At 45.5% G+C, this 144179-nt stretch overlaps 1 long non-coding RNA gene and 1 other non-coding gene across 2 annotated transcripts; one reads left to right on the top strand and one right to left on the bottom strand.

The window, feature by feature from the left end:
• Window positions 1–36217: 36217 nt before the first annotated feature.
• On the bottom strand, window positions 36218–118095 carry LOC139231183 (uncharacterized). Its single transcript, XR_011587998.1, has 3 exons — window positions 117904–118095; window positions 116274–116480; window positions 36218–37211 (listed from the first exon to the last, which is right to left on the bottom strand). It is a non-coding gene; the product is annotated as an uncharacterized lncRNA (long non-coding RNA).
• Window positions 118096–128539: 10444 nt separating this feature from the next.
• Window positions 128540–128737, top strand: LOC139252358 (U2 spliceosomal RNA). The gene has a single exon (XR_011591448.1). It is a non-coding gene; the product is annotated as a U2 spliceosomal RNA (small nuclear RNA).
• Window positions 128738–144179: the final 15442 nt, after the last annotated feature.

The raw sequence follows: 144179 nt of genomic DNA, 5'->3' as shown, positions 1-144179 counted from the left end.
CTTTCCCTTTCTAAAGGCAAGTTAACTCCAGGAGCCATCCAATTTACATGCCCACAAACTTCTCAGTTCTCACCTCAACATTTTCCACACAGGCCATCTGCCTGATTTTTTTCCCACACAGGCTCCATTCCAAACATCCCAGACTTTGGTTAACTATTTCAAAATATTATGGTTTATAACTACGTAAACGACATTGTTAAACTGTTTTTTCAGATGAGAAGCTAATCTTTCACACGGTTACACTTAAAATAGCACAGCAATATTACACTAACAAGCCTCTTCAGAGAATCAATAAGGCTCGTTAATCTTATGCCTGATTAACCCTTTTCATCCTAGTCCCTGACATTCATCCAGATGAGGGGAGTTGCTCATAGAAAGCGATATCCAGGCAACAGGGTCGAGACACCAAGAGTCATTTTCTTGGGCGTCTCAGAGGAGCAGTGTGTCAGGAGGGTGCACCTCACCAGCCAGGCAGTTACAGAGCTGCCTACTGGGACAAGGGTCATGCTTGGCCAGTGGCTGTGGAAATCACCATCGTCCTGAACTTTTGCATCTCAGGTTCCCCCCAGGCAGGGAAAGGCCCTCTACAAGCACCACACACACCCACTGAGTTCAAACAGGCCCAGCTGCTGATCACCTAATATTGGTGCTGCTGCATCTCCTCTTTCTCCAACTGTTCATCCATTGAGAATAAAGGTGCAAAAAATGGCACCCGTTATAAGCTGAAAATGCTTAGTTAGGGTGAATAAAGCGAACTGTAAAGTCCTTACACAATACCACAAACCCACACGAGGCACATTCTATGGACAAGGTCACTCCATGACCTGAACCTTTATTCACAGGACCAAGAAGGGATGACCCTGCGTGGGACCTCCCTTTATATACCTGGGTGACCAGGTGAGGAGTGTCTCCCACAAGTTCACCCCCTGTGGTCAAGGTGTGCATTTCTTACGTATATACAGTATTGCAGTGTTTGTACATAAAGTTTACATACATGACATCACCTCCCCCTCAAAATCTTATTGGGATCATAGGTTAAGTCTCTCGGGTGGTCTGCGCTCTCTCGTGGAGTGCCGCAGTTGGGGCTCTGGTTGTTGAGCCTTGGTATGCGTGTCTGTCACCTGTGGTGATTCCGGCCTGTCCGGGCTGACCGCAGGGACTGTGCATGCTGCTGAATGTTCTTATTGCTCGTTCACTGGCGGTGGTGTGAATACCATCTCACAATCTTCCTCAGGTTCCTTAGTGTCCATGCTGAACCTTTTTTTTACTTGGTCCAGATGCTTGCGGCATATCTGCCCGTTGTTAAGTTTAACCACTATGATCCTATTCCCCTCTTTGTCTTTTACAGTACCCTCAAGCCATTTGGGCCCCAAAGCGTGATTGAGAACAAATACGGGGTCATCAATTTCTATACATCTCCTTGAATTTCGGTCATGGTACTTGTTTTGGGACTGGCACTTGCCCTCAACAATGTTGGACAGGACTGAATGAATGAGGGACAACCGAGTTTTGAGTGTTCGTTTCATGAGTAGCTCCGCGGGCGGGACCCCCGTGAACGAATGCAGTCGGGACCTATGGGCCAGCAGGAGGCGCAATAGACGGCATTGAAGGGAGGGTCCTTGAATCCGGAGCATGCCTTGTTTTATGATTTGGACCGCACGTTCTACCTGCCCATTGGAGGCCGGCTTGAACGGTGCAGTCCTGACATGGTTAATGCCATTACCCGACATGAACTCCTGGAATTCGTAGCTTGTGAAACATGGGCCATTATCACTAACCAGGATGTCCGGCAAGCCGTGGGTCACAAAGACCATACGCAGACTCTCCACGGTGGTGGATGTCATGCACGAATTCAAAATGATGCACTCGATCCATTTCGAGTACGCATCAACCACAATGAGAAACATTTTTCCCATGAACGGGCCCACGTAGTCTATGTGAATACGTGACCATGGCCTGGTGGGCTAGGGCCACGGGCTGAGCGGGGCCTCTCCATGGGGGCATTGCCCAGCTGGGCCCACGTTGTGCACCTGCGAACACAGTGTTCCAGGTCTGAATCAATTCCCTGTCACCAAACATGTGACCGGGCAATGGCCTTCATCAGTACAATGCCTGGGTGCTCGCTGTGGAGTTTCCTGATGAATGCTTCCCTGCCCCTCTGGGGCATGACTACCCGGCTGCCCCATAGTCGGCAGTCGGCTTGGAAGGAGAGCTCATCAATCCGTCTGTGAAACGGTCTGACCTCCTCAGGGCATGCTCTGTGTGTGGGCGCCCAATCCCCAGTCAGGACACATTTCTTAATCAGGGATAGGAGGGCATCTCTGTTTGTCCAGATTTTGATCTGGCAGGCTGTGATGGGGGAGCCTGCACTGTCAAAGGCATCGACAGCCATGACCATCTCAGCGCTTTGCTCCGCTGCCCCCTCAGTGGTGGCCAGTGGAAGCCTGCTGAGCGCATCAGCGCAGTTTTCGGTGCCGGGCCGGTGCCGGATGGTGTAGTCATACGCAGCGAGCATGAGAGCCCATCGCTGTATGTGAGCTGACACATGGCATTGACAGCCTTGCTGTCTGACAACAGGGATGTTAATGGCTTGTGGTCCATTTCTAATTCTAACCTCCAGCCAAAAAGGTACTGATGCATCTTTTTCTTCCCATAGACACATGCGAGTGCTTCCTTCTCAACCATCCCATTTCCCCGTTCAGCTTGAGAGAGCGACCTGGAGGCATAAGCCACAGGTTGTAGTTGTCCCTCAGCGTTACCCTGCTGCAACATGCACCCAACCCCATAGGACGATTGTAGAATTTACCAATATCTCGCAAAGATTCCAGGTACCTGCAGAGGAGAAGAATCCCTTTCTGGGCTTTTAAAATGAGTTTAAAGGGGCAGATAAAGCCTGCGGGGGATAAAAGGGGGTGCATTCATGGAAACCCCCCCCCCCAGTGTTTGGACTCATAGGAAAGGGAATTCAAAATGGACCTAAATTACAGAAGCTTGAGATCCCCTAAACATCTATGGGAAGGAGCATATCAATTTTAAGATTCTACAACATTTTGGCTGCGAAAAAGAGTTACCAAATACAGGAGGTGGAGCCAACGTCTGAAACAAATTCGTGTATTAAGGATCCCAGACTGTCTGGGGGAACTATTCACCCCCTAAGAGATAATAGAATTATCCAATCAAGCACAATGGAAATCATGGTCAGAAAAACTGGACAATCCTAAAACAATGCAAAACCAGTGATAGCACATTCTCACACCCTAATCGAGTTACTGCTGACAAAGGAGACATTTGAAAATCAATGGACAGAACAGTTTAAACAGAGCCCAAGAGATTTGATGGGAGATAACGGAGCCTTTTTTGGGGGGATATATCTATCCCCCAGTTTTTACAAGGAAAGGAGCAGCACGCAGACTAGCAGAACAAGGAAAGCTAGCAGAACACAGACTCGAAAGGAACACAGACAGACACAAGCAGCCTGCTTGCTCTACAGTGAAGAAATGGAATAGTGAAGGAAACTACCAGAACTCATCAGGAACTGACCGAGCATGAGGCCCATGAAACGGAAGGTTTTCAGCAACCAAATTGACAACCCGGGCCACCACAACCAGCGAAACGACCAACCGAAACCAACTCAGCAAAAAACAAAGAATCGACCTTTATTTCCACTCTACAATCTACTTCTGAATGACCCAACGGGCGAGAAATTACCAAAAGGGACTAGCTAAAACTATTCCTGACCAAAGAAAGTGGATACTTACCCCAAACATCCAAAACGCAACTTACCGCATCAACGGACGCACCCCAACCGAAGACCAAGCAGTCCGAAGTCCTCTCCTCTGTCTGGGGTGCCTAGAAGGCCAAGTGCAGCGAACCCCGAAACCGTGATTCACCGGCAACTGTCTAAAGGGATTGGTGAGCATAGCCCCTGAACCCTCAGAGCTATAACTTAATTAGTTAGGGGAATTGGGAGGGGGGAGGCTGGGATAATTTGTGTAAATGTATCTGCATTCTCCTTTTTACCCCATTTAGAGTTTAAGCTGTATTCTTTTCCCCACAGGCTGTAATTTGACATTTTATTCAATGTGTTGGACCCCTCAGTGTGTATTTGTCTGTGTGTTATTAAAGGTGTGCCGTTTACTTCTTTTTAAACACAATAAAGCCATACCTGCTTCCTACCTTGAAACCGATTGTCTGTCCAAGTCTGTCACAGTCCCTTCATAATTCCAGTGTCTAGAACCAAGGGTGTGGGAGCGATTCGGAACCACTCATATAAGGTCAGAAAGGAAAGCTGACCCCCTGAAAACCACCCCTTACACGATGCATCACATGTCAGAACCAATTTCTTACAGGGGTCGTACAGGGTCAACAACTTATTTGAACAAAGTAGGTTCCGCGCCCGATTGAAAGCCCGTTCCTGACAGTCCTCCCAAAACCAATCGCAACCCTTACGCAGTTGTACATGTAGCGGCTCCAACAATGTGCTTAAGTTCAGCAGAAAGTTCCCAAAATAGTTCAAGAGTCCCAGAAATGAACACAACTCCGATGCGCTCGTCGAATCGCCTCTGTTTTGGATTCGGTAGGCCGAATCCCATCTGCAGCAACCCTCCTGCCCAGAAACTTGACCTCAGGAGCCAAAAACACACACTTAGACTTCTTGAGTCACAGGCTTACCCTGTCCAGTCGGCGTAGCACCTCCTCCAGGTTGTGGAGGTGTTCCTCACTGTCACAACCGGTGATGAGGATGTCGTCCTGAAATACGATCGTTCCGGGAATGGATTTGAGCAGGCTTTCCATGTTTCTTTGAAAAATCGTGGCCGCTGATCGAATGCCAAACAGACACCTGTTGTAAACAAACAGTCCCTTGTGCATGGTGATGGTGGTCAGTAGTTTAGATTCGTCGGCCAGTTCTTGGGTCATGTAGGCTGAAGTGAGGTCCAACTTGGTGAACAGCTTGCCACCTGCCAGCACGGCAAAAAGGTCCTCCGCTCTCGGGAGCGGGTATTGGTCTTGTAGGGACACCCGGTTGATCGTGGCCTTGTAGTCGCCACAGATCCTGACTGAGCCATCTGCTTTTAGGACAGGAATGATGGGGCTCGCCCAGTCGCTGAATTCAACGGGCAAGATGATGCCCTCTCTCAGCAACTGGTCCAACTCGCTCTCAATTTTCTACCACATCACATACGGCACAGCTGGTGCACTGGTCTGGCGTCCGGGGTGATGTGTATCACTACTTTGGTACCTTTGAACGTCCCGACGCCAGGTTGAAATAGTTACTCAAATTGCTGTAGGACTGTGAGCATGAACTTCGCTCCACAGATGACATTGCATGAACATCCCCCATTTCCAGTTCATCTCAGCTAACCAGCTCCTCCCTAACAGTGCAGGACCATTGCCCGGGACAATCCAGAGCGGCAGCCAGTTCACCGATCCATTGTGTGTGACCGCCAGCATTGCACTGCCTCGCACTGGAATGACTTCTTTGGTGTACATCCGTAATTGCGTCTCAATGCGTTCTAGTTTGGGTCTGCTGGCTTTGAGTGGCCACAGCTTTTCGAATTGTTGAACACTCACGAGTGACTGACTGGCCCCCATGTTCAGCTCCATGCGTACAGGGATGCCGTTTAATAGGACTTTCATCATCATAGGTGGCGTTTTGGTATATGAGCTGTGAATGTTTACCACATGAACCCGCTGAACTTCAGTGTCCATTGATTTGCCCCAAGCATCATCCTGCTTCGCAGACCCCTCATCTGGTTTATCCACCTCGTATATTAGCCTGGTTACAGGCTTTCTGCACATTCTGGCTAAATGGCCACTGAGGTTACAATTTCTGCAGATGAACTGTTGAAACCTGCAAGTCCTGGCGGCATGTCTGCCCCCACACCTCCAGCATGAACTGAGATTCCCATTGTTGTGAACAAACGAGCTGTTACAAGGCATTCCTCGCTGATTGCCCCTTTGACTGCTCTTGAGCACCCTCTTAGTGGCGGTCAATGGCCCCATCCCGAGCCGCATTGTCCACTGGGGGGGTGTAAATGTCCGTTCAACCTGCCATTGTCTCTGTTGGAGACTTACTATTGAGTCTATTGCTGCCTGGGGTGTGTCGAACTGCCCTTGCCTGCCTGCGGGCTCTGTGTCGTGTTTATGATATTGACTCCCTGATCCCCCGCCATGTTGGAGGCAGAATTGCGTGCGTATATTATCTTGGTTTCCTCCGCCCCGCCATAAAAGTCTGAGCCATCAACGCTGCCACTTCCAAGGTCAAGTTCTTGGTCTCAATTAGCTTTCTGAAAATCCCAGCATGACTGATGCCCTCAATAAAGAAATTCCTTAGCATCTCCCCCCTGCAGGCTGTGAACTTACAGAGGCTGGCCAAGCGCCGGGGGTCCGCAACGAAATACGGTATGCTCTGTCCTTCCCGACACCAGTGGGTATAGAATCTGTGTCGGGCCATGTGTATGCTGCTCGCTGGTTTGAGGTGCTCACCGATTAGTTTGCTGAGCTCTTCAAAGGTTTTGTCCGCCGGCTTCTCGGGTGCAAGCAGGTCTTTCATCAGCGCGTAAGTCTTAGGTCCACAGCTGGTCAGCAGATGAGCCCTTCGCTTGTCGACCGCTGCGTCTCCCAGTCAGTCCTTCGTGACAAAACTCTGCTGGAGCCTCTCAATGAAATCGTCCCAGTCCTCATCAACACAGTACCATTCATCTGTGCTGCCAGTGGCCATTCTCGTGGGTCGTTGATTCCCGTTTCTCGTCGCCAATGTAAAGTCCTTACACAATACCACAAATCCACAGAAGGCACATTCTATGGACAAGGTCACTCCATGACCTGAACCTTTATTCACAGGACCAAGAAGGGATGACCCTGCGTGGGACCTCCCTTTATACACCTGGATGACCAGGTGAGGAGTGTCTCCCACAAGTTCACCCACTGTGGTCAAGGTATGCATTTCTTACATATATACAGTATTGCAGTGTTGTTACATAAAGGTTACATACATGACACAAACCATTTAATAACCACTACACTACTGAAAAGCTTTGGCAGTAGGATAACTGAGTTAGAAGTGTTTGATGATGAGACTGGGTGGCTGAAATGGAAAATGCCCTTTTCCCCAATATGAAGATCTCTCACCTTGATAAAATTTGAAAATAAAAATAAAAATAAAACGATCACTGCTATCACACTTAAGTAAAGAAAGAAAGGAAGGACTTTCATTTATATAGCGCCTTTCACAAACTCAACAGGCTGGAAATTTGGTTGTGTAGTTCCTCTGTTGGCACCCTGGAGGGGTGTTAATGTGCCTCGAATTGCTTACTGCCCAGCCGCGCAGCTTGCAGCGCCCCGCCAGGAAATTTGGTGCCAGTATTGCGGTGGCGCAAAATGCTACCACCTCGCTGTATACTTTCAGTCAGATCACGACGCCAGTCATCGTGCAACGACCTATTAGTACCCCGCTCACAAAATTAGGTGCAGCCATCTCATTTAGCTTTCGCCCCTAATCACACTGGAGAAACTAGGCGATACGACCTTCCATTGGCGCTATCTGCAGCCTATTTAAAGGGAGGCAGGTGGAGCATTAATTGGAGGTCACACTGAGTGCAACGTTTCCGCAGAGTACCTTGTGTGAACCTCTCACTTTAAAGCGGCAGATTTATCTGCCATTACAGGATCCTTACAACTTCAGTGGAATCATTTAATGGGGGCATTATTAGTTCGCCAGCATCACCTACTCCATGCTCTGGTTAGCCGGCGTGAAGATAAAATGGCTGTTGGCCATGTCGAGCCATGAATGAGGAGAGGCCATAGACATCTGGACAGGAGTCCTTATGACCCACAGGTTTACAGACAGCATCGCTCATCCCTCTCCCTTTCTGAGGAGCAGTGTGTGAGAATGCCGCATTCCGAACGGAAATGCTGACAGAGATATACCACCTCTTACAGGCAGACCTGCCCGTTGCAGTGAAGGTCACTATAAGAACATAAGAACATAAGAGCATAAGAAATACGGCCCCTTGAGCCTGTTCTGCCATTCAATAAGATCATGGTTGATCCGATCATGGATTCAGTTCCACTTCCTCGCCTGCTCCCCATAACCCCTTATCATATAAGAAACTGTATTTCTGTCTTAAAGTTATTCAATGTCCCAGCTTCCACAGCTCTCTGAGGTAGCAAACTCCACAGATTTACAACCCTCTGGGAGAAGAAATTTCTCCTCATCTGTTTTAAATGGGCGGCCCCTTATTCTAAGATTATGCCCTCTAATTTTAGTCCCCCCCCATCAGTGGAAACATCTTCTCTGCATCCACCGTGTCAAGCCCCCTCATAATCTTATACGTTTCGATAAGATCACCTCTCATTCTTCTGAATTCCAATGAGTAGAGGTCCAACCTACTCAACCTTTCCTCATAAGTCAACCCCCTCATCCCTGGAATCAATCTAGTGAACCTTCTCTGAACTGCGTCCAAAGCAAGTATATCCTTTCGTAAATATGGAAACCAAAACTGCACGCAGTATTCCAGATGTGGCCTCACCAATACCTTATATAGCTGTAGTAAAACTATGGTGCTGGCCTTCTATGCTACCGGCTCCTTCCAGGCTGCATCAGGGTACATATGCAGCATCTCTCAATACGCTGCACATCGCTGCATTCGCCATGTCATAAAGGCTCTCTATGCCCGCAGAATGGAGTTCATAACATTCCTAATGAGCAGGGAGAGCCAAAATGAGCGAGCATGTGAGTTTGGCAGGATTGCGGGTTTCTCGAGGGTTCAACGAGCCATTGACTGTACACATCTGGCCTTGCGAGCACCATTTGAGAACATCGAGGTATTCAGAAACCAAAAGGGATACCACTCCCTGAACGTGCAGCTGGTGTGCAACCACACGCAGCACATTCTCACAGTGAATGCCCACTATCCGGGGGACACACATGATGCGTTCATCCTGCGTGAGAGCACTGTGCCATGATTGTTTCAGCCACCATGGGAACAGCGTGGCTGTGTGCTTGGGGACAAAGGATACGGCCTAGCCACCTAGCTAATGACCCACCCCTGCAATCCCACCACACAAGCGGAGCATCGCTACAATGATAGCCATGCGGCCACCTGCAACATTATCGAGCAGACAATAGGGGTGCTCAAGCAATGTTTCCGATGCCTGGACCACTCTGGAGGCAGCCTTCAATACTCCCCTCAACAGGTCTCGCAATTCATTGGGTTGTGCTGCATGCTGCACAACTTGGCCATAATGAGGTGCGAGGCATTGCCAGTGGGGATTACAGCCCCACATCGGGAGGAGGAGACTGAGGAACAGGAACCTGGCGAGGCTCCGAATGGCCAGCCACACGAGGAGCAGGAGCCGCAGCCACGGCAGAGGCTGTGTGGCAATGCTGCCGGGGCAAGAGCCACACATCAGCGGCTCATAATGAATTGGTTCTCTTGAATGGAGGAAGCTGAGGGATGCAGCTGATACTGACCACACTATGTGCTACAATAATGGCACATCTCCATGCAAGTCCATTGTCATACACAAGACCCCAATGCAAAATGGTCAAACTAACATTTTATTAATGACACCAAAATAGTTGCATCAACAACAAAACTCACCAGCAAGTAAAAAAAAAAAAATCACAACATTCCGTTGAAACACCATCGCACACAATCAACTTAAATCATGTCTGGACAAAGGCCCCTTCTGTAAAGTCCTGTCCCCTCAGTACAGATTCACATGAGGCATGTAGTGAAGTCAAGGTCACTCTGGACCTGCACCTTTATTTCACAGCTCTGGAATGCTGCACTTGCCTGAGACCTCTCCTTGTATACCTCTCTCTTGCAAGTGCACCTCTGATGGTAAGGTATGCTGGTGGTTACAGGTCATATCTTATTACAGTCATGTATAGCATGTTAGGATACAGTTATATATAATAATGTAAGATACATGACATCACCCTCCCCCAAGGTCTTATTGTCTTTATAGGATCAGTCTCTCAGGTGGTCTACGCTCTCGCGTGGAGCGTCTGAGTTGTGGTTCAGTTGTTTGCCTTGGTGTCTGTTTTTCTTTGAGTGTGGTTGCTGGTATCTCGCCTGGACTGTCTGTTTCGATTGGTGCGATTGCTGTTGACTTGTCTGGGCTGTCTGTTGGGATTGCCCTTTCCTCAGGTTGTTCCCTCTGTCTGTCCACCAGGTGTGGTGCGAGTTCCACATTGTTGTCTGCCTCTGGTTCCGCAGTGTTGTTGGTATATCTGCTTTTGACTTGGTCTACATGCCTCCGGCAGGTTTTGCCATTGTCCATTTGTACTATCAGTAGCCTGTTTCCTTCCTTGCCAGTTACTGTCCCTGCAAGCCATTTGGGACCCCTGCCATAGTTTAGTACAAACACTTTGTCTCCTATCTCATTCCATCTCCCCCTTGAATTTCTGTCATGGTACTCAGTCAGCTTACGGCGCTTTGACTCAACAATTTTGTGCATGTCTGGGAGAATTAATGAGAGCCTTGTCTTTAAAGTCCTTTTCATCAACAGTTGCGCGGGGGGGATCCCAGTCAATGAGTGCGGACGAGATCTGTATGCCAGCAGCAGTCGCGACAGGCAACCCTGCAGTGTGGGACCTTGGATTTTAAGCATGCCTTGTTTAATGATTTGCACTGCTCTCTCCGCCTGGCCATTGGAGGCTGGCTTGAACGGTGTCGTCTTGACGTGATTTATGCCGTGGTCAATTATAAAATCTTGGAATTCTGCGCTGGTGAAGCACGGAGCATTGTCACTGACCAATATGTCTGGGATTCCGTGCATTGCAAACATGGTTGCGAGGCTCTCCACAGTGGTGGAGGTTGTGCTGGAGTTTAAAATGGTGCATTCGATCCACTTTGAAAATGCATCTACAATTACGAGGAACATTTTACACATGAATGGGCCCGCATAGTCCACGTGCACCCGCGACCACGGTTTGGTAGGCCAGGGCCAGGGGCTCAGTGGAGCCTCCCTGGGGGCATTGCTGAGTTGGGCACAAATATTGCACCTTCGGACGCAGAGCTCCAAGTCCGCGTCAATACTAGGCCACCAGACGTGGGATCTGGCTATGGCCTTCATGAGAACGATTCCCGGGTGCTCGCGGTGGAGCTCCCGGACAAAAGCCTCTCTACCTCGCAGAGGAATGACTACTCGGCTGCCCCACATCAGGCAGTCTGTTTGTAGTGATAGCTCATGTATGCGTCTGTGAAAGGGTTTTAATTCCTAGGGGCAGGTATCGCGAGCCTCTGCCCAGTCACCGGTTTGGACACATCTTTTTACTAAGGATAATGTGGGGTCGCTGGCCGTCCAGGCTCTGATTTGGCGAGCCGTCATGGGCGAACCTGTGGACTCAAAGGCATTGATTGCCATAACTATCTCACAGTCTTGTTCGTCAGACCCTTCTGTGGTCGCCAGGGGTAGCCTGCTGAGCGCGTCGGCACAGTTGTCTGTGCCTGGTCTGTGCCTTATGGTATAGTCGTAGGACGCCAGCATGAGTGCCCACCGTTAAATTCGCGCCGAGGTGTTGCCGTTTATTGCCTTGCTCTCGGATAGGAGGGACGTGAGGGGGTCGGTTTCTAACGCGAACTTGGTCCCGAAAAGGTATTGGTGCATCTTTTTGACACCATACACGCACGCGAGCGCCTCCTTCTCTACCATTCCGTACCCGCGCTCCGCCAGCGAAAGTGACCTGGAGGCATAAGCTATGGGTTGTAATTTGCCCGCACTATTGACATGTTGCAAAACGCACCCGACCCCATACGCTGACGCATCGCATGTGAGAACTAGCTTTTTACCTGGATCAAAGAAAGTCAAAACACTGTTGGAACACAGAAGGTTGCGTGCCTTATTGAAGGCGCGTTCCTGGGCGTCCCCCCAAAACCAATCGCACCCCTTCCTGAGTAGCACGTGGAGAGGCTCCAGCAGCGTGCTTAAGATCTGCATAAAGTTCCCAAAGTAATTGAGTAGCCCGAGAAAGATGCGCAGTTCTGAGACATTCCGGGGCCTGGGTGCCAGGCGAATTGCTTCTGTTTTGGACTCTGTTGGGCGGATTCCATCAGCGGCAATCCTTCTGCCCAAAAATTCAACCTCGGGTGCGAGAAACAGGCACTTGGATTTCTTGACTCGTAGGCCTACCCGATCCAACCGCTTTAGCACTTCCTCCAAATTACGGAGATAGGAGTCGGTGTCCTTGCCCGTGATAAGTATGTCGTCTTGAAATACAACCGTCCCCGGGATGGACTTGAGCATACTCTCCATGTTGCGCTGGAATATGGCAGCTGCCGAACTGATGCTGAATGGGCATCGATTGTACATGAAAAGGCCTCGATGTGTGTTGATGGTGGTGAGTAGCTTGGATTCCTCAGTCAATTCTTGCGTCATATACGCAGATGTGAGGTCTAGTTTTGAGAAAAGTTTACCTCCAGCCAATGTGGCAAATAAGTCCTCCGCTCTGGGCAGCAGGTACTGGTCCTGTAGGGAGACTCTGTTTATGGTAGATTTGTAGTCCCCACAAATTCGTACGAATCCATCAGACTTCATGACCGGGATGATGGGACTTGCCCAGTTGCTAAATTCCACAGGTGATATAATGCCTTCCCGCAGAAGCCTGTCTAGTTCGTGTTCAATCTTTTCTCTCATCACATAGGATACAGCTCTGGCCTTGTGATGGACCGGTCTAACATCCTGTGTGATGTAGATTTTGATTTTGGCCCCTTTGAAAGTGCCCACACTGGCTGAAAGAGATGTTCAAGTCGCTTTATAACTGTTGAGCAGGAGGTCCGTTCCTCTAATGACATAGCATGGACATCATCCCATTTCAAGTTTAGTTTTGCCAGCCAGCTTCTCCCCAGCAGTGCTGGGGAGTCTCCGGGGACAATCCACAGGGGAAGTCGGTTCACTGTCCCTTTGTTTGTGACAGAGAGCATGGCGCTGCCGAGGACTGGTACGATTTCTTTGGTATAGGTCCTTAGTTTGGTGTTGACCCTTGTGAGTTTTGGTCTGTCTCTTTTATGCGGCCACAGTTGTTCAAATTGTTGAGCGCCCATGAGAGATTGACTCGCGCCTGTATCCAGCTCCATGTTGACAGTTATCCCGTTGAGTAGGACCCTCATCATTATAGGAGGCGTCCTGTTGTAGGAGCAGCGGCCATTGATCGTGTTGACCCGCTGTACATCGGTGTCCCGGGTGCTGTCCCCACCAGGTTCTGATCCGCTTTCCGACCCATCCGATTCGTATACCAGCCAAGCTGCCGCTTTTTTGCACATGCGGGCCAAATGCCCTGTATATTCACAGTTCCTGCAAACAGCCTGCTGAAATCGACATCCCCTTGACGAGTGCCCACCTCCACACCTCCAACACAGACTGCTTGCAAAGAATGAGCTGCGTCTGGCTGATCTCTCTTGGGCTTCTCTCAGTTTGTAGTTGATTTCTCTCATTGTGGGTTGATGAGGTGTGAACGGCCGTTCCTGTGGCCCTTGATGGCTTCTGGCGCCACTGCCTGCTGTTGAGAGCCTGTTCTCCCGGTTTTGTCTGTGTGTGGGGGTAGCAGCTTGTTTAGTGCTGTGAACTTCTTGTTCCGATATTTCGTTAGTTGTTGTACCTGCATTGTAAATCAACCTCGTTTCTTCTTCCCCTACCAAGAATGTCTGTGCAACCAGTGCTGCTGCCTCTAAGGTCAGGTTCTTGGTCTCTATGAGCTTTCGGAATATGCCTGCATGGCCTATTCCTTCAATGAAAAAGTCTCTCAGCATTTCTCTCCTCAGTTCATCGGAGAACTCACATAAACTAGCCAACCTCCGAAGTTCTGCCACGAAGTCGGGTATGCTCTGGCCCACACAGCATCTGTAGTTGTAGAACCTGTGTCTGGCCATGTGTAGGCTGCTCGCTGGCTTCAGATGTTCTCTTACCAATGTGCTCAATTCTTCAAACGACTTGCTTGCTGGTTTCTCGCGTGCCAGCAGATCCTTCATTAAAGCATATGTTTTCGAGCCACAGCTGGTCAAGAGATGGGCTCTTCTCTTGTCTGCTTTGTCGTCTCCTAACCAGTCTTTGGTTACAAAGCTTTGCTGAAGCCTTTCTATAAAGTCCTCCCAATTGTCACCAGCATTGTACTTTTCATCTGATCCGTTGTTCGCCATTCTGCGGATTCTGTAATCCCGTAACTCGTCGCCAGTGTAAAGTCCTGTCCCCTCAGTACAGATTCACATGAGGCATGTAGTGAAGTCAAGGTCACTCTGGACCTGCACCTTTATTTCACAGCTCTGGAATGCTGCACTTGCCTGAGACCTGTCCTTATATACCTGTCTCTTGCAAGTGCACAATGGTGGTAAGGTCTGCTGGTGGTTACAGGTCATATCTTATTACAGTCATGTATAGCATGTTAGGATACAGTTATATATAATAATGTAAGATACATGACACCTTCCATTAGTCATCCCACTGCAACATCCATGTGGCATATTAGACACGCACACTTACAACAATAAGTCAAACAATGCAACAACATATTTACAACCATTATTTACATGATGAGAACCTGTCCATGGTGGCCAAAGTCTTCAGTCATACTGCCTCTGGCATTTGTCACCCCTTACCTTGATCCCCTCCCATGCTAGTGCTCCATTTAATGTTGCCTCAGTACCTGCAGCAAGGCTGCTTGAGGGCTGCTATGCTTGTGGGGGAAGAGTACAGATGGCCTAGCAAGATGCCCTGGACCAGCTCTGGGTCTGGACGGCCCAGCTGTGGACTCCACCACCAAAGTATTGGCGATAGCAGTCTCGGATGGCTCAGTTGTAGACCGCAGCAGGTGCAAAGGCGGAGTGGCTATGGTAGGAGCCAGAATGCTGTCATCTTGAGCAAGGACAGCACCTTTCATTTCCAGTGGCCCACTTCCACTCACCCGGAGCATTGCCTCAGCATCCGAAGCAATATGTGTGAGCACAGATTGTTGGCCTGCTTCGGAACCGTCACTTCCCCATTGGACTATGGGGAACATAGAGAGGATGGCAGCAGTCAGTGTGTGCTTGGCATCACTTTGCAACTGACTCAAACCACACTGAAATGCAGCAGTGTGAGAGTTCATGTCAGCAATCACTGTCAGCATCACATCACAAAGTCCTTGCATGGCTTCGGCCTGTGATTCAATAGTTGCTGCCACGTCAACCATGGCATATGCCATCCCCTCTTGGACTCCACTGTCGCTCGTTGAGTCCATCTCCCTCTGTATGCGGGCAAGGATGGGCTCAGTGAGTGGCTGAGAGGCACAGGCAATGCTTGAAGCGGCCTCCCCCAATCTCAGAGCAAGTGCATCCATGGGACCTTCTTCAATGCACCCATGAGATTGCGATGCATTTACATGGACTCCCTCAACATAGCCTCCAAGTCCAGGTCCACGTCTGACTGTCTTTCAGCATGACTTCAATCCTCGGACTCTTCGAACCCCAGGAATTCAGGGCCTTCGACTGATGTGGTGTCCATACTCAATGGGACTGATGGAGTATCCCACTCAGTCAACAAACTGTTGTCCTTTCCTTCATCCTCTCCCCCATTGGCCGATGTTGACAGAGCACGGCCAGGCTGCCGTGCTTCTGGCTCATCATCTTTAAGCACAAAGCAACAGAAGTGTAGTTAACAGCAGAGGAGGGGGCAGGAAGGTAAGAGGAAGGTGGCATTGGACATTTATATGTAAAGGAGTAGGCCATTTGCTATCAAGGGTCACGCATCTCACATGAATCTCAAACACCATTCACATACCATCACTATCTACAGGGGGCTCTGCTTCGCCACCTGCTACCACACCAACTGGTGTGCCCACGAGGGCAGACATTCGCTCCTTGACTTCAGTGAGGTTCTGTATATCAGGCTCTCCTCTCGGGTGCGCTGCTGCTTTCTGTGGTTATGAGCCACTTTCGCCTGCAATAAGAAAAAGAAGGTGTGAGTGAGCGTGCACATCTTGTGGCACATGTGCCTTCCATAATAGGGTATCTCCTACTGTCTGGAAGTATGCAGATGTCCTTTAGAATCTGTGTGGCTGCGCATAGTGCATGTGGGAATGGTGGGAGGAGGTGGGATCAATCTAGGATTATGGATCAGGCTGACGGTTTGCAAACGCCTATCAAGAGTGAAAGGGTAGGACGAGGAGGGGTGAGATTGAGTAGGGCATAAAAAGGTGCGTGATGCTTGCATGCACAGGGCATGGCTTGTGATCTAAGCCTCCACTTTTCAGGTGGCTTCACAAACCCACACCATGGCCTGCAACACATAGAGAAGGGACAACTACTGCAAAGACTTTACATTTGGTGAGACAGTGAGATTCACACCATGGCATTGGTGCATTAATAGAAAAGGTACTCACCTTGACAACCCTAGTGAGGTCATTGAACATCTTGTGACATTGTGTCGCAGTTCGCGACATCGTTTCTTTTGCACAAACATCCTAGGCCACCTCCTTCCAAATCCTGCAGAAAACTCATGGGACAGGCCTCCTTCCTCCAGGAAACTGCAGGACATGCCACCGCCTTTCAATTGCCTCTATTAAGGCCTCAGCAGCCGTGGCTGAGAAGCAGTTTGCATGCTGGCTGTTATATATGTCAACTTGTACAGTCACCAGAGGGCTCATCCCCTGGAGTCCCAAGGGATCCCATAATCCCTTGGACTTGTATTTACTCTGTACAGCCACCAGAGGGCTCATCCCCTGGAGTCCCTAGGGATCCCATAATCCCTTGGGAGCACAGGTATTTAAGGAGGCCTCACAGGTTGGAGAGGCACTCTGGATACCTACAATAAACAACTAAGGTCACACTTTACTTTGAGCTCATAGTGTTCAGTCTGACTCTTTCTCCATACACTACAACTGGCGACAAGATACAGATAGCGAACCCAAAGATGCAGAGAACAGTGGGCATCCTGGAGAAATTTTCGGAGGGAGATGATTGGGAAACTTTTGTGGAGCAACTCGACCAATACTTCGTGGCCAACGAGCTAGATGGGCAAGAGAGCGCTGCCAAACGAAGGACGATCCTCCTCACCGTCTGTGGGGCACCAGCGTATGGCCTCATGAAGAATCTGCTCACTCCAGCAAAACCCACGGAGAAATCATACGATGATTTGTGCACACTGGTCCGAGGGCATTTGAACCCGAAGGAAAGCGTTCTGATGGCGACGTACCGGTTCTATACTTACAAAAGGTCTGAAGGCCAGGAAGTGGTGAGTTATGCCACCGAGCTAAGCCGCCTTGCAGGACATTGCGAATTTGAAGGACATTAGGAGCACATGCTCAGAGACTTTTTCATTCTTGGCATTGGCCACGAAACCGTACACCAGCGACAATACGAAGCAAATCTCTCAGCACACAAGTGCTGCTACAAGTACTGTGAACAAAGTGATGTTGTTTTCGAATCACAACATACAGGGCAGGTCACATGTACCTGCAGCTGCACGTCCGCAAATGTCTCAGAGTCCACCATCAAGGGTGATGAATGCAAGGCCATTAACACCTTGTTGGCGCTGCAAGGGTGATCATCGTTTCCATTCATGCCGATTCAAAGAGTACGTTTGCAAGGGCTGTGGAACAATAGGACACCTTCAACGAGTGTGCAGGCAAGCTGCAAAGCCTGTTAAACCTGCAAACCACTATGTTGCAGAGGAGGACAGATCCATGGAGGATCACGCTGAACCACGGCCTCAGACCGAGGAGGCAGAGGTACATTGGGTGCACACATTCACCACGAATTGTCCCCCGATAATGCTGAATGTTGAATTAAAAGGACACCCGGTACTGCTCTCGCCTTGTGACCCATCCATCACAAGGCGAGAGCAGTACCGTACATGATGAGAGAAAGGGTAGAGATCAAGCTAGACCGGCTGCAACGAGAGGGCATCATTTCACCAATAGAGTTCAGCGAGTGAGCCAATCCTATTGTCCCAGTCCTCAAGGGAGACGGCACCGTCAGAATCTGTGACGATTACAAAGTAACTATCAATCGTTTCTCCCTGCAGCACCAATAACCATTACCAATAGCCGCCGACCTCTTTGCAATGCTGGCGGGAGGAAAGACATTCAGGAAGCTGGATCTGACTTCAACCTACCTGACGCAGGAACAGGAGGAATCATCAAAGGCCCTCACCTGTATCAACACGCATAAAGGTCTCTTTGTTTATAACAGATGCCCATTTGGAATCCGATCAGCGGCGGCGATATTCCAGAGAAACATGGAAAGTTTACTGAAGTCGGTCCCGCACACCGTGGTCTTCCAGGATGACATCTTGGTCACAGGTCAGAACACAGTCGAGCACCTGCAGAACCTGGAGGAGGTTCTTAGTCGACTCAACCGGGGCTCAGGTTAAAATGTTCGAAGTACGTTTTCCTGGCGACTGAAGTGGAGTTCTTGGGAAGGAGGATTGCGCCGGACAGCATCAGGCCCACCAATGCGAAGACAGAGGCAATCAAGAAGGCACTGAGGACACAGAACGTGACGGAGCTGCGGTCATTTCTGGGACTCTTGAACTACTTTGGTAACTTCATACTGGCTCTCAGCACACTGCGAGAACCACTAGATGTCTTACTACGAAAAGGAGGCGAATGGGTTTGGGGCAAAAGCAAGAAAATGCCTTTGTAAAAGTGAGAAAATTGTTCTGCTCAAACACATTGCTTGTGTTGTATGATCCATGTAAGCGTTTGGTACTAGCTTGTGATGCGTCGTAATATGGCGTCGGGAATGTATTGCAACAAGCTTATGATTTTGGGAAACTGCAACCGGTTGCTTATGCATCTAGGAGTCTGTTTAAGGCTGAGAGAGCCTACAACATGATTGAAAAAGAAGCGTTAGCATGTGTCTATGGGGTAACGAGAATGCATCAATACCTGTTTGGGCTAAAATTCGAATTGGAAACTGACCATAAGCCACTTATATCCCTGTTTTCCGAGAGTAAAGGGATAAATACCAACGCCTTGACCCGCATCCAGAGATGGGCCCCACGTTGTCCGCACACAACTATGCCATCCGGCACAGGCCAGGCACAGAAAACTGCGCCGATGCTCTCAGTAGGCTGCCATTACCCACCACGGGGGTGGAAATGGCGCAGCCTGCAGATCTAGCCTTGGTTATGGAAGCATTTGAGAGTGAGCAATCACCCGTCACTGCCCGGCAGATCAAAACCTGGACAAGCCAGCACCCCTGATTATCTCTAGTCAAAAGCTACATGCTTCCCGGGAGCTGGTCCAGTGTCCCAGTGGAAATGCAGGAAGAGATAAAGTCGTTCCAGCGCGCAAAGATGAAATGTCTATACAGGCAGACTGCCTTCTGTGGGGCAATCGAGTAGTGGTCACCAAGTATGGCAGAGACACCTTCATCAATGACCTTCGCAGTACCCACCCAGGCATCGTAATGATGAAAGCAATAGCCAGATCCCACGTGTGTTGGCCCAGTATCGATGCGGACTTAGAGTCCTGAGTTCACAGATATAATACATGCTCGCAGTTAAGTAATGTACCCAGGGAGGCGCCGTTAAGTCTATGGTCTTGGCCCTCCAAACCTTGGTGTAGGGTACACGTCGACTATGCAGGCCCGTTCTTGGGTAAAATGTTCCTTGTGGTTGTAGATGCGTACTCCAAGTGGCTTGAATGTGAGATAATGTCGGCTAGCACGTCCGCTGCCATTACTGAAAGCCTGCGGGCCATGTTTGCCAAACACGGCTTACCCGATGTCCTGGTGAGCGACAACGGCCCATGTTTTACCAGTACTGAGTTCAAAGAATTCATGACCTATAATGGGATCGAACATGTCATATATGCCCCGTTTAAACCAGCGTCCAATGGTCAGGCAGAGAAAGCAGTGCAAACCATCAAGCAAGGCTTGAAGAGGGTAACTGAAGGCTCATTGCAGACTCGCCTATCCCGAGTCTTGCTTAGCTACTCACTCACTGGGATCCCACCTGCTGAACTGCTCATGAAAAGAGCACTTAAGACAAGGTTCACCCTGATCTACATGAACAGGTAGAGAGCAGGCGGCTTCAACAAAGTACATACCATGATAGCACAAATGTGTCACGCGAGATTGAAATCAATGATGCTGTATTTGTATTAAATTATGGACAAGGTCCCAAGAGGCCTCCCGGCACTGTCATGGCCAAAGAGGTAAGTAGAGTGTTTCGGGTCAAACTTTCAAATGGACACCTTCACCGAAAACACTTGGACCAAATCAAACTCAGATTCACGGACTATCGTGAGCAACCCACCTTGGACCCTAACTTTTTTGATCCCCCAACATACACACCAGTGCCAACCGGCACCATGGTTGACCACGAAGCAGAACCCATCATCCACAGCAGCCCTGCAGGGCCCAAAACACCAGGCAGCCCAGCAAGGTCAGCTGCAGAGCAGCCCAGCGAGGGCCCAACAAATGATTCAACAACACCAGCTTTCACACCGAGACGATCAACCAGGGCAAGAAGGGCCCCAGATCGACTCACATTGTAAATAGTTACACTATTGACTTTGGGGGGTAGTATTGTTATATATGTGGACTTGTATTTATTCTGTACAGCCACCAGAGGGCTCATCCCCTGGAGTCCCAAGGGATCCCATAATCCCTTGGGAGCACAGGTATTTAAGGAGGCTTCACAGGTTGGAGAGGCACTTTGGAGACCTGCAATAAAAGACTACGGTCACACTTTACTTTGAGCTCACAGTGTCCAGTCTGACTCTTTCTCCATACACGACAAGATCCACCTAGGATTATGAATCAGGCTGACGGTTTGCAAACACATATCAAGAGTGAAAGGGTAGGACGAGGAGGGATGAGACTGAATGGGGAACAAAAAGGTGCGTGACGCTTGCATGCACAGGGCATGGCTTGTGATCTAAGCCTCCACTTTTCAGGTGGCTTCATCAACCCACACCATGGCCTGCAACACATAGAGAAGGGACAACTACTGCAAAGACTTTACATTTGGTGAGACAGTGAGGTTCACATCATGGCAATGATGCATTAATAGAAAAGGTACTCACCCTGACAACCCTAGTGAGGTCATTGAACATCTTGTGACATTGTGTCGCAGTTCGAGACACCGTTTCTTTTGCAGAAACATCCTAGGCCACCTCCTTCCAAATCCTACAGAAAACTCATGGGACGGACCTCCTTCCTCTAGGAAACTGCAGGACATGCCACAGCCTTTCAATTGCCTCTATCAAGGCCTCAGCAGCCGTGGCTGAGAAGCAGTTTGCATGCTGGCTGTTATATATGTCAACTTGTATATACCTTGTACAGTCACCAGAGGGCTCATCCCTTGGAGTCCCAAAGGATCCCACAATCCCTTGCGAGCATAGGTACTTAAGTAGGCCTCACAGACTGGAGAGGCACTCTGGAGACCTGCAATAAAAGACTACGGTCACACTTTACTTTGAGCTGACAGTATTCAGTCAGACTTTTTATTCATACATAATACTGGCGACCTTCCTGCTCCACCATTTTCCCGCTCTGTGCATAGTTGGAACTGCGAATGTGCATACTTATCGTACCACACCTTTAAGAATCGGCTGGGCCCGGGATCTTTCTTGGCCTTCGGAGCATGCGCATTTCGGCTTCCATTTTAACACTGAGATTTTCAGTTGGAGTGCCCATGGAGAGTTGTAGAACACCTAATTTAGCACCCCCTTTCCCTCTTGGTGCGATTCAACCACATTTCTTGGTAGGAGGTGCAAACTTTTAGAGGGCGCTATACTTACGACTTCAAAAGGGACGGTACAGAATTTCCAGCTCAGGTTGTCCGAAAGCACTTCACTGCCAATAAAGCACTTCTGAAGTATCGTCACCATTGTAAAGTATGAAACACAGCATATAATAGGTACACAGCAAGGTCCCACGAACAGCAATGTGATAAGGACCAGGTAATTTGTTTTAGTAATTAGCTGGTTGAGGAATAAATATTGGCCAGAAACCAGGGAGCACTCCTCTGCTGTATTTCAAAGAGTGCCCAGGGATCTTTTACATCTACTGAAGAGGTTAGACAGGGCCTCAATTTAACATCTCATTTGAAAGACATCAACTCTGACAGTGCTCCCTCAATACTACACTGAGATATCAGCTGAGGTTATGTGGTTAAGTCTCTGGAGTGGGGCTTGAACCCACAATCTTCTGACTCAGAGGCAAGTGTGCTTCCACTCACACCATTTCCATATACAACATGGATAATCAGATTAGTAAAGGAGAGTTCCAACTGATAAAAATGATGATACAATCTATGATGATAGATAAATTGGTTGAGATTGGCACAAACACTAGAACTGGAGACACATCATACTTACTAACTGTCAGCTTTTCACATTGTTAATGTGTCAGTGCCAGGCCTCACAAATCAGCAGCTTAAATCCTGAGGTGTTTTTTGCTTTGCCATCCCAAAATGTCATTGCATGCATGTAGAAATCGACAGAGCTTTGCATAGGCACGAACATCGACAACTTGTGTGCGTGTGTAAAGCCCCATACATGCACAATTTGTCAGCATTTGACATGCACGAACCAGAGAGTCTGTGTGACCAGGAGATATATCTGGGCCCCAGGCTAGCTTGGAGGTGAACACAGGTTGGGGGAATTTATGTTATAAGGGCTCCTTTCTGTAAAACAGCTAGTGTAGCATAGAAAAAAACAAGGAAAACGATCAATCTTGCATTGTTGCCACTCAAAAAACTCTCTGGGTAGTTAACAAATCAGCAGTAATGTTATTTGTTTGAGGTTGCCTGTTTTTTTCTGGAAAATGGGTCAACCTAGATTCAAAGTTACCAAAAGTTTAACAGAGCAGATTATCTTGACATATGGAATATTTAATTCTTCCTATTTTTACCTCTGCTTCTGTGTGCATTATTTTAAGCATTTTGGGACGTCCAATGATCGTGAAAGGCACTATATAAATGCAATCTCTCTTTGTTTGTTTCTTTCTTTTTTTTCCATTATTACTTAATTCAGTTGTGCATGTAGGCCGGCCTTATTATACTCACTGTAATACCTTCTAATGGTATGACATAATGAATCAATTGTGACACATACATTATTTTCTTTTATTTCTCAAAATATCTATACCCATTCCAGAATAAATTATGTTTAGCCTCGAAGGCTGAATGCCAGTATACATCAACATGCAGGAATGTGCATCTAAAAAATGTCAACAAACAATAATTCCTGGGCAGGGGGATATCTGGAGTCCCCCCAGGAAATAATCCTTTTACCTTTGGTGTTTACGTCACCTATTACAAATTTTTAGAGGCACTGCTGCAAAGGATATATTTTTATGTCCTTCAGTTTTTCTCTGCAATCCAAGTGATAGATATATTGGGGATATCTGCAGCTTAGGTTACACCGCACTCTCAGTATAACCATTTGTTTACACATTACAGGCAAAGCCTTAGGTTTGATTTTTCATAGAAAAGAGCTCTGAATTATACAATATGATCCTGAAATATTGGTGAAATTCCTGGAATATCATCTAATTAAGCTGAATTTCATTTATTCCAGAGCAGCAGTCCTATTCATAGGACAATATTCAGGACTAATCATTTGTTGCTTGAATTGTCAGCTTTTTGGGGACTATGTCAATTTTTTTTTAACAGATGTTCATTAGCGTTTATGAGTTTACGAGGTTTGCATGTACGGAAGAAGACAAGTGCCTTAAGGTTTAATTACTTTACGAAAAGGGTAGTGACCATGTAGAATAGACTGAACAGCGAGCCAGTTGGCGCCGATACCTTTAAGAGGCATTCGATAGATATTTCAGGGAGTGCACTACTGAGGGATATGAACTTTTAGGACTGATCATAAGAACATAAGAACATAAGAATTAGGAGCAGGAGTAGGCCATTCGGCCCCTCGAGGCTACTCCGCCATTCAGTAGGATCATGGCTGACCTTCTACCTCAACTCCACTTTCCTGCCTGCATCTACCCTGTCAAGCCCTGCACGACTGCAGGTGGCCTGATGGACTGCAGGCTCTTTCGTTTATATGTTCCTACAAATGTATTCTTTTGTATCAGAGTTGCTGTTGTGAAGACAGATAAATCGCAGACCACACTGCAAAACAGATTGAAAAGTAGTAGGGAATGAACTTTCAACTCTGTGATCTGATGGCAAAAACAAAGTTCAGGATGTGTGGGCCTCTTTGTTTCAACACCCCAGTATTCATTTTAACACTTCATTTAACCTTGTGCCAGGACACATTTGTGAGCTAAGATCCATAATAAATTCTCATTCATTATTGTCAAACCTTTTTATATACCATTTATTTTTGTAAGTAAGAATTCATGCACTGAACAAAATTAAACAAACTTCAGAACATTTACTTTGGGAACAACTTGAAGCCACATTTGGTACAAACCAGGAAGGATGGGGTTTGAAATGCAAAGGCTTTTCTGCTTGATCTGTTCACATTGAGCTCATCAGCACAAGGGTCACAACACTAACAGGAAACTAGTCTGGTCAGTGTAAGTGCAAAGATGTGCTTTTGAAGGGTACCGTATGTCTACAAATGACATTCCTTTCAAATTGGACTCGACTAAAAAAACAACTTTCATACATACTCTGTCGTCATTTGGAGGGAGTAACAGCAAACTGCAAAGTTTTATTCATTGAGCCTTTCTCCACTAACCGCGGTCATGTAGTTGTACTAGTCCATACCCACATCACTGTTTCTGTTGTCCCCTGTTGTTACTCTAAATTCTAAAATCAATATTTGAGGAATTGAGATACCGAGCCGTACATTTCATTTTTAACTCAAATGGGGAGAAATTCACTATCGCCCCATTTGGGGCTTAAATTTTAAAAGCTTTGTGTCAGATGTGGCTCAGTGGGTGGCACCCTTACCTCTGAGTCAGAAGGTTGTGGTTCAAAGTCCCACTCCAGGGACTTGAGCACAAAAAAAAATCTACACTGACACTCCAGTGCTGCACTGTCAGAGGTGCCATCGTTTAGATGAGATGTTAAATCGAGGCCCCGCAGATGTAAAGATCCTATGGCACTAATTCGGAGAAGAGTAGGGGAGTTATGCCCGGTGACCTGGCCAATATTTATCCCTCAATCAACATAACAATAACAGATTATCTGGTCATTATTACATTGCTGTTTGTGGGAGCCTGCTTGTGCGCAAATTGGCTGCCACGTTTCCCACATTACAACAGTGACTGCACTCCAAAAATACTTCATTGGCTGTAAAGCTCCGATGGTCATGAAAGGCACGATATAAATCCAAGTCCCTCTTTAACAATTTCAAACTTTAAAAAAAATTGCCATTTGCATTCCAAGAAGGAAGTGGAGCCCTAAATCAAGCGCTGCACTTCCTTCTTGGGGCACAATCGGCAGCAGGCGGTGCGGAGACATCAGCAGCGCTGCACACTGTGCTGCCGTGTTCAATGGCTCCTTCCCTCCTAGATTCTGCAATATAAAAAGTATCTACCTGAACCACCAAGGCAGCCGCAATCCCACGCAATCAGAATGCCAGGCTGTTCGATCGCAGGCAGGATCAAATTTTAGCCATGAGGAAAGATTGGATGGGCTGGGGTTGTTTTCTTTGAAACAGAGGAGACTGAGGGGAGACCTAATTGAGGTGTATAAAATTATGAGAGGCCTAGATCGAGTGGATAAGAAGGAACTATTTCCCTTAGCAGAGGGTTCAAATAACCAGGGGGCATGGAGTTAAAGTAAGTGGTAGGAGGTTTAGAGGGGATTTGAGGAGAATTTCTTTCACCCAGAGGGTGGTGGGGTTCTGGAACTCACTGCCTGAAAGGGTGGTAGAGGCAGAAACCCTCATAGCCTTTAAAAAGTACTTGGATGTGCACTTGAAGTGCCGTAACCTGCAAGGCTACAGACCAAGAGCTGGAAAGTGGGATTAGGCTGGATAGCCCTTTGTCAGCTGGCACGGACATGATCAGGACGCAACTCCATAGCGCTGCTTCAAAACCCCCGTCGGATATAGCGGGAGTCATTGTCAGTGCCGCGCTCACGGGAGGTGCAAAAATACCCAATTTCACCCCCTTAGATTCTTGTATTCACTTTCTTTATATATATGCTTCTTTCTTTTACTCCTAGATCAGTACATTTCTGAACCAACAAGGAAATTGCTTTTCTGGGAAATGAAATGGGGGAAATAACTGATGTGTGCATCAGAGAAACAATTGAGGAATGCCGACTGCAACATTATTACATCCAATGGAAGAATAGATATGAAGAGTCAAAGATAATGATTCTGGATTGGAAAAAGGGAGAGTTCAGTAAGATAAAAAGAGACCGTACCCAAATTAATTGAGCAAAAAAATTATCAACCACAATGACAGGACAGCAGTGGAAAATCTTTAAGTTTTTTCAATTGTTCTTGCGATGGGGGCGATAACATTTATTGACCATCCCTAGTTGTCTATCCCTAGGATAGTAACAGTCAACCACATAGTGTAGGACAGGAGTCATATGCAGGCCAGACCAGGATGGGATGTTAGGTCCCTTCCTTACAGAACATCAGCAAACCAGTTTGTTTTTTTACAACAATCCAGCAGCTTTCATGATAATTGTTTACTAGTGCTAGCTCAGCAGGGTTTGCTAAATGGCAATTACTAGTGGAAACAATGGCTGACTCCTTATGCCCTGACACTGAGTTATTGAGCCCAACTGAGATTAGCTCTACAACTCACTGGATAATCTTTCATGGCCATTGGGATGTCCTACTCAGCTTTTCTCTATGCTTGGAAATGAGGAATGAAGAGTGGGCAGGAATGTGGGATTAGATTTGATGACTTCTGTGAAGAAGAATTATTGGTACGGTTTTGATGGGCCAAATGATCTGTTTCTTTGCTGTAACATTCAACGATTCTATGATTCTAATATGTAAGCACTTTCTGCAGTGTAGGACTCCTGTCTTATATACTTCCAAACACACAAATTACTGACATTTTCAATTTGTTCAGTTGTAGGATGCTTGGCAGGTGGCCAAGATCTTTGCCTTTGTTCAATCACCCACTGATGACCGACTCAAGAGGCGTTCTGTTTTGCTCTGTTTCTAGTAGCAGTCATTCTTTCTACTTTCTATTTTTTCTCTTGCTTATTCTTTAAATTCTGTAGGATTTCTCTGTGTTTTTCTTTCCTTTAAGATATATAAGAACCCATTTCCCAATATGCACTTCCAATGGTTGAGGTTGCACTCCGGGACTGCATACTTGGAAAATCAACTGAAATGTCATCTCAATTCTGACCTAGTGTCTTCAGTCCACCTCTACTTTCATCTTCTTCTCTCAGAAAATGCTGCCACAATTTTTTTAAACATCAAGAGAAGTAGAGTCTCTCTGTACAGGGTGTCATTATACTGCTCTCTCATTATTGTATTAACAATTGGCTGGCTTCCTGGACATGTGGTATAATGACGGTCTGTTACATTTACTAAGTGTTCGTTGTGACCTTTTGAGTGTAAGCCTAGAAAATGTGTTTGTACGTGCACAGAAATATTTGGCATAAAGACATGTAAGCAAAACAAAAATCATAAAACATTTTGCCAATAATTGTTTCTGCTTTTAGAATTTTGAAATCATGTTAAATTTCTGTAATTTCCAAAACAATTCTATGTGGTGATGATAGTCGACACATTGAAAAATCTTTAATCCAGGTCAGCAACATTTGATATTTAGCTGCAACTTATGAATGCTGTGCAAATATTAGTAAATGCAGTGATGTCAGAATGATCTAGGCAGCAGACATTTGCGCAAGAGGTGGTTAATGTAAATTTCAGCATCTTGCAGACAGCCTTGTAAAAGGGGCACTTGTCCAGGAAATATATGCTCATAAAAGATAAAAATAGCTCAGATTAAAGCAAGCTTTGACGTTTCTTGTTTAAAAAAAAAATTCATTCGTACATGGGATGTGGGTGTCGCTGGCAAGGCCAGCATTTATTGCCCATCCCTAATTGTCCTTAGAAGATGGTGGTGAGCTGCTGTCTTGAACCACTGCAGTCTGTGTGGTGAAGGAACTCCCACAACGCTGTTAGGGAGAGAGTTCCAGGATTTTGACCCAGCGACAATGACGGAGCAAAGATGTACTTCCAATTCAGGATGGGGTGTAACATAGGGGGAAAAATTGGAGGTGGTGATATTACCATGCGTCTACTGCCCTTGTCATTCTAGGTGATAGAGGTCGTGGGTTTGGGAGGCGCTGCCAAAAAAGCTTTGGCAAGTTGCTGCAGTACATCTTGTAAATGTTACACATTGCAGCCACGGTGCGCCGGTGATGGAGGAGGTGAATGTTCAAGGTGGTGAATGGGGTGTCAATCCAGCGGGCTGCTTTGTGCTGGATGGTGTCAAGCTTCTTGAGTGTTGTTGGAGCTGCACTCATCCAGGCAATGTATTCCATCACACTCCTGACTTGAGGCTTGCAGATGGTGGAAAGGCTTTGGGGAGTCAAGGAGGTAAGACACTCGCCACAGAATACCCAGCCTCTGACCTGCTCTTGTTGCCACAGTATTTATGTGGCTGGTCCAGTTAAGTTTCTGGTCAATGGTGACCCCCAGGATGTTAATATTTGGAGGATTCGGTGATGGTAATGCCATTGAATGTCAAGGGACAGTGGTTAGACCCTCGCTTGTTGGAGATAGTCATTGCCTGGCACTTGTGTGGCTCGAATGTTACTTGTCACTTATCAGCCTAAGCCTAAATGTTGACCAGGTCTTGCTGCATGCGAGCATGCTTCATTATTTGAGGAGTTGCAAATAGCACTGAATGGCAGTCATCAGTGAACATCCCTATTTCTGACCTTATGATGGAGGGAAGGTCATTGATGAAGCAGCTGAAGCTGGTTGGGCCTAGGGCACTGCCCTGAGGAACTCCTGCAGCGATGTCCTGGGGCTGTGATGATTGACTTCCATCCACCACAACCATCTTCTTTTGTGCTAGGTATGACTCCAGCCAGTGGAGTCCAGCCAATTTATAACCAAAACTCTGCAGACCTATGGATGTTATAAATGTTTGGAATTATTCTTATTATTTCCCCAAAGTTACTGCTTTAAATTTCTTTTGAGACATTTAAAAGTATATTTTAATGGAAAAGTAAATGCAGAAAGCATTTTGTTTCTTCCATGCCTTAAACGAGAATGTTTTAAAAGCTGTAATTTAATAATTCTCAAGGAAAGCTAAACATTAGACACTAAACTGTTCGACTAATTTCCTCCCAAAGACTTTTGATGCTGTTACTTATGAGTAGAAAACAATTATTTTGGCCATGCCATTTTCAGCCAAAATACATGTGCAAATGTGCAAAGTTGTGATCAGAGCCAAATTTGTCAACTACTATGCCTGCTAACAGGCTAGTTTTAGTGCCTGCTCTTTGAAAATCATGCTGCATTTATCTGTTGTGGCATTTTGTATTTGCAAACAGCAGCAGCACTGTTGCTAATGATATCAAACTTCTCCGAAGACTTGATGAGTTCACTAAAACGTACAGACCAAAGATATCTGTTGGGACCCACTGCCTAGGCTGACACATGGGCCGGAATTTTGACCTTGGAGTTGGGTTGCATGGGTGGGGGCCACGTAGTGGGTTGGGAGTTCAAAGATGTGAACAGCGCGTTCTCCACTATGAATTTCAGTTATTGGCCCCTATTAAACTAGTCGTGTGCATTTGCCGGCCCCATTAAATTCTGCGGGTCTGATGACATCACGAAGATTCATTTCCAGTGGGGATATTTAAAGCAGTCTTGGATACATCGCATTTGAAGGTTCATGTAGGAGTGTGGAGGGAGTATTCTGGAGGAGTGGGTTCTTGCTGAGAGTTATAAAAATGAGCTCACGAAAACATTGCAGCCCATTTTTCAGATAACCCACTGCATATTCTTCTGGAAGGAGTCAGAGCACACAGAGAGGCCCTCTTCCCTGTTGATGGGTGGAAGAAACCTCCCCAAAAGACCAAAAGGGCATGGCTCGAAAGTGCTGAGGAGGTCAACAGCAGGGATATCATCAGGATGTCATGGATACAGGGATGGAAGAGATTTAGTGATCTGATGAGATCAGGAAAGGCGAGTGCAATGCCGCACTCACATTCATCTTGATGTGCCTGTTACCACATCCCCATCACTTTGCTTTCCCAAGCCTACTTCTGCAAATCATTCCTCACACAACATACCTTGCATGTCCACTCATCCCTCTCCCTCAATGTACATGCTCACATCCCCATCTGACTAACCACCCCTCACACTCACCCTCATGCTAATGTAATCATACCAAATAACACCACAGAAGGAGGCCATTTGGCATTGACACCACACTCCCTCATAGTCATCCTCTACAGATGTAACTCATACATTCCTTACACTTATTACATTACTCTCATTCAAACTTCTCTTCTCAACAGGGAAAGAAAAGTAACAAGAGGTGGCCCTCCAGCATTCAGTACTTTCAATCCAGCAGAGGGGGTCGCCATCGAGTTGTTGAGAGTTGCAGAACTGATGGCGGTCGGAGCCGGAGAGAGGGGGACCTCTCAGCAACCTGGTGACAGAATTACATCTGATACAGTCACATGGCATACCACAGTCGTTCACATGGTGACTGATGTCCAGCCTGTCCTCGCCGCACAGCACTACCCCCCAGTCATCAAGAACCATGGCGCGGCCCTGGATACCGTGGACCATTTCCCATATCTCGGGAGCCTCCTATCAACAAGAGCAGACATCGACGACGAGATCTAACACCGCCTCCAATGCGCCAGTGCAGCCTTCGGCCGCCTGAGGAAAAGAGTGTTTGAAGACCAGGCCTTCAAAACTGTCACCAAGCTCATGGTCTACAGAGCTGTAGTAATACCCGCCCTCCTGTATGGCTCAGAGACATGGCGCTGGAGAAATATCACCAACGATGTCTCCGCAAGATCCTACAAATTCCCTGGGAGAACAGGTGCACCAACATCAGCATCCTCGTTCAGGCTAACATCCCCAGCATTGAAGCACTGATCACACTCGATCAGCTTCGCTGGGCAGGCCATATAATTTGCATGCCAGACACGAGACTCCCAAAGCAAGTGCCCCACGCGGAGCTCCTTCACGGCAAACGAGCCAAAGGTGGGCAGCGGAAACGTTACAAGGCACCCTCAAAGCCTCCCTGATAAAGTGCGACATCCCCACTGAACCTGGGATACCCTGGCCAAAGACCGCCCTCAGTAGAGAAAATGCATCCAGGAGGGTGCTGAGCACCTCGAGTATGTTATGTATGCAATAAAGGTACAAACTGAGTACTGTTCAACTGAACAAGGTACGAACTTGGCTCTGCTTTATTACGGCCCAAAGTGCCTGACTCTCAAAATAGCTGGCCTTTTATATCAGGGCAGCACCATGTGCATGCAGCTCAGTGGCCTCCAACAATGACACCATCTGGTGGCTACAAACAGAATGTACATAAAATGCCGAGTCTCAACGCCAAGAGCGTGCAGAAATCAAGCGCAGGCAGCGGAAAGAGCATGCGGCAAACTAGTCCCATCCCTCCCCTTCCCTCAACGACTATCTGTCTCGCCTGTGACGGAGTCTGTGGCTCTCGTATTTGACTGTTCAGCCACCAAAGAACTCACTTCAGGAGTGGAAGCTAGTCTGCCTTGATTCCGAGGGACTGCCTATGATGATGATGATTATGTCAGCAACCAGTGAATGTTCATCATGTGCAGAATGGTATCTGTTAGTGTTAGTGTTTTATCAGAAGAATCACTCAATACTCAGAGTCGGTTCCAACGCCAATGCGGCCTTTATTAACGCCAGCGAGGAGGAAGCCTCAGGACTGGATCCAGGCACTTCGCTCCGCTGAACAAAGGGTTACATGGATTTTTATATGTTTTACAACATGTGTTTTACAACAGTTTACTACAGTTACATACTATCCAATCATATTGATTATAAATTCAATTAGACCAATAGGTAAAGTTAGTTTCTAAACATAAAGTGGCTCATGTGTTGCCAAGAGATGTGTTGCTAAGGGGTGTGTTGCTAGGAATGACTCATGTGTCTTGTAACATGGCCTGGGCCTCCCTTAACCTACTGTCCTTGGATGCTGTCTTTGGGTAGCCTCCTTATCTCCATCCTGCTACAGAGTCGTATTGTTACTAGAACATTTAGTCCTGAGGCCTAGCTGGTTAGAGACACCTGCAGAGCTTGCTTGTTGGTCCTGTGTGTGGGAAACAACAAGTATCAGTCTCCAGGAATGCGGTCTATTTCAGCTAACAGAAATCCCTTGAGGCTTCACTGATAGCCATTTTATGGTACAAGTTACATATTTAATTCTAACCTTATACTACAGGTGTATTTCTAACCTTATCCTACAGGTGCCGTTGCCCTAGGGTGCCTAATACCTACAACAATTCCCTCCTTTCGGTAAGGGGACTAGTCCTAGTTCCCCTTTAACCGACCGCCCTACTTATGTTAGATTTTGTGCACGGCCCGGTACTCCCTGCCTCAACGTGCTGGCCAGTCACGCGGTTCCAGGAGTCCCGGTTGCTTAGATCAAATTAACTAAGGTCAAATCCTCCTTCTCCTTTATTGGATCGGCTTGTTCATTATTTGGGGACCGGTCCTGGGTCCCTCTTCATTGTGCATGGTGCCTGCATGCCTGGCAGGCCATTATGGCCCATGTTATTGTTAAGATCAATTGTTTCCCGACCAGTATATGTGAAATTATACGAATCCAAGGATGGATGTTCACATTTATTCCCCAGTCCCAGATCTTTCTCCACCAACTCTGACTTTGTAAATCTATTTCGATATCTTCTTCCAGTACTTTGATTTTAGTTTGCAGTTGGTGGTAGAGCTTTACAAATTGACCCACCCTGAGCCTCAATTCTCGTAATACTTCGGTTAGATGTTTCTATTCAGTCATTGAAGGTTGGCATGCAGGTACAGCAGGCGGTTAAGAAAGCAAATGGCATGTTGGCCTTCATAGCGAGGGGATTTGAGTACAGGGGCAGGGAGGTGTTGCTACAGTTGTACAGGGCCTTGGTGAGGCCACACCTGGAGTATTGTGTACAGTTTTGGTCTCCTAACCTGAGGAAGGACATTCTTGCTATTGAGGGAGTGCAGCGAAGGTTCACCAGACTGATTCCCGGGATGGTGGGACTGACCTATCAAGAAAGACTGGATCAACTGGGCTTGTATTCACTGGAGTTCAGAAGAATGAGAGGGAACCTCATAGAAACTTTTAAAATTCTGACGGGGTTAGACAGGTTAGATGCAGGAAGAATGTTCCCAATGTTGGGGAAGTCCAGAACCAGAGGTCACAGTCTAAGGATAAGGGGTAAGCCATTTAGGACCGAGATGCGGAGGAACTTCTTCACCTTAATACATTGTACATTTTCCTTGACTGTTCTGTACAGTATTCCGGCATCTGGATGCCTGAAATATTGATCAGAACAGGCACAATTTCATGTTTAACATTATCATACAATAATTTCCCTTCGTTGTATATTACAATCCCATTTTCTGGTCCCTTCGTAGTCATGGGACAAGGCAGTTCCTCGGGCAATGTAGTGGTTCTTATGGGGTGCGGTGTCGGAGGGGGTGAGAAGCATACATACAATGATATTGCAGCCGCCCCCACCTCCTCGTAGTACCCACACAGCCCCACTCCCTTTTTGCGGATGACTGATTGCTGGGATTGTCCCGGAGGCGCGCAAATTATGCCGAAAGTACATTCATCAGGCCCTTTGACATCCCTCTGTTTAATGCAGCTGCTCCTTATACCCGTGGAGCACTGTACACATACCCGGTTCTTATTAGGGTTTACTTGTAACCATGCATTAAAATAAGTCCTGTCCTTGCTCCAATCTTTAGTTGCTGGGACACATACTCCGTCAGTTAAATTGAATAAAACTCCATAGTTCATGTAGTTGTTTATTTCCTGAGTGCGCTGCAATCCGTTGGTATCATCCAGTGTTTGCGTGGGTCTTGAGGTTCCCAGTATCATGAGTCCCCAGAGTCGGAGTCACCACTGCGGTCCCATCTTGGTGAGTGTTTTATCTGAAAATTTTAAACAGATAGCCTGGTCGTCACCAGGTGTTAGGTTCTGGTCTACTTGTGTCGCTGTCACTCTGTGGAATCGAAGGTAAGGATTAGATTAACCATATTCTTTATAGTCGTACCATCTCTATCACTTCATGTCCCTGTCTGGGCTGCCGTCGGTTTTGCGTTTGAGCCTGCTGTGCTCGAGCCTGCACGATGACCCATCTAAATATTATCCAAACTCCAATCAACACCAATGCCACCATTATTCCTCCAAACATCGCTGTCTGCTTTACCGTTAGGTTGGGTTTGTGGACTACACCTACCCACCGTGGGGTACATTGGCTCTATTGCCATAGGTGATGGTGCTATGGCTGCGCACTGCACTATCTGTCTAGTCCCGTTTTTTTTTTAAAACATCTCTTCCAGCCTGTTTATCTTAGCTTTTAACTCTTGACCAGCTAGTTCCGTTTTATTTTTATTATGAATATCCCACCATTTCCTCTGTCAGGTGAGTCTTCTTTATTTTATTAAGAAATCCAAATTAATAATGTCCAGTATAAAACAGCTGTCAATGGAAAGGGTTAACTCCTTTACAGGTTTGTAAGAAAGCCTGATGTCATTACGTGACTTCACGTAATCATCCGAAAAATTCTTTTTTTTTAAGTCTTTGTGCCTTCAAAACTTGCTTAGAAATTAGGAATCCGTTAAACAGCATAAATTAGTAAAGTGGTCAGAATAAAAATCTTCTCATCAGGGAAGACGGCATTTTAGAGTAAACTCCAATGTTTTCTTAACTTCTAATTCAAGTACTTGCCAAAGAATTTTTTTTAAAAATTGATTTAAAACGAGACCACACATTTTTAATAGCAATTTTGTTTACTGAAATTCAATTTTTTTTTTAATTTCTCTCTCTCAGCACAAAATCTAAACTTCTGTGCCAGTTCCATTTTGGAAATCTTTTCAAACTGCATTGAAACTTTCTCATAATTTAAAATTCGAATCCATGTAGAGTGTTTTATTACCTCTTCCAATTTTCTTTCTTCTAATTACCCAATATCTTTTTCACAGCAAACATCAACTAGTATTTAGTAAGTAATGTATTTTTCCATCACAAACACATTTGTTAATTTAAAATCATTTATTTACTTTCAAAGTGGCGTCTTTATCTTTTTCTTTTCTCGATAACTGGAATGGAGTCCAGCTTTGAGGGTTTGAGGGCTGCTTTTCGTTATCTCAAAATGCTCCAGTTTCAAAGTCGTTAAAATGTCTCTTCTAAACTGCTAAAGCTTGCTGTTTTTAACATTTTCCAAAAGTTCCTTTTACACCTTCGCAGATAGCTCGCCACTCACCCAGGAGTTTGACCTGATCAGATTTAATTTTATATTTCTTTTTGAATCCACCTCATTATTTTCTGTGCCTTCTCTGAATATCTCAAAATCCCAATTCAAACTTTGTAATTTCAATCTTTATTTAAAACTTTTTTTTGCGAGAAGCTTTTTTTTTAAAAAGCATTCTTTATCTCATTCCGAGACTAAATTTATATCTTTCAATCCAATGTAATCAATCATTGCATGTTTTCTTTCGACAAGTAAATTCTTTTTTTTTTTAAACCACCGGGACCATGTATTTTTTATCTTTTGCTCAACAAACCTATCCTTTGTACATTTCCTAGCTCCGTAACTTATCATCCGAATAAATCCACACCTGCGTTTCTAACTTAAAATGTCTTAAAACTTCCCACATACAGGACAACACTACAAAGGGTTAGCTAAAATAAACAGACACTTGCATTCCTCTTCCAACCAGGCTTTCAGAAACATGACAACATAAAAATTCATTCCGCAGTCACAAAACACACAGGGACTCTCACTCAACGACCAGACATTTACAACAGTCTCTCTTCTTTCCTATTCATTGTTTTGGCCGGCTCTATTTTTGGATCCATGACCTTTCAGGGAATTAGTAGTTTTATCTAAATAATTCCTCACATAACTTTTGTAGTGGACTACCGGTATTGGTTTTTCCGTTCCTTCACCCACCATTCCCGTTGGGCTGCTGGCAGGTCCTGAGGATTCTACCCTGCTCTAATAATTTTCTCGATTAGTTTCTTTTGCTTTTCCGCCAGATGGCGGGTAAGGGACCCTTTGATTCCCACTCGAGTTTATTTGCTTTATCTGGCCATTCCTGGGTAGGACTAGAATCGTTAGGAATCTACTCTCAGAGGTTTGCCTTTTACCTCGCACAACTTGTAGTAGACCATCTCTGGGCTGCTGTCAGGTCACAAGTCTGCTGTTACACAAACTTATACAATTCTTAAAACAAGTTTAAGCAATTTCCCGCAGTGCTCTACGTATCCTTAACGACTACCTACCACCGCTTTGTCCGTTGGTCCGACCCTGTTCACAGGTTTGGATTACGTTAGCCGCTGTACACCACTTGGTTCTCCCCCGGGGTATATTTCAAATCACACTACTGGGTCCGGAAGATGTCTCTCTGTATCACGATCCCACGGTCTAAGTGTGTTCCCTACGCCTACTTGATTCCTGGCCATCACGTGGGACAAAAGTCCTCTTAATTCAGGCTCAGGCTAGGCGTTTGAGATATTAGACCGTCTCCTCATGTCGATCAACCGGCTTCCACCTTCCGCACCCTTTATAATTAAAAATTGTTTTTTTTTTATACTCACCCGGGTTTTTCCAAGGGCGTCCAGCGACTCCGGGAAATCCTGCCGACTACGCCACTGTTATTGTTAGTGTTTTATCAGAAGAATCACTCAACACTCAGAGTCGGTTCCAACGCCAATGCGGCCTTTATTAACGCCAGCGGGGAGGAAGCCTCAGGACTGGATCCAGGCACTTCACTCCGCTGAACAAAGGGTTACATGGATTTTTATATGTTTTACAACATGTGTTTTACAACAGTTTACTACAGTTACATACTATCCAATCATATTGATTATAAATTCAATTAGACCAATAGGTAAAGTTAGTTTCTAAACATAAAGTGGCTCATGTGTTGCCAAGAGATGTGTTGCTAAGGGGTGTGTTGCTAGGAATGACTCATGTGTCTTGTAACATGGCCTGGGCCTCCCTTATCTTACTGTCCTTGGATGCTGTCTTTGGGTAGCCTCCTTATCTCCATCCTGCTACAGAGTTGTATTGTTACTAGAACATTTAGTCCTGAGGCCTAGCTGGTTAGAGACACCTGCAGAGCTTGCTTGCTGGTCCTGTATGTGGGAAACAACAAGTATCAGTCTCCAGGAATGCGGTCTATTTCAGCTAACAGAAATCCCTTGAGGCTTCACTGATAGCCATTTTATGGTACAAGTTACATATTTAATTCTAACCTTATACTACAGGTGTATTTCTAACCTTATCCTACAGGTGCTGTTGCCCTAGGGTGCCTAATACCTACAACAGTATCATTACCCATTCTTAAGATAATGGGGAAAAATTTGTGTTCGCCAACAAACTTGCCGGTGTTGCCGGCAACTGCAGTTGATGGCTGCTGGAAATGGGCACATCGCTAACCGAATGAAATTGGTCTGAGGGACATGGAGATAGGTGGCGCAGCGCTTACCTTCCATGCAACGCCGTCCTGGTGGCATTGCTGGAGGGATTTATGACAAAGTTTCTGACAAGATGGGTTGCAGCTTCCCACACCCTTGTGAGTGAAGCTGTGGAGCTTGTAAGGAACTGTAGGTAATGAAGAAGTCTGAGAATTAAAGCAATACAAAATAAAACAGTCAGTCAATTTTTCAGCCCTTTCTGCCTTTTAAGAAATATTCGGTATTTAAAAGAAGTTCCAAGTTCTGAATATTCAGATGTTAAAGCTGAATTCCCTTCCGAACCTCAACAAATGGGAAAACTGCCTCAGCACTAACACAAATGGCTCAGCAAGTCAGGAAAGGGCACCCAGGGTCTCGCACACAGCACTCCAGCTTTGTGCAGGGGGTTAACACTGCAAGAGAGGTCCTCGACCCACAGGGGTCAGGAGGCCCTCCAGAAAGAACGATGTGGGAATACATCACTAAGGTCCTCACTGCCAGTAGTGTCGCCCCAACCACCTGGCTCCAGTGTCCAAAGAAGCTTCATGACCTCAGACTACTGATCAAAGTCAGTGAATGCATCTTCAACAGCCATCTTCTACCAACTGCATCACTAGCCTCACACACTGCTCAACGCATAATGCCCAATCACTCACCTACGAACAATTTGCACCAATGATGAGGCACATTTTTCATTCCTAGCCTCACCTCACCCCCTTGGTGTTGGCCATTCTTGGCAGGGGCATGGTTGAGCCCTTGGCCAGTGGCGGGGTTGAAAGGATACAAGATGCGGGTATCCTCATACATTATTCTGGCATGCACTTCTTGTTTTCATGCCCTCCCATCAGCACAACTCCACCTTTGTGCCTTCCTCCCCTCACACACCCAAGAAATGCAGCCTGCACAGCCAATGGATCAATAAGAAGAAGCAGCCTGCCCAGCCAATGAGACTGCAGGCAGATGATTCCGTCCCGGATAGCCCAGCCACAAAGGGGCTGTCTGGGATGCATCCTTCCATCTGATTCCTCTTCTTCAGGCTTCCTCCTTTTCTGCGACTTCCTTGTCCCTCTTAAGTGGATGCTGTAAATGTGAAATGGCTGCATAAAATGCTGGAAATACTCAGTACGTCAGGCAGCATGTCGACCTGAGATATGAACTCTGTTCTTCTCTCCATCATCATCATAGGCAGCCCCTCGAAATCGAGGAAGACTTGCTTCCACTCTAAAAGTGAGCTCTCAGATGGCTGTACAATCCAATGCGGGAATTACAGTCTCTGTCACAGGTGGGACAGACAGGTGTTGAAGGAAAGGGTGGGTGGGAAGATTGGTTTGCCGCACGCTCCTTCAGATGTCTGTGCTTGATTTCTGCATGCTCTCGACGATGAGACTCGAGGTGCTCAGCGTCCTCTCAAATGCTCATCCTTCAATTTGAGCGGTCTTGGACCAGGGATTCCCAGGTGCCGGTGGGAATGTTACACTTTATCAAGAAGGCTTTGAGGGTGTCTTGAAATGTTTCCTCTGCCCACCTGGGGCTCGCTTGCCATGTAGGAGTTCCGAGTAGAGTGCTTGCTTTGGGAGTCTCGTGTCTGGCATGCAGACGATGTGACCCGCCCAACCGAGCTGGTCGAGTGTGGTCAGTGCTTCGATGCTGGAGATGTTGGCCTGAGCGAGAACACTGACGTTGGTGTGTCTATCCTCCCAATGGATTTGCAGGATCTTGCGGAGGCAGCCTTGGTGGTACTTCTCCAGCGCTTTGAGGGAGAGAGGGAGAGAGAAAACAGGGAATTATAGACCGGTCAGCCTGACATCGGTTGTGGGTAAAATGATGGAATCAATTATTAAGGATATCATAGCAGCACATTTAGAAAGAGGTTACATGATAGGTCCAAGTCAGCTTGGATTTGTGAAAGGGAAATCATGCTTGACAAATCTTCTGGAATTTTTTGAGGATGTTTCCAGTAGAGTGGACAAGGGAGAACCAGTTGATGTGGTATATTTGGACTTTCAGAAGGCTTTCGACAAAGTCCCACACAAGAGATTAATGTGCAAAGTTAAAGCACATGGGATTGGGGGTAGTGTGCTGATGTGGATTGAGAACTGGTTGGCAGACAGGAAGCAAAGAGTAGGAGTAAATGGGTACTTTTCAGAACGGCAGGCAGTGACTAATGGGGTACCGCAAGGTTCTGTGCTGGGGCCCCAGCTGTTTACATTGTACATTAATGATTTAGACAAGGGAATTAAATGTAGTATCTCCAAATTTGCAGATGACACTAAGTTGGGTGGCAGTGTGAGCTGCGAGGAGCATGCTATGAGGCTGCAGAGTGATTTGGATAGGTTAGGTGAGTGGGAAAATGCATGGCAGATGAAGTATAATGTGGATAAATGTGAGGTTATCTACTTTGGTGATAAAAACAGAGAGACAGACTATTATCTGAATGGTGACAGATTAGGAAAAGGGGAGGTGCAACGAGACCTGGGTGTCATGGTACATCAGTCATTGAAGGTTGGCATGCAGGTACAGCAGGCGATTAAGAAAGCAAATGGCATGTTGGCCTTCTTCATACCAAGGGGATTTGCGTACAGGGGCAGGGAGGTGTTACTACAGTTGTACAGGGCCTTGGTGAGGCCACACCTGGAGTATTGTGTGCAGTTTTGGTCTCCTAACTTGAGGAAGGACATTCTTGCTATTGAGGGAGTGCAGCAAAGGTTCACCAGACTGATTCCCGGGATGGCGGGACTGACATATCAAGAAAGACTGGATCAACTGGGCTTGTATTCACTGGAGTTCAGAAGAATGAGAGGGGATCTCATAGAAACATTTAAAATTCTGACGGGTTTAGACAGGTTAGATGCAGGAAGAATGTTCCCAATGTTGGGGAAGCCCAGAACCAGGGGTCACAGTCTAAGGATAAGGGGAAAGCCATTTCGGACCGAGATGAGGAGAAACTTCTTCACCCAGAGAGTGGTGAACCTGTGGAATTCTCTACCACAGAAACTTGTTGAGGCCAATTCACTAAATATATTCAAAAAGGAGTTAGATGTAGTCCTTACTACTTGGGGGATCAAGGCGTATGGCGAGAAAGCAGGAATGGGGTACTGAAGTTGCAAGTTCAGCCATGAACTCATTGTATGGCGGTGCAGGCTAGAAGGGCCGAATGGCCTACTCCTGCACCTATTTTCTATGTTTCTATGTTTCTATTTATGGTCCACATCTCTGAGCCAAAGAGGAAGACAGGTATCACTACTGCCCTGTAGACCATAAGCTTGGTGCCAGATTTGAGGTCCTGGTCTTCAAACACTCTCTTCCTCAGGCGACCTAAGGCTGCACTGGCACACTGGTGGCGGTGTTGGACTTCGTCATTGATGTATGTCCTTGCTGATAGTTGGCTCCCGAGGCCGTCCCGTGGATGTTGATGACCGAGGGGGCAGTGCTGTGTGGCGGGGTCAGGTTAATGGAGGACCTTTGTCTTATGGATGTTTATTGTAAGGCCCATGCGGTGTTACAGATGCTAAGGGACCTGCTGAGTATTCACAGCATGGTCTTTCTTCTCAAAGGCCTTCATTTACCATCTGAGCCCTTGCAACTGTCCAACAGCACTCCCTACACATTTTAATAAACTTTTCACATCTATTGCAGCAAGCCACCACTTCCTTAAAATCATAAAAACTCTGTCCAAGCCCTTAAATTCAAACTTACCTGAATGATGTGTGTGACCCCTTAAGAACTGCAGACATTGCCACTGTCAGCCTGCTTGCATGCCAGGTTAACCTGGTCTGCTTCGGACCCAGCGCTGAATTCAGTGCTAGGGTCAAAGTTTGCATTGGTGATGTTAAGTCGGCATTACATGACGATTGTGTCACCACGCCGCCATTTTTTTCCAGGGTGCTGCCAGTTACTGGCAATGTAAAGAGGGAGCAAAATATGGCGGCCGTCACAGGACCTGCCACCAGCTAGTGGAAAAGTGCCAGTTACCATTTGTCGCCATTTCATGATGCTATGGAGTGTTGGTAAGTAGATGAATTTCTAGCCCGGACCATTTCTAAATCATCTCTTTACTCTCCTACAGGCATATCAAGAGCACCCCACTCCCACCCACTCCCTCCCCACCCTACCCCACACTGTCCAGCCAGAGGAGGAAGACGACTCCTCAGAGGAGCCTCCATCCTCTTAGGGTGCACCGTCAGCAAACCCAAGCACACCCAGCACCAGCGCAGATACGCACACTGCGGTGGGTCCTGTGCGAGATAGAGTAGTGTTGTACTGGTGTCTCACACTTTATAAGTGACTAAGAGCAGATGCTTTTGACAGGGACAGCAATGGAGCCACCTTGCCAGAGGGTGCAGGACGCTCCAAGCTCTGCACAACTGCATGCAAAGGCTGAGCCTTGGCATCAATCGAGAAAGAGAGTGATCCTGCAGCAAGAAATCCAGGAGGCTCTGGAAAGTTTTGCAGCCACAATGTCTGCAAATGTGCAGAGAATGGAGGAGTCCATTTCCAACAGGAGCACCACCATGCGAGGGTGACGATGTGCTCTTCCATGGAAAGGATGGTCACTGCATGGAGCAGTTAATGTGCACTCACATGAGCACATGCTAGCTATGGAGAACAGATAGCAGAGGCTCATTGACCTCCTCTCTAAGAGGGATCTAAACGTTGACTTGGGTCCACATGGCCACACTGCTGTGCAGCAAGGTTCTGTCTAGCTCCTTGCTAGAAGGGAATTGCGCATGGCCCATGAGAGGGATGATGATGTGAGGGCGCTCCTCTTAAAATGTTCCCACTTTTCCCCTGTTGCTCCCAGTCGTAGGTAATGGAGATAAGGGAATGGAGTTCCTACAATATGTATAGGACTCCTTTATAACCCAGTATGTAATAAGTCCAACAAGGGAGGATTCGCTACTGGATCTAGAAATGGGAATGAACCAGAGAAGACAAGAGACGTAAAACTGGGGAACATTTAGGCAATAGTAACCATAATATAACGTAATGAAGGTAATAAGTGAAAAGAACATAAGTATGACAAAGACCAGGGTAATAGATTGGAAAAAGCCAATTTTGAGGGGCTGAAAATAGAATTTGAAAAAATAAAATGGATCACAATATTGGCAAACAATGATGTAGAACAGCAATAGAAAGCATTTAAAATTGTGCTCAATAGAGTCCACAAAAAATATGTTCCGCTAAAATACAAGAACTAACTGAACACTAATGAGACACTATGGATGAATAAAGACATGAAAAAATTGAGGATAAGGAAAGAGGCATACACTAAGTACATGGACAGCAGGGGAGAGCATGACAAGGGAGAATACAAAGAAATTAGGAGAGAAGTCAAAAAAGCAATTAGGAAGGCAAAGAAGAACTGTGAAATTAAATTATCAAGGAACATAAAAATAAGTAGTAGATTATTCTACAGGCACATCAATAAAAAAAGGAAAGTCGGGGTAGGAATAGGGCCACTAAGGGATGGAGAGGAGAAAATCACAGATAACGATAGTGAAACGGGAAATATTAAATAATTGATTTGTTTCAGCATTTACCAGGGAGACATGATCTGATGATGCATTGTTGCAATAGTAATCCTGCTCAGTGTGAGAGGAACCGCAGGTTCAGATATTTTGTGATGTGCTTGGCTGAGGAGCCAAGCTACTATCTGTGGGATTATGACTGAACGCCTCTAAGTCAGAATACCCCCTAAATGTAATGATACCCTAGCGCCGCGGATCCCGGTTGGCCTGGGATAGCCGACTCCGGTCGGTGTGTAGTGCCGCTCATTTCGGGAAAGGATGGTCTTCCATTGGACTTGACATCAGAAGATGAGATTAGAAATGATACAGCTGCATTTAAAATTAAAAAAGCAAAACATTAAATAAACTAATAAAACTCAAAAAAGATGCAAACGCTGGTCCAGATGGATTTCATCTGCACATTATAAAAGAATCTAGAGAAGATTTGGCAGAGGTACTATTACACATATTTAATAATTCATTAGAAAAAGGAGTAGTATCAGAGGACTGGTGGATAGTTAATATTATATATATATTTAAGAAAGGAGCTAGAACAAGTCCAGGGAGCTATAGACCAGTCAGTTTAACATCTGTGGTAGGAGAAATAATGGAGTTCCTACTAAAGGAAAAAATAGAACATCTAGCAATCACAAATGCAATCATGAATAGTCAGCATGGATTTCAAAAGGGAAAGTCTTCCTTGAAAAACCTCACTGAATTCTTTGATGAGGTAAAAGAGAGTGTAGACAAGGGTAATGCAGTCGATGTAATTTATCTAGATTTCCAAACGGTCTTCAATAAAGTACAACATAATTAATAAGGTCAGAGCATGCAGAGTCAGGAACAATTAGCAGAATGGATAACTTGCTGGTTGCAAGACAGAAAGCAGAGAGTAGGAGTAAAGGGTAGCTATAAAGTGGCAGAAGTTGGAAAGTGGGGTCCCACAAGGATCAGTGCTGGCACTACAGTTGTTCACAATTTATATTAACGATTTAGACTTTGGCATTAAAAACACAACTTCTAAATTTGCTGATGACACCAATTTGGGGGACAATCAATACTAAGGAGGATTGCAATAAATTGCAAGAAGACATTAATAATGGGCATATTATTGGCAAATGAATTTGAACAGAGGTAAGTATGAAGTATTACATTTTAGTAAGAAAAATAAAGTGATTGCATATTACTTGGGGAAAATAAAAATCCAAGTGGGGTAAAGGAGCAAAGGGATTTGGGAGTATAAATGCACAAATCACTAAAAATTTTCATCTCCTGTTTAAATTCCTTCATGGTTTCACCCATCTCTGTCTCTGTAACCTCCTCTAGTCAACTTCCAAACCCTTGTCCCCCACTACCCCAACCCACCAACACCCTGCTAGACTTTCCACTTTGTTCGCTAGGGCCCAAAAAATGGGTGATGTTCCAGCCTTAGCAATGTTGCAACCTTCATGATCGTTTGACCATCGCCCATTTTTTGGATCGCGATTTTCGGCTCGATAGCCCAGCGACGTGAAATGGGCGACACGAGAGCCCAGCAATGTGACATCGCCCAGCGATAGCCCAGCGATGGCGAAGGGTATGCAAATGTATTTATTTATTTTTTGGTTGACCATGTTTTCTTGCGTTTCGGGAGGTCAGGTGTCATCCATACCTGCGCAGAAGGAGGAGAGAGATCGAGAGAGGAGAGAGAGAGAGAAAAAGAAAGACAGAGAAATATGTCTAACAGCGATGAAAGTAGGAGAGACGGGGAGGAAGAGGGCCAAACCCTTCTCCGAGGAGGCCAAGTCCCACTTGACGGAGGTGCACTCCCGCTAGGCCCAATTGACCGGCAGGGAGTATGGTGGGAAACCAGCATCACAGGCGTACCGCAGGTTATGGGGCGAGATAGCCGAGATCGTCTCGTCTGCATCCCACGAGCCTGGGGACTCCGACCAGTGCTGCAAATGCTGGAACAGCCTCGTTGCTTCAGCAAGAGTAAGTATGACTTTATATTTTAATAATGGTAATTAAGTATAATAATGGTAATTCTCCTGGATTGAATGTAAACTTGTTATTCTAACTTATATAACATATATCATCCCCGCTAAGAACTGGACAGGGCCATGAACCGGTGCCCGTTTTAAGTCTCTCTGGCTGCTGTCACTTACACAGGGACACAGCATGGACTAGGGGAGAGCTGCTTTTGCTCACTGTCTGGCCTGGGACACTTTTGGACTTCAACTACTGTCATTGAGTTGTGTACACAACCCCTATTAAAATATAACATTTGAAACTGTCCTGTATCAATGACATAACCTAGTAAAGAAGCTTATGCTATACTCTATTCACATTCAGAGGAAGATATCTCATAATCGGGCTCAGCAGAGGTGCACCGGGGAGTCCCTGCTGTAATACAGACCCTCACCGACCTGGAGGAACGTGGTGCAGCACTAGTGTGGGCCCACAGTCGAGCGGTCACCACCGGGGTGTTGCCGGACTATCGCATGCGCCACGTGAGTAATGTGTCAATCAGTGTAAGAGCTATGTGACATCATTTCATTCTCATATCATAGACGAATGTTGTCATGTTATGCATGCAGACTCTACGCGACTCTCTGCCATGCTCAGGTCGACAACATAAGAACATAAGAGCAGAACATCTGGTCATCTGTCCCCTTCTCTGTCCGCACCCCATAAACCCTCACTCCCTTATCATTCTGTCTATCTGCGACTGGTCCAGCCTCCACAGCTCTCTGGCGCAGTGATTTCCACATAGATGTACTGCCATAGATACCACCATATGATGCATTAATATGTAACGTTTCTCTGTCACATTTATGGGATTAGTGCTGTTTCTCCTATATACCAGCGCGGCGCAACAATGCTTTCTGCTCTAATAATCTCAATTGTGTCTTGCAGCTTTACCAGCTCCAGAGGCGCAATAGAAGGACAGACGCTCACATGGACCTGACCCACTGCATGTGTCACTCACCATGGGTGGTGAAGAGGAGGAGACCACCGAGTCTGAAGAGGAGGAGGAACACCTGGAGACCGAGGAGGATGCTCCTTGCATCCCTCTGTCTGGGGAACCTGCGGCCACGATGGGAATCCCAACTGAGGAGGTACTGGAACTAAGCGGCATGCAGTTGGCGATGCCAAGGCGCATATTGGTGCTGTCGCGGACCCCATGGAGGCCGGGTCAGCGGGCTTGAGCAAAGGCCTCCCCTGGACCACCGCGTGGAGCGCCTGGTACAACTGTGCGCAGAGTCTGTCATGATCCAGCGTAAGCAGCTCCAGGTGTTTGTGGGGTTCACACAGGAATTCTCCCGGGTGTCTGCTAGCCAAGCGGAGGCAACGCAGCAGATGATCCTGGAGTTGCACGGAATCTCCGCCTCCAACCATGCCATGCGGCATGCGTTCTTGGCGGTACACGGCGCTGCACCCCGAGCTCCTGTGACCACAAGCACTGCCACACAGGCGGGTCAGGAGGATGCACCACCTCCTGACTCGGAAGGCGATCCCCCTGTTTTGTCTTCCCCACCAACAGCCCCTCAACAGGCAGGGAGTCTTGCCATCGCCCACTGCACGCCGGCTTCGCAGCAGTACCCTGGGACCAAAACGGGTGGGTGAGGCAACGACGCGGGGGGTTCCACGATCTGGAGGGAAACGTGGCCGCGGATAGGGAGGGGGGTGCACTCTTTTTAATATTGATCCTATTGTTCACATTTAGTGCTGGTGTTATCGTTTCACTGTTGGGGTGTGGGTGGGGGGTGAAGGGTGTTTTGGTGTTTGTAATTGAAAAATTATGTTCAAAAGTTGTCATTTTATTAAAACCATTTTATTTCACTTTACAATTGTTGTGCAGTGTCTTCTAATAATGTAAGTTAAAATAGAACATTAGTGCAACTGTTGTTAAAAAATGTCCAGGCCAGACCAAGTAAGTATGAAACATCACTTATTTATATAAATATAAGAAAACATCTAATTGTGAGTGTATCTATCTTTAAAAGGCCCTTAAATAATTCACAAACTATCTAAGCCCCTATTTAAGCAGCTTCCTGTCTTCCTCCACTGTTCAAAATAGTGTCCGTATTGCCCAGTTCTGTGAGGGAAGCCAGGCAATAGCAACTATTCTCTAGTGATGTTCTCGACGAGCGATCAGCCCGGCGATGTGCCGGTGATGTGCCGAAAGTTGGGCTGGGTGATGTGTGGGCGATCACCTCAGCGATCACCTCGGTGATGTGAGCCGAAAGTTGGGCCGGGCGATGTGTCGGCGATAAGCTCGGCGATGTATCCCGACTTTCCATTTTTGGGCGATATCAGCCCTTTTTGGGCGATATATGGGCACTACTAGCCCAGTGATGTGAAGTGGAAAGTCTAGCCCCCTATTTGCAACATTTTCTGTTTTTATTTCAACATTTTCCCTTTAATTTCAACATTTATTTTATTAACTTACGACAACAGCTCTACATTACAAGTTATCAACCTATGTTAAATGCAACTAGCGGGCCGGGAATTGCAGCTGAGTCCATCGTCAGATCAGCCATGATCTTATTAAATGGCGGAACAGGCCTGAGGGGCCAAATGGCCTACTCCTGCACCTATGTCTTATGTTCTTATATTCTTATGTAACTCATCTCTTTAGAAATTGTGCAACTGCTAAGACAGAAGATGTGATGAAATAGTTGCCAAGTGTTTGCATGCAGAGTTTTTTAGTCTTAATAAATTCTAAGAAGAGATTACAGCTTTCTATAATTATGCAACGATATTTCTGTTTGTTTTTTGGGAATAATTGTGCACATTCTGAAAAATCATCCATTTTTTCAAGTTAAACGTTATTGGTGCAACCAGCAGTTTACAACATTAATTATCTTATAGTATAAATGATCTTATAGTATGACTTAAGACTTGGGGGAAAGTCAATACTGAGGAGGACTGCAACAAATTACAAGAAGAAATGACTGAACTTGCAGAATGAACATATAATGAAATAGCAAATGAAAGTCAACATAGTTAAGTGTGAGATATTACATAACATAAGAACATAAGAATTAGGAACAGGAGTAGGCCATCTAGCCCCTCGAGCCTGCTCCGCCACTCAACAAGATCATGGCTGATCTGGCCGTGGACTCAGCTCCACTTACCCGCCCGCTCCCCATAACCCTTAATTCACTTATTGGTTAAAAATCTATCTATCTGTGATTTGAATACATTCAATGAGCTAGCCTCAACTGCTTCCCTGGGCAGAGAATTCCACAGATTTACAACCCTCTGGGAGAAGAAATTCCTTCTCAACTCGGTTTTAACTTGGCTCCCCCGTATTTTGAGGCTGTGCCCCCTAGTTCTAGTCTCCCCGACCAGTGGAAACAACCTCTCTGCCTCTATCTTGTCTATCCCTTTCATTATTTTAAATGTTTCTATAAGATCACCCCTCATCCTTCCGAACTCCAATGAGTAAAGACCCAGTCTACTCAATCTATCATCATAAGGTAACCCCCTCATCTCCGGAATCAGCCTAGTGAATCGTCTCTGTACCCCCTCCAAGGCTAGTATATCCTTCCTTAAGTAAGGTGACCAAAACTGCACGCAGTATTCCAGGTGCGGCCTCACCAACACCCTGTACAGATGCAGCAGGACCTCCCTGCTTTTGTACTCCATCCCTCTCGCAATGAAGGCCAAATTAGTTAAACATGATTTCCCCTTCATGAATCCATGTTGTGTCTGCTTGATTGCACTATTCCTATCTAGATGTCCCGCTATTTCTTCCTTAATGATAGCTTCAAGCATTTTCCCCACTACAGAGGTTAAACTAACTGGCCTATAGTTACCTGCCTTTTGTCTGCCCCCTTTTTTTTGGTAAGGAAAATAAGAAGGTCACATATTACTTAGAAAATAAGAATCTAAATGGAGTAAAGGAGCAAAGGGATCTGGGAGTATCAAAGCTCTACATTCCAAGTTATCAATCTATGTTAAATGCAAGTCACTAAAAGTAGTGATGCACATCAATAAGCCATAAAAAGCAAACCAAGCACTTTATTTCTCGAGGGATAGAATTGAACCCTGGAGAATTTATGCTAAAACTGCATCGAATTTTGGTTATATCACATTGGAGAGGGTGAAAAATAGATTTACAAGCATGATACCAGAAATGCAAGGTTATATCTATCAGGAAAGGATGAACAATCTGTGCCTCTTTTCTCTTGAAAAGAGAAGGCTGAGGGATGACCTAATAGAGGTCTTTAAAATTAGAAAAGGTTTTGATAGAGTAGTCACAGAGAGAATGCTTCCACTTGTGGGGAAAAGTAAAACTAGAGGCCATCAATATAAGGTAGACTTTATCAAGGAAGCTTTGAGGGTGTCCTTGAAACGTTTCTTCTGCCCACCTGGGGATTGCTTGCCATATAGGAGTTCCGAGTAGAGCGCTTGCTTTGGGAGTCTCGTGTCGAGCATGCAGACGATGTGGCCCGCCCAACGGAGCTGGTCGAGTGTGGTCAGTGCTTCGATGCTGGAGATGTTGACCTGATCGAGAACACCGACGTTGGTGCATCAATCCTCCCGGGGGACATTCTGTGTAATTCTATAGTTGAATACATTCCCACCCTATCAATGCAATTGGTTGAACATATTCAGCTGTTGCTACCCTATGTCTTTCTCATTGGCTTTCACTGCCATACTGCCAGTTCATGCCGACTCCTTGCCTTTTATTCATACCATCATCTGCTTGGTCAAAAATTATTCTCTCTTCCTCTTGTAGTTACTTCCATGCTGGGTACATTAACCAGAGTACAGGTCACATTACAGTACACTTACTTGATTTTTTTAAACAAGTTTTTTTTCTGCTGGAAAAATATGTTGTAACTAGTTGATAAGCCAAACACAAGAGTTCGTGTAAATGCATCATTTTTTTACCTTGGTACAGCTTCAAACAGACCTGAACACTGGGCAGAAGTTTTTTTTAAAGTGTGCTGTTGAATTATCATTTTAAATCTGAATTTATACTAGAGACATAAGATAAAGGTCCTTTATCATTGTTAAGCATCATAATCACCCAAAGAAGCAACATCCAGCTGCAGTTTGTCTAAACAATTATTTAATCATTTGTTTAGACATCAAAAAAAACATGAAGTATACAATGATGCCTGCGATGTTGCAGAATTAAACCTGATCGAGCTGGCAGATCAGATCACTGGTTGATGTGTTTGATGTTTTTTAAATTATGCTCGCGTGCTTTAGTTATTGCACTGAAGTACCTCACTGTTCCTGTGTTGGATGTAAAGAATCATTTGTGAAGCAGAGACACAGGATGTATATGGAGATGTGCATGGCTTATCACTCCAAACTATATCCGATGTTGAAATTTCAAATTACTTTTCATTAATACTTTGCAGCCAAGGATCATTATCTTTATCTCGCATGTCATTGGTGAGAGGGTCAAGGGTGGCATAAAGAATCTGTTTGATTGCATTATTCTATTAATTTTGCATAGCTTTATAAATTGTATAATGTAACAATGCAATATTTTGGAGAGCATGGGGAAGATAATACCAAGGGTTCAGGATCAGGACACTCCTGTTTTTAACATGTACAATTAATCAAGCATAATATACATCTCACTGATATATTTGACAGATATTGTTGTTTGTTTATAAAGTTTTAAAGAAAGTTTACCAATTGCAATTGTCAGATTAATTAAATGTAACGTGCAGGGAATGGCCTTGGCTCATTTACATAGTAACCTGAATAAATAAAAGACATGAGACATGAAATTGAAGCCTTTGGCACCAACCATTAAAGCCGGTTTGGAACAAGAAATGGCGGCCACCTCGCTTCTGCCTCACGGCGGCTGCCATTTTGGGCAGTTCAGCAACGCTACCGTTGCCTGTGCTCGCTGCAGGAATGGAAATGAGGCAGATCATGGCATCAATGAGTGCAAAATGCTGATTTGTTGCACAAGCTGCAATTTTGGACATTGCCACTCCATTTATTGCCCTTTCTTAATCACGAGCAGATGACCATGCGTTCAGCAGCAGGAAGAAGCCGCCAACCAGCCCTTTTTAAAGGGATGATCAACAACTTGCAGCTGACTTCATGGTGATAAATACCCAGTATTCTACCTGCAATCATCCAGCCATCACAGCAAACCCCGAGGATGGCTGTTCAGGAACAGGGGCTATCAGCTCTACACCTTGCTGATGATTCCTCTCCACAACACCACGCATTGCCGACAATCATATAATGACAACCATGCTACCATTAGGAACCTCATCGAGCAGACCATCGTGGTACTAAAGCAACTGTTCCGCTGCCTTGACCGCTCAGTAGGAGCCTTCCAGTACTCGGTGGAGCAGGTGTCCCATTTTGTGGTGGTCTGCTGCATGCTCCAAAACTTAGCCATCATTAGGGTGTAGCCCTTGCCACCATGGATTCAGGGACCACTTCAGGAGGAGGATGAGGAGGAGGAAAAGGAGGAGGAGGTGGAGGAGGAACAGGAGGAAGGGAGGAGGCAGGCAGCAGATCCCTGTTCCAGACGGGCTGACCGTGAATGCCTCATCAGACTCCAGTTCCAATGAATAGCTGTGGGCCATCAGCAGCAGCAGAATATTACCACAATCTGTAATCTGTAATCTGTAATCATGGCCCGGCATATCCCTCACCACCTTTACCATCAAGCCAGGGGACCAAGCCTGGTTCAATGAGGAGTGCAAAAGAGCATGCCAGGAGCAGCACCAGGTGTACTTAAAAATGAGGTACCAATCTAGGGAAGCTGCAACACAGGATTACATGCATGCTAAGCAGCAGATACAGCATGCTATAAACAGAGCTAAACAATCCCACAATCAATGGATCCGATCAAAACTCTGCAGTCCTGCCACATCCAGTCATGAATGGTGATGGACAATTAAACAACTAACGGGAGGAGGAAGCTCCATGAATATCCCCATGCACAACACACAAGTGCAAAAGACAAGGCTGAAGCATTTGCAACCATCTTCAGCCAGAAGTGCCACGTGGATGATCCATATGGGTCTCCTCCTGAGGTCCCCACCATCTCAGAAGCCAGTCTTCAGCCAATTCGATTCCACATGATATCATTCACCTATGTCTGTCTTTCGTGTTGCTTTTCCTGCTCTAGTTTTCCTACAAAGTACTCCCCCAGTGGCTGCAGCATAGCTGGTGGAAGGCTGCTGACTTTCAGTGGAGGAGGCTGCAGATGGCCTTGCAAGACGATCTTGAGCAGCTCTGAGCCCAGAAGGCCTGGCTCCAAACTGCACTTCCTTGGTATGGCAGCAGCAATCTGGGCTGGCTGGATGACAAGCAGCAGCAAGGGCATTGGTGGAGTGGCAATTGTGGGAATACGAATGCTGACATCCTGAGAGAGGACTGCAGGTTCATGCTCCACGAAGATACTGCCGCTACCCGCAGGGCAGCGCTTCAGCATTCCTAGCCATCTGTTGTGGAGCTGATTGCTGGTGAGCTATGAAATCCTACAAGCCCCTTTCTACACTCGGAAACCCACCCATGATGGCAACAGCTTCCACTGCAACACTGAGACGTTGGGTCATTTCTGCCTGTGCTGCAATGGAAGCTGTGACATCGCCCATCACATGCAGCATCATGGCTGTGTCCACGAGGTCTCTCATAGAATTGCCCATTATCTCCATCCAGGAAACTATGGGTTCCAAGCTGCACGTAAATCCCTGTGCAATGTTGGAGCCAGACTCCTCCATGCTCCTTGACACTGTCAGGAGGCTCTCTGCAGGCTTGCCATTTCACCTAGCATTTCTGTGTGCATGCCCATCACCCTTCTTCTGAATGCCACCTCATCAAGGTCATCATCTGAGCCTTGTGCATCAGAACTCGTGCGTGAACTCGCCCCCCCAGGGAGCTGGCATGAAGCTACCCTTTCCCCCTGGCCTGATTGCAATCCACTTTTGCCCAGTGACTCACCATGTGCAGATACCATCTTTATGCTACCCTGTAAAGTCCACGCAGTGCCATTTTCTGAGCTGGTGCCTGCGAGAGTCAAACCCAGTGAAGGTGTGCCTTCTTCCAGTGGATGTAGTATATTTGCGTTTCTAAAACACATTCAATAAGGTGCCCCATAAAAGGTTGTTACTCAAGATAAGGTCTCATGGGTTTGGGGGTAATATATTAGCATGGATAGAGGATTGGTTAATGGACAGAAAACAGAGATCAGGGATAAACGGGTCTTTTTCTGGTTGGCAGGCTGTAACAAGTGGGGTGCCGCAAGGATCAGTGTTTGGGCTCAGCTACTTACAATCTATATTAATGGCTTAGATGAAGGGACCAATGGTAATGTATCCAAGTTTGCTGACAATACAAAGTTAGTTGGGACAGTAAGCTGTAAGAAAGACACAAGCCTGCAAATGGCTATTGACAGGTTAAGTGAATGGGCAATAATGTGGCAGATTGAGTATAATGTAGGGAAATGTGAGGGTATTCACTTTGGAAGGAAGAGTAGGAAAAAATAATATTTTTTAAATTGTGAGAAAATATTAAATGTTGGTGTTCAGAAAGATTTAGGTGTATGAGAACAATGAAATCTCGGCTGGATTTTCGGTCTTCTACCGCCCCTCTTAGTGCCCCACAGGGGCAGCTATGGCAGCAGAAAGCACTTGTGCCTGGGCGACCAGCTTCCAGCGCCCCGCTGGGACATTCGGTGCCAGTATCAACGGGGCGCGGAGCATTACCTCCCGGAAGTGGCGAGTCGGTGTGCAACGCCCCTGGTTGCGACACCGGCTCGATTTTTAGTTGCCGCCCGACCCTTAGTGTTCCATAACATGCCCTGTATGCGTCTATAGCAGCAACAGTGAGATAAGTAATTGTTTGTTTTAATTTTTTTTTTACAATTTATGTTGTGGTGGCATGAGCTATGTATTGGGAATGTTTTTGGTGTTTTTTTTTTCAGTTTCCCCCAAAGCCTCTGTTACAGTGCTCCAAGGCCGGCTGTTCAGTTCGGGACTTTCCCTTGCTCAGCTGGCCTAGAGTCCTAAAAGAGGTGTGCAAGGCCTCCCTCAGCACCCCGCACCAAACTCTGGGCCCAGCTGATGAATTTTGCAGCGGCTTCGCAAACCATTTTCCAGCGCAACATTTACTGCTCCACCCGGGACACCAACCCAACTGAGGCGCGACTGAATATCCCCCCCAGAGTTAGCATGCAGGTACAGCAAGCAAACGGCAGGCAAATGGCCTGTTGCCTTTTTTGCTAGAGGGTTGGAGTACAAGAGTAAGGAAGTTGTGTTACATTTGTATAGGGCTTTGGTAAGACCACACCTGGAGTACTGTGCACAATTTTGGTCTCCTGATCTGAGGAAGGATACACTTGCCTTAGAGGCGGTGCAACAAAGATTCACTGGATTGATTTCTGGGATGAGAGGGTTGTCCTATGAGGAGAGATTGAGTCTATTGGGCCTATGCTCTCTGGAGTTCAGAAGAATGAGAGATGATCTCATTGAAACCGATATGATTCTGAGGGGGATTGACAGGATAGATGCTGAGTGATTGTTTCCCCTGCCGAGAGAGTCTAGAACTAGTGATCATAGGATAAGGGCCTTTTAAGACTGATATTAGGAGGAATTTCTTCACTTAGAGGATTGTGAATCTTTAGAATTCTCTGTCTCAAATTGTGGTGGATGCTCAGTCGTTGATTATATTCAAGGCTGAGATAGATTGATTTTTGGACTCGAGGGACATCAATGGATATGGAGATTGGGCAGGAAAGTGGAGGTGAGGTTGAAGATCAGCCATGATCATATTGAATAGCGGAGCAGACTCGATGTGACCTATTCCTGCTCTTAATTCTTATGTTATGGTCATGTCCTTGGTGGATGCTGTTGTGTATCTGTAAAGCATCCCTTGGAGCCCTGTATACAAGCCGGCTCACATTCTGGAGTGTCTTATTAAAGACTGAGGTCACTGTTACTTTAACCTCCCTATGTGCAGCCTCATCTGTGTTAGGAACACAATAAATGGCGAAAAGAATTCAAATTCAAAGCAAAGATGCAGCAAACTGTGGGAATCCTGTAGAAGTTCTCGGAGGGTGAGGACTAGGAAGCCTATGTCGAATGGCTGGACCAGTACTTTGTAGCCAACGAGCTGGATGGAGAAGGAAGCACTGCAAAAAGGAGAGCGGTCCTCCTCACAGTCTGCGGGGCACCGACCTACAGCCTCATGAAGAATCTTCTGGCTCCGGTGAAACCCACAAATAAGTCGTATGAGGAGCTGTGTACACTGGTTCAGGAGCAGCTTAACCCGAGGGAGAGCATGCTGATGGTGAGATATCGGTTCTACACGTGCCAGCGATCTGAAGGTCAGCAAGTGGTGAGCTACGTCGCCGAGCTAAGGAGGCTTGCAGGACAATGTGAGTTTGATGGCTACCTGGAGCAAATGCTCAGAGACTTTTTTATACTGGGCATTGGCCACGAGACCATCGCATGAAAACTTTTGATGATAGAGACACCGACCCTCAGTAAGGCTATTGCGTTGGAAGAGGCGTTTATGTCCACCAGTGATAACACCAAACAAATCTCTTAGCACACAAGTGCTAGCAATGTTCATAAATTAATTGGAACTGTGTTTGCGAGCAGAAATGTACAGGGCAGAACCCATGAGTCTGCAACTGCCAGCTGGCCTCAGGTGACCCAGATGATACAGAGTCCCCAACAAAGGATGAATGTAAGGCAATTCACACCTTGTTGGCATTGTGGAGGCTTCCATTCAGCCTATTCATGCCGCTTCAAAGGGTATGTTTGCAAGAGCTGTGGAACAATGGGGCACCTCCAACGAGCTTGCAAATGAGCTGCAAGCTCTGCAAAACCTGCTAACCACCATGTAGCAGAGGAAGATCGGTCCATGGTGGATCAAAGCAATTTCGAGCCTCAGAGAGAGGAGGCAGATGCTGAAGTAGACAGGGTACACACATTTTCGACGAAATGTCCACCTATAATGCTAAAAGTAAAATTGAATGGCTTAGCTGTAGCCATGGAACTGGACACTGGTGCTAGCCAATCCATCATGAGTAAAAAGATATTTGAGAGACTGTGGTGCAACAAGGCATTCAGACCAGCCCTGAGCACCATCCACACAAAACTGAGAACGTACACCAAAGAGCTTATCACTGTCCTGGGCAGCGTCATGGTCAAGGTCACCTACATGGGCACGGTGCACGAACTGCCATTCGGGATTGTCCCGGGCGATGGCCCCACACTGCTTGGAAGGAGCTGGCTGGGCAAAATCCGCTGGAACTGGGATGACATCCGAGCGCTATCACATGTCGATGAGGCCTCATGTACCCAGGTTCTTAACAAATTTTCTTCCCTTTGAGTCAGGCATTGGAAACTTTTCCGAGGCAAAGGTGCGGATCCACTTGGTCCCAGAGGCATGACCCATTCACCACAAGGCGCAAGTGTTACCTCACATGATGAGGGAGAGAGTGGAAATAGAGCTGGACAGGCTGCAACATGAGGGCATCATTTCTCCAGTAGAATTCAGCGAGTGGGTCAGCTCGATTGTTCCAGTACTCAAAAGTGATGGCACGGTCAGGATTTGCGGAGATTATAAAGTAACTATTAATCGTTTCTCGCTACAGGACCAATACCCGTTACATAAGGCAGATGACCTATTTGCGACGCTCACAGTAGGCAAATCGTTCAGTCATTGAAGGTTGGCATGCAGGTACAGCAGGCGGTTAAGAAAGCAAATGGCATGTTGGCCTTCATAGCGAGGGGATTTGAGTACAGGGGCAGGGAGGTGTTGCTACAGTTGTACAGGGCCTTGGTGAGGCCACACCTGGAGTATTGTGTACAGTTTTGGTCTCCTAACTTGAGGAAGGACATTCTTGCTATTGAGGGAGTGCAGCGAAGGTTCACCCGACTGATTCCTGGGATGGTGGGAATGACCTATCAAGAAAGACTGGATCAACTGGGCTTGTATTCACTGGAGTTCAGAAGAATGAGAGGGGACCTCATAGAAACTTTTAATATTCTGACGGGTTTAGACAGGTTGGATGCAGGAAGGATGTTCCCATTGTTGGGGAAGTCCAGAACCAGGGGTCACAGTCTAAGGATAAGGGGTAAGCCATTTAGGACCGAGATGAGGAGAAACTTCTTCACCCAGAGAGTGGTGAACCTGTGGAATTCTCTACCACAGAAAGTAGTTGAGGCCAATTCACTAAATATATTCAAATGGGAGTTAGATGAAGTCCTTACTACTAGGGGGATCAAGGGGTATGGCGAGAAAGCAGGAAGGGGGTACTGAATTTGCATGTTCAGCCATGAACTCATTGAATGGCGGTGCAGGCTAGAAGGGCCGAATGGCCTATTCCTGCACCTATTTTCTATGTTTCTATGTTTCTATGTTCACCAAGCTCGACCTTACTTCGGCTTACATGACGCAGGAGCTGGAGGAGTCTTCGAAGGGCCTCACCTGCATCAGCATGCACAAGGGACTGTTCATCTACAACAGATGCCCGTTTGGAATTCGGTCAGCTGCAGCGATTTTCCAGAGAAACATGGGGAGTCGACTCAAGTCGGTACCACACATGGTGGTGTTTCAGGACAATATATTGGTCACAGATCGGGACACCGCCGAGCACCTATAAAACCTAGAGGAGATCCTCCAGCGACTGGATCGCGTAGGGCTGCAGCTGAAGAGGTCGAAATGCGTCTTCATGGCAACAGAAGTGGAGTTTTTGGGGTTTTGCGGCGGATGGCATTCGGTCCACAGATGCCAAGACAGAGGCTATCAGGAACGCGCGCAGGCCACAGAACGTCACGGAGCTGCGGTCATTTCTGGGACTCCTCAACTATTTTGGTAATTTCGTGCTGGAGTTAAGCACCCTTTTAGAGCCCCTACATGTGTTATTGCGCAAAGGTGAGAACTGGATATGGCAAAAAGACCAAGTAATTGCTTTTGAGAAAGCCAGAAACATTTTATGCTCCAACAAACTGCTTATATTGTATAACCCATGTAAAAGACTTGTGCTAGCATGTGATGCTTCGTCGTACGGAGTTGGGTGTGTATTACAACAAGCTAATGTTGCGGGGAAGTTGCAACCTGTTGCCTATGCTTCCAAGAGCTTGTCTGAGGCTGAGAAGGCCTACAGCATGATTGAGAAAGAGGCATTAGCGTGTGTGTTCGGGGTAAAGAAAATGCGTCAGTACCTGTTTGGCCTCAAATTTAAGCTGGAAACCGATCACAGGCCCCTCACATCCCTGTTCACTGAAAACAAGGCAATAAATACTAATGTCTCAGCCCGCATACAAAGGTGGGCACTCACGCTATCAGCGTATAACTATACCATCCGCCACAGTCCAGGCACCGAGAACTGTGCAGATGCTCTCAGTCGGCTACCGTTGCCCACCACGGGGGTGGAAATGGCGCAGCCTGTAAACTTGTTGATGGTGACACAGCCCGCAGACTTGTTGATGGTCATGGAAGTGTTTGGAAATGATAAATCACCTGTCACGGTCCACCAGATTAGGACTTGGACCAGCCAAGATTGTCTGCTGTCCCTAGTAAAAAACTGTGTACTGCATGGGAGCTGGGCCAGCATCCCCGTTGAAATGCAAGAGCTAATCAAGCCGTTCCAGCGGCGAAAGGACGAGCTGTCCATTCAGGCGGACTGCCTGTTGTGGGGTAATCGCGTAGTGCTACCAAAAAAGGGCAGGGAGACTTTCATCTCGGATCTCCACAGCACACACCCGAGTAGAGTAATGATGAAAGCGATAGCCAGATCGCACGTGTGGTGGCCCGGTATCGACTCTGACTTAGAGTCCTGTGTACGGCAATGCAGCGTATGTGCTCAGTTGAGCAACGTGCCCAGAGAAGCACCACTAAGTTTGTGATCCTGGCCCTCCAGACCATGGTCGAGGATCCATGTCGACTATGCAGGCCCGTTTCTCGGTAAAATGTTCCTGGTGGTGGTGGATGCTTTTTCAAAATGGATTGAATGTGAAATAATGTCAGGAAGAACCGCCACCGCCACCATTGAAAGCCTGAGGGCCATGTTTGCCACCCACGGCCTGCCTGACAAACTGGTCAGTGACAACGCGCCATGTTTCACCAGTGAGAATTTAAAGAATTCATGACCCGCAATGAGATCAAACATGTCACCTCGGCCCCGTTTAAACCAGCCTCCAATGGGCAGGCAGAGCGGGCAGTACAAACCATCAAACACAGTCTTAAATGAGTCGCAAAAGGCTCACTCCAAACCCGCCTGTCCCGAGTACTGCTCAGCTACCGCACGAGACCCCTCTCGCTCACAGGGGGACCCCCGGCTGAGCTACTCATGAAAAGGGCGCTTAAAACCAGACTCTTGCTGGTTCACCCCAACCTGCATGATCAGGTAGAGAGCAGACAGCAGCAACAAAATGTAAACAATGGTCGCGCCACTGTGTCACGGGAAATTGATCTGAATGACCCTGTGTATGTGCTAAACTATGGACATGGTCCCAAGTGGATCGCGGGCACGGTGATAGCTAAAGAAGGGAATAGGGTGTTTGTAGTCAAAACTAGACAATGGACAAATTTTCAAAAAGCACCTGGACCAAACGAGGCTGTGGTTCACAGACTGCCCTGAACAACCCACAGCAGACACCACCTTTTTCGAGCCCACAACACACACCCAAAGGATCAATGACACCACACCGGACCAGGAAATTGAACCCATCACGCCCAACAGCCCAGCAATGCCAGGCTCACCTTGCAGCCCTGCAGGGCCAACAACACGCCAGCCCAGCGAGGGCACAGCCAACACACCAGAACAGACATTTGTACCGAGCTGGTCCACCAGGGAAAGAAAGTCTCCCGACCGCCTCACCTTGTAAATAGTTTTCACTTTGACTTTGGGGGGGGCAGTGATGTTGTGTATCTGTAAAGCATGTACTCCCATGTTCCACCACCAGGGAGCGCATCACCTGAAGTCCCAAGGGATCCCAGCATCCTGTGGGAGCACTGTGTATAAGCCAGCCCCGAAGACCTGTTTCTCACTCTGGAGTGTCTTATTAAAGACTGAGATCACTGTTACTTTAACCTCCCTGTGTGCAGCCTCATCTGTGTTCGGAACACAATAGATGCTCCATACTTGGCTGGAGTTCCTGGCCATAAGCTCTGTAGGCCCGTGCGTTGAACCGCCCTGATTGAAAATGTTCTCATCAATAGAAACTATTATTACCTCGAAGAAGACATGCCCACTTCTTGCCAAGTGGTCCCCAGAATACACTGACTGGTCTTGAGGCCTCTCTTTCAAGAAGGATGAATTCAGATGTTGCTAGTACCATCACTCACTTTAGAAAAGGCAGCACGTGCCAAATCCTTCTCAGATATTGGCACTGAGGATGGCATTGAACTCCACTACATACCCTGCCATCTGTCTCAGTTCCTTCAAAATGGTCCTGAAAGTCTCCACGTGAGTGTGATGTTCATCTAGCTTCTTTCCTTTTAAGATCAGGATCCTTGAGACCTGAGTCCATGGACTGTCGACCCAGGAATTGACTTCTGCAGAGCCTCTGCCCTCTCAAAGTCATATCCCACTTTCTGACTTATCCGACACCCTTGTGTGTTCAGTCTCACCTGTGAAAAATCCTTATTATTCATATCCCCCAGGCAGATGGTTGCCAATGTTCCCTCTAATTTATTTTTGTGCACGGACACTTTAACTGGACATGCGGCCCATTCAAATTTTCACGCACGCGTGGTTTCTTCCCTGTGAAAGCCAGTGAGCGGCCCACGCGGGATCTCTGAACCGCTTTGCGGACACATGGTCGCGGAGCTTAAAGGGAACATTGATGGTTGCTGAGTGAGACTGAAAAAGTGAATGATGATGTGAATGAGAATTTGATTGGTCGGACAAAGATGCAAGTCTGCTCATCTCTTTCGTTCTCCTCCTCCACAGTGACATTTTGCTTTTGCTTTTCTAAAGGGAAAAAGGAATAAAGGATATTATAATATTAGATGGCTTCTGTTATAGTTCCTCTGTAGGTTTTGATGGTTCCCATTGAAGTAAATGGGGAAGAAGATCAGGTGGGGTGGAAAATGGACTGCCGGTTCACTATTGCACATTTTACGGTATTCCCAATGCTCCTTTCCCCTAACCTGTGCCTAGCACCGAAGCGAGAGAAATTGGGGCTGTAATTTTAAATGGCCTTGAATTTTCAGCCCCTACAGTCGCGTACCAGGTGGGCATGCGCCTGTAGGGGCCCCGCAAGTTCCGGGTTTAGGCATTCACTGCACATGCGCCGAAACCCAGAACTTGGGATCTGTCAACAATGCTCTTGACAGATTGCATGTATCTGGAAGTAAATGGCTATTTGCCCAATTTCTGCCCAGCGAATGCCCGTGAAATTCTTATGACTGATAAAAGCAGATGTAAGGCTTGCTTTTATCAGCATAAAACTTTTAAAGGACAGAAAATACCATTTTTTTCATAATTTAGAAATGTAAAAACCTTGAAATAAGGTAAGTTTATTTTTAGACCCTTTAAACTACGTAAATTAATTTTTCAAAAAATTCCATTTTTGTTTTAAACAATTAATTAAATTCCATTTTGATTAATTTTAAATATGTAATGTTTTTAAAAATGTATTTTAAGTGTTTATATTATTTGGGGTATTTCCATTCATGCTTATGGTGATTCCGTATATACGGAACTCACCATAAGCATGAATGAGAATACCCTACTTTGATTGGTTGGACCAGTCCACGTGATCTCAGGGAAGCGTGTGAGGTGGCCACGTACCTGGAATAGGTGGGCCACCACGCAGGCCTACGCACAGAGGCCCAGGACCGCAAGTCTCCGAACCTCTCGGACCACCGGGTAAGTTCATAGATATTTATCAGATTGGAGGCATCCGCCATGGGAAGTCTCCGACCGCAATTTCTGGACCAATGTCCTTTAATGTTTAAAAAAATGTGGACATTCCAAATTTTAGCGATTACGTTTTTGAAAAACATTTTGGGTGATTTAATTAGTGCACCTTCTCCTTCACTTTATTGCTACATTCTACTGACTAGTCACTCAGGATTGATCATTTTTATTAGTCCAAGTAGTTTCACTGGGCAATATGTTGAGTTGTTTTCATTTTATTTGAAACATAGGTTTCCTACGTCTTCAGTTGTCAAAATGTAATGGGAAAATTTTAACATGAAGTGTTTCGGGAAATAGTTGATACTTACAGGAAATGTACACGATACAAAAAACCTTTAATATTATACCAGCAAATTCCCCATGGCATTGCTCGTGATGCATGCAAAGGACTGTGATGGGAAAAGTGTAACAGAGAAAGTGTGGTAAAGAAAATGTTATGGGAAGTAACACAGGAAGTGTGTGCTACAGCAAAACTTACTTTAGGCTAGAAATTGGTCTTTTGGAGATAGCAGTATTTTTTACGCATTTTTCGCCAAAAATACCGTTACTAATACCACCATTTTTTAAAGGCCTAAAATTGGTTTAAAAAAATGCGCCTGACGGTAAAAATCGGTGTTGCACGAGGACTCGTGGTGAAAACTGCGATCCTCATCAACTTTAGTCCAAGGCCGATTACCGCTAAAAAGACAGGCCCTGGGAGGGGAGAAAAAAAATTGCATAAAGCAAAAAATAAAAAATCACAAAACATTCACAAGACACTTATCTAGTGAATCGCTGAAAAAGAATTAAAAAATAAAAATTTTAACTTACCTTTTTTGCAGGTATTCATACTTACCACTGTTTCTGGGGCTACAACGCAGGCTTTTCTCGGGCATTTATTTCACCAAGAATACGGGTGTGCCGAATGGCCAATTTAACGCGATATCGCTTTTTTTCGTCTTGCACGACGGTGGTCTGCTTTTCAGCGATATTTCAAAACTGCCGGTACACAACTTTGGTCAATGTAGGTGAATACCCTTTTCCGTCAAAAAAGGGAAATATCGCCGAAGAAACGGACGCATGGCTGGCTAATTTCTAGCCCATAATATATATAGGTAAGCAGATGAAGCAATACTACACTAGTGAAGCAACATGGAATTATATTTTATTTGCTACATGTCTTATTTTTGTATCCTGTTTAGTCTATCATCAGAATCCTGCTGGGAATAAGAGATATATATTTGCTTTATCATTGAGCTATTTATGAAAAAAACTTTAGCGAAAAACAAAATATTGCCAGTTCATTGCAGGTCCGTGCCTGCAAGTCTCGTTTCCAGCCTGTAAGTTTCTTGCTGTAACAAGCTGGATTAGTGCCAGCCCACAATGAATTTGGTTACTGCAGTTCTAATTAACATTGCTTGTGTTTCTTCTTTGTATATCAAGTTGGACTAGCTCCAATCCTTAGTGAAATCCAATTTATATTTTGGTTCAACATGTGGGCTTTTCTGTAGTTTTGTGTGATGGCACTTCTCTGCATCCACCTTATGGATCATACAACTTGAAAACCTTTTGCTTTAGCTCTGCACTATCTACCTCTACATACAAATCAATCATTAAAACAGGCACACATGTCATTTCAATGGGGTGGATTCTCCGCCATGATCCCATTTGAAATTGATCGAAAATGTCAGGCAATGAGGATTGCTGCAGTCTGACTTGCATTTCCCTCCCTGCACTGGGACCGCAATTAGCAGCTCATTCCCTACCCACCACATGCAAATGGCAGTGGAGGGAGAGGTGGGTGCGGGGATTGGCTCTGGGTCCCCAATGGATTTCCCTGGCATCTACCCCTGTTACAAGTGTCACCATGTGGGTAGGTGGCAGTAGGCTCCAGGAAGTGTCAGTAAGTGGCACCGAGGTCGCACTATAGATGCAGAAGTTCTTGTAGTGAACTCCTCTCCTTACATTTCATCTATTGCAATCTAGGACACAGAAAAACTATGATCTGGCAAGCTTCCCAGGGGTCCAGTGCATTACAGATATAACCCAGATGCTCATCCTCCGATTGCATGCCAACTCCAAGACATACATGAACAGGAAGAGGTACCACTCTATAAATGTGCAGGGATTTAAAGACCACAGAAATGTGATCCTCTAAGTGAAGGTTATTACCTTGGCAGCAGTCAAGGTGCTTTTGATCTGTCGCAGCCCATGGTGCCTATATTATTTGATGGCCCGGGGAGAATTAATGGATACATCTTGCTAGACCAGGACTACTCTGTGCATCCATAGCTGATCCACAATTAGAAACTATCATACATCAGTGAGCACGAATACAAAGAAGCTCATATTACCACCCAGGTTTCCATGGAACACACCTTAAGGATTCTGAGGCAAAGATGCTATTATTTGAACTGCTAATGCTCAGTATGGCCAAAGGCTCCAACATCAAAACTGTCTGCTACATATTGCCCAATGTTCCCAACCTAAGAGTAGTGAGCATTCAGCAGGATAAGGAGCAAGTTCATGGGGTTTTGGGCTTACAGGAAGGAGATGAGAAAGTCGAGGGGGATGACATCAATGGATGTTAAGTATAGAAAGGGAAGTTGGTGTGGAACACTGAACAAAAACTTTGTCCAGTATGAACAGCACCGCCACTCATCAACTTTGCTTTTTGCAAAGAACTCTTCATTACCCCACAAAAATGCCTTGAGTCAGCCAATGCCATCACCAACCATCCAAGAAGGTAAGTAACTTACCTGAATGTGGAGCCAGGAGGAGCAGGAGTGCTCTTCTCAACCCCACATTAAAGAAACCGATCATCACCAAAGCCTTCCATTGCTGCTCCTCCCCCCATCACTGTGCTCCCTCATCATCGTTCATCCCCCCCATTGCTGCCGCTCCCCCATCATCACCATTCCCCCATCATTGCCACTCCAAATGCATGTCCCCCCATCCCGTCCGCTCCCCCATCCCCGCTGCACCCCATCCCTGCCACTCCCCCATCCCTGCCACTCCCCCGTCCCCGCTGCACTCATCCCCGCTGCACCCATCCCTGCCACTCCCCCATCCCACTCACTCCCCCATCACCACCACTCTCCCCAACCCTGACCTTTCCCCCCCCCCATCCTTGCTCCTCTCCCATATGAGCCCCTTTCCCGTCCCCACCCTCCCTTTCCTTGAGGGAATGAAGAAAAGATTGTGTTCATGAGTCCCTACCCTGCACATTCCTGATCTCTGTGGAAGATTTCCTCCATTTGCAATTTATAGCAAATTGATGCTCATGGTTTTACTAGACATAACAAACAGAGGAAATCACTTGCCTAATTGGAGTAGTCAGGGAGAGCAGCTCGGCAGGGACCAAGCACTCCGCACAGGATGGGTAAATTAGAAGGTGAGTTGAGGCGTCAAGTCAAGAACAATCTTGGCACTGGCCAGGGAACAACTCATTTCCCTGCCTGCCTGCAGATTGAGGAATAAGAGTTGAAAGTTCATCATTTAAATGATGTGTGGTCAAGGCAGACTTGAGAGAAAGGAAGAAAATGAATCAGATTCACAAATGGGGCTAACAATCAGATAGTTCAAGTTGGCAGCTTATAAGAAATTCCAAAATCAAAGGACAGAAAATCATGGGCAGCACACCCACAAATTTCGGCATACTAAACTCATCTTTATCAGTTGTTGTTCTATGCTCATTGACTTTAAAATTAGACTATGAATTTTGGAAGCCTAATGGCGTAACATGTTCATATGCAATTATTTTAATTGAGCTGTTAACCCTATTTAAATTGCATAATTTCAATGCTGCAGACTATTCTAGATGCCCAAGTACTATTACGTAGTTGCAAGTGAGCATCTTGTTGATGCAGTTCTCTTTTTAGCCAACAGGAGGCTCCACTATCCAATTATTATTTCAATTGATGAGCTGAAGCAATGAATACTGCTCGTGAATTAAATTGTACGCAGATTGACATTGGTTATAAAGGTATCTTTAGAAATCTATAAATGTCAGTTACTTAACTTCTAAAAGTGTTGCTGGAAATATATTGAGGCATCTGTTTATAATGGTGTTTGTAGGGTTAAAATCAATAGGAAACTAAAAATAAAATGGCTGTTAAGACCCTTCCAAGCCAATCGAGAAGAAGTATACATTGGGGAGAGGAAAAGGGGAAGCGGATAAAAATGAGAAGCGGGTTCTGAGCTCTAGGTCACAATGGGGCATAATTTCTCACCAATGCTATCCACACAAGAACACTTAACACTCTTGTACTAAATTCCTTTATTTGCTTTTTTAACACAGGCATAAAGCAGTTGTATGGGATTAGCACTGTTTGGGAAATATATTCTTACTTATTTTAGTTTAATAATCCGGAATGAATCTAAATATCACCAGTGTTTTCTACAACTTTATGTTCAAGATCAGCAACATGATTTTGATTTTATTTTGCTTTATATATAAAGTGCTCTTCACAGCAACATACCCGACAGCAACACTGTGCATTGCAATACTGTCCATTCTTCCTTCAATTATTTTTGTAATAAAGAACAATTATTCTAATAAACCTCAAAATTGTAGCACTTTACATTTGAGCTCTCCAAGCCTATCCTGCCGTAGGACACCTTTGACATTCATTTGGTGTGTCAGGTTGGATAAAGTCCATGGAAAACTTAAAAGATTGTATGTGATTTTAATTCAACTGAGAATCTACTAATTATCTTTAGTTGGGTCTAATTGTTATGTCTCAAGTAAAGCAATGTGACTGAGTACTGTAGACTTGAGTAAGTGTGACCTTAGTCTCTTTATTCTGACTCCAGAGTGCTGGCACAGCATGGGAGGCCTGCTTATTTTCAGTGCTCCCAAGGGATGCTGGGATCCCTTGGGACTCCAACAGATGCGGCCTCTGGTGGCGGTAAAATGCTGGTTACAAGGTGTTGCATACATAACATCACTCCCCACAAAAGTCAACAGTACACATATTGACAGGGTGAGACATTCTGGGGCATTCTGCTCCCTAGTCGATCGTCTCGGTACAAACACAGGTGCAGGTGAGTTGGTTGGGCCTTTGCTGGGCTGCTGCACAGCTGGCCTTGCTGGGCTGCTGGGGATGATGGGTTCAGCTTCGTGGTCAATTGTAATGTTGGTTGCCACTTGTGTGTGTATCGGAGGGTCGAAGAGGTGTCCTCTTCTGGCTGCTCGTGGCTCTCTGTGAATCATAGTTTGCTTTGGTCCAAATGCTTTCTGCAAGTTAGTCCATCTGCAAGTTTGACCTTAAACACCCTACTCCCTTCTTTGGCTACGACAGTGCCAGCAAGCCATTTGAGACCATGTCCATAGTTGAATACAAATACAGGGTCATTGACTTCAATATTGCATGACAAATTTGCACGATCATGGTACATGCTTTGCTGATGCCGCCTGTCCGCGACATGATCATGGAGATCAGAGTGGACTAGAGAAAGTCTTGTTTTGAGTGCCCTTTTCATGAGCAGTTCGGCAGGGGGAACCCCGGTGAGCATGTGGGATCTTGTGCGGTAGCTGAGCAGGACTCGGGACAGGCGGGTCTGCAGGGAGCCTTCCGTCACATGTTTCAAGCTTTGCTTGATGGTTTGGACTGCCCGTTCTGCCTGGCCGTTAGATGCGGGCTTGAATGGGGCAGATGTGACATGCTTGATCCCATTGCGGGTCATGAATTCCTTGAATTCAGCGCTGGTGAAGCACGGCCCATTGTCGCTGACAAGGACATCAGGCAGGCCGTGCGTGGCAAACCTGGCTCGTAGGCTTTCGATGGTGACAATGGACATGCTTATAGACATTATTACACAATCAATCCATTGTGAATAAACAACCAAGAACATTTTGCCCAGAAACGGGCCAGAAAAGTCAGCAAGACCATGGTTTCGAGGGCCATGACCACAAACTTGGGTGCATTGCTCAGCTGAGAGCAACTGTTGCATTGGCGCACGCAAGACTCCAAATCTGAGTCGATGTCGGGCCACCACATATGGGATCTGACTAAAGCTTTCATCATTACTATGCCTGAGTGAGTACTGTGTAGGTCGCATATAAACATTTCCCTGCCTTTCTTCGGCAAAACCATGCGATTACCCCACAAAAGACAGTCCGCCTGTATGGACATTTCACCTTTACGCCGCTGGAACGGCTTGATCTCTTCATGCATCTCCGCTGGGACGCTGGACCAGCTCCCATGGAGGACACAGTTTTTTACAAGGGACAGTAAAGGATCCTGGCTGGTCCAGGTCCTAATCTGACGGGCCGTAACGGACGACTTTTCGTTTTCAAATGCATCCATCACCAAGAGCACGTCTGCAGGCTGTGCCATTTCCACACCAGTGGTGGGCAATGGTAGCCGACTGACAGCACCAGCGCAGTTCTCTGTGCCTGGCCTGTGGTGAATTACATAGTTCTATGTATGCAGCGTGAGCGCCCATCTTTGGATGCGAGCAGAAGCATTGGTATTAATACCTTTGCTCTCTGAGAATAGCGATATGAGCGGCTTATGGTCAGTTTCTTGCTTGAACTTAAGCCCAAACAGATACTGGTGCATTTTCTTCACCCCGTAAACACATGCCAGAGCTACTTTTTCAATCATGCTGTAGGCCTTTTCGGCCTTGGACAAACTCCTGGACGCATAAGCGACCGGTTGCAATGTTCCCGATTCATTTGCTTGCTGTAACACACACCCGACCCCATACGAAAACACATCGCAAGCTAGCACTAAACGTTTACATGGGTCATACAGAACAAGCAGTTCGTTGGAACATAACAGATTTCTGGCTTTCTCAAAAGCAGTCTCTTGTGACTTCCCCCATACCCAGTCATCTCCCTTGCATAGCAAGATGTGTAGAGGTTTAAGCAAAGGGCTTAACCCGGGTAGAAAATTACCAAAATAATTGAGTAGTCCCAGGAATGCCCGCAGCTCGGTCACGTTTTGTGGTCTTGGTGCGTTCTTGATGGCCTCCGTCTTGGCGTTGGTGGGTCTGATGCCATCTGCCGTGATTCTTCTCCCTAAGAACTCAATCTCTGGCGCCAGGAAAACACACTTCGAGCGTTTCAACAAGAGTCCCACACTATCTAGCCGAATTAGAACCTCTTCCAGGTTCTGCAAGTGTTCGATGGTGTCCCGACCTGTGATCAATATGTCGTCCTGGAAAACCACGGTGCGTGGAACTGACTTTCGCAGAATCTCCATGAAAAATAGCCGCAGCCGATCAAATCCCTAGCGCATCTATTGTAGATGAACAGACCTTTGTGCGTGTTGATGCAGGTGAAGCCTTTCGAAGATTCTGCCAGCTCCTGCGTCATGTAGGCCGAAGTCAGGTCCAACTTGGTAAACGTCTTCCCTCCTGCCAGCCTTGCAAATAGGTCACCTCCCTTGGGTAGTGGGTACTGGTCCTGCAGCGAAAAACGGTTAAGCATTACTTTATAGTCCCCACAAATTCTGACCGTGCCACCGCCATTCAGAACCGGAACAATCGGACTGGTCCACTTGTTGAACTCAACCGGCATGATGATGCCCTCTCGTTGCAGCCTGTCCAGCTCGATCTCCACTTTCTCTCGCATCATGGCACCGCACGTGCCTTGTGGTGGATGGGTCATGTACCGGGAACCAAGTGGATCTGCATCTTCGCCCCAGAGCAATTTCCGATACCTGGCTCAAACAACGACGGGAACCTGCTCAGAACCTGGGCACATGAGACATCATCGACGGATGAAAGTGCTCGGATGTCGTCCTAGTTCCAGCGGATTTTTCCCAGCCACCTTCTGTCGAACAGTGTGGGGCCATCTCCTGGTACAATCCATAGTGATAGTTTGTGCACCACTCCATCAAAGGAGACTTTTACTGCTGCACTGCCAATTACAGGGATCAGCTCTTTAGTGTAAGTTCTCAGCTTGGTATGAATAGGGCTCAGCTTGGGCCTTTGTGCCTTGTTGCACCACACTCTCTCAAATGCCTTTTTGCTCATGATAGACTGACTGAGACTGGAATTCCGTTCAGTTCAACTTTTAGCATGATTGGTGGACATTTTGTGGTGAAGGTGCATACCCCGTACACTTCTGCCTCCTTGGTTCGAGTCTCTAGTCCAGTTTGATCCGCTATGGATCAGTCTTCCTCTGCAACGTGGTGGTTTGCAAGGTTTGCAGCTCGTCTGCACATTCGCTGGAGGTGTCCCATTGTTCTACAGCCTTTGCACGCATAGTGTTTGAAGCGGCATTGATGGGCTCAATGATCACCTCCGCAGCGCCAACAAGGTGTTAATTGCCTCGCATTCACACTTGATGGCAGACTCTGAGTCATCTGATGTCGTGTAGCTGCAGGCATGTATGTTCTGCCATATGCATTCCTGCCTGAAAACTACATTACTTTGTGTACAGTACTTGCCGATGCATCTTTCTGCTGCAAAATTTGTTTGGTGTTATCGTGTTATCGCTGATGGACATAAATGCCTGGGCTATCCGTTATGGCTTTGCTTAGGTTCGGTGTTTCAACAGTCAATAGTTTGCGAAAGATAACCTCATGGCCAATGCCAAGCACAAAAAAGTCTCTTGGCATTTGCTCCAGGAATCCATCGAATTCGCAATGTCCTGCAAAGCGCCTTAGTTCGGCTACGTAGCTCGCCACTTCCTGGCCTTCAGACCGTTGACATGTATATGATCGATACTTTGCCATCAGAATGCTCTCCTTCGGATTTAGGTGCTCCCGGACCAGCGTACACAGTTTTTCATACGATTTGGTTGTTGGTTTCACGGGAGCAAGAAGATTCTTCATGAGGTCTTAAGTTGTTGCCCCACAGACGGTGAGGAGGATCACCCTTCGTTTGGCAGCATTCACATTACCTTCCAGCTCGTTGGCCACAGAGTATTGGTCGAGTCGCTCCACGAAGGCTTCCCAATCGTCACCTTCTGAGAATTTCTCCAGGATACTGACAATTCTCTGCATTTTCACGTGAAGGTTCATTATCTATTACTCGTCGCCAGTTATTATGTCTCAAATAAAACAATGTGACTATAGACTTGAATAAATGTGACCTTGGTCTCTTTCGTCTGACTCCAGAGTGCTGGCACAGCATGGGAGGCCTGCTTATATACAGTGCTCCCAAAGGACGCTGGGATCCCTTGGGATCCCTCTGGTGGTGGTAGAATGCTGGTTACAAGGTGTTGCATACATAACAGTAATCATATTAAATTGTGATGTCATATCCACATAAGATTGAGGAACTTATTGATAATACTCCTACTTTATCATTACCCCAACTCTATCTTTATATATAACTTGCTTAAACAGTCCTGTGTAAGCATTACTTCTTTATCAAGCCTATCATGGATGATGCTTAGGATTATTGTTTCCATGAACAGTAACTATATTACATCTTCTCCCTGTGAGAAGCAAGCATATACCTTTATCATTTCATTGGAATTGCAATCATTACTTTTCTCATAATTTCTCATTGTTAGGACTAATAGGACTGATAGTCCGTGGTAGATGTATTAATCTGTGGAACAGATTGTCACCAAAATGCTTTATGGCATGGTTAAAGTGACGGCCTTTTTAATTGTTAATGGATGATAGATTTATCGGCATAAAACATAAAAGAACCTAGCACTAGTTTTATTGGGTGTAGAATGAATTTGCAGGTGAGTGCAATAATGAACCAAAAGAATTAGCATTCCATTTCTTCACACTCAGTGTCAACAACAAGCAATCCCAAATGGTATGATCTAGGGTCATGATCTAAAACAGTGCATAGCAGAAATTTTGGACCCAGTGAAACTGGTCCTTTCATAAAGGAGTTGATTCATCGTTCTAGTATAGCTGCAGACAGAACGACTGATCCTCCCAGAAGTGACTGGCTGGTGCTGCATTCTTCATTCCCATTACTTAGCAGGACAACAGGAACTGAAGATGTGCCAATACTGTCATATATGCCCAAAAACAAAAACAACTTGTATTTATATAGTGCCTTTAACGTAGTAAAACATCCCAAGGCACTTCACAGGAGTATAATAGACAAAGAATTTGACACCAAGCCATATAAGGAGCAATTCGGGCAGGTGTTCAAAAGCTTGGTCAAAGAGGTAGGTTTTAAGGAGCATCTTAAAGGCAGAAAGAGAGGCAGAGAGGCAGAAAAGTTTAGGCAGGAATTCCAGAGCTTAGAACCTTGACAACAGAAGACACATAGAAACATAGAAAATAGATGCAGGAGTAGGCCATTCGGCCCTTTGAGCCTGCACCACCATTCAATATGATCATGGCTGATCATGCAACTTCAGTACCCCATTCCTGCTTTCTCTCCATACCTCTTGATCCCTTTAGCCGTAAGGGCCACATCTAACTCCCTTTTAAATATATCTAACGAACTGGCCTCAACAACTTTTTGTGGTAGAGAATTCCACATGCTCACAACTCTCTGAGTGAAGAAGTTTCTCCTCATCTCGGTCCTAAATGGCTTACCCCTTATCCTTAGACTGTGACCCCTGGTTCTGGACTTCCCCAACATCGGGAACATTCTTCCTGCATCTAACCTGTCCAATCCCGTCAGAATTTTATATGTTTCTATGAGATCCCTCTCATTCTTCTAAATTCCAGTGAATATAAGCCTAGTTGATCCAGTCTTTCTTTGTATGCCAGTCCTGTCATCCCGGGAATCAGCCTGGTGAACCTTCGCTGCACTCCCTCAATAGCAAGAAGGTCCATCCACAGATTAGGAGACCAAAACTGCACACAACACTCAAGGTGTGGCCTCACCAAGGCTCTGTACAACTGTAGTAAGACCTCCCTGCTCCTATACTCAAATCCTCTCGCTATGAAGGCCAACATGCCATTTGCCTTCTTCACCGCCTGCTGTACCTGTATGTCAACTTTCAATGACTGATGTACCATGACACCCAGGTCTCATTGCAACCCCCTTTTTACTAATCTGTCACCATTCAGATAATAATCTGCCTTCCTGTTTTTACCACCAAAGTGGATATCCTCACATTTATCTACATTATACCGCATCTGCCATGTATTTGCCCACTCACCTAACCTGTTCAAGTCACCCTGCAGCCTCTTAGCATCCTCCTCACAGCTCACACTGCCACTCAGCTTAGTATCATGTGCAAACTTGGAGATATTACATTCAATTCCTTCGTCTAAATCATTAATGTATATTGTAAATAGCTGGGGCCCCAGCAATGAACCTTGTGGTACCCCACTAGTCACTGCCTGCCATTCTGAAAATGACCCATTTATTCCTACTCTTTGCTTTCTGTCTGCCAACCAGTTCTCTATCCACGTCGGTACATTACCCGCAAAACGGCCACCAAATGTTGAGCGATTATAATCAGGGATGCTCACAAGGGCAGAATTAGAGGAGTGCAGCTATCTTGGGGAATTGAGAGGCTGGAGGGGATTACATAGATAGGGAGGGGTGAGGCCATGCCCATGGAGGGATTTGTAAACAAGGATGCGAATTTTGAAATCCACGTTTTGCTTAACCGGGAGCCAATGTAGGTCAATGAGCACAGGGGTGATGGGTAAACGGGATTTGCTGCAAGTTAGGACAAGGGTTGCCGAGTTTTGAATCACCTCAAAGTTTACGTAGGGTAGGATGTGGGAGGCCAGCCAGGATTTTGTTGGAATAGTCAAGTCCAGAGGTAACAAATGCATGGATGAGGGTTTCAGCAGCGGATGAGCTGAGGCAAGGGCAGAGACGGATGATGTTACGGAGGTGGAAATATGTGGTCTTAGTTATGCTGCGGATATGTGGTCGAAAGCTCATTTCCGGCTCAAATATTACACCAAGGTTGCGAAAAGTGCTTCAGCCTCAGACATATGTTAGGGAGAGGGTGAGAGAAATTGTTTTAATAGGGACTAAGGCATCAAAGGTGAGGGTGTGGCTGACCAGATCGGTAGCTGCAGAAATGTCATGGTGAATGGAGGGCCAAAAGCTGGACAGTTGGGATTTCATAAGTGCAGTTGTAAGAGAGTCGGGAGAGAGATGTTTTCAGGGGTGGACACAGAAGACGGTAGGGTTGGGGGTGGGGAGGAGGAGGATTTGGATGGAGAGTGATACGAGGAAGTGGTCAGAGATAGCCTTATCTGCGATTGGCACGATGTGAGATGGCAAGGTCGAGGGGATGGCTGTGAATATGGCTTGGGGAGTTTACTTGGAGGGAGAGATTAAGGGAGGATAGGAGACTTGTGAACTCAGAGGAGAGAGAGCATGATGAATTGAGATGGAGGTTGGAATCACCAAGGATGAGAAGTCATTCGGTGCAGAGGGTGAGGGAGGAAAGCAGTGAAAATATTTCAAGATATCCCACTTGGAATACATAAATGTTCTGGCTCTGGGAACTTTTATAGAGTCAGGCTCACAGGTTACCAGTGAGATGCGATTCTTGCTCTGCCATAATTTCACTGGAGGAACAGGAGTGCCATTGATTCATAACTAAATGTTACTTACCCTGGATCAGTTGATATCTGAGCACATGAGTTTCACTCTGTCAATCTTTGATTTTGGATCTGCAGAGTTTGACCTCAATTTTCTAGCAAATAATTTTTATCATTTAAAGCAATAGCCATCCTACAGCCTGATTGATTGTATTGAGTAAATCTTATGATTTGACACTTCTGGCACAGAGCATCACCACTCAGCAGAACATATTGGGAATTCACATATGGCGATCCATGGATGGAAAATCCTGCAAGCGCAAATTAACTGCCTATCGCACCCAAATTTCTAATATGTTCTCCCATGGCACCAAGTGTTAAAATGTATCCCATGTGCTAATTTCAAACTACCAGATAGACTCCATAGTATCTGTGAGAGTCAATGGGATTTCCTTGGCTAAGGGCTGAGTTAACATCAGGGCCCTGAATTTTCATGAGCTGTCCAGAGCACTCCTTGAGTATCAGGTACAAGTTTAACAGAAGTCCAAATACAGTGGGTCCCAGCATTCACCATCAGTTTCTGTGGGGCCTGATTTGGTGCAGATCTTTTTTTGTCTCAAACAAAATCACCTGTATCAGAGAGGGCATTACCAGGAGGAAGGGACCTCCCTGGCGAAGAAATCCTTGTCCCCAGTCTGTTATCTGCTGGGTAGCTGATCCCTCGGAAAAAGAAGGCATACTCTCTTCTCCCAAGACATAAGTGGGGCCCACTTCGGGGTCCAGGCCTGGGTCTTGGTCAGGACCCCAGAACACTCAATCTGCGAAACTTCATAAATTGGCGCCTTTACAAGAGAACTGATAAGCACTAATCACAAAACCTTCCAGAGCTGGAGCTGTTACCATTTTTCCTTCTGCCCCATTATGGTGTGGGTGCCAGGAATATTTAAATTAGGGAATAGTCCCTGAGCCTGAATACGCTGGTTGAGTCAGTGACAGTAAGTCGTGTGGACAGATCTCATCACTCGTGCCAGGAGTTGTAGCTTGTGGGAATTGAAGTCCCTGGAGTTTAAATACTAATTTTCTGTGGAAAGCTTTGGAAACCTGTCGAATTCTCAGATAGGGGAAGGCATTCCCATGATCTTGCTGCTATTGTCCTTCTTGGTAGTTGAGCTTTCAGGGCTGGGAGCTGGAGCTGGAGTTCCTGCAATGCATCCTGTAGATAACATAGACTGCCACCACAGTGTGAAGGGGGTAGATATCAATGCCACTGGGGAGCATCAATCAAGTGAACTGCATTCTCCTAGATGCTGTTGAGCTTTGTGTGTGTTGCTGCATTTGCATCCATCCAGGTGAGTGGGGAGTATTCTATCACAGTCTTCAGTTAAACAGTGGGGAAGTCTTGCTACAACTTTACAGGGCGTTTGTGAGACAATACCTGGAGTACTGTGTATAGTTTTGGTCTCCTTATTTAAGGAGGGATAGACTTGCATAGAAGGCAGTTTAGAAAAGGTTCACGAGGTTAATTTTTGGGATGAAGGGGTTGTTTTATGAGGAAAGGTTGAGCAGGTTGGGCCTGTACTCATTGGAGTTTAGAAGAATGAGAGGTGATCTTATTGAAACATATAAGATTCTGAGGGGGCTCGACAAGGTAGTTGCTGAGATGCTGTTTCCCCGTGTGGGGGAATCTAGAACTAGGGGGAATAGTTTCAGAATAAGGGGTCACCCATTTAAGACAGAGATGAGGAGTAATTTCTTCTCTCAGAGGGTTGTGAATCTTTGGAATTCTCTACCCTAGAGAGCTGTGGAGGCTGGGTCATTAAATATATTGAAAGCTGAGATAGACAGATTGTTGAAATATAGGGAAGTCAAGGTTTATGGGGAACAGACAGGAAAGTGGAGTTGAAGCCAAGATCAGATCAGCCATGATCTTATTGAATGGCGGAGCAGGCTCGAGGGGCCATATGGCCTACTCCTGCTCCTATTTCTTATGTTCTTATAACTTACACAGCTGATCCCAATAAAAAGCACTGGCTGAGATTATGACTCATCTGAATGTTACTCCCTCATGACTTGTCTTGGTCCCCCTCCACTTTCCTCCTCATACATATTTTGCAGCACTATCAATATGTGCTCCCTCCTCTGAGGCCTCAGTATGAAGTGATACTCCTCAAGGATGACATGTTATCATGGACTAGCTGCATCATCTCGTATAATACAGCATAAAATCTGTCATCTGCCTTTTAATTCTACCACTTTTATCCCTTTTCCTTTGCCCCCTCTTTACAGCATTCCAGTTTTTTTCCTATAGTCAAAGCCAGTCATTCTGATAATGTCTATTTAGACCTGGGAAGAAACAGCTGGCTTTTAGGGTCATGTTGATGTACCAGAAGTTTCTTCCTGTTTTTAAACAATTACTTAATCAGGAAGTGCACTTCCTGGTCTGTGAAGCAGTCCTTTCTCTGCCGCGCTTGTCCTTGTGTGAGTATATTGTGCTTTTATGGCGCAAGTACTTGCTCCACCCATTTACAGCCATGGATTGTAACAGTACTTCTCTCATTGGTAAAACTGGATAGTTTCTGTTGTACTGATGTAAAGTAGGTTCATCCAAGTAACATTTTGACAGCATAACATGATAATACAGCAGTTAATTGCAAAATAGTGACAAAAAAGAGGTGGAAAATATAAAATAGGGCCCCACTTCTGTCAAGAGAACATTGAGCTGTTAACCAAATGTCAGGGTTAGTATTGTGTGAGTTTGCTGACAACATTTTTATAAACAGGAGCTAACTGTTTACTGTACTTCTCCGTCCAAGTGGGCGCATCCTGTCTAAGGAAGTGCTATATTTTAACAAATAAACACATTTTACTCTAGGGCATAGGTGATACATTAGAGCTATTATAGCTGTACCATGATTACCACCAACATAAATAAATAAATAAATAAAAGACAATTTGTTGAGGAACTTGAATATAAACATTTCTATTAAGGTTCTCAGTAATAATATTTTTGTTGGTGCTTGCTTCAATTTAAAAGGTGATTTAAGTTTAGGACGCCGCGGTGTTACCATTTTTGTTTTTTTCTTATCTTACTAAAGGACAGATACACAAGAAGCCATTCTTTCTTAGCATCACAACTAAAGCTATATTCCTGTGCTTATATGATTTAAAGCAGTGTTGTTGTTCTACTATTTGTTGTTTTTACACTGGTTTCTGAACACAATTATAGTAATAATGAAATAGAATTGACTCTGCTTTTTACAACAAAATTACTTTACTATGTAAATATAGAGCACGTTATGGGTAAAGTTTCATCCTCACCTCATGGGTGGTGATCAGGGGGAGCAGATTGTTCACCTGTTATAGAACCCGCCTGATGTCTATTCCATTGATTTACCCAAATCATTTCAAACAAAATTTAATACAATTACAATTCATGAATTGAAGGAAAGCTCCAGGTTTGCAAGCTGGGAGCCAAATTCTCTCGACCACTTTGCTGAATCCCACCACAATGCCAGTGGGAGTCTGGCGGAAAGGTTTGGTAAAAAACCAGGACTTGTTGTCAGGTGCTAATATTAGTTAGGATATCCCACTCAGCCTGGTTAGGGTTGGAGCCTCTGCCTGCCCCTTACAAGGCCAGCTATGTCAGAGGGGTGGAGCTGTCACAGGGATTCTCTACCCTGGGAGTTCCCATTTGGCTCGTCCCATAAGACGGAAGACTGGAGGCTCGTGTGGCGAGTAAGATGCAGTATAATGGCTTTCAGAATGGTGGAGTTGGGCCCTATCAAGAGGTCCAGGCAAGGCAAGCAAGATTTAGACAACATCCAGGCTTGGGCTGACAAGTGGCAGGTAACATTTACACAACATTAGTGCCAAGCGAAATAAATAAAAGACAATTTGTTGAGGACATTTCTTTAAGGTTCCGTCCTCAACAAGACAAAGCTCAGCAACCCCCAAACTTCGAAGGCATTACGAGTGTCATGTCCACCATCAACATCTTGGGGATCACCACTGACCAGAAGCTTAACTGGATCAGCTATATTAACATTGCGGCTAAACGAGCAGGGCAGAGGTTGAATATTTTGCAGAAAGTGGCTGTTTTTGTTAGAATTATTATGAAAGGACAGGACTGGCAATCAGACTTTTTAAAATGAATGAATGAACAGTCTAGAACAAGAGGACGTAGAAATAAGATTAAATGTAAAAGGTTTCGGACAGGGAGCAGGAGAAACCTTTTTCCACAGGAGGTTAGGAGGCGGTGGAATGTATTACCAGAGTTAGTGATTAAGCAAAGACTGTGTCAACATTTAATAATAGATTAGATAGGTGGTTGAAGGAAAGGAGAATAAAGGGATATGAGAACAGAGCGGACACATGGGATTTGGACAACTGCTCAGATGGAGGACACACGTCAATACAGACTGGTTGGACTGAATGGTCTGTTCTGTGTTGTACTTTCTATTTAAAAAGGTAGCTTACCTACTGACCCCTCAAATCCACTCCATCCTCCTTGCAATAAAGGCTAGCATTCCATTTGGGGATGTTGGCCTGGACGAGGACGCTAATGTTGGTGCGTCTGTCCTCCCAGGGGATTTGTAGGATCTTGTAGGGTCATCATTGGTGGTATTTCTCCAGCGACATGAGGTGACTACTGTAGATGGTCCACGTCTCTGAGCCATACAGGTGGACGGGTATTACTACAACTCTGCAGATGATGAGCTTGGTGACAGTTTTCAGGGCCTGGTCTTCAAACACTGTTTTCCTCAGGCGGCCGAAGGCTGCACTGGCGCACTGGAGGCAGTGTTGGATCTTGTCGTCAATCATAACAGCCTCCCCGCCGGTGAATCTCCGCCAGCTTCGCGACCCACCATCGATGACATCAGCCAGCACCATCCTCGCATCCTGCGAGGCAATATCCCCCATGGCCCAAAGGGGTCAGTGAGGGGCAGTGAACGGTCAGCGTGCATGGCGATGACGTAATCGCCGTGCTTGCCCAGCCCAGGGCACAAATCGCTAATGACACAACGTCCCCCAAACCTCCGGGGCAATTTCTGCGACCCCTTACCCTGGGCAACAACCTCACTGCACCCCATTAGCAGCCCTCAGAGGCACTAATGGGGCTATAAAAAAGGGCAATTTTTCCCCCATTATCTTTTCATAAGAATTGTGAAAGTTGTCAATGCAAATTAATTTTTTCAAAATTGAGTCTTCCCTTGAAAATTTGAGCAAAGGGTTTGATCCATCAGACTAAGAGTGGGTTTTCACAGTAAAAATCAATAGCTCAATACACAAAATAAATGTAAATGAGTAAATATTAAACCATTGCACAACTTGTCTTCCTCAGTAATATTTCTCCAATAGAACTTTTTGGTACTGAATATTATGGCCCTGAAATTGTGGCATACTCTCAGACTACGCTGTTCTATTCCTTTTGAAAGGTTCCAGAAGTTCTAGATTTCCATATGCGCTTCTCATATTTGCGATCATTCGGAGGAGGCAGAGCAGCGTCGGGTCGGGAGGCCTACAAGAGACCCATCAGTCGGGGAGCGGGAGTTCGGAGGAGGCAGAGTAGCGTCGAGTCGGGAGGCCTACAAGAGACCCATCAGTCGGGGAGCGGGAGTTCGGAGGAGGCGGAGCAGCGTCGGGTCGGGAGGCCTACAAGAGGCCCATCAGTCGGGGAGCGGGAGTTCGGAGGAGGCAGAGCATCGTCGGGGCGGGAGGCCTACAAGAGACCCATCAGTCGGGGAGCGGGAGTTCGGAGGAGACGGAGCAGCGTCGAGTCGGGAGGCCTACAAGAGACCCATCAGTCGGGGAGCGGGAGTTCGGAGGAGGCGGAGCAGCGTCGGGTCGGGAGGCCTACAAGAGACCCATCAGTTGAGGAGCAGGAGTTCGGAGGAGGCAGAGTCGCGTCGGGTCGGGAGGCCTACAAGAGGCCCATCAGTCGGGGAGCGGGAGTTCGGAGGAGACGGAACAGCGTCGGGTCGGGAGGCCTACAAGAGGCCCATCAGTCGGGGAGCGGGAGTTCGGAGGAGGCGGAGCAGCGTCGAGTCGGGAGGCCTACAAGAGGCAGAGCTTGTGCAGCTGCAGCAGAGTGAGAAAGCAAAAAAGAAGTAGAAAAAATAGAAAGGTGACATCACAGCCAAGGGGGTAAGTGATTGGCTGGTGATTGGTGAGCAGTTTTTCTTTTTTCTTTTTCTTTTCTTTATCAGTAAGTAAACTTTTAGCATTGTGGTTGCCAAGCTAAGTTAATCTAGGGGTTAAGTCACGGCAGGAAAGCTCACACACATGTTATGTTCCTCCTGTAATATGTGGGAAGTCAGGGATGCTTCCAGTCTCCCTGACGACTACATGTGTGGGAAGTGCATTTGCCTGCAGCTTCTGACAGACCGTATTGTGGCACTGGAGCTGCGGGTAGATTTACTCTGGAGCATCCGCAATGCTGAGGATGACGTGAATAGCATGTTTCGTGAGTTGGTCTTACCGCAGGTAAAGGGTACACAGCCAGATAGGGAATGGGTGACCAACAGGAAGAGCAGTGGAAGGAAGGTATTGCAGGGGTCCCCTGCGGTCATCCCCCTGCAAAACAGATACACCACTTTGGGTACTGTTGAGGGGATGACTCATCAGGGGAGGGCAGCAGCAGCCAAGTCCATGGCACCATGGGTGGCTCTGCTGCACAGGAGGGCAGGAAAAAAAGTGGGAGAGCTATAGTGATAGGGGATTCTATTGTAAGGGGAATAGATAGACGTTTCTGCAGCCGCAACTGATACTCCAGGATGGTATGTTGCCTCCCTGGTGCAAGGGTCAAGGAAGTCTCGGAGTGGGTGCAGGACATTTTGAAGAGGGAGGGTGAACAGCCAGTTGTCGTGGTGCATATAGGTACCAACGATATAGGTAAAACAAGGGATGAGGTCCTACAAGACGAATTTAGGGAACTAGGAACTAAATTAAAAAGTAGGACCTCAAAAGTAGTAATCTCAGGATTGCTACCAGTGCCACGTGCTAGTCAGAGTAGGAATCGCAGGATAGCTCAGATGAATACGTGGCTTGAGGAGTGGTGCAGAAGGGAAGGATTCAAATTCCTGGGACACTGGAACCGATTCTGGGGGACGTGGGACCAGTACAAACCGGATGGTCTGCACCTGGGCAGGACCGGAAGCAATGTCTGAGGGGGAGTGTTTGCTAGTGCTGTTGGGGAGGGGTTAAACTAATATGATAGGGGGATGGGAACCTATGCAGGGAGACCGAGGGAAGTAGAATGGGGGCAGAAGCAAAAGATAGAAAGAAGAAAAGTAAAAGTGGAGGGCAGAGAAACCCAAGGCAAAAAGCAAAAAGGGCCACATTACAGCAAAATTCTAAAGGGGCAAAGGATGTTAACAAGACAAGCCTGAAGACTCTGTGCCTCAATGCGAGGAGTGTTCAGAATAAAGTGGATGAATTAACTGCACAGATAGCAGTTAACGGATATGATGTAATTGGCATCACGGAGACATGGCTCCAGGGTGACCAAGGCTAGGAACTCAACATCCAGGGGTATTCAACATTTAGGAAGGATAGACAGAAAGGAAAAGGAGGTGCGGTGGCATTGCTGGTTAAAGAGGAAATCAATGCAATAGTAAGGAAGGACATTAGCTTGGATGATGTGGAATCTGTATAGTGGAGCTACGGAATACCAAAGGGCAGAAAACGCTAGTGGGAGTTGTGTACAGACCACCAAACAGTAGTAGTGAGGTTGGGTTCAGCATCAAACAAGAAATTAGGGATGCATGCAATAAAGGTACAGCCGTTATCATGGGTGACTTTAATCTACATATTGACGAGGCTAACCAAATTGGTAGCAATTCAGTGGAGGAGGATTTTCTGGAATGTATTAGGGATGGTTTTCGAGACCAATATGTCGAGGAACCAACTAGAGGGCTGGCCATCCTAGACTGGGTGATGTGTAATGAGAAAGGACTAATTAACAATCTTGTTGTGTGAGGCCCGTTGGGGAAGAGTGACCATAATATGGTAGAATTCTTTATTAAGATAGAGAGTGACACAGTTAATTCAGAGACTAGGGTCCTGAACTTAAGGAAAGGTAACTTCGATGGTATGAGACCTGAACTGGCTAGAATAGACTGGCGAGTGATACTTAAAGGGTTGACGGTGGATAGGCAATGGCAAACATTTAAAGATCATATGATGAACTTCAACAATTATACATCCCTATCTAGAGTAAAAATAAAATGGGAAAGGTGGCCCAACCGTGGCTAACAAGGGAAATTAAGGAGAGTGTTAAATCCAAGGAAGAGGCACATAAATTGGCCAGAAAAAGCAGCAAACCTGAGGGCTGGGAGAATTTTGTAATAGAGCAGAGCAGGACAAAGAGTATAATTAGGACGGGGAAAATAGAGTATGAGAGGAAGCTTGTTGGAACATAAAAACTGATTGCAAAAGATTCTATAGATATGTGAAGAGAAAAAGATTAGTGAAAACAAACGTAGGTTCATCGCAGTCAGATTCAGATGAATCTATAATGCGGAACAAAGAAATGGAGGACCAGTTAAACAAATACTTTGGTTCTGTTTTCACGAAGGATGACACAAGTAACCTTCCGGAAATACTAGGGGGCCGAGGGTCGAGTGCATAAGAACATAACAACATAAGAATTAGGAACAGGAGTAGGCCATCTAGCCCCTCGAGCCTGCTCCGCTTTTCAATAAGATCATGGCTGATCTGGCCATGGACTCAGCTCCACTTACCCACCCGCTCCCCATAACCCTTAATTCCCTTATTGGTTAAAAATCTATCTATCTGTGACTTGAATACATTCAATGAGCTAGCCTCAACTGCTTCCTTGGGCAGAGAATTCCACAGATTCACAACCCTCTGGGAGAAGAAATTCCTTCTCAACTCGGTTTTAAATTGGCTCCCCCGTATTTTGAGGCTGTGCCCCCTAGTTCTAGTCTCCCCTACCAGTGGAAACAACCTCTCTGCCTCTATCTTGTCTATCCCTTTCATGATTTTAAATGTTTCTATAAGATCACCCCTCATCCATCTGAACTCCAACGAGTAAAGACCCAGTCTACTCAATAGTGAGAAGGAGGAACTGAAGGATATCCTTATAAAGCTTGAAATTGCATAGGGAAATTGATGGAATTGAAGCCGATAAATTCCCGGGGTCTGATAGTCTGCATCGCAGAGTACTTAAGGAAGTGGCCATCGAAATAGTGGATGCATTGGTGATCATTTTCCAAAATTCTATTGACTCTGGATCAGTTCCTATGGACTGGAGGGTAGCTAATGTAACACCATTTTTTAAAAAAGGAGGGAGAAAGAAAATGGGGAATTAGCCTGACATCGGTGGTGGGGAAAATGTTGGAATCAATCAGTAAAGATGAAATAGCAGCGCATTTAGATAGCAGTAATAGGATCGGTCTTAGTCAGCATGGATTTATGAAAGGGAAATCATGCTTGACAAATCTCCTAGAATGTTTTGATGATGTAATCAGCAGAGTGGACAAGGGAGAACCAGTAGATGTGGTGTATTTGGACTTTCAAAAGGCTTTTGACAAGGTTCCACACAAGAGATTAGTGTACAAAATTAAAGCACATGGTATTGGGGGTAATGTGCTGACATGGATAGAGAACTGGTTGGCAGACCGGAAGCAGAGAGTCGGAATAAATGGGTCCTTTTGAGAACGGCAGGCAGTGACCAGTGGGGTGCCGTAGGGTTCAGTGCTGGGAGCCCAGCTACTTACAATATACATCAATGATTTAGATGAAGGAATTGATTGTAATATCTCCAAGTTTGCAGATGATACTAAGCTGGGTGGCGGTGTGAGCTGTGAGGAGGATGCTAAGAGTTTGCAGGGTGACTTGGACAGGTTAGGTGAGTGGGCAAATGCATGGCAGATGTAGTATAATGTGGATAAATGTCAGGTTATCCACTTTGTGGCAAAAACAGGAAAACAGAATATTATCTGAATGGTGAAAGATTAGGAAAAGGGGAGGTGCAACGAGACCTGGGTGTCATGGTACATCAGTCATTGAAGTTTGGCATACAGGTACAGCAGGCGGTGAAGAAGGCTAATGACATGTTGGCCTTCATAGCAAGGAGATTTGAGTATAGGAGCAGGGAGGTCTTACTGCAGTTGTACAGAGCCTTGGTGAGGCCACACCTTGAATATTGTGTTCAGTTTTGGTCTCCTAATCTGAGGAAGGACGTGCTTGCTATTGAGGGAGTGCAGTGAAGGTTCACCAGATTGATTCCCGGGATGGCAGAACTGACATATGAGGAAAGACTGGATCAACTGGGCTTGTATCCACTGGAGTTTAGAAGAATGAGAGGGGAATCTCATAGAAACTTATAAAATTCTGACGGGATTGGACAGGTTAGATGCAGGAAGAATGTTCCCGATGTTGGGGAGGTCCAGAACCAGAGGTCACAGTCTAAGAATAAGAAGTAAGCCATTTAGGACAGAGAGTGGTTAACCTGTGGAATTCTCTTCCGCAGAAAGTTGTTGATGCCAGTTCGTTAGATCTATTCAAAAGAGACTGTTAAATATGGCCCTTATGGCTAAAGGGATCAAAGGGTATGGGGAGAAAGCATGAAAGGGATACTGAGGTTGAATGATCAGCCATGATCTTATTGAATGGCGATGCAGGCTCGAAGAGCCGAATGGCCTGTTCCTGCACCTAATTTCTATGTTTTCTATGTTTCTATCCGAAGCAACTGAAAAATGAGTACTGCTGGTGCAGAGTTGGGATATTTGTCCAACAACTGCCCAGCAATTCCTCACGCAACTCTTATGGCTGGTAAAGGCAGGAATAGGGCCTGCTTTTGTCAGTGTAAGGTATCTATAAAGCTTAAATAAAATAGTTAAAAATCCAAAATGATGCACATACACTTAAAATGAGTTTATCCAAATATTGGCCCAGATTAAGATGTTTAAAATTATTTATCAAAAAAATAATTTTTATTGAGATTGGTGCAATGAAGGGACTTATGAATAAGTTTACAATTCTGTACATTTAGAATGATTAGAATTCTGTACATTGTATAATTATTTTGTGATTCCATTGCATATCATTAGGGAATTCTCCTCGTTAATGTTTCACGAGTCAGACGCATACTCTGGAGGTACGCCTCCGACTGCAATTCCTAACTCCGACTGAAGCCTAATGCTTTTTCATATTTACATTTCCTGGTTACTTGAATAATAGTGCACTCCTTATATGATTTCACACTTTTAAGTTAACCCTCTCACTGCTGTTCTTGTTTATCTATTGTCTCTAAACTACACTTATATACATTAATTTAAAGAGATTCACCTACCAAAATATTAGGAACATATAAAATAAAAAAGCAACGCAAAGTTTCACTTGCAACAGCAGCAATATAACATGTGTCCATCTGTTATTATTAAGTTTGGAAGAGTAGCATCTCACAGCATCCTGAATCACTGTCTTATCAACATTGGCAATCACTCATCCCAAAGAATACAGTTAAGTCAGCCTTAAGTGATAGCACTTGGTATGTACCAATGCACAGAAGAGCAAGTGATGGTGGCAGAGGAGGAGCAGAAATCTAGGTGGTATTAATACTCCTCTACTTTGCCGCAGTTTCTGAAATTAGGCAGCCATGTCAATGTGAAAGGTGATGAAAGTGTTGGCCATGCTCACATATTTTGATACGCATTTGACCAGCTCATTGCAGAGCTGAGGCTGATCTTATGCTCGCCTGGAAGGAGGCAGAGGAAGAAATTTCAAGGGTACTGCTGGCCTTTCAATAGAGGGCAGAGCTCTGCAATTGGCTACATGTTGACCCAGGGTCTGCAAAGGCACTTCCCCTCTGTCATTGAAAGATAGTTACCTCAGGAAATGCAGAATTAGTTGGTGGCACAATGTCAGGTATGGGTAATCCAGCTCTGATGCCTGCTGATCTTCTTGGCATTCCTTCTTTCATCGTATATCACCTTGATCATAATTTGATTTGCTGACCACCTGGAGACTCCTGATTGCTTTGTCATTCTGTGAACACCTGTGAAAATTTAAATAGTAAAAGCTCCTTTTTCATGCCCCTTCTTTTCTTTGCTCTTTCTACTCTATTCAAGTCCTGTAAATGCTTCAGTTACAGCTGGCTTTCTCCAATCAGCATACATAGTTTATCTCTATCTATCCTATCTGTTCCCCTTCATATCTTGAAAACTTTGATTCACATCACCCCTTAACCTTTTAAATTTTAGGGAATATGCCCCTAATTTGTTTAATCTCTCCTTGTAACTTAACCCTTGAAATCCGGGTATCATTCTAGTAAACCTATACTGCATCCTCCCAAAGCCAATATATCCTTCCTCAGGTGTGGTGCCCAGAACTGCTCTCAGTACTCCAGGTGTGGTCTAACCAGGGTTTTGTACAGCTGCAGCATAACTTCTACCCCCATGTACTCTAGTCCTCTAGATATAAAGGCCAGCATTCCATTAGCCTTTTCAATTATTTTCTGTATCTGTTCATGACATTTTAATGATTTATGTACCTGGACCTCCAAGTCGCTTTGGACCTCCATTGTTTTTAGCTTTTCATCATTTAGAAAATACCTGTTCTATCCTTTTTTGATCCATAGTGGATGACCTCACATTTGCCTACATTGAAATCCATTTGCTACAGTTTTACCCATTTAGTTAATCTGTCAATATCCCTTTGTAATGTTATGCTTTCATCTACACTGCCTGCAATGCCACTTATAGAAACATAGAAACATAGAAAATAGGTGCAGGAGTAGGCCATTCAGCCCTTATAGCCTGCACCGCCATTCAATGAGTTCATGGCTGAACATGAAACTTCAGTACCCCCTTCCTGCTTTCTCGCCATACCCCTTGATCCCCCGAGTAGTAAGGACTTCATCTAACTCCCTTTTGAATATATTTAGTGAATTGGCCTCAACTACTTTCTGTGGTAGAGAATTCCACAGGTTCACCACTCTCTGGGTGAAGAAGTTTCTCCTCATCTCGGTCCTAAATGGCTTACCCCTTATCCTTAGACTGTGACCCCTGGTTCTGGACTTCCCCAACATTGGGAACATTCTTCCTGAATCTAACCTGTCTAAACCCGTCAGAATTTTAAACGTTTCTATGAGGTCCCCTCTCATTCTTCTGAACTCCAGTGAATACAAGCCCAGTTGATCCAGTCTTTCTTGATAGGTCAGTCCCACCATCCCGGGAATCAGTCTGGTGAATCTTCGCTGCACTCCCTCAATAGCAAGAATGTCCTTCCTCAAGTTAGGAGACCAAAACTGTACACAATACTCCAGGTGTGGCCTCACCAAGGCCCTGTACAACTGTAGCAACACCTCCCTGCCCCTGTACTCAAATCCCCTCGCTATGAAGGCCAACATGCCATTTGCTTTCTTAACCATCTGCCAACCTTCAATGACTGATGTACCATGACACCCAGGTCTCGTTGCACCTCCCCTTTTCCTAATCTGTCACCATTCAGATAATAGTCTGTCTCTCTGTTTTTACCACCAAAGTGGATAACCTCACATTTATCCACATTATACTTCATCTGCCATGCATTTTCCCATTCACCTAACCTAACCAAGTCACTCTGCAGCCTCATAGCATCCTCCTCGCAGCTCACACTGCCACCCAACTTTGTGTCATGGGCAAATTTGGATATTTAACTTTCCATGCCATCATTTAAGTCGTTAATAAGTACTGTGAATAGTTGAAGCCCTAACACAGATCCCTGTGGGACAACACTCGTCACATCCTGCCAATTTGAATACCTACCCATTATCTCTACTGCCTGTCTCCTGCCGCTCAGCCAATTTCCTAACCAGGTCAATAATTTTCCCTCAATTCTGTGGTTAACCATCCCTTATGTGGGACTTTATCAAATGCCTTCTGGAAGTCCATATAAATAATATCCATAGACATTCCCCTGTCCACTACTTTAGTCACCTCCTCAAAAAATTCAAACATATTCGTTAGGCATGACCTACCTTTCACAAATCCATGCTGTCTCTCTCTGATCAACTGAAAATTTTTGAGGTGTTCAGTCACCCTATCCTTAATTTTAGACTCTAGGGGCCCGAATTTGGTGGACTTACTGCCAGTTGCCAACGAGTTTTCTCGACGGTCTCCATGTTTTCTGGGCGCTCTCCACTCCGAGCGAGTTTGATGAGGCTTTCATGCCAACGGGTTGGTTAGACCACTGCGGAGCATCCGCTGGTGTGCGCCATTGTGCAACACTGACAAAAGTCCTCCCGCCCGCTGCCTCCCGAGAATGGTCCGGGCGATCCTCTGCTTCAGCAGCAGAAGAGACCGTTGCATGGAGGCAGGTCTTACCTGAACAGTAAATATGAAGACCTGCAAGGAAAGGTTAGTGCACTTGTTTTCTTAATTTCTTTTGCAGCGATTTTGGTGGATAACTTCTGAAGGATTTGGAGAGTTTCCGTTCCACCCCCCCACCCCCCGCCTCCCTGGGCCGACTCTATCCTCGACGTAACTTTGCCGAGGATCGCATTTGCCATCCAGAATTGGCGTATAAGGCCCATTTTTTCCGCCTAGTGTGTTTTTCCCCATTTTTCCACCAAACTACCACCCAAAGTATCATCAGGATCTTAGCGGTCCTTTCGACGGTATATGGGCGGAACTTAGGTTTGACCAAACTTGGGCGCTAGCAATTTTCCGACAATAGTTGTTTGGCTAACTGGTCTAATATTGGCTAATATTTCCCTGATTTCCCTCTCTCGTCATTCTTAAATAGCAGAGTGGCATGCACAATTTTCCAATCTAAATGAACGGTTCCTGAATTGAGAGAACTTTGGAAGATTATAGTTAGGGCATCTGCAATGTGCTCACCTACTTCCTTTGGGATGGAAATCATAGACAAGCTAAAAGTAGCAGAATATTTGGGAAACAATAACCACAACATCGTCAATGTAAGGGAGAAAAAAAGTTGAGGACGGGGACACTTAACTGGCAAAAACAGGAAGGCAGAATATTATCTGAATGGTGATAGATTAGGAAAAGGGGAGGTGCAATGAGACCTGGGTGTCATGGTACATCAGTCATTGAAAGTTGGCATGCAGGTACAGCAGGCGGTGAAGGCGGCAAATGGCATGTTGGCCTTCATAGCGAGAGGATTTGTGTATCGGAGCAGGGAGGTCTTACTGCAGTTGTACAGGGCCTTGGTGAGGCCACACCTTGAATATTGTGTACAGTTTTGATCTCCTAATCTGAGGAAGGACATTCTTGCTATTGAGGGAGTGCAGTGAAGGTTCACCAGACTGATTCCCGGGATGGCAGGACTGACATATGCAGAAAGACTGGATCGACTAGGCTAATATTCACTGGAATTTAGAAGAATGAGAGGGGATCTCATAGAAACATATAAAATTCTGATGGGATTGGACAGGTTAAATGCAGGAAGAATGTTCCCAATGTTGAGGAAGTCCAGAACCAGGGGTAACAGTCTAAGGATAAGGGATAAGCCATTTAGGACCGAGATGAGGAGAAACTCCTTCACTCAGAGAATTGTGAACCAATGGAATTCTCTACCACAGAAAGTTGTTGAGGCCAGTTCGTTCGATATATTCAAAAGGGAATTAGATGTGGCCCTTATGGCTAAAGGGATCAAGGTGTATGGAGAGAAAGCAGGAATAGGGTACTGAAGTTGCATGATCAGCCATGATCATTTTGAATGGTGGTGCAGGCTCGAAGGGCCGAATGGCTTACTCCTGCACTTATTTTCTATGTTTCTATGTAAAAGCAAATTATACCAAAATAAAAAGAGGCAAATTAGGTAGAAGGAAACATTGACAATTGGAACAAACAAATCAGCATTGAACAGTGTTAAAGATGTAATGAAAAGGGTACAATCAAACACATTCCAGTCAGAAAAAATAAGAGTTTATCAAAGGCTGAACAGTGAGATTAGATTAATGTTGAAACTAAAAAAGCATTTAGTATTTACAGAGTAGGTAATATAAAGATGAAAACCAGTAGAAACATGAACAATATAAGAAAGCTACAAAAGAAAAATTAGAACTACGAAGAGGGAATAAAAAATAAAACTAACAAGATGCATAAAGGGCAATTAAAAGGATTTCTATATGTATATCATAAGTATAAGAGAAATCAAACGATGAAGGAGGCGAGGTTGTAGTAGAGAGCGAGAGAATTATAGAGATACTAAATAAGTGCTTTACCTCAGTTTTAACAGAGGAGGGTTTGTAGAACGAGCAGAGCTAGTGTAGAAGAGCTCATCGAGGTTATTATTCAATGATAAATGGTACTAAAGAAGTTACTCAGAGAGAAGATGGGAAGCAGAATCGGGCAGTATGTATGATAGGTGGTTGATCTGCTACCACTTTTCATCCCTTTACAAGTGAAGATTAGCCCCTGTGGCTTTGTGGAAAAAAACGTAGTGCAGACTTGATGGGATGAATATTGTTTTTCCATGGTATAACATGCTACATAGCACCTTATTGTGTCCTCAGAACTTCCTAATGCACTTCACAACCAATAAATTACTTTTGAAATGACACCGTTTTTAAGTTGATAGTATGATGTTATAGCACTGTTTAAAACTGTTATATATAGAATAGTGAGATTTTAATTGCTAAACTAATTTACTTCTTATTGTGTCTGTTCCACACAGACAGTCAAGAACAAGTATGCTCTTCGGGTGAAGTGAGATTAGGAGGCAGTGGATAATTGGACATGGGTGTACATGGGTGCTATTCAATTCTAATTTAGAAGTCAAACTTTCTATCCTTAGTTTTATAGGATAGTTTGATTTTATATTATTATTTAGTTAAATAACAACATTTATAGCAACTTAGGAAGCAGAGAAGTAGAGATTGTTTGGAGCAAAGAGTTTGTCTGAAGTACAGGCATCGGAGCTGGGAGATGCAGAAGTTTAATTTTTCTTATACAGTGAGGCAATACAGTGCCAGCACTTGTGGGAGGATGTTATTACCAAGGCAGTTTCCATTATAAATGTGGACAAAGGAATGCAAAAATGTTGACAGAAAAGTGTGGCAAAAACATGAAAATTGGAAGTAAGGTTTTGTGTACATGAAGCGCATATAGACATAAGGATCCCAAAAATGTCTCAGATTGAAATTCTGGTCACTATGCTGGGATAGTTCTCAACCATGCCCTCTGTATTTTGCTGGATGAATGGGATGGCACCTTATTATATAAGTCCGCAGGTACAAGCACCACTTTGGGCGTATTTTCAGCACCCTGTGAGAGTGTGGTTAGGAATTAATTAATTTGTGTAGGAATATATTAATGAATTAATGTTTATGTGTGGAAACCTGTTGATGAATTCATGCTTAGGAATGTGTATATAAGGAATATGGGCGGGCTCTCTCATGTGGACTTGTGAACTGTGACCTTGACTGGAGACAGCACGGTCTGAACAAAGGAGGTGAGGTTGCTTTTGAAATGCCCCATGGACGGACGTCATTGGGCGAGGCCGGTGCAAGAGCAAGGAGAACCAATCGGAGGGTGATCATGCAGCTTGGAAACCAATCACCGGGCTCAACCGGGAGATTGGATAAAAGAAGCCAGTCAAGCTCTGAGAAGACACAACAGAGAAGGAAGGAATGATGAGCTAGAAAGGACATAAAGATGCAAGGAGGTGAACACGCCACGGGGTCACAACGCGTGAAGTCCGAGTCAGCGTGCTCCGCCGTTCATGTTTAAATGGGAAGTAAAGCCTGCATAAAACATAAGAACATAAGAACATAAGAATTAGGAACAGGAGTAGGCCATCTAGCCCCTCGAGCCTGCTCCGCCATTCAGCAAGATCATGGCTGATCTGGCCGTGGACTCAGCTCCAATTACCAGCCCGCTCCCCATAACCCTTAATTCCCTTATTGGTTAAAAATCTATCTATCTGTGACTTGAATACATTCAATGAGCTAGCCTCAACTGCTTCCTTGGGCAGAGAATTCCACAGATTCACAACCCTCTGGGAGAAGAAATTCCTTCTCAACTCGGTTTTAAATTGGCTCCCCTGTATTTTGAGGCTGTGCCCCCTAGTTCTAGTCTCCCCGACCAGTGGAAACAACCTCTCTGCCTCTATCTTGTCTATCCCTTTCATTATTTTAAATGTTTCTATAAGATCACCCCTCATCCTTCTGAACTCCAACGAGTAAAGACCCAGTCTACTCAATCTATCATCATAAGGTAACCCCCTCATCTCCGGAATCAGCCTAGTGAATCGTCTCTGTACCCCCTCCAAAGCCAGTATATCCTTCCTTAAGTAAGGTGACCAAAGCTGCACGTAGTACTCCAGGTGCGGCCTCACCAATACCCTATACAGTTGCAGCAGGACCTCCCTGCTTTTGTACTCCATCCCTCTCGCAATGAAGGCCAACATTCCATTCGCCTTCCTGATTACCTGCTGCACCTGCAAACTAACTTTTTTGGGATTCATGCACAAGGACCCCCAGGTCACTCTGCACTGCAGCATGTTGTAATTTCTCCCCATTCAAATATTATTCCCTTTGACTGTTTTTTTTCCAAGGTGGATGACCTCACACTTTCCGACATTGTATTCCATCTGCCAAACCTTAGCCCATTCACTTAACCTATCTAAAGCTCTTTGCAGCCTCTCTAGTGTCCTCCACAACCCGCTTTCCCACTAATCTTTGTGTCATCTGCAAATTTTGTTACACTATACTCTGTCCCCTCTTCCAGGTCATCTATGTATATTGTAAACAGTTGTGGTCCCAGCACCGATCCCTGTGGCACACCACTAACCACCGATTTCCAACCCGAAAAGGACCCATTTATCCCGACACTCTGCTTTCTGTTAGCCAGCCAATTCTCGATCCATGCTAATACATTTCCACTGACTCCGCGTACCTTTATCTTCTGCAGTAACCTTTTGTGTGGCACCTTATCGAATGCCTTTTGAAAATCTAAAGACACCACATCCATCGGTACACCTCTATCCACCATGCTCGTTATATCCTCAAAGAATTCCAATAAATTAGTTAAACATGATTTCCCCTTCATGAATCCATGCTGCGCCTGCTTGATTGCACTATTCCTATCTAGATGTCCCGCTATTTCTTCCTTAATGATAGTTTCAAGCATTTTCCCCACTACAGATGTTAAACTAACCGGCCTATTTTTACCTGCCTTTTGTCTGCCCCCTTTTTTAAACAGAGGTGTTACATTAGCTGCTTTCCAACCTGATGGTACCTCCCCAGAATCCAGAGAATTTGGGTAGATTATAACGATGGCATTTGCTATAACTTCCGCCATCTCTTTTAATACCCTGAGATGCATTTCATCAGGACCAGGGGACTTGTCTACCTTGAGTCCCATTAGCCTGTCCAGCACTACCCCGCTAGTGATATTGATTGTCTCAAGGTCCTCCCTTCCCACATTCCTGTGACCAGCAATTTCTGGCATGGTTTCTGTGTCTTCCACTGTGAAGACCGAAGCAAAATAATTGTTTAAGGTCTCAGTCATTTCCACATTTCCCATTATTAAATCCCCCTTCTCATCTTCTAAGGGACCAACATTTACTTTAGTCACTCTTTTCCGTTTTATATATCTGTAAAAGCTTTTACTATCCGTTTTTATGTTTTGCGCAAGTTTACCTTCGTAAATATATCTTTCCTTTCTTTATTGCTTTCTTAGTCATTCTTTGCTGTCGTTTAAAATTTTCCCAATCTTCTATTTTCCCACTAACCTTGGCCACCTTATACGCATTGGTTTTTAATTTGATACTCTCCTTTATTTCCTTGGTTATCCACGGCTGGTTATCCCTTCTCTTACCGCCCTTCTTTTTCACTGGAATATATTTTTGTTGAGCACTATGAAAGAGCTCTTAAAAGTCCTCCACTGTTCCTCAATTGTGCCACCATTTTGTCTGTGTCTGTGTTTCCAGTCTGTGTTAGCCAACTCTGCCCTCATCCCACTGTAGTCCCCTTAGTCCCCTTTGTTTAAGCATAGTACGCTCGTTTGAGACACTACTTCCTCACCCTCAATCTGTATTACAAATTCAACCATACTGTGATCACTCATTCCGAGAGGATCTTTTACTAGGAGATCGTTTATTTTTCCTGTCTCATTACACAGGACCTGATCTAAGATAGCTTGCTCCCTTGTAGGTTCTGTTACATACTGTTCTAAGAAACAATCCCGTATGCATTCTATGAATTCCTCCTCCAGGCTACCCCGTGCGATTTAATTGACCAATCGATATGTAGGTTAAAATCCCCCATGATTACTGCCGTTCCTTTTTCACATGCCTCCATTATTCCCTTGATTATTGCCCGCCCCACCGTGAAGTTATTATTTGGGGGCCTATAAACTACGCCCACCAGTGACTTTTTCCCCTTACCATCTCTATTTCTCCACCCACAATGATTCAACATTTTGTTCATTCGAGCCAATATCGTCTCTCACAACTGCCCTGATATCATCCTTTATTAACAGAGCTCCTTTCCCTTCTTGTCTATCTTTCCGAACATATTAATTACTGCCTAGGTTTGTTCAAATAGATGCATTCATGTGTTTAATAAATCTTTCCAAATTGTCATAAGTGAAGTAGTCTCGCTGTCAATTTCATGCCAGTCGAAGGCAGTAAAATTACTCTTAAATTACTTACACCCATCTGCCAATGCCAGCCAGAAATTCTGGATTAGGGAGTCCCCACCCTGACTGGGGTTCCACTGCATACAAAGCAAACAGGAACAATATAAGAAACCCACAAAAAGAAAGATGTGAAATTTCTTGAATTCAGCACTGGTGAAGCACGGCCCATTGTCGCTGACTCGGACATCAGGCAAGCTGTGCGTGGCAAACATGGCTCATAGGCTTTCAATGGTGGCTGTGGACATTATTGCACATTCAATCCATTTTGAGTAAGCCTCCACGACAAGCAAAAACATTTTGCCTAGAAATGGGCCCGCATAGTCTACATGGATGCTCGACCACGGTTTGGATGGCCACGACCACAAACTTAGCAGTGCATTGCTCAGCTGAGAGCAAGTGTTGCACTGGCGCATGCATGACTCTAAATCTGAGTCGATGTCGGGCCCCCACACATGGGATCTGGCTATGGCTTTCATCATTATGATGCCTGGGTGGGTGTTGTGCAGTTCACATATGAATGTGTCTCTGCCTTTCTTGGGCAAGCCCATGCGATTGCCCCACAATAGACAGTCCACCTGCAGGGACAACTCGTCTTTGTGTCTATGGAATGGCTTAATCGCCTCCTGCATCTCCGCTGGGACACTGGACCAGCTCCCGTGGAGGATACAGTTTTTTACCAAGGACAGTAAAGGATCCTGGCTGGTCCAGGTCCTGATCTGCCGGGCCGTAACGGGGGACTTCTTGTTCTCAAATGCCTCCATGACCATGAGCAAGTCTGCTGGCTGTGCCATTTCCACCCCGATGTTGGGCAATGGCAGCCGACTGAGAGCATCTGCGCAGTTCTCTGTGCCCGGTCTGTGGCGGATTACATTGTATGCCAACAGCATGAGTGCCCATCTTTGGATGTGGACAGAGACATTGGTATTAATCCCTTTGCTCTCAGAAAACAGCAATACGAGCGGCTTGCGGTCAGTTTCAAGCTCAAACATGAGGCCAAATAAGTACTGGTGCATTTTTTTTATCCCGTAAATGCACGCCAGAGCCTCTTTTCAACCATGCTGTGGGCCCTTTCGGCCGTGGAAAAACTCCTGGATGTATTAGCGACCGGTTGGAAAATCCCTGATTCGTTACCCTGTTGTAACACACACCCGACTCCGTATGACGACGCATCGCAAGCTAGCACTAATCGTTTAAATGGGTTATGCAGGATAAGCAGTTTGTTAGAATACAAAAGATTCCTGGCTTTCTTAAATGCAGCCTCTTGTGAATTCCTCCACAGCCAGTCATCTCCCTTGCGCAGTAGCGCATGTAGGGGTTCTAGCAGGGTGCTTAACCCAGGTAGGAAATGACTGAAATAGTTAAGGAGTCCCAGGAACCACTGCAGCTCCGTCACGTTTTGTGGTCACGGCACGTTCTTCTTGATGGCCTCCATCTTGGCGTCGGTGGGTCTGATGCCATCTGCTGTGATTCTCTTTCCCAAGAATTCACGTCCTGTGCCAGGAAAACACACTTTGAGCGTTTCAACCTGAGCCCCACGCGATCCAACCAACTAAGAACCTCCTCCAGATTCTTCAAGTGCTCCATGGTGCCCCGACCTGTGACCAATATGTCGTCCTGGAAGACCACTGTACAAGGAACTGACTTTAGCAGGCTCTCCGTGTTCTGCTGGATGATTGCCACAGCCGACCGAATCTCGAACGGGCATGTGTTGTAGATAAACAGACCTTTATGCGTGTTGATGCAGGTGAGGCCTTTCGAAGACTCCTCCAGCTCCTGCGTCATGTCCAGCTTGGTGAATGTCATCCCTCCAGCCAGGCTTGCAAATAGGTCGTCTGCCTTGGGTAGTGGGTACTGGTCCTGCAGCGAAAAACGGTTAATCGTTACTTTATAGTCTCCACAAATTCTAACCGTGCTGTCCTCCTTGAGTACCGGGACAATCGGACTGGCCCAGTCATTGAATTCCACCGGTGCGATGATGCCTTCTCGCTGCAGTCTGTCCAGCTCAATTTCCACTTTTCACGCATCATCTACGGTACCGCCCAAGCCTTGTGGTGGATGGGTCGCATACCGGAAACCAAATGGATTTGCACTTTCGCCCCCGAGAAGCTTCCAATGCTGGCTCGAATAATGATGGGAACTTGCTCAGAACCTGGGTACATGAGGCATCGTCGACGGACAAAAGCGCTTGGATGTCATCCCAGTTCCAGCGGATTTTTCCCAGCCAGCTTCTGTCAAACAATGTGGGACCATCCCCTTGTACAATCTACAGCGGGAGTTTGTGTACTGCTCTGTCGTAGGAGACTTTGACTTCTGCACTGCCAATTACAGGGATTAGTGATTAGTTCTTGGTGTAAGTCCTTAGTTTGGTGTGAATGGGGCTGAGCTTGGGCCTGTGTGCCTTATTTCCCCACAGCCTATCGAAGGCCTTTTTACTCATTATGGACTGAATCGCCCCGCTCCACCACCCATGTCCAGCTCCATAGATATTGGAATGCCGTTCAGTTCAACTTTTAACATTATTGGTGGGCATTTGGTAGTGAACTTGTTTACCCCGTACACGTCTGCCTCCTCAGTATGAGTCTCCAATTCAGCCTGATCCACTGTAGATCGATTTTCCTCTGCAACGTGGTGCTTTGCAGGGTTTGCAGGGTTTGCAGCTCACCTGTACATTTGTTGGAGGTGTTCCATTGTTCTGCAACCATTGCACGCATAGTGCTTAAAGCGGCATTGATAGGGCCAATGATCACCTCCGCAGCGCCAACAGGGTGTTAACTGCCTTGCATTAACAGTTGATGGTGAACTCTGGGTCAATTGAGGTCAGGCCACAGCAGCCGGCGTGTACGTTCTGCCATGTACATTTCTGCTCAAAACCGACGTTACTTTATGCACGGTACTGACCGAAACAAAACCGACGTTACTTTATGCACGGTACTGACCGAAACAAAACCGACATTACTTTATGCACGGTACTGACCGAAACAAAACCGACGTTACTTTATGCACGGTACTGGCCGAAACAAAACCGACGTTACTTTATGCACGGTACTGGCCGAAGCTTCTTTGTTCTGTGAAATCTGATTGGTGTTGTCGCTGGTGGACATAAATGCCTGGGCTATCGTTATGGCTTTACTCAGATTCAGAGTTTCTACAGTCAACAGATTGTGAAGGATTGTCTCATGTCCGATGCCCAGTACAAAAAAGTCTCTGAGCATTTGTTCTAGGAATCCCTCAAACTCACAATGTCCTGCGAGGCGCCTTAGTTCTGCGACATAGCTCGCCACTTCCTGTCCCTCTGATCGTTGACACGTGTAAAACCGATACCTCGCCATCAAAATGCTTTCCTTAGGATTTAGGTGCTCTGGACCAGCGTACACAATTCTTCGTAGGATTTCTGTGTTGGTTTCGCCAGGGCCAGGAGATTCTTCATGAGGCCATAGGTTGTTGCCCCACAGACAGTTAGGAGGATCGCCCTGTGTTTGGTAGCGTTCTCGTCCCAGCTCGTTGGCCACAAAGTATTGGTCGAGTCTCTCCACGAAGGCCTCCCAATCGTCCCCTTCTGAGAACGTCTCCAGGATGCCGACTATTCGTTGCATTTTCGCACGGTTGTTCGTTACTTCGTCGCCAATTGCTACACTCATAATAAAGGGTGAGGCTGAGTACCGTGTGTAATGAGCAAGTGTGACCATAGCTCCTTTAATAAGATTCCAGAGTGCCGGTACCTCGTGGGTGGCCTGCTTATATACTGTGCTCCCAAGGGATGCTGGGATCCCTTGGGACTCCAACAGGTGGGCCCTCTGGTGGTCAGGTGTAATGCAGGCTACAAAGGGTTAAATACATAACACTTCACAACCTGGCAATCATGAGGGGCCAACCGCTGGAGGTCGATCCAACAGTAGCACCTCAGGAGGAGGTGCAGCAGGAGGAGGAGGACGCACAGGAGGAGGAGGAGGACCAGGATGCACATTGCCAGCCACCCAGGAGGCATGGTTGCCATCCCAACCCAGCAAGGGGAGTGCAGACCCGACTCATCACTGCTCATTTCCAATGAGTTAATGCCCACATCACCCTTCATCTGTGCTTTTCCATGGCCATTTCAATAAGTCCTTTCTTACATCATTGCCCACCATCAAATGATACACATGCCCAGATATGGGAAAACAAAATAAAGATTTATTACATAATAAAGAAAGGTGCAAAAAACATATACAAAATCATTTCTCACCCTTGTGCACCTCCTTATAACCCCTCTTACACAAACCTACCCTGCTACTATGCCACAGTGTCTCCCCTGTGGCTGTGTTTCCTGTGTAGAAACTACAGATATCCTCCTAGGATGCCCTTGATCAGCTCTGGCCCTGGAAGGGCCGGCTGGAGACTGGACAGCACCCTCCTTGAAGGGTTTAGTCGGTCTTGGCTTGGGCAACTCCATGCTTGGAGGCAATGGTGGAGTGACAGGTCTGGGGTCAGCAATATTGTGATCCTGAGAGAACGCAGCATCAGGATTCTGGTCCGAGAAGCCTGCGTCACTCTCCAGGGGTGGCACATTACCACCACCACCAATCTGAGGGAGCACAGGTCGGTGCTGTGGCACCACACCGGAAGGTCCTCCGTGGCCGTGGTGGACCCAGCCACAAAGGCATCACTGAGGTGTCAGGTGGCATCCAGCTTAGGCTGCATGAGAGCAGCCACCAGAGATGACAGCATTTAGATGCTCCGTGGCCTGTTGCCCAGAGTACATAAGAGCTTTCTGAGCATCCAGGGCGCAACCATCCTCTCCAACGCAGACTCAGATGCTCGTTCACTTGTGCCTGTGCTGTAATGGCAGCTGCCACATCCCCAACGAGTCATGGCATCACAGCTGGATCCGCACGGTCTCTCTGGGAGTCCACCATTGCCTGCAACTGGCAATGATGGGCTCCATGGTGTGCGCAGAGCTGTCGTCAATGCGGGAGGCAGACTCCTCCACGCTCCTGACCACTTCCGACAGCCTCTCCGACAACCTTGTCACTGCCCCCAACATCTGGGAATGCATGGTCTCCACCCTTCTTTCATAAGCCCCAACATCGATTGACTCATCTGAGTCCTCTTCAGCGGAACTCCCATACATACTCGCCCCCTGGAGAGATGGCACCAGAGGTTCCCTTTGCCCCTCACCATGGTGCAGCCCGCTAGGCCCCGGTGCAACACCCAGTGCAGGCCCCTCTGCTATGTCGACTAGATCCGACCGCATACTCCCAGTATCTGGCGCGTGTGACTGTAGGAAGCAGTGACGTGGTGCTGCCAGCATTGTCCCCCTCTTCCACTGCCTCATCTGATATGGCGCCAACAGATGGAATGGGCTCCAGGCTCCAGCCCCCAATGTCCTCCAGGTATCAGGATCGCCATGGCTGCCATTGCCCTCCTGGCTGCCCTCTAGGCCTCGCCTCTCAGTCTCAACATTCTCCTCTCCCTGGCGTTGGCTGCCACTGCCCTCAAAGCTGTCGCCCTGGCTTGCCCTCCCACTAGCACCGGCACTAGGACCCTCGCCTTAGCTCTCACTTGGCCTCTCATCTGCAAGCATAAATGGCACAAGGGCTACCGTGAGGGGGAGGTAGGGGATTGACGCATGGAGGCTGCAACTAGCAGACTTTCAGATGGAAAACTGCAAATGTAATGCCCCTATTTAAAAAAGGAGGCAGACAAATAGCAGGAAACTGTAGACCAGTTAGCCCAACATCTGTGGTTGGGAAAATGTTGGAGTCCATTATTAAGAGAAGGTGGGAAATGAGAGAAGGATTAACGAGAGGCTCACAGATGGAAGTTGGTGGAACAGGTACTCCCTTTCATCAAACTAATGATGTCGTTCATCCTTTTTCGGCATTGAGTGGCGGTGCGATCATGAATGGAGGTCCCTGAGACCTCCACAGCTATCTCTCTCCATGCATTTTCAAACACTTCCCGAGTCGGTCTGCCTGCATCGGGGTACAGGAGTCGCCTCATTCTCTCCACAGCCTGCATGAGTGTCTCCAGCTCGGCATCTGAGAAATGGGTTGCCCTCCTTGCTGCAGGTGCAGCAGCCATGGCCTTCACTGAAAAGCCTTTCCTCCTCAGGGTCTAATTTCAAACCCTGGTCTTTAAGAAGGCCAAGGAGAAGCTGGCTCGTTAACACCAAATCACCGGAAGGTGAATTTCCCCGTCTAAATTGCACTCCACACTCCCCACCCACACCGTGCAAACTGATGATTCCCGCCGGACAATACTGCTGGCCAGCCATAAAAAAAAAATCACTGAATTTCGATCGAATGGCCACTGCAACCATGGCAGTCAAAAAGCGATAGGTGCGCCCCGTTTTGGACAGACCTGAATTTCTACCTCTCTGTTTATACTCTATCAAAATCTTTCCTAATTTTAAAGACCTTTATTAGGTCACCCCTCTACCTTCTCTTTAGACCCAGCGTGTTCATCTTTTCCTGATAGGTATAAGCTCATAGTTCTGGTATCATCCTTGTAAATCTTTTTCGCACCCTCTCCAGGGCCTCAATATCCTTTTTATAATTATGGTGATCAGAACTGCACACAATACTCCATGTGTGGTCTAACCAAGGTTTGTTACAAGTTTTGCATAATTTCTGTACCGTTCAATTCTATTCCTCTAGAAATAAACCCTCGTGCTTGGTTTGCTTTTTTATGGCCTTATTAACCTGCATCACTACTTTTAGTCATTTGTGTATTTGTATTACCAGATCCCTTTGCTCCTCTACCCCGTTTAGATTCTTATTTTCCAAATAACGTGTGACCTCCTTATTTTTCTTACCAAAATGTAATACCTCATACTTATCTATGTTGAAATTCATTTGCTAATTATGCCCATTCTGCAAGTTTATTAATGCCTTCTTGTAATTTGTTGCAATCCTCCTCAGTATTGACTTTCCCCCCAAATTTTAAGAAAATAAAAGAAAGACTTGGATTTATATAGCACCTTTCACGACCACCGGACGTCTCAAAGCGCTTTACAGGAGTGCAGTCAAAGGGATGAACCCGAGACTCCTGTGAGTGAATGGACAGGGAGTGAGCCAGGCCTGGGGAGTGAGCCAGGCACAGGGAGTGAACGGCCGGGCTTGGGGATTGAGCCAGGCCCGGGATTAGTGCCGGTGCAGTGAGGTTGGGGCTGAGGCACATTGTTTGATCAGCACAGCGTGAGCTCTACCTGCAACCAGTCATGCTATCCAACCATCTGACTGTTTGATCCTGTTGCAAAGGAGTGGCGAGAGATTGTAGAGGGACATGATCGGGGCCCAGGAGAGGCGTGAGTTCGGGGCTAGAAGAGGCGAGGGCCCAGGGGCAGCACGGACCAGCCCACACTGCGATATGTGTGCGCACTAGGTCCGTGCAGCAGAGCAAGTCTCCAGTCGTCTTGGTTAATTCTTGCCATTGGACCAAGACCTAGCTCTGTTAAGCCCGTGTGGTGGCTGGTGTGCAATGGCCACCCCATGTTAAAAAAATCCACGCACAGGCATCTTCCACCCTTCAGGATGTAGTTCAGGACCTGGAATATTAGGTCCTTCATTGAAACACCTGTGAACTCATCCCTTTTTGGCATGGAAGCAAGTCATCCTCGTTTTGAGGGACTGCCTATGATGATCATGATTTAATAAAGGTGGCAGCCAATTTTTGCACACAAGCAAGCTCCCAGAAACAGCAATGTGGTAATGAACAGATAATCTGTTTTTGTTATGTTGATTGAGGGATAAATTTTGGCCAGGACACCAGGGATAACTCCCCTGCTCTTCTTTGAAATTGTGCCATGGGATCTTTTATGTCCACTTGAGAGCAGATGGGGCCTTGGTTTAACAACTCATCCGAAAGACGGCACCTCCAACAGTGCAGCGCTCCCTCAGTACTGCACTGGAGTGTCAGCCAAGATTTTTGTGCTCAAGTCCCTGGAGTGCTCCCCACTGAGCCACAGCTGACACTGTCAAACTGTAAGATCATTTCTACTGTAAGATAATTTATGCTGTAAATTGCTTGTAGCACCTCTGAAGGTTCTGAAGTAATGGGATGCTTCTCCATTTAGCATTTCTATCAAGTTAAAAGAAAGTTTAACTTGAAAAAGTGAACGATTTCATCGGAATGTGCACAATTATTCCCCCAAAACAAATATAAATATCATTGCATAATTGCAAAAACCTGTTATCTCTTGCCAGAATTTATTAAGACCAAAACGCATGGTAAATTTAAAAATCTGCATGCAAATAGTTAGCAGTTATTTCATCACATCTTCTGTTTTAGCAGTTGCACAATTTCAAAAGAGCTGAGTTGCATTTAACATGGATTGATAACATGTAATGTAGAGTTTTGTCTTAAGCTAGCAAAATCAATGTAATGTTGAAATAAAAAGGGAAAATGTTGAAATAAAAACAGAAAATGTTGCAAAAATGGAGTTTGGTGGGTTGGGGTAGTGGGAGGCAGGGATTTCAAGGTTGTCAGACTAGAGGAGATTACAGAGACAGAGAGGGGTGAGACCATGAATGAATTTAAACATGAGCTGAGAATTTTAAGTTTGAGGTGTTGAGGGACCAGAAGGAACTGTAGCTCAGTGAGAGGTGAGGATTTCAGCAGCAGATGGGCTGAGGTAGCATCTTTGTGATGGAGAGTTTATGGGATTACCAGCTTAGTTTAAGGTCAAATAAGACTGCAAGTTTGCAAACAGTCTTTTTCAGTTAGAGATGGTGGTTGCGGCGAGAGATGGAATTACATTGAGTTTATTAACTGTGCAAAGCTTTGCTGAAGATTTTTCTCACATTGAATGCAATGTCAATATGTGATCCTGAATTAACTTTGGATTGTAGTTTATGCTAAGATTATGTTAAGATAGTGGCTCCCTGGCTTGGCAGTACCACAATTAGCGGAGCAAACTGCAAGCTCAAAATTCAATGATATACTGAAGATGATAGATCAAAGGAAATCCAAAAAGTTGTTGCTCCTGTCGAGCTGAAAATATCACTTAATAGCTGTGAGACTTAAGTAGCTTTTACTTGCAGTAAATTCTAACGTCACAACAACATGAGGTAAGAACTCGGCTGGTCACGATGGGCTGGATTTTGCCGGCGCTCAGAGGGCGAGTTCGGAGGCGGGTCCACTGTCAAAATCTAAAAGATCGACAGCGGGGTGGAATCCCGCTCTGAATCCGCCTCCTTGTAAGTTTCACAAGTGTCGGTCTGCATGCGCTTTGCAGACCCGGAACTAAGCAATTGAGATAGTTAAGAGGTTTAAAGGTAGTTCAACTGCATTTTACCACCGACTAACCATTTTTCTAACTTTATCACAAGGTTCACATCGCTTGGGGATCATATCAGTTAAGTACGTCGAGTTATCAACAACTCTCCATTGCTTTGAATAGGTAAAAGCTGCAAAAGTGGTATAAAAGCTACCATTTCACAGCTGTTCAATTTCTAATCTTAGAAACATAGAAAATAGGTGCAGGAGCAGGCCATTCAGCCCTTCTAGCCTGCACCGCCATTCAATGAGTTCATGGCTGAACATGAAACTTCAGTACCCCCTTCCTGCTTTCTCGCCATAACCCTTGATCCCCTGAGTAGTAAGGACTTCATCTAACTCCCTTTTGAATATATTTAGTGAATTGGCCTCAACTACTTTCTGTGGTAGAGAATTCCACAGGTTCACCACTCTCTGGGTGAAGAAGTTTCTCCTCATCTCGGTCCTAAATGGCTTACCCCTTATCCTCAGACTGTGACCCCTGGTTCTGGACTTCCCCAACATTGGGAACATTCTTCCTGCATCTAACCTGTCTAAACCCGTCAGAATTTTAAACATTTCTATGAGGTCCCCTCTCATTCTTCTGAACTCCAGTGAATACAAGCCCAGTTGATCCAGTCTTTCTTGATAGGTCAGTCCCGCCATCCCGGGAATCAGTCTGGTGAATCTTCGCTGCACTCCCTCAATAGCAAGAATGTCCTTCCTCAAGTTAGGAGACCAAAACTGTACACAATACTCCAGGTGTGGCCTCACCAAGGCCCTGTTCAACTGTAGCAACACCTCCCTGCCCCTGTATTCAAATCCCCTCGCTATGAAGGCCAACATGCGATTTGCTTTCTTAACCGCCTGCTGTACCTGCATGCTAACCTTCAATGACTGATGTACCATGACACCCAGGTCTCGTTGCACCTTCCCTTTTCCTAATCTGTCACCATTCAGATAATAGTCTGTCTCTCTGTTTTTACCACCAAAGTGGATAACCTCACATTTATCCACATTATACTTCATCTGCCATGCATTTGCCCACTCACCTAACCTATCCAAGTCACTCTGCAGCCTAATAGCATCCTCCTCGCAGCTCACACTGCCACCCAACTTAGTGTCATCCGCAAATTTGGAGATACTGCATTTAATCCCCTCGTCTAAATCATTAATGTACAATGTAAACAGCTGGGGCCCCAGCACAGAACCTTGCGGCACCCCACTAGTCACTGCCTGCCATTCTGAAAAGTACCCGTTTACTCCTACTCTTTGCTTCCTGTCTGACAACCAGTTCTCAATCCACGTCAGCACACTACCCCCAATCCCATGTGCTTTAACTTTGCACATTAATCTCTTGTGTGGGACCTTGTCGAAAGCCTTCTGAAAGTCCAAATATACCACATCAACTGGTTCTCCTTTGTCCACTTTACTGGAAACATCCTCAAAAAATTCCAGAAGATTTGTCAAGCATGATTTCCCTTTCACAAATCCATGCTGACTTGGACCTATCATGTCACCATTTTCCAGATGCACTGCTATGACATCCTTAATAATTGATTCCATCATTTTACCCACTACTGAGGTCAGGCTGACCGCTCTATAATTCCCTGTTTTCTCTCTCCCTCCTTTTTTAAAAAGTGGGGTTACATTGGCTACCCTCCACTCCATAGGAACTGATCCAGAGTCAATGGAATGTTGGAAAATGACTGTCAATGCATCCGCTATTTCCAAGGCCACCTCCTTAAGTACTCTGGGATGCAGTCCATCAGGCCCTGGGGATTTATCGGCCTTCAATCCCATCAATTTCCCCAACACAATTTCCCGACTAATAAAGATTTCCCTCAGTTCCCCCTCCTTACTAGACCCTCTGACCCCTTTTATATCCGGAAGGTTGTTTGTATCCTCCTTAGTGAATACCGAACCAAAGTACTTGTTCAATTGGTCTGCCATTTCTTTGTTCCCCGTTATGACTTCCCCTGATTCTGACTGCAGGGGACCTACGTTTGTCTTTACTAACCTTTTTCTCTTTACATACCTATAGAAACTTTTGCAATCCACCTTAATGTTCCCTGCAAGCTTCTTCTCGTACTCCATTTTCCCTGCCCTAATCAAACCCTTTGTCCTCCTCTGCTGAGTTCTAAATTTCTCCCAGTCCCCAGGTTCGCTGCTATTTCTGGCCAATTTGTATGCTACTTCCTTGGCTTTAATACTATCCCTGATTTCCCTAGATAGCCACGGTTGAGCCACCTTCCCTTTTTTATTTTTACGCCAGACAGGAATGTACAATTGTTGTAATTCATCCATGCGGTCTCTAAATGTCTGCCATTGCCCATCCACAGTCAACCCCCTAAGTATCATTCGCCAATCTATCCTAGCCAATTCACACCTCATACCTTCAAAGTTACCCTTCTTTAAGTTCTGGACCATGGTCTCTGAATTTACTGTTTCATTCTCCATCCTAATGCAGAATTCCACCATATTATGGTCACTCTTCCCCAAGGGGCCTCGCACAATGAGATTGCTAATTAATCCTCTCTCATTACACAACACCCAGTCTAAGATGGCCTCCCCCCTAGTTGGTTCCTCAACATACTGGTCTCGAAAACCATCCCTTATGCACTCCAGGAAATCCTCCTCCACCGTATTGCTTTCAGTTTGGCTAGCCCAATCTATGTGCATATTAAAGTCACCCATTATAACTGCTACACCTTTATTGCATGCACCCCTAATTTCCTGTTTGATGCCCTCCCCAACATCCCTATTACTGTTTGGAGGTCTGTACACAACTCCTACTAACGTTTTTTGCCCTTCAGGATTTGGAAAAGACTTTTCAGCTTTATGCCTTTTGCAAGTGTTTGGAGTAAACTCTCTATACACTGTCACCTCCTTGGAACAACATATCTCACCATTGACAGATCACTTCTATCATTTCAACTTCAGCTGCCATCTATTTCAGTGGCATTGGTGCTCTTGAAATAACTCACTTTGGTCCTCAGAATCCCACCATGATCAGCCCCAACACCAATATCATCAGGTACACCATCATCACCAGGCACACCAGCAGCACCAACAACAAATTTCTCCGCGATCACCTGATGGTGCACAGGACACAGGGTATCAGCACCTGTCCGCATTGCTGTCCGGGAAGTCAGGGATGGCCTCGCCATGGCCAGATTTACTTCAATTGATGCTGTACGCCCTGGCTGTCACATGATCCACCAGTTTGGCACCACCCCACATCAGCACCATAAAGCAGCCTGCAATGCCCAAACCATTCCTTTCACACTTATCACCATTGTGCGGTGGGGATGGGGGTGGTGCGGGGGGGCCTTATGTCTTACCGTTCACTGTAACTCACTAAGCCACTTCCAAAGGTGCACACAAATCTTTTATGGCAGAGTGTTCAAAATAAAGATTTCAATGTTTGACAACACATTAGCAGAAACTCTGCATAAACATTGGCTAAAAGACCCAAGTATCTACCCTTGTGTGTTGTTAGGTTGTATGATTAGACAAGGATGAGGTTGAGTGTGAGGGATGGCTTGTGAGATAGGAATATGATAATGTCGAGAGAGAGGGATGAGTGGAGGTGCAAGCTAAGTTGGTGTGAGTAAGGATGTGCAGGGGTTTGGAAGTTGTAGGACTAGAGGAGATTGCAGAGACAGAGAGGGAAGCTAGAGAAATAGGGATGTGATGAGTGGCATAGCAGGATAAGGTTGAGTATGGCTTTGCAATAATGTTTCATGATCTATTGAGATCATTGAAAGGTTTGCGCTACTGCAGTCGTATCCTCCTGACGATATCCCTGCTAGTTCCCTCCTGTACAATGTGCAACCAGGCTGCATTGGTGTCCTGGGGAGGTCTCTTCCACTCATTGGAAGGGAAGAGCACCTCCCTGTGTGCTGTAACTCCTTCCGTAATCATATGGAGAGAGACATGGGTGAGCCTGGATGCAGCTGTGCACCTCTATGCGGTGCTTGTCAGTGTTTGCAGCATCCCAATAGATCATTGATAGCACAATTGTCAAAATTAATGTGGGCATGGCCCATTTAAGTAAACCGGCTGATGACGCATCATCAAATTACATCATCAAACCCGCTTCTTTTTAATTGGCCGGGAATCTCGCAGGGCGGACTTAACAAGTCCAATCAGGGCAAAATTGCTTCAACAGAGCATGATGGAACCGGGGGCGGGGTTGCAGTCTTCCACCTATCTCGGCTGCACTTAGCCCACCTTGGTAGGTGAAATCGCGGCCTATGTGTGGTGAAGATTTCTTCTGTTCACTATCTCTTTTGGAGCATGATTATGATTTCTCTACAAATATGAGTCAGAGGTAATTTTCACAAACACACATAATGACTAGTAGAGTTCTTATTCCAAAATGAGTTGCAACAAAGAAAAATACAATTCTTTGAAAATGGGCTTGATTAAATGTCTGTACAGCTTGCTCCCCCATGAACAAGAATTTGGTTTTGTACATGCAGTGTCATAATCAAACTATAAGCCTGGAAATTATGCTTTGCACAAACACTTAATGTAATAGTACAAAAGGAGTTCTCCAGTGGGATGGAAATGATTACAAAGAGCACAGCCTGTGTTATTAGTGTCCGGCCTCTATATCATGTAAGTCAAGCATTGTACAGCATGGGCGCAAATGTCCATGATGGGGAAGGGGAAACACCCTGGCAGGATGCACCTGCTTGGCCTCCACTACTGACTCTGTCAAAGTTCGCAGGGTCGGGAGAAGGCCCTTAATTAGCGTGCCAATGGCAGGTGTCCACTCCACCAGGGGTATAACTAGAGTGCCCACCTTGCCTCAGAGGTGACATATCATTGTGCACATTGTTAATTCCAGAGGGGGTGGGTCTCCCTACCCAAGAAAAAGTGTGACGTGCATCCTTTGTAAGGGGGCTGAAATGTCAGTAAAATGTTGGCAGAAAATTTATGTGGACCCCCAGTGGAGCTTCACAACTGACAGGTTTTGTATTTCTCTAAATAATATGCTGGTCCTCTGAGAGGTCAGGAACTCGGGAACTCCTGGCTTTGTCATGTAAACAGGGCAGCAATCTAGCATTAATGATCTCCCCCACCTTCCAACCTTTTCCGTTCAATCTTTTTACCTCAAAGGAGAAATGGCATGAATGAGGCAATTATAGTTATATACTAAGTTACACTATGCTGGACTGATTTTAACATCTCTGTTAAAATAGCAGAGAGAGGAAATTGACAAGAGAACATTAAAGTGGTAATTTTTCAACACTCCCGACATGGAGCCCCACCCATCGAGAGCACACATTGGAAATTCGGGGAGCACTGTGCCTGATTTTCCAACCGTTAATTCTAATTAGTTGGAACATCGTGTGTAGCATTCCCAGCTGGCAAAAATCCCCACTGGGAGCCTGAAGTTGTATAATAAAATTACCAGCAGAAATTGCCGCCTTACACCTTAATGCAGTTATTGACAGGACACTTTTTATTGTTCCCAAGTATTAATGCAAATGTTTGAAGAACCATTAACAGTGTGCCTGATGCTTTCAGCATTGATGAGCCCTAAATAGTTAGACATTGTTCTGTATATTTCAGGATTTTGATCTCCTGTTGTAAGAGGAAGAATTTTTTTTTAATCCAATTTGTCCATTTTCCGGTCCTTTAGATTGAGACCTGAGGTTTGCAAAAAAAATCTGCATTAACAATCATTTAATACAAACTGTTTATGTAGTTATGTCTCTGAAGACAACTTGTGGTCATGCTTTTGGCGCTGAAAATACTTTTCAGCTATGTTACCCCACTTAGGCCCCAGAAAGGTTATCCTTCAAACCAGAAACATACTCTTGTGGCCTTTAATTCTCGAAGAATATCCAGTTACAGAATACAGTGCGTGAATACCCAGGGAAATGGCTAAAGAAACTCAACTGAGAACCGCTGTGGTTTGAAACTTCTCCAGATGTTTTAAAATATGTTGGCAGAAGAAACAAAGTACAAATATTTCCTTTCAAATATCTCAAAATTTTCAGGTTTACATTATTGACTTTGATTAGCCAAGGAAGGTGGAAAAACTGTGAAATTACATGTTAAACATGGAACTTTCAAAATGCTAAACAGATGCATAATATGAATCCATTCTTGTGTTTGTGACAGATCAACTTCAATTGATCTTTCTAAGTAAGTACCATGATTTTTGATAGCTACCGTGAGAATATTTTACATTTTTATTGATGATAAAAGTTAACAACCGTAAAAGTACAGTCCCTTTGTTTTCTGCTGGCAGGATTCTAACTTTGCAAGTGTTAAAGTTTCAACTATAGCGCATTATGGAAAACAAACCTCTCAACTGCCTCATTTTAATCAGAGTGTGCCAACAGTAATGCCACTGAGACGAGGAGCAGCACGCGAAACTCCTCATTACAGTTTGAGAGGTATGATTGAAAGAAACTGGCATTTGTAAGAAGTTAGATCGAAGGGCAAGTGATTTTCTGCTCCATCCGATTATTGCCGCTCATATTCCTATTTTCACTGCCTCTGGGACTTTTTCTGCAAAATTGCAGTTTTCAGGCAACAAGTCATGATATGTTGGTGGGAGGGGGGTTAAGTATAGATATTTGTGGGATTTGTTACACATCACCAAATCACTTTCCCCAGCTATAAATAACCTTACCAATAGAGTACCAATAATCACACCTACATAGTATGAAATACAAATTCTTAACTCTGTGAATTATGATAGCATTTTGCAGTGTTTGAACTAGGCTTAACATTACAGTCTATTGAAAATGGTAGTGAAATAAAATAAATGTATTATGAATTTATTTAAAGTAGCATGAATAATTCAACCAGCCACAGAAAAGAATGAAGTTCTGCTGAAGGATGCCATTGAAGTGTTAACTTTTCACATACTGATTGGCCTGTTGCATATTGCCACTATTATCTGTTTTTATTTCAAATTTCCAGTATTCTTTTTTAATTTGAAACAAACAGAGAAATTAGGTACAAGTCGAGACAGTGAATATGTCGGTTTCTCTAGTCTGTGCTGAAACAGTAAACTTGTTAACTGAGGTATTTTTTAATTGTCTGAAAATTAGAAGCTTATTCCCAAATCTGAGAATAAATAATAAATCTAAGAATAACTCATTTACAGTCAGTCATTATTGTGATGCTTTATTAAAAGTAGGATAGAATTATTATTTTACCCACACTACAGAATGCTTAGAAGACACGGTACTGATCAGAGAAACTTTGAAAAATTAAGTGCTTTAGAGATCTATTTTTGAACTCAGTTTTCTATCAGCCATAAAGCATCACTTTTGCATGATGCAACAGGTTAAATGTTGATTCTTTTCTTTTTCTCAGCTTGCAACATAAATGTATTAATTAACACAGTCACATTCTTGGTCTCCATGGTAGCAGACTGGGTTTCAGCAATAAGTTGTATACAAGTAAAGATATAAATTTTCAGCAATTAAAATGTCGACATTGCTTCTGCTTTCAAAGTATAATAACTTCTCTTTTAATTTTATGGTAGCGAGCATGTTGGTTTTCACATTTTTATTACTGTTGATTTGGTATTTATTGGAATATCCTGCCAAGCTATTGACCACTATTGATGCAATAATACCATTCAGAGTGCTATATTTTCACAACTGCCTACTGTTCCCAAAATAAAACTGTTGTTTCTTTACAGTCACTCATTTTCATATAATTTAATTAGTAACAATCCTAACCAAGCCACTGGGGAGATTTTTAAAAATTAAACATGAATAAAATCCCATTAAAACATGATACTTGGACATTTGTGGTTAATTAAATATAATTTTGAGGTTATTTTTCTCAACAAGAAGGGTGGCTGCAGAGCTACCTTCATGGCTCAGTAGTTAGGTCAACTGTTAGATCTGATGCTGAGCGATACAGAATGAGAAGATTCCAGGTTTGATCCATGGTCTGTGCTGAGCCAGCCAATGTTAGCCAGGAAGAGGATGTTACAATTCAGCTTGGGTTGTTGCTTCAGAGTGCTACTCAGTGACCTCTGTTGGAAAGACATATGTATGGATATGAATGAAAATAGGATCTGTCTAAGCTGTGATGTAACCCATTGTTGAATATTTAGTTAATACTCATTGTCTGGGCTCTCCGATGTAGAATGGTAGCTTGGCTGAGGTACCTGGCAACTGTAGAGTTCTGCCCTGCTATGAGTCACCATCTTCAGAAAAAAAGTAGTGAGAAGAGAAAATTGGGAGTAAAATATTTACAGCAGATTAGATTGAATTATGGGTGTAAATATAAGAGAAACACTCAGATGCAACTAGTGAAAAACAGCTTTTCATTTGCTTCTCACTAATTCCTACTTATTCTTACACTCTAGGGGTGTCTGAGCCCGATGGCCTGAAACAGAAGGATCCTGTATGGAATTCAAAAGGATAATATCATTTGGACCTTAGCCATCATCCCCAGCAGTTCTCACATGCTGACTTTTATTGCCTCCTCTTCAGAAATAGGTCACACTCATGGATCTCTTGCATTAAATCACAGAATCACAGAAATGACAGCACAGAAGGAGGCCATGCAGCCCATCTTCTGAAAGACCTCAACCTTGCCAGAAATGTGTCTGGCAGAATTTCCTGACATGGCCCCAATTTGCATTGCTTGTAGGGAAACAATAAATAAATAGCTTGAATGGCACTTCTGTGCTTTTGACCTTTTCTGATGTGCCTGCATTTTTGAGAAGTTGCCTGCTATTTTCTTTTTGAACTATACTGAAGAGGAGAACCCATTATACAGCTCAGAGTTGAGAGGAGACATAGAATGAAATTAATGGTTTATGTTCAAAAGGGTTCTAGTAGTCTCCAAAGTTGAGATTGCTGGCAGGATAGCTATGTTACATGATAGAATATTCAGTCAAAGCCACTTCAGAATGTAAGCCATGTTATAGCTGATAGCAGATTATGTATGAAACTAATATTGAGTTGTGGAAATTGAAATATAGATAGAGTTCAGGGTAACTCTAGTATGTAAACAACACTGGTGAATCAGGAATACAAGGAGTATTCAGTGGAAATAAGTGGTCTTAGTAATGGCGTGGATACAAGGCATAAGTCAGGAGTGTGACTAAATATTGTGAAGACCAAAGCCATTGACTGGAATTTTCCCGTTGCCATGTGTACGGGTTTGGAGACCGGTCAGTTGTAAAAATAGCGAAAATAGGCAGCGTGTTGATAACCCACCATCATCCCCTCTCTTTGCGCCTTTAACTCAGGCGTGTTTGCCAGCGCACTATGGTCTCAATCAGGAAAGGCAGGCAACCTAATTAAAGTCATTACATTTTTCTTATCAGATCTTTAACAGGCCTTTTAACTGCAGCTTCCAAATTTAACACATGAGCACGGAAGCACGCAGCTCGGGATCGTCGTCTGTGAAGGAGAGTCGGTAGCTCAGCGGCCATTGTGTGGAAGCAATAATTGACAGCTGGGAATACCAGATAAATACACACACACCTTACACCTCATTAGTTGCCTAAGGGAAAGGCTGATGCTCACTCCATTCTGTGCACAGATTTAGGTTTCTGGAGTTTGCAGGTCATTACTGCAACCTCAAAAGCCACTCTCACCACATTGCTAGTCAGTATTAGAACATTGAGGGATTGGCCCTCTGATCACTAAAATCATAGAATCATAGAATGGTTACACCATGGAAGAAGGCCATTCGGCCCGTTGAGCCCGTGCCAGCTCTCTGCAAGAGTACCTCAGCTAGTCCCACTCGCCTGACCTTTCCCTGTAGCCCTGCAAATGTATTTACTTCAGGTATTTATCCAACTCCCTTTTGAAAGCCATGATTGATTCTGCCTCCACCATCCTTTCAGGCACTGCATTCCAGATCTTAACCATTTGCTGTGTACAAAATGTTTTTTTTATGTCGCCTTTGGTTCTTTTGCCATTCACCTTAAATGTGTGTCCTCTGGTTCTCGATCCTTCGGCTAATGTGAACAGTTTCTCCCTATCTGCTCTGTCCAGACCCCTCATGATCTTGAACATCTCTAACAAATCTCCTCTCAACATTCTCTGCTCTAAAGAGAACAACCTCAGCTTCTCAAGTCTATCCATGTAATTGAAGTCCCTCATCACTGGAATCATTCTCGTCAATCTTTTCTGCACCCTTTCTAAAGTGCGATGCCCAGAATTCAACACAATACTCCAATTGAGGCCAAACCAATGTTTTATACACGTTCATCATAATTTCCACGCTTTTGTACGCTATGCAGCTCAAATTGACCCCCGCCAAAAATGTGGCGCACTTACTCTGTTTCAGTTGTTTTTGCCGGCATGGTGGATGCGGTGGCCTCTTGAGCGAAATTCCGCTCTTTGGCCTTTTTTTTCCAGAATACTGGAAGTCGGTCATAATGGGAATGGATGTGCGGCGGTGAGCAGCAGTGGGGGCGGGCGGAGTGTCCATCGCTGTCACTCATCAGCGTAGCGCAGATGACATCATCGCACTGGCACGTCACCATGAAGGGGAGAGACTGTGCGATTCTTGAAGTTCGGTCCATTGGATCAACAGGGAGGGTTTGGACCAGGCTAGCAGCCTGGCCCCAAGAGGGGGTGCCAGGCTGCCTGTTGGTGGCCCGGCCAAACCCGGGGGCATAATTGTCGACCAGACCTGGCAGTCGGCCGACAAAAAAAATAAGATCGCAGCCGTGGCACCGCCATTTGAGCACACTCCAAGCATAGGGCAGTGACAGAAAAAGCTGCCGATGGCACTGAGCAGCGGACGGAAGTTTCTCTCGACGGAATTTCGTGATCGGGGGGTGGGGGGTGGGGGGGACATTGACAGTGCGCACACTGATGACACACTTAAAACTGACCCCTTCGAAACACCACTATATACCTTCCTCCAGTCCGACAAACAACCGTACACCACGACTCTCTGTTTCCTGTCACTTAGCTAATTTTGTACCCATGCTGCCACTTTCCCTTTTATTCCATGGGCTTCAACTTTGCTGGCAAGCCTATTATGTGGCACTTTGTTGAACGCCTTTTATAAATCCATGTACACCACATTAACCGTATTGCCCTCATCAACCCTCTTTGTTACTGTTGTGTATTGTCCAGGTACATTAAATATATAATATAAGCACAATGGTGCACCACAGAGGGCGCTGTGGTGGGAGACCTGAAAGTACCTGCAAGAGGCAGTATAAAAGGCTGCCCACCACACCTGAGAGGCACTCTGGTGCTGAACAATAAAGGACCAAGGTCACTGCAGTTACTACAACACCAGACCGTGTGGAGTCAGTGATTTGAGTGCTACATACATCACATTGGCAACGAGGACACGGACGAACTTCACGCAAACATGTCTACTCTGGGCTCGCTAAAGGACTTTACCGTGGGCAATGATTGGGAGGCCTTTACGGAAAGGCTCGAGTACTACTTCACAGCTAACGACCTGACGGGGAGCACGGACGCAATGAGAGATAAGCGTAAGGCGATATTGCTTTCCAGTTGTGGTGATGAGGTTTACTGTCTCGTCAGGGATTTGCTGGCACCCACGAGCGGCAGGGACAAGTCATACGAGGAGCTGGTCGCACTCATTCGTGACCAGTTGAAACCAAAGGAGAGCATCCCCACGGCCAGACACAAATTCTACCATCACTGCAGACCTGAGGGCCAGGATGTCACCAAATATGCTGCGGACCTCAGGAGACTCGCGGCGCCGTGTGATTTTGGCGCACACCTTGACGAGGCGTTGCGGAACGTTTTTGTTATGGGGATTGGCCATGAGGGCCTCCTTCACAAGCTGCTAGCCACTGAACCCACAGTCACCCTGACAAAAGCCATCACCATCAGCCGGGCATATATGACCTCGACTTGCAGCACCAAGCAAATGATCCACACAGTCTCGAACCCGGCAGGCACTGTCCACAGGATAGTGCCCACCACGGACAAAACTGCAGAACGTGGCTCTGCCTGGGGCAGAGAGCATGGACTTCGGGGTCCTGGGACTCAGAGTCCGCTGAGGGGGGCCAATCAAGCAGCACCATGCTGGCGCTGTGGAGGAAGCCATGGGGCTCACTGGTGCAGGTTTGCGGAGTACACTGCAATACCTGCCACATTAAAGGCCACCTTCAGCGTATGTGTAAAAGAAATCTGACTCACTGCATGGCTGAGGAGATGGTGGATGATCTACTGTTCAGCGAGGAGCAGGTAGAAGAAGATGAGATCTGTATACGTGCACCGACGATTCGCCCCCAGTGATTATGGAAGTCAAAATCAACGGAGTCCCAGTGAGTATGGCAGTGGATACGGGATCGGGTCCGTCGTTGATGAGTCAGAGAACTTTTGAAAAACTGTGGGGTAATCCAGCTGCACAAATTTGAATAATTTTAGAATAAGAAAATGTGAAGGCCAGGTGAAAAATATTTTAAAGAGCCTCAGTAGTAGAAAATACTTATTTCTGTGATAGACTTTTGCAATCAACAAGTCCTCTAATAATACAACAACTTGCATTTATGTACATAGAATTACATAAAATGTACAGCATAGAAACAGGTCATTCAGCCCACATGGTCTATGCCAGCATTTATGCTGTACACAAGCCGCCTCCCACTCTCCTTCATCTAATCCTATCAGCATATCCTATTTCTTTCTCCTTCATGTGTTTATCGAGCTTCCCCTTAAATGCATCTACTCCACATGGTAGTGAGTTGCACATTCTAACCACTCTCGGGGTAAAGAACATTATAACAGGGAAGGTAGAAGAGGAATAATTGTGAACTAGGGATTACTACAGCTAAAAACTGTGCTATTTAGTTTAAAGGTTAAATGGGGAGAGATTACAAAATGCTGCGGTACAGAGGGATCTGGGAGTCCTTGTACATGAAACACAAAAAGTTAGCATGCAGGTACAGCAAGTAATTAGGAAGGCAAATGGACTGTGGAGGTTGGGTAATTGAACATATTTAAGGTGGAGATAGACAGATTTTTGAACGATAAGGGAATAAAGGGTTTTGGGGAGTGGGCAGGGAAGTGGAGTTGAGGCCAAGATCAGATCAGCCATGTTCTTATTGAATGGCGGAGCAGGCTCGAGGGGCCAAATGGCCTACTCCTGCTCCTATTTCTTATGTTCTTATGTTCTTATGTTCTTATGACCCAAGCTGGTCCCGGTCACGGCAAAGCTGCGAACTTACACCAAGGAACTGATACCTGTTCTCGGCAGAGCGGTCGTGCAGGTATCTTATGGGGGCGAGACGCACGGTTTACCCTTGTGGGTTATTACAGGCGATGGGCCGATACTACTCGGCAGGAGATGGATGGGGAAAGTCCGTGGGGGTTGGGAAGACTTCATTCCTCCACAGACTGCTGCTCCCCGGGTTCCCAAAGAGCAGTCTTGTAGGTGCAGGCTGATTGCTGGGATGCGAGCCAGCGGGGCGCTGCAGGTGATAAGCGGGAGGTCCATCGATGGCCGGCAAACTGGGGGGGGGGCCCAAGCAGAGAAAAAGTCGGGCAGCGGTAGAGACTACAGCGGCGGCCGGAACGGCAGGAGAGGAGGCTACAGCGACAGCCGGAACTGCAGGAGAGGAGGCTACAGCGGCGGCAGGTATGATCCAGGAGAACGCGACAAGTTTCAATTCTAAGATCTTTCCAGATGGGCTTCTCTCTCCGCACGTATAATCGCACAATCAATCCAACCTCCTTAAAAGCTTCCACTGCTTTGCTATGTGTTACTTCCCCTACATCTACAACAACTACCCGAAGGATGCAATCATTCCACCGCATTCCCTCCTACCATGGTTGTTGTAATGAGAGGGCTCGGATCATCACCAACGTGCGGATTATCAGTGCCACCTGCAATGCTGGAGCCGAGGCCAGAATTTCCGTGCCCCCGCCCCGCTCCTTCAAGCGTGATTTTATACTTTCTTTCTTCTTTGTCAGCGAGCTCAAGCTGGCGGTGGCCTCGTGGCAGCAGTGCTTGGCAGACAAAGGCCAGCAGAGCAACTAAAATGGCGGAGCCCAAGGAAAGCCTCGTGGGAACCACAAGATGGCGGCTTAAAAGGGCAATGCCCCCGGGAGCCTTAAAAGGGCCCCACACCACTGGTGGTCCCCACAAAGAGACTTTTGCAAGGCAAGAGCAAGTCTAGAGGAGTAATGAGACTGGTATGGTGACGTGTGTGGATAAGAGTTAAATTTTTTTGTGTTGATGCTGGTTGGTTACTGTATTTAAAAAGGTGAAACGAGGGATATGAAGGATTTACAATGCTAAATGGGTACTGTGTTTAAGTATGATGGACACGAATGATTTATGAAAAGAGTCACATCACGGGGTACAGTAAAACAAGTAAAAGGGTTAACGGACCCGTGACTAATAATGCAAGGGTTCAGCAGCTGCAGATGAACAGCTAAGGTGACTACTGAGCACAGAGGCAACGCACCAGTTGCGATACCCTGTCTCAGCGCAGTCCAGTAAAAAGGGGGCAGTATACCGCCACCATACCTTACCCAGCGGAGCTGGGATTAAACAACTGTTCAGTGCACCTGTAATCTTTTGACATACCAGCTGTACCACATATTGTATGTACCATACTAATGTACCGTCTATGTATACCTGTTTTCTGTTGGAGGTTATACCCGACACTTCATCACCCATGCGAGGACTGCAAACACCACATGCTTGCACCTAATAATCTCTGCATAGGATGGTCATGGACTCACACTCACTAACCCACCAGGATGAACAAGGCCGAGGTTACCGGCAATGGCCTTTGGAACTGTGGGGGGCAGGGGGGGGAGTCAGATGTTGTGTATTGTCCAGGTACATTAAATGTATAATATAAGTACAATGGTGCACCACAGAGGGCGCTGTGGTGGGAGACCTGAAAGTACCTGCAAGAGACAGTATAAAAGGCTGCCCACCACACCTGAGAGGCACTCTGGAGCTGAATAATAAAGGACCAAGGTCACTGCAGTTATTACAACACCAGATCGTGTGGAGTCAGTGATTTGTGTGCTACATACACCACAGTTACCTCATCAAAAAACTTGATCAAGTTAGTTAAACATGATTTGCCTTTAACAAATCTGTATTGGCTTTCCTTAATTAATCCACACTTGTCCAAGTGGCTGTTAATTTTGTTACTGATTATTGTTTCTAAAAGCTTCCTCACTACCGAGGTTAAACTGACTGGCCTATAATTGCTGGGTTTATCTTTACACCCTTTTTTGAACAAGGGTGTAACATTTGCAATTCTCCAGTCCTCTGGCACCACCCCCGTTTCTAAGGAGGATTGGAAGATTATGGCCAGTAGCTCTGCGATTTCTTCCTTCACTTCCCTCAACGTCCTAGGATGCATCCCATCCAGTCCTGGTGACTTATCTGCTTAAGTATAGCCAGCCTTTCCAGTACCTCATCTTTATCAATTCTTATCCCATCCAGTATCTCCTCTACCTCCTCCTTCACTATGTCTATGTCAGCATCTTCTTCCTTGGTGAAGACAGATGCAATGTACTCATTTAGTACCTCAGCCATACCCTCTGCTCGATGCATAGGTCTCCTTTTTGTCCCTAATTGGCCCCACCCCTCCTCTTACAATCTGTTTACTATTTATTAGACTTTTGGACTACCTTTTATGTTAGCTGCCATTCTATTCTCATAAACTCTCTTTGCCTCTCTTATTTTCTTTTTCACTTATCCTCTGAATTTTCTATACTTAGCCCAATTCTCAGATGTATTCTCGGCCTATACATGGTCTTTTTTTGCTTTAACTTACACTCTATATTTTTTGTCACCCAGGGAGCTCTGACTTTCCTCCTAGTGGGAATGTACCTTGACTGTACCCAAACTATTTCCTGTTTAATGGCAGTCCATTGTTCCACTACAGTTTACCCTGGCCAGATCTGTTCTCATTCCACTGAAATTTGCCTTCCTCCAATTAAGTATTTTTACTCTAGATTTCTCCCTGTCCTTTTCCATACCTAATCTAAACCTTATGATACTATGATCACTGTTCGCTAAATGTTGCTCCACTTGACCCACCTCATTCCCCAGAACCAGATCCAGCAATGCCTCCTTCCTCATTGCGCCTGAAACATGCTGATCAAGAAAGTTCTCCTGAACACACTTCAGAAATTCTTCCCTCTCTCTGCCCTTTACACTATTACAATCCCAGTCTATATTAGGATAGTTGAAGTCCCCCCATTATCACTACTCTTAAGTTCTTGCATCTCTCTGTAATTTCTCTGCAAATTTGCTCCTCCATATTTTTCCCACTAGGTAGTAGCCTATAGAATACACCTAGTAGTGTAATGGAACCTCAATTATTTCTTAACTCAAGCCATAGATTCTGTCTTTGACCGCTCCAGGACATCCTCTCTCTCCAGCACTGTAACATTTTCCTTAACCAGTACTGCTGTACCACCTCCTATCTCTCCTTCCCTATCTTTCCGGGAATATTTAAAATCCAATCCTGCCCCTTTTTGAGCCCGGTCTCCATTATTGCAATAACAGCATATTCTCATGTGGCTATTTGCGCCTGCCTTGTTTACATAGAAACATAGAAACATAGAAACATAGAAAATAGGTGCAGGAGTAGGCCATTCGGCCCTTCGGGCCTGCACCACCATTCAATAAGATCATGGCTGATCATTCACCTCAGTACCCCTTTTCTGCTTTCTCTCCATACACCTTGATCCCTTTAGCCATAAGAGCCATATCTAACTTCCTCTTGAATGTATTTAAGGAACTGGCCTCAACAACTCTGCAGTAGAGAATTCCAAAGGTTAACAACTCTTTGAGTGAAGAAGTTTCTCCTCATCTCAGTCCTAAATGGCTTACCCCTTATCCTTAGACTGTGACCCCTAGTTCTGGACTTCCTCAGTATCGGGAACATTCTTCCTGCCTCTAACCTGTCCAATCCCGTCACAATTTTAAATGTTTCTATGAAATCTCCTCTCATTCTTCTAAACTCCAGTGAATAGAGGCCCAGTCGATCCAGTCTCTCCTCATATGTCAGTTCTGCCATCCCAGGAATCAGTCTGGTGAACCTTCGCTGCACTTGTCCCTGGTGTCCCTGCAGTTACTCTCATCAACTTGAGGTGCTTTTATATTGACCTTCAGCCACTGTCTCCTACAGTGAGGGTCCTTCACATCAAAGTAAACCTGCCGGATTAGCTAGATACTTTGCTTCATGTACTAACTATTGAATCCCCTCCTACTATTGTTTTCCCTAACTTCTTCCTCTCCCCCTATTTAGCTGAGCCACCTATGGTGCCATGGACTTGGCTCTGGCTGTACTCCCCAGAGGAACCATTGCCCTCACCAGTATGCAGAACAGAATACTGGTTGGAGAGCAAAATGTACTCGGGGGATTCCTGCACTATCTGCATGGACCTCCTCTTCTGTCTGGCTGTCAATTATTCCTTCTGTGCCTATGCACTCCTTAGCTGCGGGTTGACCACATCTTGAAATGGGCCATCCAGGTAGCTCTCAGACTTGTGGATGCCAGTTGCTGCTCAAGCTCCGAAACCCGGAGCTCGAGCTCCTCCAGCTGACGACACCTCCTGCGCACGTGATTGTCCAGAACACGGGAAACATCCTGGAGTTCCCACATGGCACAGGATGTGCATTCCACAGGACTGAGCTACCCTGCCATGCCTTTATTTATTTGACTATTAACTAACTTTACAGAAACTTAAGACGAAGATGTATCGAATTTAAGTTATTAATATAATGCAGTATTACAGTTAATAATGTAATATACTATTAACAGTTACTAATTTAATATAGTATTAACAGTTACCAGTCCCCAAATTTCTGCTTAATCCCTAACCAGCTATATAACCCCGGACCTCAAATTGAAGAGCAAAAAAAATGATGTGACCTTTACCAACCAATCAGTTACCAGCTATCCTGTGACATCACTCCTTGGTTTTTGTTTCTCTCACCGCTGCTCCTGGTACGTCTGGCATTTCTAACCTCCGCTCTTTATTCCCCTAGTCTCTGTTCAGTCTCCGACCAGGTCCTCACCCGCCGCTGCTCCGAATGAGTCTAGCCCCTCTCTCGCTCTACTCTGCTCTTTATTTCCCTGATCTCCACTCAATCTCCAACCAGGCCCGCGCTCGCCGCTGCTCCCGGTGAGTCTGGCCTCTCTCTCTCTCCTCTGATCTATTACATCAGCATGGGTGCTGCTTGTACGCCCTCACCTTGGTTCTTAGAATTGAACAAAGATGAGCACCATTACCAACAACACCAGCCACACCAGCAGCAGCAACCACAACAGCAGCCTTCTCCTCACTGACCCGATGCTCCACAGGAGGGGGGCAAAACAGGGCTGCAGCTCTCCAGAGGCAATACCCCAATACAAGGCATACAGGCAGAGGATGAGCTTCCTAAACATGACTGAGCAGCAGTGCTTCAGGAGGCTTGGGCTATCACGCCAGGTCATTGAAGACATGTGTAGCTTGATAGAACAAGACCTGCTGCCCAGCTGTCCTGGTGGACACTCCTTACAAGTGGCTGTCAAAGTCACCAGTGGCCTCAACTTCTTCACCTCAGGCCCCTTCCAGGAATCTGCAGTAGACATTTGTGGGATCTCCCAGTTGGCCACTCCTAGATGCATTACACAGGTCACTGATGCCATGTTTCGCAAGTCAGCCAATTCTATCAACTTTGGTACTGATGAAGTCAGTGTTACTGAACTGGTGCTCAGCTTTGCAGCTCTAGCTGACTTCCCACAGGTCATCGACGACACAGATGTGGCCATGAAGGCACCCTACCATCAGCCAGTAGTGTTTGTCAACCACAACAACAACTTTTATGTATATATTTATTTATATACTACAAAGGATTCCACTCCTTCAATGTGCAGCTTATCTGCAACCATAAAACGATGATTATGCATGTATGCACCAAATTCCCTAGCAGCTGTCATGACTCTTTTGTGCTGTGCCAATCCACCCTCCCTCAGCTCTTCGCACCTCCAAACACACTTACCGGCTGGCTGCTTGGAGACAAGAGCTATCCACTGAGGACCTGGCTCATGACACCCCTGAGAACGCCAAGCACTGAGGCCGAGGAGCATTATAAAGAGCGCCACATGTTCACCAGATGTGTGATAGAACAACAATACACTCTGAAGATGCGCTTCAGATGCCTTGACAGGTCTGAAGGAGCTCTTCAGTACACACCAGCCAGGATCTCCAGAGTCATCACCGTCTGCTACATACTGCACAACATAGCGCAGCAACAGGGATTGGAGCATAGTGCACAGCACACACACTCTTCAGAGGACGATGAGGAGGAGGAAGCTGAGATGTAGATGCCACTAGCAGTGGCGTACATTGCTGCCCAGGAGGTCCAGGATGGTCTCATCATGGCCAGATTTACTTAATTTACTCCAATGCAGCAATATGCCTGCCACATACTAACTTCACCCCCCCAACAACAGTATAACGCATCCAATGTCCAAGCCATTGCTCTCACCCAAATGCTCAATGCTTAAGGTTAAATAATATGTCACCATTCACTCCAAGTAATAAAGCCACTTCCAAGGTTTGAGGCAAAAGTTGACAAGACTGGAAAGACGTGCAAAGAAAAACATTTATATGTCCAATCAAAACAACTGAAATTTAGCCCAACATTTGTTGATGCACCCATATGTTTACTTTTGTGTAATTTTTTGTTTGCGAGTGCTTCTACGAGGTGCAATCCTGTGGCTTTAGCAGGGGCCCTGAGCTCGGGAATTCACTCCCTTAACCTCTCCGCCTCTCTACCTGGAGAAGCTCAACACCATCCAGGACAAAGCAGCCCACTTGATTGGCATCCCATCCACCACCTTAAACAGTCACCCCCTCCACCACCGGGTATTATGGAGTAAATTGGCCAGCAACTTCCGAAGTCCACACATGTGCAGTTAAAAGTGAAAATCCGGAGGTTGCTGTCTGATTTGCCCTGGCCTCCACAAGCTTTGTTACACCGGTACCTCACTGCTCGATTCAGCATTAAAATCCATGTGAGGGTGTGAAGTTGCTGTACTTACACACTAGTTGCCCACTTGCTTGAGATGGAGTTCACACTCACACACTGTCAGGACAACCTCATTATCTAAGCCCAGAGAACATAGATTGGCAAGAGCCAAAACATAGGAGTTCCAAGTGTGAGCAGGGGTACGACTGAAGTTTAACTTGGTAAGACTGCAGTCTGCTAGCACAGAGCACTGGGAGGTTTGCAGCTGTTTGTCTAAATTGGACCCCTACCCATTTGGACATCATCTTGCAAGCTTATCTGCAACCAAGCAGTGAATAGTTTATTTCATCAGGTTCTATGAACAAAGCAAGCTGACTGGGCCATTATCAACAGCTCTCTGGAATACTGTGAACCTGACCGGCTGAGATATTGGATTATCATTTATGTCACAAAGGACTGATTTTGTTATCAGACATATCACCTTTGAGTCAACAGACCTCATTTAACTCCCTCAATCCCAAAGTGAATAATCAAAGATTGGCGTTTAGACAATTCTGGTTTAAGCCCTTTAATCCCTTGCAGGTGAACAGCGGGTACCCCTGGATGGTATGGCGAGCAGCACAATTTATCATAAAATATTTAAGTGGATTGCCTCTATTCTCTGGACCATAATATTGGCCACATCATACCCTATCAGACTATCACATCATGGTTCCATCAGGTGCTTCAGCAGGAAGTACCTGTCTTTCTGAAATCCAATCATGGTAGGCACTGAGCCTTGGATATATGATTATTTATTCTCAGATCCAGCATACAGGTGACCTTTACCCACAGTTGTCACTCCAAGCCACAATTTTGTCAAGAGCTGTATGACACATAAGAGTAGATTTTGCAAACTTGCATTTATGAGCCTAGAAATTCCAGTCTGTTTTAGGTACAATTTTAGTCAGGGAGGAATTTGGAGTGGAACCCATTATTGCTGGGTTTCAGGCCACTTTGTGAATTTCCAGTGGGGACTGCACAGTTGTGGGTGGGACTGATGGAGTGCCGGCCTTCCCTGGAAATCTCATCAGTTCATCCTAGCGTATAGCCAGAGGAAAGTATACTTACATCATGTGCGTGTACTTTCTGTACAATAGGCATAAATAGAGCTCACAATGCTGTTTCATAACAATGAATCTCTCCAATAGCACTGTAAATGGTGTAGCGCCCATCCCTTTTGTGCAAAAAGGATAAGGTAGCATTGCAGCTATGTTACTAGACTAGTAATCCAGAGGCCTGGACTAATGATCCAGAGATATGAGTTCAAATCCCAACATGGCATCTGTGAAATTTAAATTCAGTTAAATAAATCTGGAATTGAAAAAACTATCATCAGTGAAACTACTGGATTGTAATTTTAAAAAATGCATCTGGTTCACTAATGTCCTTCAGGGAAGGAAATCTGCTGTCATTACCTGATATGACCTTTATGTGACTCCAGACCCACAGCAATGTGGTTGACTCTTAACTGCCCTCTGTGGTTCAAGAAGAAGGCTCCCACCACCTTCTCAAGGGCAATTAGGGATGATGGGCAATAAATGCTGGCCTTGTCAGTGATGCCCACATCCCGTGAACAATTTTTAAAAAATGACCCTGTCTTCAGGATTGGGGCTGGGGCTATCACTGGGGCCAATTGGCAGGTGACAGACCCACCACATCGCATTTCTGGTGACATCATTACCAAACTGGGCGCCAGTACAGAATTCCATACGGCTTGATTATGTATCAAGAATATAGACATAAGAAGTGAGTGGGTTCTGCAGATAGTTTGCGACATCTCAGCAAACTTGATGTTGCATTCATCCAAGTTCAATGCAATGTGTCAGACTGATTCCTCACCAATTCAAGTCTGTGAGGTTGATTCCACATCTAGGACTCTGAGTGAAAGGTTGACACAGAACAAAACCCTCCCACTAGCAACTATTTCCACTTATTACTATGCAAAAGGAATTGAAAATGGCACTCTTGTAGTTTGGTTTTACAGTTTCAGTATGCGTAATTACTGCATGGTTATCATCTAAGTATCTTTGAGAGACAGAAACAGGATGATTCCACCCTTTGATTTTTAAACTTGTTTATTCCATTCCTTCTGTCAGTTTTATAAAATTGGTTCTAATTAGACCCTTTGAAAGGAAGGAAAACAAGAAACAGGAAGTAAAAACAGAAAAAAACAATATTCGGAATATATAATGACTTAAGTTTTACTAATTACAGCTCAAGATTTTACCTTATGTTATAATGACAGTTTTAATGCAATTTTAAAATAAACGTTCAATATAATTGGTCCATGTGTTGCATGTTTATGAATCAGGAAAAATAATTTACTTTAACCATTTATCAGAAATTGTGTATTGCTCCCATTTAAAATTATGTTTAGCTGCAAAATATTAACATGCCTAACAGCTGGCCTGAGGCAGTAGAACCAATTTTGGTTTACTCACTGCTCTGTTTGCACGAAAACAGAAGGGTAGTGGTCAGGAAATGGAGCAGGATCTGGTTCTGTCAACTTTGCGCCAGCTCTCTGCATCAGCTGGCTCCTTGGGATGGTTATTTTGCTGGTACACAAAGCTCCCGTCCAACACAGGCAAGAACTTCTTTCACATACTTAAAAGGGGCAGGGAGGTGTGCTGCACCGTTTCCTGGCCTGGGGCGATCCTGGATACTGAGTCCTCAACATTCCAAAGGAAACCTGGTCGGAAACTGGCCTCCGGCAGGCTTGCAGTTAAGAGGATCTTTAAAAGGCTCACATATTTTCAGGTGAGTGTTTTGTGCCGTTTTTCCCGCCACAGAAGGCTTTAAACTAATTAGTGCAGGGGTGGAGGGGCAGGCGTTCAGGTGAGCGAAAATTTAAAAAATCATAGAATAAGGAGAAGGCAATAGAGCAGTTTAGCACTGGGGGAATTGGAAACCAGAGCGTGGCAAGAAGGGACATGGTTGCAAGGTGACCAAGGCTGGGAACTAAATATTCAGAGGACAATTTGACAATTCGGAAGGACAGTCAGATGGGAAAAGGAGGTGGGATAGCTCTGTTAATAAAGGATGAGATCAGTGCATTAGTGAAAAATGATATTGGCTCAGAAGATCAAGATGTTGAATCAGTTTGGGTGGAGAGCAGGAATAATAAGGGGGAAAAGTCACTGGTAGTAGTAGTCTATAGGCCCCCTAACAATAGCTACACTGTTGGACGGAGTATAAATCAAGAAATAATGGAGGCTTTTAAACAAGGAACGGCAATAAGCATGGGTGCTTTTAAGCTTCATATTGATTGGACAAGGCAAATTGGTCAGGGTAGCCTTGAGGAAGAGTTCATAGAGTGTATCCGGGATAGTTTCCTTGAACAGTACATTGCGGAACCAACCAGGGAGCAGGCTATAGAAACATAGAAAAATAGAAAATAGGTGCAGGAGTAGGCCATTCGACCCTTCGAGCCTGCACCCCCATTCAATACGATCATGGCTAATCATTCACCTCAGTACCCCTTTCCTGCTTTCTCTCCATACCCCTTGATTCCTTTAGCTATAAGGGCCATATCTAATTCCCTCTTGAATATATCGAACGAACTGGCATCAACAAATCTCTGCGGCAGAGAATTCCACAGGTTCACAACTATCTGAGTGAAGAAGTTTCCTCTCATCTCTGTCCTAAATGACTTACCCTTTATCCTTAGACTTTGACCCCTGGTTCTGGACTTCCCCAACATCAGGAACATTCTTCCTCCATCTAACCTGTCCAGTCCCGTCAGAATTCTATATGTTTCTATGAGATCCCCTCTCATTTTTCTAAACTCTAGTGAATACAGGCCCAGTCGATCCAGTCCCTCCCCATATGTCAGTCCAGCCATCCCTGGAATCAGTCTGCTGAACCTTCGCTGCACTCCCTCAATAGCAAGAACGTCCTTCCTCAGATTAGGAGACCAAAACTGAACACACTATTCCAGGTGAGGTCTCACCAAGGCCCTGTACAAGCCACGTATACATCTTAGCTGTCCTGCTATTTCTACTCTGACTAGCACGTGGCACTGGTAGCAATCCTGAGATTACTACCTTTGAGGTCCTGCTTTTTAATTTAACTCCTAGCTCCCTAAATTCAGCTTGTAGGACCTCATCCCATTTTTTACCTATATCATTGGTACCTATATGCACCATGACAACTGGCTGTTCACCCTCCCCCTCCAAAATGTCCTGCAGCCGCTCCGAGACATCCTTGACCCTTGCACTAGGAAGGCAACATACCATCCTGGAGTCTTGGTTGTGGCTGCAGAAACAACTATCTATTTCCCTTACAATAGAATCCCCTACCACTATAGCTCTCCCACTCTTTTTCTTGCCCTCCTGATGCAGCAGAGCCACCCATAGTGCATGAACTTGGCTGCTGCTGCCCTCCCCTGATGAGTCATCCCCCCCAACAGCACTCAAGGTGGTGTATCGCTTCTCGGCCTTTTGGCTAAGATCATGCGTAACTGACCTGACAGGGGAGTAGCCACCATGACCTCCGGGTGGTTCTCCCTGGATCAGGAAGGTATATGCTTGCTTTTTTGGAAACAGGAGGTGGGTGGGGTGGCTTGACCCATCCACCTCCACGGAGGTGTGTGGGGGACCTGACCCATCCACCTCCATGGCACGAACCTGGTATTGCAGTACTTCCAGGAACAGTGCAGTGGCTCTAGGCCTTTTGGCTAAGAGCATTGGCGCAGAGTGATCCTTGGCGTGTGCAAGGTGACCTCTGGCGTTTGTGATTTGACAAAGAATTGGAACGATTGGCTACGAATTTCAAAAAAAAACAAAAAAACATCTGTTTTGCAGGGGGATGAACACAGGGGACCCCTGCATTACCTTCCTTCCCATGCTCTTCCTGCTGGTCACCCATTCCCTCTCTGCCTTTGTAATCTTTCCCTGCAGTGTGACCAACTCACTAAACGCGCTATTCGCGACATCCTCAGCATTGTAGATGCTCCAGAGTGAATCCACCCGCAGCTCCAGTGCCGCAATGCAGTCTGTCAGGAGCTGCAGCTGGACACACTTCCCACACATGTAGTTGTCAGGGACACTGGTAGTGTCCCTGATTTCCCACATGGCACAGGAGGAGCATGGCATGGTGCTGTGCTCAACTTGCATGACTTAACCCTTAAATTACTTAATTTACTTAATTTGGCAACAATGACAAATTTTTCCTACTGATGAGAAAAAGAAAACAGATTAAAAAAAAAGAAAAACTACTCACCAATCAGCCAGCCAATTACTTACCCTCTTGGCTGTGACGTCACACTTCGATTACTTTTTACTTCTTTGTTTACTACCCGCCTCTGCTGCAGCTGCAGCTCGCTGCTCCCTCTCTGCCGCTGCTTGCTCTCAGCCGCCGCCCTTTGTAGTCCCGCTCACCCGCCGACCTCCTCTCGCAATGCTGCTCCCTCTCTGCCGCTGCTTGCTCTCAGCCGCCGCCCTTTGTAGTCCCGCTCTGCCGCTGACCTCCTCTCACAATGCTGCTCCCTCTCTGTTGCCACTCGCTCTCAGCCACCGCCCTTTGTAGTCCCGTTCTGCCGCTGACCTCCTCTCGTGATGGTGCTCCCTCTCTGTTGCCGTTCGCTCTCAGCTGCCGCCCTTTGTAGTCCCGCTCTGCCGCCGATCTCCTCTCTCTATGCTGTTCCCTATCTTAGATTTGGTACTGTGCAATGAGACAGGATTAATAAATGATCTCCGAGTAAAGGATCCTCTCAGAATGAATGACCATAACACGGTTGAATTTCAAAGTCAGTTGGAGGGTGAGAAAGTTGGATCTCAAACCAGTGTCCTAAGCTTAAATAAAGGAGACTACAAAGGTATGAAGGCAGAGTTGGCTAAAGTGGACTAGGAAAATAGATTAAAGTGTGGGATGGTTGATGAGCAGCAGCAAATATTTAAGGAGATATTTCATAACTCTCAACAAAAATATATTCCAATGAGAAGGATGGACAGGAAGAGAAGGGACAACCATCCATGGAAACTGAGGAAATAAGGGATGGTATCAAAATTGAAAACGAGGGCCAAGACTATCGGGAAGACAGAGGATTGGGAAACCTTTAAAACCTAGCAAAGAACGACTAAAAAAATAATAAGGAAAGGGAAGATAGATTATGAAAGTAAACTTGCACAAAATATAAAAACAGATAGTAAGAGTTTTTACAGGTATATAAAAAGGAAAAGAGTGGCTAAATAAATGTTGGTCCCCTAGAGGATGAGACTGGGGAAATAATAATGGGGAACAGGGAAATGGCAGAGTCTTTGAACAAATATCTTATATCGGTCTACAGGGTAGAAGACACTAAAAACATTCCAATAGTGGATAATCAAGGGGCTACAGGGAGGGAGGAACTTAATACAATTAATATCACCAAAGAAGTAATACTCGATAAAATATCGGCAGATAAGTCCCCTGGACCTGATGGCTTGCATTCTGTGGTCTTAAAAGAAGTGGCTGCAGAGATAGTGGATGCATTGGTTGTAATCTATCAAAATTCCATGGATTCTAGGGAGGTCCCAGCGGATTAGAGAAAACCACAAATGCAACACCCCTATTTAAAAAAGGAGGCCGACAGAAAGCAGCAAACTACAGACCAGTTAGTCTAACATCTGTCATTGGGAAAATGCTGGAGTCCATTATTAAGGAAGCAATAGCAGAACATTTGGAAACGCATAATTCAATCAAGCAGTCAGCATGGTTTTATGAAAGGGAGGTCATGTTTGAAAAATTTGCTGGAGATCTTTGAGGATGTAACAAGCAGGATGGATAAGGGGGAACCAGTGGATGTGGTGTCTTAGCATTTCAAGAAAGCATTCGATAAGGTGCCACATAAAAGGTTACTGCACAAGTTAAAAGTTCACAGGGTTGGGGTGTAAGATTCCAAAATTCGTGGAAATCCCCCAGTGTTTGGAATCACTGAAAAGGAAATTCGATTTGGGCCTATTAAACACAAAGTTTGGGATCTTAAAATGCATATGAAAGAAATCTACGAGTCTTAACCAAGTTTAGGATTTTAAAAGGCATATTTGGGCCTGTGGGGAAAAGCTGCAGAGACAGAGGGGTGGGATCAACCTTTACCTTTAGAATTTGGATATTGTAGCTAATCAGTTTGTCTGGAGAAGCTGTTTAACCATCGAGAGCACACGGCGAAAAAACACAGGAAGAAACATGGTGACATCGGAGAAAAGAACTTCAAAAACCAAACAGTGGAACATCAATACCAACTGACTTGGTAACAGCCATCAACCGGACCACCGCCATCGATGAAATCAACCAGGAAAGTCGACCACCAAGAAAACCGGGGTCCACGCAAGTTTTCCACTCTACAATTTGTGCCTAGACTATCCAGCAGGTAAAAATTACCTAAAGAACTTAAAATCCTATTGATAACAAGGAAAATTGGGTACTCACCAGAGATAAATCCAAAACGAGTCTAACCGCATCAGCGGACTCACCTCAACTGGCTTCAATACGCAGCAGAGGTCTTCTACCACGTCCGGGGTACGGCAAGGCAAACCGGCTATAACCAAAGAACCCCGAAACCGCGAAACAGCCCTAGCTGTCAAACGAAGGATCTGGTGAGCATAAATCCCTGGAGCTCTAGAGTTTGACCTAGTTAGAGAGTAAGTGGGAGGTGGGAGGTATTTCCCATTGTTTAGAGCCTTTTTGTAAGATTTTACAGTTTTATTGGAGTGTATTTGTGCTATTTGTTTTCTTGAATAAAACCCAAACCTTCTTTGTACAAAACAGTTGTCTGCTGCACTTTATCGTACCCTGATTAATAAATCCAAGGTCAAGAACCAGGGAGTGGGAGCGACTCGAAACCGCTCTGGTCAGGAAGGCAAGTTGACAGGCCCACCATCCCCTACAAGGGGTAATATATTAGCATGGATAGAGGATTGGCTAACTACAGAAAACAGAGAGTCGGGATAAATGGGTCATTTTCCGTTTGGCAAACAGTAGTTAATGGGGTGCCACAGGGATCAGTTCTGGGGCCTCAAAGATGGGTGGGAATGCAAACTGTGAAGAGGACATAAACAATCTGCAAAGGGATATAGACAGTCTAAGTGAGTGGCAAAAATTTGGCAGACAGAGTATAATGTGGACAAATGTGAGGTTATCCACTTTGGCAGAAAAAAAATAGAACAGCAAATTATAATTTAAATGGAGAAAAATTGTAAGTGCTGCAATACAGAGACTTGGGGGTCCTTGTGCATGAAACACAAAAGGTTAGTATGCAGGTACAGCAAGTAATCAGGAAGGCAAATGGAATGTTGGCCTTTATTGCAAGGGGGATAGAGTATAAAAGCAGAGAAGTCCTGCTACAACTGTACAGGGTATTGGTGAGACCACACCTAGAGTACTGCGTACAGTTTTGGTCTCCGCATTTAAGGAAGGATATACTTGCATTGGAGGCTGTTCAGAGTCGGTTCACGAGGTTGATTCCAGAGATGAGGGGGTTGCTTATGAAAATATGTTGAGTAGGTTGGGCCTATACTCATTGGAGTTCAGAAGAATGAGAGGTGATCTTATCGAAACGTATAAGATAATGAGGGGGCTCGGCAAGGTGGATGCAGAGAGGATATTTCCACTCATAGGGGAAACGAAAACTAGGGGACATAGTTTCAGAATAAGGGGCCGCCCATTTAAAACTGATGAGGAGGATTTTTTTCTCTCAGAGGGTTGTAAATCTGTAGAACTCTCTGCCCCAGAGAGCTGTGGAGACTGGGGCCCCAAGTTTCCGGCCGCGCCGAGCTGCACGCCTGTTCTTCGCGCCTAAAAGTGCGCAAGAAAAAAACTGCGACATTCTCTGGCACCTCGGAGCTCGATCTCTGCTTGGCGCAGCGCGCTCTTCACAGCGGGAGGTGGAGCCAAACACTCGCGCCGATTCTGTCAGCAGTCGGGGGGCAGGTCTAATTTAAATGAGCCAATGTCGTGCCGGCAACCCTGCGCCTGCACGTTGGAGCGTGCATGCACGCGCAGTGTCAAACAAACATTGGCACTCGGCCATTTTTAAAGGACTGGAGAAAAAGTGAAGATTTGTCTCTTGGACCCCTGGAAAGGCTTGTAATTTAATTTTTGTGATATTTTTGTGTGTGAGGGAATGCTTTTAGCAGCACTGTTGAATAAATCACCTGCTGAAATCAGTGAGCTCAGCTTTTCACTGTTAAACTTGCAGAACCGGTGCTGCATTGGTGCATGCAAATTAAGGACTGTGTGTTTTGAGAAATAAGAGTGCCAATTCAATGGATCAACATCCACCAAGAACAAAGAATTTCTTGCATGAGGAAGTGGAGATATTAGTCAATGTAATTGAGCAGAGATGGCAGGAGCTAGATACCAGCAACAGAGGTTGCATAAAAGTGCCACCAAAAGAAATGAAGAAACGATGGAACCAAGTTGCAGAAGATTACTGCGCAGTGCTGCATACCATGAGATCTGGAAGCCAGTGTAAAAAGAAATGGCATGACCTTGGTCAAGTAGTTAGTGGAAGTAATATTTCCCATTTTTAATTTAATCGTAATTGTAACCTGGCTATCTGTATGTCCCACCTTGTAGACTGACACACTCTGTAAAAAGTTATATTTTACTCTTTGCAGAACAAATTGGCCCACAACAAAAGAGAGGCAACTCGGACAGGAGAAGGCACGCCCAATCTGCATCCACTGACACCCTTGGAACAAAGGGTAGCTGCTATGATGAGTCGTACATGAAGAAAAGCAATCAGTACAGCACAAGCTGGGCCCGCGCGCGAGGAAGAGGGTAAGTCCTGAAAATGCATCGTGGCCCTTTAAATCAATCTGCTGCCTAACCTGTTATGTGTGAGAGTACTCATGCCACCCATCCGGCCCCCTCCCTTGCTGTTAAATATTTGACTGTTCTGATGTATTTTGCAGAACATGATGATGATGATGATGATGCTGCTGCTGCCAACCCTGAGGATCCTGAGGGTACAGAACAAGAACCAGTACAACCAGCTGCGGACGAACAAGACTGGATGATGGCAGCGATGACTGAAATGTCTGCAGGGAAGACCTTCCAAATTATTTATGAGCCCCCATCAAGGGACATCAGAGTTTCAACCCCGAGCCTAGGTCTTGGTTCCACCTTCCATGCTTTCGCTTCCGATGTTGCGGGTCCCAGTCAGTGGTGCTGCTGGTATAATGCAGCATTCTACAGTCAGTGCACTACCGTCCGAGCCTGCGCCTTCCCCTCGCATAGGTTCTGGTTCCACCTACTATGGTTTTGATTCCAACGCTGTGGGTCTCAGTGCTGCTGCTGATATCATGGAGCAGTTTACACCCATTCGTCCAACATCCCAGCCCACGGCTCGCACTCGAGTGCTGTCGTCTGGAACACCGAGCATCCCACCGTTCCAGCCCGAGCCTCTCCCTCTAGTTCTGCCGTCTGCAACACAGAGCATCCCACCGTTCCAGCCCGAACCTCTCCCTCTAGTTCTGCCTTCTGCAACACAGAGCATCCCACCGTTCCAGCCCGAGCCTCTCCCTCCAGTTCTGCGGTCTGGAACACAGAGTGTCCCACAGTCCCAGCCCGCGCCTCCCTGTGTAGTGGTGCCGCTTGCAACACCGAGCGTCCCACCGTCTGTGCCCGCGCCTCCCAACGTAGTGGTGACACGAGGCAGACCCAGGCAGAGGAGAAGGAGATTGGAGACACGCTCTCCTGAGATGCAGCGATGCGACTCAGGTTGTGGCATTGGGTATGGAGACCAATGAGCTTACCCGATCACTCATCGGTGGCGTCAGTGCAGTGGGTGAAGAGTTGACGGTCCTGACGGGAGAAATAGCAGTAATGACATGGGAATTTAGGGAGGGAATGTCCGAAGAAGTGCAAGCGACGGCACAGGCCATCAGGGAGGGCATGCAAATGACGGCACAGGCCATCAGGGAGGGCCTGGGTGAGGTAGCTGCTGCAATAAGGGCACACAGCCCAGCCAATCAAATGACACCCCCATGAGGAAGTGAACATTCACTGAGATATGGATGAGACATGTTTGCAGCCTTTCTTTGTTGCTTTTGTTCTTGTTCTTGATGTAGCTGTAGTAGCGTTTTTCAAATTGAAATTGTTTTGTAAGTTTTGTAACTTTACAACTTATAAAGGATCTTATGGTTTTTAAGTGATCTTATAGTGTAAATGTTCTCACATTTTTTGGTATCTTATTTAATTTTGCACCTAAAAAGTGATCCTGAAGTTTAAGTGTTCTTCAGAGTGTAAGATTTTTCACATTAAAACTGTTTTGTAAGTTTTGTAACTTTACAACATATAAGTGATCTCAGAGTTTTCAAGTGATCTTATAGTGTAAATGCTCTCACATTCTGTAACTTATTTAATTTTGCATCTAAAAAGTGATCTTGAAGTGTAAGTGATCTTAGAGTGTAAAATTTTTCACATAGAAATTGTTTAGTAACTTTTGTAACTTTACAAGTTTATAAGTGATCTTAAAGTTTTTAAGTGATCTTCAAGAGTCATATTAAAAAGTATAGTTTGATACAACAAATATTTTATTACAGAGCCGTTAACTTTTCAATAAAATATTTTTTCATTAAAACTGTTTCATGTTCCATTAACACAACACGGCGTAGGAACAATTGCAAAGAATAAACATGTCCATGGGCAAAAGTGGTCGCAAAGCCATCAGGCATCAGTAATTGAAGTGTTCACGGATGAGCTGCTGGCGCAAGACTCGAGCAATCCTTAAAGGGGCACGATGGACGGCCCTCTTCCGACCTCGTGCTCCGGCATCAGGCACTTGCATGCTTTCCTGATCGTCGTTATCATCCACATCCTGCTCTTCCGTAATACTACTATCACGTAGGTCTTCTGGTTCCACTACCAGCTCCTGCTGCCTCATGATGGCTAAGTTATGAAGCATGCAGCACACAACAGTGAAGTGACCGACAATCTGAGGAGAGTATAGCAACTGTCCTCCGGAATGGTCCAGGCATCGGAATTGCTGTTTCAAAATGCCAATGGTCCTCTCAATGATGCTGCGCGTCGCAATGTGCGCCATGTTGTATTGACGATCAGCTTCTGTCCGTGTCACGCGTAGGGGCGTCATGAGCCAGGTGGTCAGGCCGTACCCTTTGTCTCCCAGTAGCCACCTCTGCCCTTCTGGCTGCTGCTGAAACATGTCAGATAGAATGCTGTCGCATAGGTGGGTGCTGCCAGGGTATCTCGCATCAACTGACATGATGCGCTGCTTGTCGTCACGCACGAGCTGCACATTGATAGAGTGGAAACCTTTCTTATTTCGGTACTGCTCAGAATCCTCCACAGGTGCTCGAAAGGCTTTGTGGGTACAATCAATACAGCCCTGTACCTTTGGGAAGCTGGCAATCCTGAAGAAGCGCACAGCCCTCTCATGGATCGCTTGTGCGGTCATTGGGAAATTGATGAAGTCATTCCTTCGCGCATACAGTGCAGCCGTGACCTGGTAAATGCACACATGTATTGTACGTTGAGAGACGACACACACATTTTCAGTTGTAGCCTGAAACGATCCCGAGGCATAGAAAGAAAGTGCAGCTGTTACCTTCACTGCACAGACAGGGCAGTTGGCGTTCTGCTTCTGGGCTGCAAATCTGCTCTCACCATACCACAGATCTCAGTGACAACTTCTCTGCGAAAACGCAGCCTTTTCACACAATCAGCCTCGCTCATGTCCAGGTACGAGCGCCTGGCTCGATATTGTCGACGTGGTTAAGGTTAGGGTTACCACGTTCCTGGTGCGGTGAGCTCCAATCAATTCTCTCCTATGCAGTGAATTGATGGCGAACCATTGCATACTACGTGGTGTTGACAATGCAGCACCCATTCTGCAAATTTAAGTATAAAACTGCCTATGTGGCTGCCTCTCCCTCTCCAAATGGCCTCAGTCCCCCTCACAGCTCGAAGGCTGCTGCTGTATCTTCGGCTGCCGTCGAGCCACTGACGCCACCCCTAAAGCGTGGACGAATGGCCTCAAGCACCTTAAAGAGCTGTGCGCGTCCGGGGTTAATTGTTTGGCTGCCAGCCAGCCACTGATGCCGCTGCTATCCCATGGCCAAATGGCCTCACGTCGGTCCGGTGTTGATTCTTCGGCTGCCGGCCATCTACTGACACTGCTGCTATCCCATGGACGAATGGCCTCACATCCATCGTGTATTGATTCTTCGCGGCCAGCCACTAACAGAATGATGGCCTGCCTGAAGCAGCCAGCTCAGCTCGAAGGCTGCTTGCTGCCACTGTTGGGGCTGCCGTCGAGACACTGATGCCACACCCCTGTCTGTCTCCAACATGAAAGGCCTGCCTGAAGCACAGCAGCTCAAAGGCTGCTGCTGTTTCACACAGGTAGGAACATGATTTATTTAATCTTTTCTTTGCTTATAAATTTTTCTTCAGATTGGATTTATTTGTATAATATTTGTATAAGTATAACTAAGGATTGATTGTACAATTTAATGACTTCCCTTCCCCCCCACCCTCTCCCCCCCCCCCCCACCTCGTTCCCTACGCCTAATTTGTAACCTACGCCTGATTTTCTAAAGTGTAGACAAGGTTTTTTCGAACGTATAAAAATCTTCACTTACACCATTCTAAGTTAGTTTGGAGTAAGTTTTCACTGCCTAAACTTTGAAAACAGGCGTAAGTGGCCGGCCACGCCCCCTTTTGAAAAATAAATTCTGTTCCAAAGTGAAACTGTTCTAACTGACTTGAACTGAAGCAAACTAAATGCTGAGAATTCATATTTCTAAGATACTCCGTTCTAAACCAGTTACTCAAAAAAAACAGGAGCAACTCAGGCCGAAACTTGGCCCCTGGGTCACTGAATATATTTAAGGTGGAGATAGACAGCTTTTTGATTGATAAGGGAATAAAGGGTTATGAGGAGCGGGCAGGGAAGTGGAGCTAAGTCCATGATCAGATCAGCCATGACTTTATTAAATGGTGGAGCTGCCTCGAGGGGCCAAATGGCCTACTCCTGCTCCTATTTTTTATGTTCTTACGTTCTTATTCTCATTTTTTATTGTAGGTATTTACATTTTCACAAGCCTTTTCTGCCAATAGTGATTATTTATTAGGCTGCCTGAGCGACGCTCCAATTACTCCAAGTAGTAAATGCGTCACCACGCAAATGTTTACATCATGATGCCATTCAACCCATCATGTCTTGTCAGGTCATTGCTAGAGGAATCCAAAACTAATCACACTTCCTGCGCTCTTCCCATATCCCTGTATCTTCCTCTGCTTCAAAATCTAATGAATTTTCCTTAAAAGAAGCAAAGGTTTCTGCCTCAACTATTTCTGTGGCAATGAATTCCATGCTGCTGCATAAAGACATTTCTGCCAATCTCTTTCCCCACTCTCTTAGTGGCAACATTTAAATTGATGCCCCATTGTCATTGACTCCCCAACTTTGAGATAATAGTCTTTTCCTGTTTATGCTATCACAATTCTTCATAATTTCAAAAACCTGAATTAAATCTCCTCTTGGGCTTTCCTGTTCCAGTGGAAATTATCCTCTATCACAAGCTTTTACTTAACTATAATTCCCATCCCTGCCATTATCCTCTCAAAGTGATGCTGTATGCTCTCTATGGTATTAATGTCCTTTCTACAACGGAGTGCTGAAATCTGCAGACTGTATTTTATCTGTGGCCTGACTAATGTTCTGTACACTTGGCTCTGTTCTGAATCCTCGTATGAATCCATGTTTAGCTGTTGAACACTGGAGGACTCAAAAAACGATTCAGCTACCTGAACAGGACTGGTGGCTTCCTGCAATACAGCCCAGCTACACTGTCCTGTACGATTGTGATCTGCTATATCCTGGATAACTTTGCTCTGCAACTGAAGCAATGCATGGAGACATCAATGAAGGTCTCACACCATTGGAGGATAGCCTTCACTTGATGAGGGAGAGGGCACTGAGGAAATAAAGGATGGCAAGAAAGCAGGAGGGCACCAACAGGTGCCTACATCTAAAGAACTTTGACAGCAGCTCATTGAAGAGCACTTGAGCTAAACAATCCCTGTTGCCCTGCATTAACAATCATGCCTAACATCTCTCCCAATCCTTCCACCCTCAAATAAACAGTGGTGGTTGGGAGTAGATTGTGGTTGGGGTGGGTGGGAGGAGCAGATGGTGGTCGGTTGGGGTGGGTGGGAGGAGCAGATGGTGGTCGGTTGCAGGGGTGGGTGGGGTGGGGGTCTGATTGTGGAGAAGGGGGCCGGCAGATCACGGGGGAGTTTACTGTATAGATTGTTGGGCCTAGCAGTCCTGCTCCTTCTGGACCACAAGCAGTGTTGTAAAGGCACTTTCCTTATGGATTCTGCCCTTCTCGTCTCCTTTCACCTGTCGGGTATTCCGAGGCCTGGGAAGCCCGGCCACTGTGGTTAAAAATAGAATCACTGTTAAAATGATGACATGCAGCCTCATTAAAATATTTAAACGACCAACCCACATTCTCCAAGCAGATTGGTCACCTGCCTCTGTTAAAACCAATCTGAGGCAGGTTGGGTTCCTGTTTCAGATTTTTAGCTTTTTAACATCCCACCCGAATCAAACCCACCGGTTATGCGGGGTCATTTCCTCCCCTCCCCCGCCAGGTACAATAAAAATAATCATAACTATTTGAACCATTTGCTAGTACAGGTTGAACCTACCTTATCCAGAACCCTCGGGACCTGGCCTGTTCTGGATAAGGGATTTTTCTGGACGAGGGGTGGTCACGTTAAATTGGATGGTACAGGTACTGAGCAAGGGGATAGCGGAGCTGGCTGGCTTGAGGCTGGGAGTGCGGCAGAGAGAAAGATCATGGGATGGGGGGGCTGGTGGATCGCGGGGTCAGGCCAATGATTACGGGAGCCGGCAGCGAGGAAGGACTTCAATTTGTTCATGTCGAAGTTCTGCGCACGTGCCACCTCGTGGCCGGAAATGGTTCCGGACGAGGGGTGGTTCTGCATAAGGGAGGTGCAAATTCCAAAGGTTGGTCAAAGCTGTACAGGTCTGTAGCTATTATTTCTGTCAGTATTCCAACTTTTCTGATGATTAGATGTAAGACAGCTAGATGTCATTACTGCCTATTATTTAACAAGTCTGTACTTTACTTTATGTTAGCATTTGAATTGGATGTACTTAATTCCTGGCTAAATTCCATTAATACCACTGGTAGTATGTCAGGAATGGTTTCAAGATTATGTGATTGACTGGGTCTGTTATAACTGGAATGCCATTCCATGAACAGTTAATTTAATTCAGAACACAAAATACACAGGAAACCATCAGAAAACAAAAAATAAAATAAAAAGACTAATAATATTTGCACAGTTTGTATGAATTATAAATGGCATTTTTTTTGGAACTGCGAGTAAATCTACTATCAATATATCTATTCAGCCACAAGCACGACTGAGTACAAGCATGTTAGGCCTTTAGTATTTGAAACGCTAGTTTTGCTTTGTCAAACTAAATGGAAATTAACTATTTTGATTGACGTACATGTCATTCAATAATCAATCATGGAGAAACACACACAAGTAAATTACAAATGCTTTACCTCCAACCTTAAGTGCTGTTTAACCTTGTTCGCAACTTTGATATCATATTTGACCCTGAAAAGAGCTTCCGACTATATATTCATGCCATTACTAAGACCACTTATTTCCACCTCTGTAACATCGTCTGACTCTGCCTCAGACCATCTGAATCTGACACCCTCATCCATGCCTTTGTTACCTTTAGACTTGACTATTCCAATGCACTCCTGGCTGGTCTTTCACATTCTACCCTTAGTAAACTTGAGGTCATCCAAACCTCTGCTACTGTGTCCTAATTTGCACTAAGACCTGTTCACCCATCACCCTATATTCGCTGACTTACATTGGCTCCTGGTTAAGCAAAGTCTTGAGTTTAAAATTATCGTCCTATTTTCAAATCCCTCCATGGCCTCACCCCTCCCTGTCTGTAATCTCCTCCAGCGCCACAACCCTCCGAGGTATCCGCACCTCAAATTCTGGCCTCTTACGCACCCTTGATTTTAATTGCTCAACCATTACCTAGCAAGGCCGTAAGCTCTGGAATTCCCTCCTTAAGCCTCTCCACCTCTCTTTCCTCCTTTAAGACACTCCTTAAAACCTGCCTCTTTGACCTTTGGTCATCTGCCCTAACATTTCGCAGTGTGGCTCGTGATCAAATTTTGTTTTAAAGTGCTCCTGTGAAGCGCCTTGGGATGTTTGTCTCCGTTAAAGGCGCTATAAAAATACAAACTGTTGTTTAATCAAGTTCTGGAAAATTGTCAATCACCTAATCATACAAAGGATATTATTCACTTTGTCAGAGTGCAAAGACAAGCAATCCAGATAATTCTGCTCATTAGGAAACTAAGCAATGAGAAAAGTTAAAGAAGTAGGACTCACTTAGTTTGGAAAAAATACTTCAAAGTGACTTAATTGAGGTTACCAAGATTATGTCAGGAACTAAAGAAAGCAGATCCAGAAAAATTGTTCATTTGTCAAGAGGTTAAATACAAATTTAAAAAGATAATGTTAGAATTTATTTCGGAATTTGTTAAATAAATGACGCTAGACTTGCGAAGTAGGGGTTATCAAAGAAGGATACAGAAGTGCACAACATGTGTAGGATAGAGAGGCAGCTCGATGCATTTCTGGTGAAAGCAGGGATGGGGGACATGATACAAAAACATAGAAACATAGAAAATAGTTGCAGGAGTAGACCATTCGGCCCTTTGAGCCTGCACCACCATGGCTGATCATTCCCTCAGTACCCCTTTCCCGCTTTCTCTCCATACCCCTTGATCGCTTTAACCGTAAGGACCATATCTAACTCCCTCTTGAATATGTCCAATGAACTGGCATCAACAACTCTCTGCAGTACAGAATTCCACAGGTTAACAACTCTGAGTGAAGAAGTTTCTCCTCATCTGGTTCTCCCTTGTCCACTCTGCTAGTTACATCCTCAAAACACTCCAGAAGATTCATTAAGCATGATTTCCCTTTTACAAATCCATGCTGACTTAGACCGACCCTGTCACTGCTTTCCAAATGTGCTGCTATTTCATCCTTAATGATTGATTCCAACATTTTCCCCACTACTGATGTCAGGCTAACTGGTCTATAATTAGCCCTTTTCTCTCTCCCTCCTTTTTTTAAAAGTGGTGTTACATTAGCTACCCTCCAATCCATAGGAACTGATTCAGAGTCTATAGAATGTTGGAAAATAACCACCAATGCATCTACTATTTCCAGGGCCACTTCCTTAAGTACTCTGGGATGCAGACTCAGGCCCAGGGATTTATCGGCCTTCAATCCTATCAATTTGTCTAACACAATTTCCTTCAGTTCCTCCTTCTCGCTAGACCCTCGGTCCCCTAGTATTTCCGGAAGGTTATTTGTGTCTTCCTTAGTGAAGACTGAACCAAAGTAGTTGTTCAATTGGTCTGCCGTTTCTTTGTTCCCCATTATAAATTCATCTGATTCTGACTGCAAGGGACCTACGTTTGTCTTTACTAATCTCTTTCTCTTCACATATCTATGGAAGGTTTTGCAGTCAGTTTTTATGTTCCCTGCAAGCTTACTCTCATACTCTATTTTCCCCTTCCTAATTAAACCCTTTGTCCTCCTCTGCTGAATTCTAAATGTCTCCCAGTCCTCAGGTTTGCTGCTTTTTCTGGCCAATTTATATGCCTTTTCTTTGGATTTAACACTATCCCTAATTTCCCTTGTTAGCCAAGGTTGAGCCACCTTCCCCGTTTTATTTTTACTCCAGACAGGGATGTACAATTGTTGAAGTTCATCCATGTGATCTTTAAATGTCTGCCATTGCCTATCCACCGTCAATCCTTTAAGTATCATTCGCCAGTCTAACCTAGCCAATTCACATCTCATACCATCAAAGTTACCTTTCTTCAAGTTCAGGACCCTAGTCTCTGAATTAACTGTGTCACTCTCCATCTTAATGAAGAATTCTACCAAATTATGGTCACTCTTCCCCAAGGGGCCTCGCGCAACAAGATTGCTAATTAATCCTCTCTCATTACACAACACCCAGTCTAGGATGGCCAGCTGATGAGAAAGTGACAGCCGGGGTTGAATGGGTAGTTGGTGAGGATGTGCCAGCTTCCCAGCAGAGGCTGAGCAAAAGGCTTACTGAGGAGTTCTCAATGAAAAATCCTCCTGTTGCCCTACTCCATGCTGTTCTCCCCAGGAATCTCCTTCTCCAGGTCTTTTCAGATGGAAAAAGTTTTGCGGGGCACAGCATATCACAACTAAGTGGAATACATAATCTGGAGCATGGTGCATTGCTCTATCAAGGCAGCGAAAGAGCTCCCTAAATCCCCTATGGTCCTCCCAGTGTCCTCTTTGATAGAGGCATGTGTCAACTTGTAGCATTCCTCCTCCTCACTTGCAACTCTTAGAGGAATCATCACCACTGAAAGAAGGGCCATGCCTCGTCACCCATAAGACATCTGTTCACTTGACCATCTTCCTTGAAAAGCTTCAGGAGGGCAGGATTCATGACAATGGATGCAAAATGGCAACATTCAACATATCTGGCATTAATGTCAGGATGTCTGGTACCTGATTGTGCACAATTTGGACATTCAGCAACTTTTTGTCAAGAAAGTTGAGGGAGCTAACAATAGGAGTTCGCAATGATACGTGGATGTCATCAATTAGGGAAACCCAGCAGTGTGATAAAACTGATGGCTCTATCATGGTGCTACTTTGTTGTCATGCTTAACTGGATGAATTCCTGAGCTCTCCTAAAATGTGTGTCAGTTACCTGATGAATGCATGCTTAGATGCATCCCCTATCCCCCTCCCTAAGATGATACTGCATAAATCTCCCATGGCATAGAGTTCTTCAGTAAAGACTTCAAAGGGAAGACTATCATTAAAGGTAGTAATATCTTGAATGGCAAGTGTTGCTTAACTCTCATTTCCTCCATCCTGTACTGTTCCTCTTTTTTTATTTGTGCCTGAGATATGGGCGTTGCTGGCAAGGCCAGCATTTATTGCCCATCCCTAATTGCTCTTGAGAAGCTGGT

This window comes from Pristiophorus japonicus, chromosome 2 (assembly GCF_044704955.1).
Source record: "Pristiophorus japonicus isolate sPriJap1 chromosome 2, sPriJap1.hap1, whole genome shotgun sequence".
In the NCBI taxonomy this organism is placed as follows: Eukaryota; Metazoa; Chordata; class Chondrichthyes; family Pristiophoridae; genus Pristiophorus; species Pristiophorus japonicus.
Note: the sequence above shows the minus strand (reverse complement) of the source record. Positions and strands in the feature narration are given on the sequence as shown.